General features: G+C 39.1%; 4 protein-coding genes and 2 long non-coding RNA genes across 10 annotated transcripts; 3 read left to right on the top strand and 3 right to left on the bottom strand.

Moving 5' to 3' along the window:
* The first annotated feature begins 9,613 nt into the window (after positions 1-9,613).
* Positions 9,614-29,403, top strand: st8sia3 (ST8 alpha-N-acetyl-neuraminide alpha-2,8-sialyltransferase 3). Of its 2 annotated transcripts, XM_005470496.4 has the most exons (5): positions 9,614-10,918; positions 18,035-18,064; positions 21,324-21,443; positions 22,658-23,215; positions 24,876-29,403. In XM_005470496.4, the coding sequence occupies exons 1-5, from the start codon at positions 10,665-10,667 to the stop codon at positions 25,156-25,158; spliced, it is 1,245 nt and encodes a 414-aa protein (XP_005470553.1). In that variant the 5' UTR covers positions 9,614-10,664; the 3' UTR covers positions 25,159-29,403. The 2 variants fall into 2 exon arrangements, with proteins under 2 accessions (XP_005470553.1, XP_003440105.2); XM_003440057.5 differs by lacking the exon at positions 18,035-18,064 and having other exon boundaries at positions 9,620-10,918.
* A 5,353-nt stretch (positions 29,404-34,756) lies between these two features.
* Positions 34,757-41,097, bottom strand: LOC112847588 (uncharacterized). Its single transcript, XR_003221227.1, has 3 exons — positions 40,889-41,097; positions 37,859-37,962; positions 34,757-35,454 (listed from the first exon to the last, which is right to left on the bottom strand). It is a non-coding gene; the product is annotated as an uncharacterized LOC112847588 (long non-coding RNA).
* An 8,350-nt stretch (positions 41,098-49,447) lies between these two features.
* onecut2 (one cut homeobox 2) lies at positions 49,448-122,936 on the top strand. Of its 4 annotated transcripts, none has more exons than XM_025909303.1 (2): positions 49,448-51,200; positions 80,458-83,487. In XM_025909303.1, the coding sequence occupies exons 1-2, from the start codon at positions 49,976-49,978 to the stop codon at positions 80,550-80,552; spliced, it is 1,320 nt and encodes a 439-aa protein (XP_025765088.1). In that variant the 5' UTR covers positions 49,448-49,975; the 3' UTR covers positions 80,553-83,487. The 4 variants fall into 4 exon arrangements, with proteins under 4 accessions (XP_025765088.1, XP_005470551.1, XP_005470552.1 ...); XM_005470494.4 differs by lacking the exon at positions 80,458-83,487 and adding an exon at positions 74,458-74,705; XM_005470495.4 differs by lacking the exon at positions 80,458-83,487 and adding an exon at positions 122,784-122,936 and having other exon boundaries at positions 49,449-51,200.
* fech (ferrochelatase) lies at positions 109,353-131,682 on the bottom strand. Its single transcript, XM_003440191.5, has 11 exons — positions 131,473-131,682; positions 129,618-129,708; positions 127,426-127,545; positions 123,348-123,496; positions 122,807-122,941; positions 122,312-122,418; positions 120,920-121,018; positions 119,699-119,806; positions 118,295-118,459; positions 117,237-117,296; positions 109,353-112,503 (listed from the first exon to the last, which is right to left on the bottom strand). The coding sequence occupies exons 1-11, from the start codon at positions 131,510-131,512 to the stop codon at positions 112,366-112,368; spliced, it is 1,212 nt and encodes a 403-aa protein (XP_003440239.1). The 5' UTR covers positions 131,513-131,682; the 3' UTR covers positions 109,353-112,365.
* Positions 131,683-134,661: 2,979 nt separating this feature from the next.
* nars1 (asparaginyl-tRNA synthetase 1) lies at positions 134,662-143,358 on the bottom strand. The gene is made up of 15 exons (XM_003440059.5): positions 143,148-143,358; positions 141,745-141,827; positions 141,579-141,644; positions 141,322-141,414; positions 141,116-141,205; positions 140,254-140,332; positions 139,780-139,850; positions 139,236-139,322; positions 138,626-138,847; positions 137,659-137,858; positions 137,423-137,558; positions 137,166-137,279; positions 136,488-136,619; positions 135,847-135,978; positions 134,662-135,475 (listed from the first exon to the last, which is right to left on the bottom strand). Exons 1-15 carry the CDS (start codon positions 143,188-143,190, stop codon positions 135,344-135,346), a joined length of 1,680 nt encoding a protein of 559 aa, XP_003440107.1. The 5' UTR covers positions 143,191-143,358; the 3' UTR covers positions 134,662-135,343.
* On the top strand, positions 135,941-136,627 carry LOC112847540 (uncharacterized). The gene is made up of 2 exons (XR_003221127.1): positions 135,941-136,039; positions 136,435-136,627. It is a non-coding gene; the product is annotated as an uncharacterized LOC112847540 (long non-coding RNA).
* Positions 143,359-144,179: the final 821 nt, after the last annotated feature.

Raw genomic sequence — 144,179 nt, 5'->3', positions numbered from 1 at the left:
AACAAACTAAAACGAATCACAAGAATAAAACAAAGGGATCAAAAACTTCATAAAACTAAATTAGGCACTGATACTACTTGGTTTGGTTTAACCCATGAGTACGTGTTGAAGTCAGGTGTCTGGTTAAGTTTTTCTGAGCGCTTCAAATCACACTGGGAGTGACTTCATGCCTTCTTCATCCACTCTAAGCAACTTAACACAGCTTCTGGCTTCTGGGAGAATTATATGCACGATGCATTTGGTGGAAATGCAAGTGTTGTCTTAAGTTGGTGTGATTAGTTTCAGTGGCCATGCTAGGTTTATTCTCAGGATTAAATCTGAATTCATGAAAAAGATCTGTTTTAAGGGTTTAGGTTTAGGTTGAGCTTACGGTAGGACACAGGTTCTCAAATGGTAAGTCCAAGCTTGTCTTGGGATTTTGTGTCAACTCATTAGTAATAACAACAAGAAAGGATTACTTTATCATGTATAAGGGAAAATCTTTAATTATCACTGTAACCACACAAATAGTAATTAATGAAAGCTAAATGTACCCTATTAGGGCAGCGGTTTTGCTCAGCAGGCGACCCTGTGCTGCATGGCCAGAAAGTAGCAGCCCTTTGCTATGTGTCTTCTCTCTCTCTCTCCTTGCTTTCCTGTCTGTCTACACGGTCTCTATGCAGTGCTAAAAATAAGTATTATTATTTTATATTTATTTATATTAAAAAATAAATAAATGTACCCTATTAGTATCTGTTTTATGGCTGGCCCAGTTCCAACATGGTGCTAAGCAAGCTAAATTAGGACTTTAAAACCAGATAGCTTGTTGTGTCCATTTGCTTAAATGTTCTATCAAACATGCCTTAAAATATAACATTTAAAAAACATACCATTTAGGTTATATGGAGGCTAATCTCCACAGATTTGAATACTGGTGTCCCTTGAAACCTCGTTTTATCTTTTGGTAAGTCTGGGGTAAGTAGTGTGGTTTGATTATGGTTATGAAAACATGACTCTGTGTGTGTTTGTCTGTGTGTGTGCACATGTGTGCGCGTACAGTTGCATTCATTTCACGCTCCCCTGGCTCAGGCGGTGCTGCGGACTCTGATCGTCCACCCACCTCTCTGCTCTAATGACTATTGATTATTAATTGACTCTTTCATGAGATGCGAGCTCCTGTGATTGGTTTCATATCGCGGGGTTCACATGAAAATCTGATCAGTCTGATTTATGAGTTCATTCTGGTTTTATTGAGGTGCTCAGTGAACTGCTGCAGCGAGCGAGAACAAAGGAAAACAGCATATCTCATCCTTTCAAAGTAAAAGCTTATATTTTTGCTTGTTTCACTGCCAGTATTACTGAATAAGATTTATATTTCTCAGTGCAGTCATGGTGTTTTTTTTTATATCTATGTAAGTCGTTCTGCTGTAATGATAATAATAATTAAGTTCTTTTTTATTATACCATCTTTTTTCTGAATAAATCACATTTGGATTCAGTTAAATTGTACTAAAATCAACCTGATGCTCATACCTTGCTGCAAGCAGATAGTTGGGCACAGTCAGCATTAGGTCATTATTTTCATGGCAGTTTTCATGATTCTACTAATGAACTGGTTGAACTATATAAAGTATACAAAGTATTTTAGAGTTAAATGTGAGGTCATCTGTCTGACCGATAAAGCTTGCCTGAAAGTGGGTCATGCAGCAAATTTGTAACAGAATGGCTGAAAAAAAGAAGAATCGAGGATCAAGGTGTTGCAGTGGTCAGTGAAAGAGAGCTGTTCATAAACAAATTCCTTCAAATCTCAATGAACTGAAGCAACGTTGTAAAAATAAATGGAACAAAATTTCTCCGCCATGATGTGAAATACGGATAAAGTCATACAGAAAATCATTATTTTAAATTATTGCTGCTGAATCCTGCTGTGTAGTTTGTTGTTCAGATGACTATATGTAGATTGTGTGTCGTGCTGAGAACTGGTCGTGTGGTGACATTAGTAGCTTATGGGCGGTGGGGGTGGAAGAGAGGCACTCGAAATAGAGCATAAGCATCACATCCTTTGGATTTTCACTGAAAATTCAACCCAGCTACTTCACACAGAAATCAGTCCACAGTTCTCACTTTTTAAGTTAGGCTACATCTGCATATACAGTAAATGTTTTTTTGTTTTTTTTTTTAATGGGGATTTTGTACTTTTGAAAATTATTTCCGTCCCCATGAAACGACAAAAACTGATGTCACAGCTGTGCTAAGAGCCTAAGCAACAGGTGGTGATACTTCTCTAACTAGTCAGAACCCTAAAAACAATGATGCAATGCAAAATCTGATATCCAAAAAGGAGATAAAGGTGCACACCTGTAATGTAGCAAAATGTTAGACAAAATCTTTGTTTTCCCCTGTTTCAAAAAACTCTTCACCCTGGAAGAAGTTTTTGAGCTCGGACGAAAAATGTTGCTTATACGTGGACAAAAGGCCAAACATTAAATAGCAAAATACCCATGTACACTGGAAACGGCCACATAGGACAGGGACTTTTATTGTAAAAGTCCCTAGTGTTAACTAACATATATTTAAATGTTACATATCTGTTACTTTGCTTCTCTCTTTTTATCCCTTTATTTTTACTTTTTTCCTACCAATTATATAAATCTCTTGACTTGGTAGATCATTGCCTGGACTTGCTAAGTTTCTAGTGCTTGAAGCATGTCACATCTGCAGCACACAAAATTGGAACAGATAGGTTTACATGTTACGATATGACCAGCAGAGAGGTGCTCCATTGTCACAGTCCGGCGGAGGCAGACTGTATGGAGTGACGAAGAGGACCCAAAATGCAGACACCAAGGCAAGCGGAACAAAACTTGAGTTAACAAAAAGCGAGCCGTTTAATATGGCTGATAGAGAAAAACAAAGTAATACATGAGGCAAACAAAGCCGAGAATAAACACTGACCTACACTGGCGAAACTAAAAATAAACATGAAAAACCCAAAACATGGAACTTGGCATGGATACAAAGCTACCTAAAACGTGGAGCATGGAAACACGGTGCAAACGACAACAGACAACCTGACACTGAACAAAGGAGGACACAGGACTTAAGTACACACAGATAATGATGGGATGGGGAACAGCTGGGAACAGCTGGGAAAAATCAGACCTAACGAGACAAGGGGAAGCAAAATTAGACACACTGCACATAGGACAGGGACTTTTACAATAAAACAGGAAACGGCATGGAACGCAGACATGGCAACACAAACTTGACAACATAAGACACGCAGCATGAAACACATAAATGGTGAGGGAAACTTAAATACAGGGGTAGAAAACACAGAGGGAATCTAATAAACAAATGAACTTAGCTAACCTAAAGAACTTAAACATCAACATCCAAATAAAATAAAACACTAGGTCACCAGACCCAGGAACGTGACATCCCTGACATCTTTTACATTATGTCCTGCTGAAGAAGTATAAAATAGTAGCAGCTGGTGTCTGTTTGAGGCTTAAATGGACAGAGGAGGACCATGACAGAATCAGCGAATCAGTGAAGAGAAAAAATTCCCGATGGCCTGCTTTATCTGGAAGCTGATACGCCAGTATCTTGATCCTGGATCGCTCTTCCTCTCCTCTCACCCCTTTCAGTGTCATTTTACTTCTTGTCTGTTACATTTGCATCTCCCACCCTCAACACTTTACTTCTGTCATCTTATTGTCTTAACTGAACTCATAACCTCTTTTTTAATTTGTCTTGATGGATGCTCAAAACATCCAGGTAAGTAAACCCAAAGGGTTGATTCTGTTCATCTGGATGCAGCGTTTTCAGTGGGAGAAACGTTTCGTCATAATCCAAGTGACTTCTTCAGTCTCAGCTGACTGCAGGTTTCCCCAACCTTATAAACAGCACATTTGCACAATAAGGGAAACTAGCACACTGACTGAACAATGGGCTGTGAGGTCAGTTCCTTGATCATTAATATGCAAATTGTCATGACCATTGATCAGCAACCACTGATCAAAGCTCATTGATCAAAGTCTTTTTTAATTCCCCCTTTGAATTTCTATTAAAAAATATTGTTAGCTTTCTGTTTACTTGATATTTTTATATTTAGAGGAATGATTTTTTTTGTGGGGGTTGTTTGCAGTAAGGTGCAGGGAAGTAAAAAGATATCAATGGAAAAGCATAATACAGTGCTGTGCAGTGAAACGAAGTGACGTTAAGGGCTCACTAATATAGCAAGCGGCAACCTCTGATGCTGAAAAATTTGAGTGGCGAATACTGCAGCTCCTCTAACAGCCACTTGATGCTGGTTCCAAAAGGGAGTCAGTCTCCACAGACCCCATGTTGAAATGTACAGCAGAAATAAACACATTTATAGCCTGCTATAAAAAAACCCATTTTAGTTTCTATGGATTGTTTATCCCTTCATAAAATCTTTATAATTGTTTTTTTTAAGAAGTTTTCAATTTGATGCTGGGGAAGCTTAAAGCTCAGTTTGGGGCTGCTGATTGATTCAAAGTGCCTTAACCTACAGATGATATCACTTCATCAGTTTATACACAGTCTGCATAAAATATGTCATTTCTTCTTTACTAATGTCATGTGTCTGTTGGCACATTGTAATCATTATTTTTTTGTCAGCAAAAAAACCCCAAAAAACTGGCAATGGGTAGTTTAGGTGTGGAACATGAATACAGCATTTATAGTATACTTCTAATATTTAGTTATTGCTGTATCTTTTTAATAGAAAACAAAATATTTAAAATTGTTAATTAAAGTATTTAAGTAGTGGAATTGTACCTGGTCTTTTTTTCCCCAATCAGATGGATGACCTCCTTTTTAACACCGCCTGGATCTCTCTGTGTCTCCCTCTCTGCTTTAGGTCCTATCAGGCTTCAATAGCAGTATAAAGGTCACTGCTGAAATGTCAGCAGCCATGTCAGCCAGTCTTTCTCTCTGTGTGATGGCTTTGTGGAGCCTCATCTAATCTTTCTTTGTTTCGGTGGAAAATAATTGACATGGAGGAATCCCTAATCTTTGTTTCTTTACTTCTGTCTAGAGGAGGTGATCTTAAACCAGTCTTTGCACTGTGTCTGTAATCCTATAACGCTGCGCTGAAATGTGGATAAAGAGATAGCATGATCTGCTATTAACTGCATGATTCAGTTAAAAAAAATATTCCTTATTTAGGTTAAACTGAGCCTTACAGAAACACATTATCTGAACCTACCACGTTTAATGTGATCATGCACCACCTATCTATCGGAAAGAAAATACTGAATAAACAGAACAACAGGCCTGCTTTAACAGCCTCAAAGTTATTCAGTGATTCAACTATTACTCACCCATTACTGATAAGCAGGAGGAGTTTCCTTCCCTCTTGCTTCTTTTTCAGCCAGTTTTATATACTGTAGTTCATGTTTAGTGTTTGTTGTTCATGTTTCGCCGTTTCTATATTTGAGTATTGGGTGTTTGGTCATTTCCTGTTTTCTCTGACTTTGACAGTATCTCATGTGCCTCGCTTTAAGTTTTGCTTCCTTTGTTCATCTAGACCAGTTTTCCTTTTTTTCCTTTCCTTTTCGCTATTTTGTCTTTGTCACGTTACCTTTGTGCATATCTGTGTTTTTATTTATTCACCAGTTTGATTTTGACTTCCTTGTTTTTTGGAACAGTGATTAAAACTGGCCTTTTGTTGGCTTCTTATTTTTTGTGACACAGTCACAGCTTTTTCTTTAGTGAACTGTAAATACCTTTTAAATCAGTTAACAAAACTCACAATCTTGATCTACAGAGCTTATATGAATATGTTCTTGCTGAAAAAAAAACACCTCAGTAGAATATTTTTGTCACTGCAGTGTAATATAAAAATTTGTATCAGTTCTGTTGATTGTTTTCTTGACCCATCAGATGTTGCGTTACTATGGGTGGGGTTCCTGTGTTACTTTCATCAAGGAAGTTTATCTTCTGCAAAAAGAGGCAATAAAGGAAGCTCTGAAGCACCTTTCTTTGCTAATTAATACACTCTGCCTGCATTAAAAACCTAAGTTTATTCAACACAGCTGTTTGGATGACCTCTGCATCAGCTGATGGAAGAATCCAAACATTTGTGCTTACTTAATCTCAATTTAAGCAACAGCACTGACCAGCTCCTACACTGGCTACCGTGCAGATTATTTTGACTCACTTCACTTAGCTCGAAACCTTAAAAGAAATACTGTTCAACTGCACCCCAGCTTTTTTGTTCTGAACAGTCTTGAGACCATTTTCCTCTGAAAATGTCTTTAAATTAAAATAATAATAATGATGTATACTTTATTGATCCCTGTGGGGAAATTCCTCTCTGCATTTAACCCATTCACTCAGTGAAGCAGTGGGCAGCCATTGGGCACCCGGGGAGCAGTTTGTAGGGACGGTACCTTGCTCAGGGGTACCTCAGGGTGACCATTCAGTGGATTCGAACCCTCAACCGATGGGGCCACCACTCTACCTACTGAGCTATCCCTTCCCCTAACCTATACCTACATTAAGATCAGAGTTTGTGCAGATACATACCAGTACAAGTGACGAAGCTCATACAGTCATCCTCAATAAAAAGGTTTCACAATCACACTCATACTTATTAATCTCTGTCTCTCTTCCACAGCATGTCTTCCTTCTCTCACCCCAACTGGTCGCAGCAGATGGCCACCCCTCCCTGAGCCTGGTTCTGCCGGAGGTTTCTTCCTGTTAAAAGGGAGTTTTTCTGTTTCCAAAGTGCTTGCTCATAGGGGGTCATATGATTTTTGAGTTTTTCTCTGTATGTATTATTGTGCGCCTTGAGGCGACTGCTGTTGTGAGTTGGCGCTATATAAATAAAACTGAATTGAATTGAATTGAATCTTGTGTAATGTAGTTCTTGTATAGAACGTGTAATACAGTGGTTTATAGTACTTGTGTAGTCTTTGCACTATTTTTCTTATCTGTGCGCACATTCTTTGTTCTTCATGTGCATATTAAATGTTTGCATTTGCACTATTTTTTATGTCTTGCACATCCGGAGATGCCAAAGTAATTTAGTTGTTTTGGTTGATTTTTGATTGTCATACCTTCTTTCGGGTTCTGGAAAGCACTTTGTACCTAAAGGATAACTATTATTATTATTAGGGATGCAACGATACCAATTTTTTCAAACCGATCCGATACCGATACTTGGATCTGAGTACTTGCCGATACCGAGTACAAAATCCGATACTTCTACCACACACAAGTTAAACTTAACCAGTAGTAAAGAAACGACCCCAGACAACTCTTTAACCCAAACGAAACGTTCACTGAACGTAAGGGCAGAGACAAATACTGTACAACACATCCCTTTTTTAAACTCAAATGATATTCCAATTCCTTAACCAAATGAAATACACTGTATAAATGAAATAATTCCCTTTCAAATTATATTAAACAACCCAACTTATATTATCACCTTTTGGTAAGTGACTCACTAATATACACTCCAAAACACGTTATATAAATCCACTAAACATACAATATTCACACATGGGCTCCACACACTCACATACACACTTGTTGCAGGCCTGTTTGCTGCTCACGCTGGACGATGGAGAAAAATCCTCTTCTCCCCAGTAAGAGCACAAAAGTCTGACTTACAGTTCCGTTGCTCGGTAGATCGCCGTTCACCAGTCCCACACTAAATCCACTCCCTGCGGACCCGATGCTGTCTCTGCTACAGCACGTTAGCGAGTCACTGTCCAGCTCTCCGACAGTCCATAGCGGCTGCCTCCGTGGCGCAGCCAAGCAGTCCGGGCTAGCCTTTAGCCTCGGCGATCGTAGCTGGAAACACAGTTTTCCACGGTGGTGCGACCATTGAAACAAAAAGTCACTTCACCCACACTCTGTTGCGAAGCTCCCACACGGTTAGCTTTCTAGTTACACACTCTTTTGTACTAGTTAACCTCAGTAAAACTAGCCGAGTCTCTCACTTTGGTTCAGCTAACCTCGTGCATCTCTCCATGCCGTTCTCTTCTCCTCCTCCATTGCAACAGATACACAGGTCCCGTTTTATGCTACCTTCACGGGCCTCCAGAAAATTAGAACTCTGAACAATATTTTAACTCCCTTCAGAGTTACATACCATAAAATAATACTTTATGATTAACATAACAGTTTGATTGCTCTAATTACCTGTATTTACCTTGTGACATATTACAGGGCAAATTAAATTCAGGGTACAGTTACATCACATAACTGTGAACACCTTATGTTACCGTGGCGTTCAAGTCCATGGGAATTATGAGTATCTACGCCCAAATTCGGGCTACATTAGTATCGGTTCATGGTATCGGTTAACTTTTACGAGTACGAGTACGCACACATTTTACAGTATCGGCCCCGATACCCGATACCAGTATCGGTATCGGTGCATCCCTAATTATTATTATCAGTAGTAGTAGTGTAACATCCTAACATATTGCAGTTTGAATAGTACTCACTATAGTGCTCTGAAACAGAATTTCAAAATATGCAAAATGTAAAATGTTCTGTATAAAGGCTTCTTCAGTCTCAGCTGACTGCAGGTTTCTCCAACCTTATAAACAGTACATTTGACCAATGACTGAAACTAGCCCACTGAATTATTACATTTATTACATTTAAAAGCTGATGTAAACCTACACGCACGGATCAGTATTTAAGGTTTGACTCTAATCATCCACTGGAGCATAAACCGAGTGTCATCAGGACGCTACAACACAGAGCGAACACCATCCCCACAGACAGAGAGACAGCAGCCAGGGAAGCAGAAGAACATCACATCTAAAAGGCCCTGAGTAAATGTGGTTATCCCAGCTGGACATTTGTCAAAGCTGGGAAGGCGCCTAAAGAAAGCTCCAGCCGATCCAGGAGAGAAGGACAACCGCTGCCTAAGTGAAAACCCTTAGTGATCCCATATGTGTCAGGAACAGTTGAGACGCATTTTTTTCTAAAACTGTAGTGGTATGTTTTTATGCGTCTCTGTGGCTTTTAAACCCCAAAACACGCTGCGCCAAAAATTGGTCCACCCCAAGGATTGGAGTTAAGGAGGATTGCCAGGATTTATACATCGGGGAAACCAAACAACCTCTGGCGAAGCGGATGGCACAACACAGAAGAGCTTCCTCGTCAGGCCACGACTCTGCAGTCTGTTTACACCTACAGGCCAGAGGAGACTCTTTCAAGGATGAGGATGTACACATCCTGGACAGGGAGGAACGCTAGTTTGAGCGCGGAGTCAAGGAGGCCATTTACGTGAAAAGGAAAATACCATCTCTGAATTGAGGAGGGGGCCTAAGGGTACATCTTTCACCATCTTACAATGCTGTGATTGCAGCCATTCCCCAACTCTCTGTGAATGGTACTCATGGCCACTGATTAGTGGTCTTTGATCAGTGGTTGTTGATCAATGGCCATGACAACTTGCATATTTATGATCAAGGAACTGACCTCACAGCCCACTGTTCAGTCAGTGGGCTGGTTTTAGTCATTGTGCAAATGTACTGTAAGGTTGGGGAAACCTGCAGTCAGCTGAGGCTGAAGAAGTCACTTGGATTATGACGAAACGTTTCTCCCACTGAAAACGCTACATCCAGATGAACAGATCAGCCTTTTGGGATTCATGTCATAAGGTTTCTAAAGTAGCCACGCATCATGCGGTCCTGCATATGACCATGTGTCAGAAAAGGAAGTTAAAACTCCCAGTGATGCATTTAGAAACTTCCAAACTTAGGACGCATTGAGTGGACAGCGAGTTCAAGTGACCCTTTGCACTGCGGCAGAGGACAGAAGCGACAGCCTCGCAGAAAGTCATGAGTCACGTATTCTGTTATTTAACAAATACTGAAAGTCTACGCAGTAGCAGACCAACACTCAGTGTAACTGAAGGCTGCTTTGTCACGAGCTGAAAACAGTGAAATGTTGTCACGTGTCTGCAGATCTCCGTCTACAGACCGACACATGACGCCTCAGCAGCCTCCTCTCTCCTGCTCGCTCTCTCTCCGCATCTCTGCCTCCATCAGGACACGGAGCTCCGCCTCGGATGCTGCTGGAGCTGTTTATCTGATTACCAGATACACGAGCTGCGCTTCCTTAAAGCGACACCCTGGCCTTAATTAATTACACTGCCAGTGAGAGAGAAAGAGAGGGAGGGAGAGGAGGAGAGAGAGACGCCGTGGATGCAGGTCCCACCTCCTCCCTGCAGGATGCCGCGAGCAGCCGCTTCATCTCCTGCCTCGAGGTTATGAAACTGTAACCTGACCCTGCACGCCAGCAAGAAGACCCCCTCCTCTTCCTCCTCCTCCCTCCTCCTCTCCATCCTGGGATACATCCACGATCAGTGCGTCACGCGGGTTTTTCTTCCGCTTTCTTTGGTCGCCTCTCTGCATCACGCTCAGCTGATGAAACTGGCATCAAACGCGCGTCCCTACAGCCTGAACGGCATCTATGGAAGGTCCGCGTGTGCGCGTCCTCGCTGCTGTGCTGGCGGCCTTCCTGTGTTTCCGCACTCCTGTTTCGCAGCCGGTACTTTTCCGCTCGCACGCAGCAGATGAAACCCCGACTCGCTGCCTCTGCGCTTCCTCCCCGCGTGGGCTCTGAGACCTGCGTCAAGCGCGCCTCGTCCTCTCCGCGTCCCCGCCGTCGCCGTGCCGCTGATGCGGTGCGCCTGGGTGCTCGCTTTCTCCTCGTCCTGGCCGGTTCCTGATCCTCTGGGCCGGAGGGCCAGCCTCCTCCATCGGGGCAGGATGGTACGGTTTGTGAGCGCGCTGGGGCTCGTCATATTCAGCGTGGCGCTGCTCATCCTGTCTCTCATCAGCTATGTCTCCATCAAGAAGGACTTCCTGTTCAGCACCCCGAGATATGGACCCAACGGCGGACCCAGGATGTACATGTTCCACGCGGGGTTTCGGTGAGTCCAGGCCAGGCTGTGGACCTGCAGGTTGTTTGGATCGCAGCAGCTGAGTGTTTGCTTTTTATTTTTCCATCAGTAGGAAACCGTTATCAGGCGCTGGCCACACTCAGGCGAAGGCCTCTCTGCTGGGTGAGGCCTGCCTGCTTTTTCATTCTTACTCAAGTGCTCATTTCCATAATTTACACTCCAGAATGTCCAGAAATATGTGGACACCACATTCCCGTAAATAGCCTACGTTGTAAATGTAAACAATGTCCACGAATTTAAAGTTGAATTAATACACTTACACATCTTTGCACCTTAACCTTCTCACTCATTTTTGTGTCCACACACTTGAGCTTTACATGTTTCATTTAATTTTTTTCTGAGTAATGAATAACTGCAGTTTTTATGACTTCCTCTTTGGGTTCAGCAATTTAATAAATCAGTGTAGTGGGTCTTTGTCAGAGGGGAAGCATTTAAAACAGTGTAACCAAGGAGGAAGTGCTAAAATCTGCAGTTCCTCCTACTTAAGTAACTGCTGACTTTCGAGTCAGCCTGCTTAAGGCGAGACTCCAGTCTTTTGGGTTTTGCTAAAGTAATAACTCCAGTAAGGACGTTGTTAAAGACACAAGGACCAAAACTCTTGTAATGACTCAGCAGTCTCGTGTTGCTGTTTAAATCTGTGGCTGTGTGTATTAATTTAAGGAATTCAAATTAAAGAAGATACTCTAACTCATTCTGGTGACCTTTACTTAGTTTTTGAAACATGTTGTACTTCTTAAGTCTAGCTTGTCTTGCGCTGTTTTCTGGTTTAGACTTGAGCTCCTGATTTATAGTGAAGGGAAACCCCAGTGTTAAAGCACACAGTTATACAACCCCAATTCCCCCAAAGTTGTGAATCTGTGTAAATAAATCTGTGTAAATAAAAAAAGAATGACATGATTTACAAATCTCATAAACACAAATCTCATCTAATGTTTAAACTGATCCAAGACTGGATAAGAAACACATTAGCTCATTTTGAATTTGATGGAAGGAACACGTCTCATGGTCATGCTTAACTCTGTAGCATCCCCTCTACTTTTAACATTGGTCTGTAACTGTCTGGGAACTGACATATGGAAAACATCCATCCATCCATCCATCCATCCATCCATCCATCCATCCATCCATCCATCCATCCGGTGACGGTATTCCAGACATATTTCTTTCCAGCCGAAGTTTCTCCAGTGGATCCTGAGGTGCTCCCAGGCCAGACACAAAATATAATCTCTCCAGAGGGTTCTAAGACTACCCCGGGTTTTCACCCCAGTTAGGCGTGCTTAGAAAAACCTCCAAAAGGAGGTGCAAAGGAGGCATCCTAATGAGATGCCATACCCACCTTAGCCTGTACCTTCTGACATGCAGGAGCAGCGGCTGTACTCTAAGATTCTTCTGGAAGTCTGAACTTCTTACCTTCCCATCACCTGAGAATAATATCCCAAGATACTTAAACTTCCTTGCAACTCCCTTGCTTGAGGCGACTTTTCAGTTTTGGGTTTTATAAACTGCTCCCACCTTTTCTGTTTTGTCTCTTACATGATAAGATAAATGCCACTTGTGTCTGACAGCCAGCACAGGAAACAGCTGGCATATCTCCCTAAAGTTGAACCCCCCACCCCTTCATGAGATCCTTAATGAATATATTTATATAACTGAAAAGAGAACATCTATCTCTATGTGAAAGACCAGGAGCATGACTTCCTCTCTCTTCTGTTAAATTTCCAGGAAGTCAAGGCTACAGTTTCTAGCAACTATTTAACAAAAACAGCAGCATGCTCGTCCTCCAAAATCTAAAATTATTTTCACTACAGATGTTGCTTGTTACGTTCCCCTGAGGGGTCTAGGCAGCGAGGGGGAAGTAACAAAAAGTGTCCGGGTCAGAAAAAGGAGTCAAGGAGGCAAAGCGGTTAAATTAAATAATTTTATTAAGGTAGCTCAACTAAAAAAGACGGACAAGCCGCTATCACCATTTAAGGAAAACAAACAAAACTCAAGCGTTGGTCAATAAAGGAAAAAGTAAGTCAAAAAGAGAGAGCAGCTCACTAACTGCAAATACACCAAATACACAGCTTGCTAGCTGCAACCACACTAATGGCACACTGGCCCAGAGCTCACCTTTCCCTGGGCTTAAATACTTTTAATTACTGACGAGAGTTACCTGCACAAAAGAAAAAAGGTGGCAGCTAAGGCAGGAGAGATGGTCGGACACGCCCACACAGACAACTTCAGGAGGCGGCCCTGCTAGGGCCGTAACATTGCTACAGATTAAATTTATAGCCTCCCAGTTTCCCCGTCTTCATTCTAAGGTCAACTAAACTAAGAAAAGCTGAAACGGGGTCCACAGGCCCACACAGCGTGGTACATCCTGTTTACTGCTAATGCTACTCCTGTACTTGCAAGTGCAGGTGGGACTTCTGTATCACCCCCTGATTAGGTGAAAACAGATGATGGTGGCAATTTGATCAAAACACTGCAGAATTGGTTCAGCTTAACATTTTCTATCAAAGTGTCAGTTTGTTATTGATCAGTTTGCAGTTAATACACCATAGAATGACACTGACTGCTTCCTAACTCATCACTGGTGGAAGGCGTTTTTTTCCCCACTGAATAAGGAGACAGCTTTGCCCTAATAAACCGATCTAAATGTGGTACATGTCAGTGTGTTTTCCAGTCAGTGTGAGTGTGTGTCAGCCTGAAGAAAAACAGGGCATCTGTCACTTAATCCCACAGCTGTGAACTAGATCAGCACTTCTCACTCTCATTTACTTTTATAAGTTTTATTCTAATGAAGGAAGACGTACGTTTTGCTCTTATAAAAACCCCCAATTTGCATTCATCAGCCACTTTATTACACCCAATCAACTACATGTTAATGCAAATATCTAAATCAGCCAGCTACATGTCAGCAATCCAGTGCATTTAGGCATGTAGACATAATCAAGATGACCTGCTGAAATTGAAACCAAGCATCAGAATGGTGAAGAGAGGTCATAAAGTGACTTTGAATGTGGCATGGTTGTTGGTGTCAGACAGACTGGTCTGAGTATTTTAGAAAGTTCAGATCTGCTGGGATTTTCCTGCACAACCATCTCTAGGGTCTACAGAGAATGGTTTGAAAAAGAGAAAATATCCAGAGAGTGGCAGTTCTCTGGGTGAAAATACCTTGTTAATGCCAGCAACAGAAGACCGGGTGTCACTCCTCTCAAATAATAAGAAGAATCTGAGGCTACAATTTGCACAGAATGTTAGAAAAACATTGACTTGTCTGATTAGTCTGGATTCTGTTGGGGTGTTCTGTTCTGTTCTGTTCTGGATGAAACGGTCGGAATTTAGTATAGATAACGTGAAAACATGGATCCAAACTACAATATCAAGGTGTACCTAATAAGGTGTGTATATTCCCAGTGTTTGCACAGGACTTCTGGCTAATATATGAACCAAAGACATCAGTGGGTTCGTCATAAGTGGTTTATTTAGTCATCAGTCATGCAGACACACTCAGATTACAAAGTTCCCTCAGATCTGACCTCATCTGTCTCCAATTTCCAGGTTTTATACTAATTCTACGCCAGTAATGTGTTCATTGTATAAAAGTGGCAAAATTGATGTAAATCCTCATAAGAGCCAGTATTACAGCTACTGTCAGGTTTGTCTTTAAAACATTATTCCTCATAAAGACTGATTATAAACATTAAGGATTAGCTTGAGTTACATTTACTGCAGGAACTTACAGTCTAAATACGATGTAAAGTGCATTTCCACAACATTAATTCCATCAGTACAACAACATGTCATCAGTCATGTCACACTCGCTGCTCTGTAGCTTCCAAATGATCTCTCCTCTTCAGTGTTAAGCTGATCTTCCTACAGATGTTTCACATTCAGTAAGGGGGGTGGGGGGAGTATTTTGTGAGCCACTGGAAAGTTTTTAAAGTGAAACATCTGTGCAGAAAGTAAAACATCATAATAAATAAGTTGTCTCCTGTATACAGTGCTTAACACATTTATTAAACCACCAGCAAATGTAAAGTTTATACCACAGCTGCCCTAAATTGTCAGTAGTGGTAATTACCAAAAATCATTTTTATATTTCTGTAACCATCAATCCACCTGTGTGCACGAGCTCTTAATCAAAATTATATTTTTAATTCTAAAATATTATTATTGCCATCCCTGAAATTTCAAATGTACACCTAAAAATAGTAAAGCACATTATTATTATTTTATCAAGATTACAGTTTTACTTGATTACTTACTTCCTGAAAAGAAAAAAATGTTTTAGTGGTTGAATGTTATTTGTGATTAATTTGGAATTTTTCAGAGAAGTCGGCTCAAATTTGGCCATAAAAAAATTCAAATAATTTTTTTTTTTGTTTTAAACAAGTTTTTGACATCTCTCTCTCTCTCTCTCTCTCTCTCTCTTTCTCTCACACACACACTGTCCAAATATATAAAGTGTTTCATTTCCTTTTAGCATTTGAAAGCACAATTTCCTTTTAGCATTAGTTGTGATGCAAAAGTACAGAAACTTTGCTCATAATAAAGTGAAGTGAAAAAACCCGAGTTTAATTTGGGGGATGTCCCCTTCAAGGTCATCTCTTTGTGCAGCTTTGAACAGCTTCCTGCATAGCTTCCTGCATAGCTTCCTGCATAGCTCCTTTCCAGTTTTCACCATTCATTCATCTTAGATTTGATGATTAGAGCTAAAACTCTGCCTCCGACCCCATGAACAAAAAGTGGTCCACACAGCCCAGACCTTGAGGTGGCCAGGTGTGCCCAGTTTTCTAAACTGGACTCCCAGCAACTTTAGCGACTTATGTTTCATGTTTTGATTGGTTCCTTAGACTTTTCTTTCAGCCTGTTGTGTGGCAGGTCTCATCTGTAGACACTGGAGATGTGGTGTGGTTTGCTTCCAGTCAGTCACACTGGCGCCACCTGGGCCCAGCCTGGCAGTGCTCTAAGCCAGGGGTCACCAATCCCAGTACACGAGGGCTGGTGTCCCTGCAGGTTTTAGACATGTCCTTGATCCATCACAGCTGATTTAAATTGATAAATTACCTCAACATGTCTTGAAGTTCTCCAGAGGCCTGGTAATGAACTAATCATGTGATTCAGGTGTGTTGACCCAGGGTGATATCTAAAACCTGCAGGGACACCGGCCCTCGTGGACTGGGATTGGGGACCCCTGCTCTAAGCCCTCAGAGCTCAGTTGCTGTGTGGTTCTCCTCCCTCAGCCACCTTTTGGATTTTGTTTGGTCTTTTATTTGATTTTCTACATTACACAACATTGCATACAGCATTTCTTTACTCATGCAATCATTATACCAGTGATTGCAATGATTACACCCACCAGTTAGTTTAAGTTCTTTCCTTGTTTCCTTAATTTGAAATAGTTTAATTAGCATTTGTGTGCATCCCCCTTTTTGTCCCTTTTGTTTGGCCCGGTTGGTGAGATTTCACACCAGTGCTGGAGAACTAGAGCCCATACAAGTAACAACCAAAAACCTGGATGATATCGAGGACTACCACAACAGTGGCCTGGCCAGCAGTTGGTGTGGACCGGGGATGGCTGGTCAGCAGCTACTGATTGACAGACCTGATGGATAAAAATATAACTAAGAAAGAATGATAAAAAAGTCACCAAATATACAAGTGTGTGTGAAACAATAAGCTGCAGTATCAGTAGGTCTAATGCACTTGAAAAGGTGTTCACATTTTTCTGTCCAGTTAAGCAGCAGACAGCCATTTATCTTAGAATATGAACAGAAAACATCAGGAGCTGCTTTTCACAAAGACTGATGGCAGAAATCACCTGTGCTAAAAATAAAAGAAAAAAAGAAGAATAAAAAGAAGAAGAAGAAGCATGTTTTAGTAGGGACAGTGCAGCTGAGCTCCACAGAAATCTGTAAATCTTTGCTGTCCGACATGTTGGGTCAAGTCCGGAGTGCGATGCTCAAACAGCGCCAGTCTGATGAGGGCTCTGTAGGCTGCCCGGCCGTCCTTGGCTGATTTGATTTACAACACGAGAGCCGCATTCATTTTCCTCCCGCCTGTAATAATTTTCCCCCTCGCTTGCTGCCACCGCAGGCCAAGGTTACGCTCAGAGTGAGTTAGATGTGGAGCAGAGCAGCATTTTGAAAAGAAAGCAGTTTGCTAGTGGACAAGTGTCTTGTCATGTTGTTGCAGCGTGAGTGTTAATTTATCATCAGGAACATGGTGATTGCTCTGATCACTGTGCAGCCATATTGGATGGAGAAGGTTTTAGTCCATGTCATGGACTTTCTGCCTGCCAATAAACCAACAAATATTACAATTCAAATGATATTAGTGATGATGATCTTTGCTGTTGTATCTTAATCAGGCAGAAAATGTCACTGGTTGCTGTGAATGTTTCTGCAAGCTTTCTCATTGCTTTCTTTCTGAAGAGGAATGAAAGCAATGCCACAGCTTCTGAAAGTAAATCATTCTGATGTGCTGTTTTGTTAAGATATAAATAATCTCAAGGTTTCAAGCCATCTCTCAAATCACCTGCTTTGTAAACAGTAACAAAGGTTAGCTCCCTGCTAGATGCAGGGAGCTACAGTTATGGAGCTCCCAAAGTGCTCCCTTCCTGTTTTCTTTTTTTGCATAGTCTTTAAATGTGATGTAATCTCAACCAAGAGCTATCTCACTCAAAACCACATGTGCCAGCATCTTAGTTGTACTCGCTGAAACATCAGAGGGTTAAAAACATCTTTCAGACTCTTGTAACCGATCCATCTTGCCAATGCGGAAGTTTCTTAGAAAAAAAACAAACATGTACTGCTGTTATTGATTGAAAATGCCTGTTTTCACTTTCCCATTACAGTGAAAGCATTTTGTTTAAATCTGTGCTTTGTTGTGTGTGATGATTGGAGGTCTTCTTATTTTTGATACTGCTGTCACAGTTATTAATGTGTTGTTGAGCCATTTAGATGATTTGCGGTGAGTATTTGAAACGCACCATGCATGCCTGGTCTCCAGCTCCAAAGTCAAGGGTGTCATTTGAAATGTCAATGAAGAACGAGTGAGTTATTTATTTTTTCTTTTTGTTTCACGCCCCTCCTGCAGCGAGAGGCCACCTCGCAAACCCGACCTGAGGTGAATAAAGAGTGCTGATGCTAAAAACGGAAGGATGCAGTGCAATCCTTTCTTTTTTTATATCCGGGTTTATGTCAATCACATATGTATCAAATAGGTATATGTATGTCAGTCGACTCCTGTTAAAGCTTGACCTGCCAGCCTACTTACCATTTTCAAATCGAATCAAAATTAAGATCCCAAATGCTCACTTGAGCCTTTTTAATGTTGTGGTGCTGAATTTGACATGGCATGAAGAAATGTACCGCATGTAGATATAAAAAGTGGCCAGTTAGAGATTGACGAGGTACAACACAAATATAAATATATATGTCTCTATATAAATTAGATGTATATTTGTATATTGTAACCTTATTCAGTTTAAGTAGAGGTTGCAAAATGATTCAGCATTTCATTGCAATCTGTGAGCATTATAATTTGAGCATACACAGCTAAATACATTCAAAAGTAAGAAGTCTTACATACAAACTGAGATCCTGTCCAACCTCCAGTTTGTAGAGCTTTAATGATAAAAATAGTATTTCATGCTGATTCAGATTCAACTCCCAAACTCTTTAATTGAGCCTGAATGTCTGCAAAAATGGCAGATGCTACTGCAACGCCTGAGTTGCACAGACATAGAGACACCAGTCGCTAGCGGAAAATGTGCATTCTCTAATTGGTGGCAAGTGACTAGGTGGCTGCAAAGAACTTTGTTATGATTGCTTTAGTTGCTAGCAGATTGTTGCCTGTAGTTTGCATGAAAGATGCCAACTTTTCTGTAAACACTTGCTAACTATTAGTACCAATTTCCCGCATGGTATTAATAAAATATGGTGTAGTGGGGTACACATTAGCCTAACATGCAAAAGGTCTCTGGTTTAAGACTAGGAGGAAACATACATTCCTTTGGGGTTATGTCAGGAAGGGTATCTGGTTTTTAAAGTCTAACAAAACAAATACGCAGAGCTACCTGCTGTGGAAATCCTGTGTTGCACTGTCTAGCTTCACTGCTCCTCAGAGAGGAGTTGGCAAGTGTTTGCAGACAGGTTGGTGTCTTCCATTCAAACTACAGGCAACCATCTGCTAGTGAAGAAAGCAGTCATAGACTTTCAACAATCTCCAGCAACTCCATGCCAACTGGTCAGGGAGTACATGTTTTTCACCTGCACGAACCTGGTTCTTCATGGAGGATAAACATCAAAGACTTCAAATAGTATTTGATCAAATATTATTTGCCTATGTCATACTAGAGACCTAAAATCTTGACATTTTGAAGTTTAGTCTGTGGCAGGAAACTAGTCTTAATGACTCAGTTTTCCCAGACAGGGATTAAGCCTTAGAATAAAACTTTCCAGTGGAGACCTTCATTGAATTTTTGTTTTAGTCTAGGCTTAATTCACTATATACAAAATGTCAAGTTTTCATTGCAAAAACCCGGTGTATAGAAAATCTTTTAAAATACTTACCTGATGAATCTCCTAGTTGAGTCTAGGTTTTATTACAAATATACAGGACGATTATCATTACCGAGAAATGAAAGTTGAGGCTTCTTGCACTGCAAATAAAAATGTTCATCTTAACACGTTTGTTTTGTCATTGATGTGGACCAGTGTTTTAAAAGCATCCCAAACACAGAAACAGCGAATGAAAATGTATTAGGCTGAACAGTCAATATTTCCTCAATGTCACTATGAATAACTTGTTAAGATGGACAGAGTTGCTGCAACTGTTTGGCCTTATTGCTCATTTTTCCACAGAACCCTGAAGAGTCTTTATTCGTTGACTAAACCAGATCCGCATGCAGGAAAGAGACTGAAAGTCTGCATTTACATTTAGCTGAGTGTAAATGAATGAGCTGTTTTTCATTGCAGCTGGTTTCCAAATGAACAGAATGATAGATATTTGCAAAATAGCTCTTTAAAGTCTTGCACATTTCAGTAAGTTTCTTTTGGAAGCATTTTAGCTTTGTGGAGAAAAAGACAAAATCTGATTTATGAATGGCTTCTTGGAGAGTTCCAATCTACAGTTCCTGTCTTATTTATATTTTCATGTAATAGTTTTGGCCATATTGTTTTTATTACTTCTACTAAAACATCACTGTAAAGAAGTTGTGAAAAAACACCACCTGACAATCAGACAGGTTTTTAAACAATTCAACATTTTTGGTTCCAGGTATTTGCTCAACTAAATATCTTTGAGTATTTGTGGCTGTAGCAAGAAAGGGTGGCATGCATGCTGCATGCACGAGGTGCGATCAAAAGTTATTTGGCCATATCAGTGCAGTCCCTACTCATTAACTGGACTACTGGCCAGATTTGCATCCCTGCATCTTCATCCACTTTCTTAAAAATGCAAATAAAAGTGGAATGACTAAAGTTTTGACACAGTGGAAGAAATCAAGTGCTTATTGTAGAAGGAGTCATCCTGACTTTGATGGAAAGATTATTCAAATTTGATTTTTATTGACTACCTTAGAACTTTCTGATCACACCTCACATACTTTGTGCAAGAAGAAATAACAACATAACAGTGCAAGAAGCTGCTTCTCTGGATGGGCTCCAACACTACCGCTTTGGACTGTTGCTAGTGACTGTAATCCATGTTCTGCTCTGCAGCTTTGGTGAGCTCAGCGTAGTGGCATCAGCTCCTTACCTTTTATGGATCATTGGGCAACACTCTGTATTTGGTGGTGTTGGACACTCTCTCTCCAGAACAGAACAACATTTACAGTCGCCAGCTGCAGTTCAAGGCAGTTGTCGGTGTCTGAATGATGCTGAGGACCCACCAGAGCACAAAGCTGACCAGCATGCAAGTGTTAAATGCTAGATGAAAAAAATAAATCTCAAAATACTTGGGCACTCATACCAGTATAATATGCATGTTTGAAAAAAAAGAGATTTCTTTAATAATTAGCTTATTCTTAAAAAACACGACTGTTGACTTCATCTAAAGAGATGCACAGGATGAATATTTCTGACACACTAAAAGTATATTTAGTATATTTATTCTCAGACTGTTGCTGTGCTATAGTACAGTTTCTAGTTTCATTCAGGAGCCACTGAGCCACAGTTTTTACTTCCAAATAAAAATGTGTTTATATCCTGGCTTGTTCAAAACCTGCCTGATTGCCTGACTTTTTGTTATTATGTCCATTTGATGATATTCAAAGCTGCTTAATGGTTTACCAAAAAGCTAAAATGCTTCATAAAATATTTCTAAGTGCTTTTATTAAAAAGAGGACCAAGTTAATTGACATGTCTCTGCCTCCTGTGTGTAGCTCCCAGTTGGCAATGAAGTATTTGGATCCAGCTTTTACTTCTCTGACCAACGCTCTCAGCGAGGACCTGCAGAACTCATCTAAATGGAGCCACAACAGCACTGCTTTTAACCAGCAGAGGTAGAACACACATAAAAACACACACACACACAAACTGTCTCCTGCATTGGTTTCTGATGGTCGTGAAAGCTTAACATGCTTTTAGCACTTCCAACAGCGAGTGTTAGTTGTGAAAAAGTTTGCCACATTTTTTGTGTTAGTGAAAGCTTTGGGTAGCTGTTCAGAAACACTTCACTGAATCCGAGCCCAGTATCACTTCCCTTTACTGATTGTGGACCATTTTGAAACTCTTATGGATTAGTGCAAGATGTTTTTTACTAAATAAAAGCATGAGCTTAAAATTCATCTAGTAGATTTTTCTTTGTGGATAGGGCTGCTACTGACCTATATTCTACAATACAAAAACATACAAATCCAAGCTATGTGTAGTCATAACGAGTCACATTAAAGTCCAGAAGTTTGATGCTAATCTAAAGAAGTCTCAAGTCTGAAGTTAAAGCATCACTTAAGTCAGTTAAGTGTTTAGTCACATTTAAAAATACAAACCTCCAGCTCTAAAACTGAAGGTACATTTCTCAACAGACTCCTAACTGTTTAGTAGAGTTCGCTATCAGCCAATGAAGATATACCTTAAACCTCTTAAGATTCTTTTTAATGGCCACCAGGGGGCGATGCCTGTGGTTGCAAAAAAGATTTTTGGTCCTATAGAAGTCTGCGGGAAATTGGCCTTCTAACCTGACCTCAGTAAATAGTTTCTTGATGAGTTTATGGGCTTAGTCAAATAATAGTCTCAGATTTAGGTTACTCAAGGCAATTCTACAGTCAGATCTGCCTCTTGCTTCTCACATTTGGCTTCAAAAGACAAAGATGGTCATGATGAATACACTCAGATAGAGCCATCAAAGCAGGACTTTGGAACCCGGTGATTGACATCATGTAGCTACATCCATCTTTTATACTATCTATGGTCAACACCAATTTTTAGACCCAAATGCATTTGTGTCAAAATAGAGTTCATTGTGCCTACACAAATACAAGATACAGGGTAAGAACTCTGGTCCCAGCAAAGTGGAGGGAGGAGAGCCTTTCTTCCTGAAGATCGACTACATATCAACTTCCAGTCCTACTGCCATAACCTTGTCTTATTTATTTATTTTTGTCCACCTGGAACAACTCCCAGCACATTTTCACTGCACATGCTTTTGTAGTGTTCTACCTGGCTTAATAGATTTCTCTGTGTTGTCTGTTGTAGCTAAAATTTTTTCATCTTGCAGGAAGGAGATCTCTCAGTACATCGACATACCCCACAACTTCACGCTGACTCGAGACTCAGTTCGAATCGGTCAGCTGATGCACTATGACTACTCCAGCCACAAATACGTCTTCTCCATCAGCGAGAACTTTCGCTCTCTCCTCCCGGAGGTCTCACCAATCCTCAACAAGCACTATAACGTATGTGCTGTGATTGGCAACAGCGGCATCCTCACTGGCTCACGCTGCGGTCCCCAGATTGAGAAATATGACTTTGTCTTCCGCTGCAATTTTGCGCCGACTGAGATCTTTAAGAAAGACGTTGGGCGTCGCACCAACATGACGACCTTTAACCCCAGTATCCTAGAGAAATACTATAACAACTTACTAACTGTGCAGGACAGAAATAACTTCTTCCTTAGCCTGAAGAAGCTGGATGGCGCCATTCTGTGGATCCCGGCGTTTTTCTTCCACACGTCGGCCACAGTGACGAGAACGTTGGTGGACTTCTTTGTGGAGCATAGAGGTCAGCTCAAGGTCCAGCTAGCTTGGCCTGGAAACATCATGAAATATGTCAACAAGTAAGAAAAAGCAGACTATTAACCATTTAAAACCGGTCGGAGCGGGCACGCTCCGTTTTGCGTAACTATTTTTAAATCCCGGTAGAACTGCAACCAGGTAAACTAGCAGCAATAATTTTTTTTGCATATGAAAGCAGAGGAGTTGTACTTACATCTTATGCCATCAGCTTGTCCTAGGTCACGGTTTCCTTCCACACATAGCTTTGCAAAAATTGCATAAAAACCACTTGCAGCAACAAAAACATAATGTTCCAGAAACATGCTTTGCCGATCCGATCAGCTGTTCGTAACACTTCCTACGTTGGAATATAAGTCAGCGCGAACTATCGCGTGTCCGCCATTACCTGCCCGAAACCGGAAGTGATGTAATTTTCGCGTAAAATGTACATTTTTACCTTCAGGGCCTCATAAGCCTATACTGGTGTTTTTAAAAGTTATGTTTGACTTTTTGCTTTTCTGTATCATTTCTGGGATGCTTAGAACTCAAATTGCACTGCTGGAAATAGTTTATTTTGATGCACATGCTGTTTTTTGGCAAATTTGCATTATAATATTTATTTTCGTTTTTCCTGCAGGATATAAAAATTGGTGTATCTCAAAAATAAAACTATGAAGACACTCAAAAAAAATTTCCCATGGTTAGAAACTATTTTGTGCAACTTTTTTGTATTTACAGTTTTGAGGGATAAACCTCTTAAATTTCTCTAACTATAAATATTTTTTAAAAAACCAGAAATGATTTTCAATTTTTTTTGTAGTTTATTGCATTAAGATTAAGATTAAGGCTGTAGCTGTTTGTGCTTTCTCTCTGTCTGTGTTTTTAAATGCCCCTCATCCACCTTGATCCTGTTTAAAGAAACTAGCAGAAACTGGCTGACACGTGGCTGTTTTGTATTGAGCTGTATTCTATATGGCAAAAGAGGAGATTTAGGCTCCAAAGCCGGATTATAAGGAAACAGCTATTTAGTGAAAGGTATGGCACACAGCTGTAACAGTGTGTGTGGAGAGAGGGGGATTTAAGTTGGGTTCTTAGTGTTGTAGTGGCAGAATAGGGCTGCCCGTACAGTAGTCTAATCTTTACCAATCCCATTAAATCTACCTGCTCTGGAAGAATTACCACTTTTAAGCAGCTCAGACGGCTTTCAGTGCTGTAAGGACTCTTTTGTTTAGGCCAGTTTGGAGAGTTTCCCCCTTTGTGATTTTATGTCCTATCAATAGAGTCCTATTTTCTGAATTTTTGGGAATGATTTCTAGAAAAAAGCAGACAAAAGTGGACAGGATGATATTCCTTTATCTCCGTTTACCAAAATTCAGGTTTGTGCCTATACTGTACAAAACAAGGAGGAACTAATTAGGAACCAAAGCAGGAAGTCGATGCTAACAAGGATCAAAACACAGCAAAAACATTGCAAAAAAAGTACAAGGAACATGTCACAGATAAACTCAGTGGTTTGTTGCAAATCCTTGATTCTAATATTCTTTAATTCTAATAATCGTTTTGCATTTATTTGCCACTTAGTTATTAGTTAGGTCATAGCAATTTTCAAGTGTTTAATAGTAAAAGTGATATAATTCACTTTAAAAGTGAATAAATAAAGTTGTGAATGCCTGAATTATTAATTTAATCTGTGACTAGTCTCTTGTCATTCATACTCCACAGCTACTGGAAAACCAAGCAGCTGTCGCCAAAGCGCCTGAGCACAGGCATCCTGATGTACACGCTGGCTTCTTCCATGTGCGACCAGATCCACCTGTACGGTTTCTGGCCCTTTGGCTGGGACCCGAACACAGGCAAAGAGCTCCCCTACCACTACTACGACAAGAAGGGCACCAAATTCACCACCAAGTGGCAGGAGTCCCACCAGCTGCCTGCCGAGTTTAAACTCCTCTACAAGATGCACACAGAAGGACTGCTGAAGCTCTCCCTCTCCCACTGTGCTTAGGGATAAAACTGCGGCAGGTACCGTGCTCCTTCAGGCTCCCATCAAGCACTTCCACTGGCCGGAGTTACAGAAAGGCTGAGACAAGCATAGTTGGGACTCGTGCCGTTTAGTCAAAGGCAACAGCTTGACTGTAAGGCTGAGTTTGTGCAGTGGAGATCAGCCTGAGATACCTGAGCAAAGGCTCGTAATCGTGCACTCAAGATGAACTGTGACAGCTCAAGAAACAAGCAGTGTGTTAATTTTCTACTGCTCATAAATCTACAGCTGAACAGCACTGCGTTTAGTTTCATTTTCCCACAGAAAGGTGGACTGTCATGCAAAGCTGGTCTTCAGACAAGTGTCACAGCGCTGGGTCGTTTAATAGTGTTTTAATTGCAATGGTGGTCTTTCACAGAACTGATGCAGACACATGCAACATAAAACAGCTCCATCCAGAAATGACAGCATGTAGGCCAATCAGATTCAAGCACATAGATCCAGGCATGGCAAAAAACATGATTTTGTGGCTGTTTTCCAAAAGTTGCAAAGTGCTGTCTTACGTTAGTTATATATTATGATAAACAGCTGTGTGGCGCTGGGGTTTGGTAAACCCTCAAACTCAGAGCTCTGACATTTTGGGGTTTTTATTTCTTTGGTTTCTTTGCTGTTTTTGGTCTGAAAACAACAATGCTGGGATCATCCGCATGTCAGGGACCACACTGACAAAATCTGGAGATTGGATGTATGCAGGGTCCTGACAAGTTAAAAATATCCTAGATTTTATTTTTGCACATTAGAGTCATATTAAGAAAATAAGATGAAGCTTGATGAAGATGATGTTGAGATCAAGTTACACAGTATTTCGCCTTTGGCCAAGATACATCATCAGACTACATATCTTTCTGTTTTCAAAACTTCCACAGTGCCACATACGAAGGAGAACAAAAGGAGGTACCAGGTTTGGCTTTCTTTGCTCCACCTGACAGCTCCAACATCATCATCAGTCTTTCCTTTTGCCATGTCTGCTGTTATGCTATATATATAAGAGCGCTCAGTCTATATATTTAGCACAGTGAAAGGATATAGTAGATCCTACAGTGGTGCAATCGGTGCCTGGAGAAGTCTCTTTTTTGTTTATTTAAGCAGCAGGTATGATGTAGTATAAACGCCCTGTGCTACAATCACTAAAGTATGAAAAAACTTATTGCATTTGTACTTCACTCTCCAAAAACGAAGTAATATTTTTTATATTCACATAACTCTATCTGAGTTTGTGTCCATCTGATCAATGTAAATCCATTTTTCTTTCTCCTTCTAGTCTCATTAGCTCATTCCTTATTCCCGTTTCTACCATGCTGTTTTTATTTGTTTGTTGTGTACGAGTGGTTTGATAACCTTTGATTTCTAAAGTGAACCTCCTGCTAATGTTAGAGCTATAAACAGAGTAAACCGTGGAGTGAACGTCACTTTAAAAGATCTACTTTTAAAACGAATAACTATATGTTTCATAGGGATAGTAGGGCTGAGTGATTCTTTTGAATATCAGTTAGGAGAAACAAGATAATTGGATTCAAATGATAACTTCTGCAGAAGCCACTAAGTGTTGGAGATGGAGCCAAGATGATGAAAAGAGCTACTTTGGTCAATAAGATTTCTGTAGAAGAAGTAAGTTAGGACAAAGTTTAGGAAAGGCTTGAAGCTCTGAAAGGCAGGTTGGTACAAAGCAGAGTTTGCTTTGTGGTCAAAAGCAATTCAATTCTCTCCAACTGTTTAAAAAATTCAATTTATTTATTAATTAATTAAATAAATGCATGATTCTTGAATCCATAATCACATTAAATAATCACAATTACAAACAATCCCAAATCCCAGCTGATCTGTAAAGTTCAACCACAGACTGTATTTAAATGATGGAAATTGTGACATCACAGTTTGTTAGTGAGGCAAGGAAGCTAATTTACCAAATTAACTTTTGTTGTTGTTGTTGTTGTTGTTTTTTTTAAATAAATTCAGTATAACCTGAAACTACTAACTGAGCCAAGTCATCAGAAAAGTGTTCACTTCACAGAGCAAGAAAGCCGAACTGCTGGAGTTGCCCCCTACTGGCTTTTAGAAGTAATGTAGATTTAAGGTACTTCTGTATGGACCCAGAAGCTACGTCCAGCTTTTTTAAATGCACTTTAAGAGTCCAGCCCAGCTAGAAAGAAATAAAAAGACATTAATTTAAGGTGACTAATAAAAAGTTAAATTAAGATGCATCAGCAAAAGTTCTTCTGCTTTTACATGGAAAATAGTTCCTATTATATTTTATTCAAGTCCACTTTGATAGAAGTTGTGGCATTGTAGTGTAGTGCCTCCTGGATGACCACACAAGGCCTCACGTTCTCCCTCTGATGATGAAATTTACATCACTTGAACCTTTTAGCTGCTTGTCTTTAGCATCGTGTTTTGGGCCTCGTACAGTTCACCACTTTATGCCAGCAACGAGAGACTTTTTACAGACTTTCAAAAAATCTGATTGAGCCACGGTGACCTTCAAGAGGGAGTTAGCATCATCAGCGCTATCGACACAATGTTAAAATTCTTGCTTGCTGTTTTGTAAAATGGGCTGTGTGGTAACATTACCTCAGTGGTGTTTAGATTTACCTTGTTACTCAGTAAAACAGTGAACCAGCCACAAGTGAATGGAAAGAGTTTAAAAATATAGTATAAGAATAAGATATGTTTATATTTGTGTTTATTTATTTGTTTTTTAAATCATGTCTTAATTTTATTTTGTGTAAAGGGAAAACACTGGTATATGTACAGGTTGTTCATTTTAGCAGGAAGACACGTGTTCCCTCTTCCATATTGTTGTTGTTTTTTTTGTAAAGAATGACGATGATGCAAGTCCAGATATTTGACTGACCACTGGTGGGTCCATTGAGACGTTGTTATTTTAAACCTTTACTGTTAGAAAATACTAGTAAGGCAATGGAGAGAGCCTGAAGTGGTTTTAACATCAACTTATGATCAAGAATCGGTAGATTAAAGGTCGTGACTGCCACGAGACTGTTGCCTATCTGCTGATGTAATTGTGGAGAGTTTGAGACTTTAACATTGAGAGCAAACAGCTAAATAAGATAAAGTTATTATAAAGGGTTTTTTGTGCTTACACAACAAAGTCTTTGTTTGTCGGCTTGTTCATTGTTTTTATAAAGTATAACAAGCACAAAGATAAGACAATTAAAATATCAATTTTCTTACTGTCATTAATCCCTGTTTGTAGTTGTTACAGAAATGTGCACATTTTTCACAATATATCCCAGGAGGCACTTTTCATTTCATGGGAAAAATCCACCGTCGATGTAAAAGTTTTGGCACTCTTGGCTTTCCATACTTATTTGCGTCCACATACTCAGGTTTTTGTGAACAGGTACAGTTGTACAAACGTCTTTTATCATTACTTCTCTGAGTGTTTTGTGGTATGTTAATCTTTTTTTTTTTTTTTGCTGTTGCTTCTGTGTATGTGTGTTTACGAATCCATCAAATACTTTTTTATTTGGAGTTAATTAGAGATGATTTAAGACACCACATGTTACATGAGAGAAATTCCATCATAAGCATGTTTTGTTTTTAGGCACATCAAATATGAATTATAATTTTTTAACATGCTTTTTATCTCCAAGGGAGAGTTGTGTCTTTGTGAATTTTTAATTTTTTAAAATTTATTTGTGTTTTGCAGAAATGAGGGAAACTGGGACTAATTTTGTAATCTGCAGCTCAATTTTTGCTGGATTTCACTTATTTTTTCCTTTTAGTGTCCTAAAGTTTTATTCCAGAAAGATTAAATATGATGCTTTGGGGACTTAAAGACATAAAGATTGTTGTTGTGAAGGTTATGCTATTTTCTGACTTGAGCTGAGTTTTACAAGATGTTCTCATGTTTTATTTTTGTCTTTTTTCTTCTTTCTTTTGTCATCTTTTATTTTTGTAGTGTAAAATAATAGTAAAATATCAGGTAACAGCTTTTACAGAATGTATTTTTTCGCATTGTGAATGAAACTGAGGCCGGCTCCATTCACGTCCATGTCTTCAGAGACCAATGGAGGAAGATTTGTGCAGGAATAACATAAACTAGAACCACTTTTAGATATCATAAACAATATGCTGTAGATTCAATAATAAGTTTAAGTCATCCAGTACTTGAAAGAAACTATATCTACTCTGTATTTATTTCATTATTTAGTCATTAAATTAATTAAATGATCAGTTTGACAATGTGAGTGGTGTCTTCTTCTCCTTTGTTAAAACGATGAAAACATCTTTTTCCTTCCTTAGTCAGCACAAACTGAACAAAGTCAAACTACAGATGTGAAATCATCCTAACGCTGGAAGCTGCTGACTGTGGTGGGAATGACAATCACTGTCAGAAAAAGCACAACGTTATCAGCAGTAAACACTGATTTGTCCACGTCGCACAGGGTAAAACCCACTCTGTGACCTTTAATCTACACGAGGGAGGACATGGAGGTCCGTGTGCCATCACATGTTGACACGTCTAACGCTGATGCGACTGCACATCATTGCCTTCCAGTGAAATTTTTATAACTGTTATGCAAAACAGGACAACATATGGAGGTGCAGTGGATAGCATTGTTGCTTCCCAGCAGGAATATCCTTTGCCTGGGATTTTAGAAGTTCTTCATTCTATCTGCTTCCCTCCACAGTTCAGAGATATCCATGCTAGGTTAATGGGTGATTCTAAATCTCTCTTTTAGCCCTGCACCAGACTGGCGACGTGTCCAGACTCCATCGTTTGCCTTATGACAGCTTTGATAGGCTTCAGTCCCACTGCTACTTTGAATCAGATGAGTGGTAGAAAGTGAATGAGTGGATGGATACAAAACCCTGCACCACCTTACCTCTGCTCAAACAACAAAACTACAACTCATTCCATTTCGTCTCTGATCCAGAGTTATTACAATTTTATAATTTTGTTTTCTAATTGTTTTTTGTTGTTGCTGTGTATCTACGCAGAGTTTATGTGTCACATGCTTTATGTTTAACATAGCAGCCAAATAGAAATATTTGATATAATGAATAATGATAAAAAAAGTGTATTCAGTCACTCAGACATTGAGAAAGTCCACTTCACTCGGCCACTGTGAGTGCTCTACCTGTCAAAGTGCAATCAAATCACTGATTAAAGCTTAATTAGACAATACTCTTTGTTTCTGGATTGTTTTCAAAGTGCACTACGATGGTGACTGAACTGTGCACAAATCCTTGCCTTGTTCATGGGTACCTGAATAGTTTTGAAGCCTGCCAGTATCTCATACATCAGCCCTGGTCTGGAATAACTAAAATGTCTCCTTTGACAGTCTGTTCCACGAAATGCATAAACAGGAAAACCAAGGATGCAAAAGCCTCATATTTAAGTGAATGTATGTATATATTTGAGGCTGTATGTTTACTTCTGACCCTGTATGGATTACAGAAAAACCCAAATAAATTCCAAATTGTGCATCCAAATCTTGTTTTTTAAAAGTCATTGAAGATGTATGCTGTGCGATCATTCCACTCGGGCAAAAGACACGAGATTCATACTCAAAATGAGGTTAGGTGTACTTAAAGAATGGATCAAATTATAACATAAAGATTACCATAAAACATGACAAACATAAACACAATTACAATTACTGCGGATTATAATGGCATGTTTATAAAAAATAGTAAAAAAACAAACCAAACAACAACCCTGTTAAAACTATGGAAAACTATGAAACTATTTAGGCCAAACCGTATGGTACTAGGCTGTAAATATGCTTTTAGATGATATAAATTTGGACTTTTTAATCTGGAGGTGTGTGGGGATTCACTCACTTTTTGAGCACTGGATTTTCGGCTCTGGAGTTTCCTCTTGGAGAAGCCTGAGAAAAGTAAGTGCAACCACCACAAAGAAACTCAACTTTCAGCACAACTGCTTAATCACTGAATTCAGTCTGTGATAAAGTAACAGTGACAATGATTCAACCTGTTCAGACCAAGTAAAGTCGTGACATCAGTGATTTGCAGCACACTTCTGAGTCCAGAGTTTTTTAAACTGAAGCCTCGTTCTCTCTTCCTTCAGCATAAAATTTCCAACTGGATTTTTTAAACATTGTTTTAGATCCAGATGTTTGGGACCCTACTCTCTTTTAAACATCATCACACAATTCCTTTATTTGTGTGTAACATATGAGTTACAAAGCCCAACCTAAAGTCAGGCGCACAGTTTCTTGTGAAGGTTATAGAGGCCTCTTTCATCTACTAAACAGAAGGGAAGTAGTTTAATTCCTGCCATCCCCATTTTGAAGTGTCCTCGAGCAACATCCTAAACCCTAAATTGGCTTGATCGTTGGTTGGATGATCAGTAAAAAGTGTTTAAAGACATTGAAAAATAAGTGCTGTGTGAATGAATCAGTCTGCAAAAGCAAGAGTCCACAGTAGGAGCAGAGAACTGCTGTACAGCGCATCCCTCTGTCCCTAGAAAGTCCAAGTGAAATGTCTTCTTCCAAAATGTCCTGTACTTCAGGAGCGTCCTCACTTATAAAGATAGAAATATGATAAAAGTTACTTAAAATATCATCACATTTGCAAGATCCGATGTTTTCAAAGTGTCGTCATTTTATTGGTCTAAAATGCACACAGCACTAACAGTTCAAAGGCAAACACACAATGCAAACAGAAGTGATACGAGGCTGCGACGCCCTGCAGGTCGATACTCTGTGAACAGCAGAGGTCAAAGGTTGTCGAGTGTCTTCAGAACGACTGCAAAGCTGCTGAGAGGATGCTCAGAAAACGGCTGGATTTTAAATGCTCTGCTTCAGGAAAGATTTCTGCTCACATTTACAGATATGCCACAAATACTTGTGAAGATGTTCAGGACACATTTTCATTTGAGATGAATCAGGATTCAGGAAACAAATAAAACTGTGATTAATTGCACTAGAACTTTTTTGAATATCTACCATAGACAAAGTTTAGGTATGATGAACAATAACAGCTCAAATAAGAAAATGTATTTGTATGAAACAAAAACAGTCCACTCACTCAAATAGATAAAAAAAATAAATACATTTTGATTCCACAAAATAAGGCAGAAATTAGGTGTTAAGTAATACTTAATTAACCAGTACTTTAGCAGTTATTAATTATTGTTATTGTAATGTAACTAAATCAGAATTAGGTGCAAGTGAGTGTATTTAATGTTATGGCTGATCAATGTTTGGTCTTTATTTATAACACTAACCCACTTATTGTTTTCTTTATTTTTTTTATGTTTTAAAAACATGAAGATATTTTATTCATTTTGTTATTGCCGTATTCGTTCATTAACTCAGTTAGCTATTTGCATATCTATTGATTTTTGTTTTATCTAATTTTGTATTTGTTTGTTGAGTATCTATTTATATAATGTCTCTGCTAAAGTGACCCCGTTTCCTCCTGCAGGAATCAATAAAGGTTTTTCTCTTTAGACTTTTTTGTTTTTAAGCCGTCTTTGACTGTTGACGCGTCTTCAGAAGCTGGTCAGTAAAGTTGGATCATCTAAAATATCTGTGCTCTCAGATGGCTTTGAAAGCTGGAGAGTAGATGTGAAAAAAAAAGATAAGATTTCATAACAAATTAAACATTAATCACACAAACGGTTGTATTTTTTAATTTTATTTAAAGCACCATTTGATTATTTTATGACTAAATTAATAATCCCATTTTCACACTGATTAACAATCTACACAATGGTGTGTTAAATCCAGCTGTTGACTTCTGCAGAATTTCTTTTGTTAGGCTTTGCTCACACAGGGCAGGGAGGACCGAAAGTGTCAGAGGTCAGAGGTCAGCCACCACCAGCGCACGCCATCTGACCCGTCTCATTTACATACAAACTGACCTACTTTCAGATGGCGCTAGTTTCTGTCTTTAAAACTCCTGAAAGATTTGAAGGAAATAAAATTATTTTAGAATCAAAACTTATTTTTTAATAAACTGAAATTTATTGGAATTTGTTTTTTTTAAATGTCTGCATTTTTATGCAGTTTGGAAAAAAAATTTGAAAGCATATTTAATAAAAAGTAGTTGCTGATGTTTGATGGCTTCAGAGGCCCAAATTTAAATTTTCATAGTAAAACAAAGAAGCAACTGAGAAACATGAACTCATATTTTTACATACTGTAAAATAAAAAGTTGATCTCAGTTTCAGTGATTAAACCACTTTGTGCATATTAGTAGTTGGATTTTCATGCTGGTGCATTTTATTGTTGTATTACCACAGATTAGGGCTGTATTAATGTCCTCCCTCTGTTCTTTTAATCTCTCTGACTCCAATTCAGGACTTCTTCATCAGGATAAATTTGGCACCAATCACCTTCCTTCATAAAGAAGTAAAAGTGCCTAAAATGATTAACCAGGTCTGTCTCCTTGAAGTAAAGTGAGATATATAGATCTTTTTATTTCCCCAACCAAAATAAACCCATAAAATTCAAAGTGACAGATAAAAAAAATTACATCATGTGCAGAAGAATGAAAGTCAATATCACGCAGGTGAGAAAAATACAAATAAAAAGCCAAAGATATATATATATATATATATATATATATATCTTGTAAATATATAAAAAGACCAAAAAGAGAAAAATTAGTCTTGAAATCATCAGATGATTTTTTTTTCAGCTGTCGTCTCCAATTCAAACGTGTCGAGTCGTGAAATATTAAACTCGGCTCTTCTTCCTCTTATTTCTCCTCTCTTTGATCAGCGTTGTGAAAACTCAGAGACGCTCAACCGTCTTCTTGACGAGTGGAAATCAATAAATCAAATGCTATGATTAAAAGAGCAACATGCCAGAGGACATTAAATAATCATGCAGGAAGGAGAGAAGGAGGAGGAGGAAGAGCCCTCCCCCTCTTTCAGTCCTGTAGTTAATGGGCGAGTCTCTAACTAAACCTGATATTCTGCAGAAATCAGCTTCAGATGCTCAGATTTTGGAAAATGAGCCATTTTATTGACAAAAAAGATAAGAAAGGGGAAAATCTTTGTGAATTATTTAAAATTATTTTGGGCATTTAAAATGTGTGTGTGCCCTCTGTGTTTATAATGGTGTTGCAGCTGGTTTATAATGCAGGTTATTCCTTGGAAGTCTAATTTTTTACTTACTTTTTTTAATGTTGCACTTCTTAGTTAGCATGTATTTTGTGTAAAATTGTGTGTTTATGTCTATTTATTTTGGTATCCTGTGTGTCAGTATTTTTTGTTTGTGTTGCAAATATAAATACATGTGACCTCCCACAATGGCCAGTTCATCATCGTCGATTCCTCCTGTGCATTTCCGGCTACATTTCACTGTAGTTTTTGCAGTAATCAGTGAGAGAATAACAATCATCACCTCAGTATAAAGTATGATGATCGTAGTGTAAATACAAGGCCTAAAAAATGTCAGCAGATTTCTCGAGGGAGATTTCAGAAAATGAAAAACAACAACATCAAAAAACTAACCACTATAAAGAGCAGGGACTCAGGAGGGGGGAACAATCCCAGGATTTTATGTATGGATGGATGACATTTTTTAATCTCTGCTGGCATTGCATTAGAAACATGGGGACACTTACATAGGATACATCATCGGCACAAGTCTATATCAGACTTTAGTCTTAGGCTTAGTCTATATGCAAATTTGCTATAAGATCAACAAGTACAAATAGGTTTAGGATCAGATATCAGAATCAGCTTTATTGACCAGGTATATGTCACATACAAGGAATTGGGCTATTTCTTTGCTCTCAGTGTAACAGAATAGACAACAGACAATACTGACACTAGCAACAATGGTGCTAGTGCTTATAGCACAATGAAACTGTTATAAAATTGCAGTTTGCAGAAAAAAATACTAAGGAATCAAGTTTTGCCTAAGAATTTCCATTCATGATTGATGCTTATGAAGGAAACACAAAGACTTTAGACCCTCCTACTGTCCACTCACAGAGGTCTGAGGGATTTTCCTGGAATGGTGATGCTGTTTTCCAGAGAACTGATTTGTCAGTAGGCAGTGACAGGGTCCGTCTCTGCTATGAAGCAGGTTAGGTTTGCAGCATAATTTAACGTAGCGATGTACCCCAGTGAACCCCTTAGCCTTTACCAGGATAAGCCCAATTCCTGCCTCATAGTGCAGACCTCTGAAGCCAAAACTCAATAATGTGAAAGAAGAATCAAACACAACATAAACCCAGAATCCAGGAACAATTAAGCTTTTAGTCCTTGGATCTAATCTGGTGTCCAGTTCTGATTCATTGTTTTTGATGTAACTGTAATGACACAGACACAAATAACAATAAAATAAAATAAAACAAAACAAAATAAAATGCTAGATAAAGAAAAAAGGAAAAAGCTGTAAAGGGAAGAAATGGTTCCAATTTTTCCAGAATATATTTCTTGGTTTTGACTTTTACAATAAGTACAATATGGACTTACACAAATTGAACATATCAGTCCAGAATCAAAAATGACAACATTTCTGTGAAACGAGCCCTACAGCAGGAACATTCAGAAAACCCCTGCATCACAATGGCACAAGGCTCCAAATAGTTCAAACAGAAATACCAAACTTTAAAAACTTGGTCTGGCTTTGAAATTAATACACATGTGGGGTATTCAAAAACAGGGTTTTCTAAAACGCTTTTTTAAAAAAAGTCACATTTTCTGTTTTTAAACTAAAGGTTTATTAAAGCTGGTAATCAAAACATCACAGTCTTTATCACAGAAATTTGTTTTAAAACTTTTTAAACAAAAGCAAATCTCAACCAGAAAAAACTTACTGTGCCGGCCAAAATCTTTTTTAATTTTAATATTTCAAATAATTGAACTAATAAAACGAACACATTTTTTTCCCATTAGGCCAACACAGTAACGTCTTGTTTGTAAAACTGTGCACTGTCAGCGAAACCAGAGAAAGCACAGATGAAACACTGCAATACATTTTCTTTAATTTTAGGTTAAAATCAAGTTCATCTTCTCTTCAGAGTGAAAAAAAAGAAACCTGTAAATTATAAAATGTAAACAACACTTTACTAAAAAAAACCCAACCTTGATCACAAGACTGTTTATACATTGTGTACTGCATTATACTGCGCACACACACACACACACACACACACACACACACACACACACAGGGTCATGCAGTGTAAACCAAAGTGCAGAGATGAGAAGTAAAGCTGCCCTCAGATCACCGAGAGGAAACTGAGCTCACATGGAAGTTCATCACTAATATTGATCTGAATTAGCATGAGCTGTCGCTGCCTGTGGCCATGTTCCCTCTGATGTTTGCTAAAACACACACAAATGTGTGTGTGTGTGTGTGTGTGTGTGTGTGTGTGTATAAAACCTAGTTAATGAGTAGAAATGATAACTGCATTAATAATTATTAAAAATACTATATTTCTTCCTTTTCCATGTGCAGGTTAAAAAAATTAAAAAATATCTACTTGCTCAATATTTAACTAAAGACAAGATGAGTTAATAATATTTCATTTTGTCTGATTTGTGCCCTCTTTGTTTCCTGTCTCATCTGAGCAGCAGCGCTATTAAAACTTTATGATTTATGCATTTTCAAATGTATGATATGAGTTGCAGCTGATAGAATAACCGTATGGAAGTTAATTATTATAAAATGTGTTAAGACTGAGGTTATGTTATCTTTACTGTGTGTGCAGATTTTTGAAAACTAATTTTAAAATTTAAATAGAAATAAGCAGAAAATATAATTTACCAACTTATCAACTTTCTTCCTGTTTCTACTTTATCTCGTCCCCTTGTTTAAAAATACTGAGCACTATAATACTTACACATGTAACATACATCATTTTTTTCAAGGCAGTCTGTACTATATATAAATACTGGAAAGATGGTAAATACTATAAAAAAAAACATAAATTCACTTAATTTAATTCGAAACCGTTAAAGAACTTTACAGATTAAAATATTTCACCTTTTAAAATGTTTCTATCGAGCCTTCACATTTACAGGAAAAAACTAATAAACACCCTCACCCTTGTGTTTACCCCTCGAAACAACAAAATTCTGTTGTCACGCTCAGTGGGGTTTTGTCTAAACTGTAAAGTTCATCTTTTTATTCAAGTTTAGATTTTTGGGTCTGTGGTGAATTTGATCCTTGGGAATATTTTTGAATCTTCTGTAAAGGAATTTTGGTCTTAGAGTAAAGTGTGGATTCTTTGGAGTTTTGCACTCTGTGTTCTCAGGGGTTGTTTTCTGTTCAGCTTTATCATGATCATGATGAGATGAGTTCTCACTTTGTTTCTGCTCATTGTTTGAAGATCTGATTTTTATGCGCCCTGGGATTTTGAGCTTTCACTTCATGCTGTAGTGCAGGTTTATTATTGGGTTTGTTATGTGTGGAAACGCCTCGGTCTGTTCCTCGTTCTCCCTGTGAAGATTTGTATTTCTGTTTACCCCGTTTTGGACTTTGTAGTGGACTCATCGCATGACCTGATAAAGATTCTTTGGCTTTGTGTTGGTTGAATTCCTGCATTTGTGTGCTTTACTTTCCAAGCTGTAATGTTTTCTAATATTCAGGAGTGTGTAGTGTAAGAGTGCTATGCACGGGTCTAATGTATATGTCTATGTGTATTTTTTAATCATTTTACCTTTAAAACATGTCATCATATAATGATGCAACATGAAGCTCCTTACCTTTATGCATTTTTTTTATCCGCATGTTTAAATAAAGAGTGAATACTGGCAGCTCTGATCTCTTTAGCGTGTTGCTGATGTTGCATGACAGCATGGTACTGTAGCTGCAAAACAAAGGCAAATAGTCCATTCAAAAAAAACATTGACGACATGGAGCGGCAATCTTTTTTGTATTTTTACACTTTCTGTCCGTTACTGCACTGCAGCTGATGCATTCACACCCTCTTTAATTGTCCCTTTGGGAATATCTTGTTTACTATTGTTATATTGCTGGCATAACTGCAGTTTTATTGTTCTTGTCTTTGTTTTGTGGATGGTTTCATTATATTGTTGCTTCTTCACGCCTCTGCACACAATTTGATGATATTTCGGTGTCTTGTTTTGTGTTTTTCCCACTTTAATTTTTAAAGAACCTCCCGCCATTTGCCTGCAAGAGATAATTAGCTCGCTAACAGTGATACATTTATAGAAATACTCATTTATATGCGTTGCCTTTCTCCATTAAAAAATAATAAATCCAGCATCCTTTATTTATGAAAGTTTGCTCATTTGCTTCTTTTTTTGTTTTCTAAAAACGAGGCTGACTTCCTTAAAACATGTTTCTTTACCAGTTCAAACTGCGAGGCACGTCGGTCCAACCCTGACCATCAGCGTCAAGTTTTGAAACGGCCGATTTGTTGCACTCGGCGGGAGTTTAGCAGCAGTTCAAGAATGCCCAACAGCTAATATAGAAATTCATAAAGGCATGAGATAAAAGGCTGTTACGGGAGTGTTTATTTAGAGCTGGAAATGCAGCGATAATGGCGTGCGGTCACATTTGAATACAGCGGGTCGGCTCTGCACGCGGCCATTGTGTTCCCATCAAAGACTGATTTCATGGCCAACAGAGCCGCAACAAAAGAGGCAGCAGGTCCTGAAAGTTTGAAAAGGCTTGAGGAGAATAAAGGAGGAAGAGAAAAGGGAGGAGGAGAAGAGGAGGGGGAAGATGGAAGAAAAACAGAAGGAAGATATTTGAAGTTTGCTCGAATTTTTATCCCCAGAACAGACACAGAAAGATCTCTTTTTTTTTTTACAGCAGAAAGTTAAAGCCTCTAAAACATTTATCAATGCTGTTATACAAACAGCCATGGACAGAGTCTTCTCTCCATAAAGACGCGGACTTGTGCCACAGATTTTGCATCTATAAATCACTTCATAATCTAAACATTTAACCACAATTAAACCATGTTGTTCTCTTGTCTTTATAAATGATCTTAGCAGATTACTACAAATATCATGTTAAAAACAGCAGTATTTTATAGATCTCATACAACCTTGCATCTATATATCTATATATAAATTAGGAAAAAAATGATTTCTCAGAATGTATTATGTGTCCATAGATATGTTCATTATATTTATGTTAGCTTCATCATTCATATTTTCTCATTAAAATATTCTGTTTTATCATTATATGTTTGTCCATATATGATCTTTGTACATGTATAGATCTATATAATTATTATATTATTGACATAACTCTAAAGCTGTTTGTTTCATTTTTTCAATACTAACTCAAAATATCTGCAAAAACTGCACATCCTTCATCATGATTCCTTCCTAGTCTATTTTTACCTTGTTTAGCTTTTATATTTCACACTTGTTTTTTACCTTTCATTTACCTTATTTTTTTTTTAAATTTTGTTGTACTAATGTAAGGTGACCTTGAGGGTTTTTAAAGGTTCCTATAAATAAAATGTATTTTTAGCATTATTATTATTATTATTATTATTATTATTATTATTATTATTATTATTATTATTATTTTTATTAGTATTAGTATTATTATTATTATCACTGTTTTTACTATTATTACTATTATTTTAGTGGAGACATGACCAAACAAGCAGCCATGCAAACTCAAAACATATTAAAAATACAACACACGCAGCATAAAATAGGCTGTATCACTGCACTATAAATACAAATGCTGAGAGCAACGATGCTGTGAAGTTCAACAACAGGTCTAAGCATAAGAATGTATGCATCTTCTTTTTATGTATTGATACATTTATGCAAATTGTATTGGTTTTAATGTCTATATTGTGGTTATTTTTCATTTTAAACTTGTTCATATTTCAACTTTTTAGCTATAAATACTCATATAAACATCCATTTTATTGCAAAACAATAAATAAATAAATAAATGTCATCAGTTATACAAATGACTAAGTTATGGATGTATTTGTGGTGATACTATCCTGGTGTCTTTTTATGCACATTTAATTATGAATTGGACTTATGGCAGAAATTGGATTTTTATAATCATATAAATATGCAAATACTGTGTATGTTTGTCTATGCCTCTTCTATATTATGAATAGAAACCACTATTTAAATGCAAATCACCTGACAAAATGCCATCAGCTACACAAATCGTTACATATTATATTGATTGTGTGTGCCTTTAATTTTAAATTGCATATGCTGTATATATTTCTACAAAATGTTTTTATGTTTTATGCATATCAACCTTCACATTGTTTCAGTAAATCTCTAAACTTAACTCAGAAATATCGGAGTCTTTACATTTTGCTTCAAGCTCTACACTTTTTCCTGTGTACTTTTTCTAGATGTTTTCTCTCTGTATATTTCCATTAATCCATTTATATACATGACAATCTGTAAACAGCTGAATCTTTACGTCTTAAAAGTGCCACTTTATTGGTTTATATACACTTAGGTTTACATTTAATAGTTTCTTATTTATCTATATGCATGTATGCACTTATGTAAATCTTTGTATGAAATCATTGCTTGTTTTAGGAGAGCATACATGAGCAAAAATCCTTTATATGCCTGTAAATAGAGAAATGTTAATTTGAAATATCCCTGTTTTTAAAATAAACACACATCTATTTATATGCAACACATATGTACAACAGCATGTCTCTACTATCTCTGCTTCCGCTCGTCATCAGGTCTTATATGCAACACCAAAGATGGCTGCCATGAAACACCAAAACACAGGCCTACCGACTCAGGACTCACCAGCAACCAACCACTGCAGCAGGAGGAGGAGGAGGAGGAGGAAGAGTTTACAGCCGGACAGATGGACCCCCGTTTAAAAACTGCTGGCTCATTTAGAGGGAGAGGGAGAGAGGGAGAGAGGGAGAGGGAGGATGACACTAGTTATACTGAGAGAAAAGAGAGAGAGAGAGAGAGTCAGTGGGACAGATGCGAGGCAAAGCGGAGCAGTGTTTGTCACTAACGCTATAGATTAGCATGTGGTCTCCAGCACAAAGCTGCAGATCAATACTACTGCTCTGTGCACAGCAGATGGCCCGGGACACAGAGAGAGAGGAAGCGAGAGAGAGGAGGAAGCAGGAGGAGGAAGCATCCAGATCAACCTGCAGCTTTTTTTTCCTTTTTTTCAGCTTCATTCACATTTTACAACCAGCCATAGCCACTAAAACTCACCAGGAAACACGGCAGAGGAACCTGCTGTGTTTTTCCAGCCTTTACACAAATTGCACCGTGAATTAGTCTGTCTGACAAGCATCAGTCTGAGTTTGTGAGTGTTGTTTTCCACATTTATTTTATCTGGATAATGTCCCTTCATATGTGTGATCTCATGAGAAGTATACAACAACATTACAGCACATAAAAGACAAAATAAATGAGAAAAATGGGCAGAACAAGAACTTTAAAGCTTTCCTACTAACTTACTTCGATGGTAGCGCTTCTTAATGTGGAATTAATTAAAGTAAAATTATTTTAGACTTTAAGGATTGAATGGATTTACATATAAATTAGTAAAATCAACATCTTTTATCAAGAAGAAGCCAACTGAGTCTGTCAAACATGTGCAACGATGTGTTAAAACCTCTATAAATCTGTAGTGTGTTTAATTTAATAACAGGATGAAGATCAGGTTTCTCTGATAAAACATCAGAGTGCTTTCTGATAAAAGTAATAAGAAAAAGAGTCTCGGGAACAGTGACGACCACCAGACCTAAAACTGACTGTTTTCCTTATAAAATAAATGTATGGATGTTCTGTTTTACATGCAAACAGCATTCAGTAAGTTGCTGCTTTAGGTAGTAATTTCTCTGCCAGATAAGTTCATAATTAAACACGTCATCACTGAGGGATTTGTGTGTGCTGATGTACAGTGATACCAAAGGCGCAACACTGACAGGTCAGTGATCTAAAGAGTGTCTCAAGTTTGCAGAAAGATGTCTTCTTAGTGTATAGAAGCAAAAATGTGCTCCAAATGTACAAAACATTTACATGCAGTAAAACATCACAGAAAATGGATTATTATCATTGTGAAGGGAAAGTAATGTAGTTGTAATTCTATATAATGTAACTTGCAACTGAATACAATCACAAAACTGTTTTTAAATAATGTAAGATTTACCGTTGTGGTGATATAAAAAAAATGTAATCAATGCAAAACAAGTCAGCGGCACTGCAGTTTGTAAAGTATATGAAAAAAAATTATAGTCAGTAAATTAATTGTGCTGATATTGCACAGTACTATTTGTATTTATTTATTTATGTTAAAGTTGTATTTATGCCTATTCAATGATCAGATCATTTCATCATCATTGGAAATTACTTAATGTGCTCTCAGTCCGTCATTCACTGGAATACAAAACAAGTATTAATGAACTGATTGAAAATAAAAATAGTTCCAGACCGTGACTTTCCTTCTCCTGTTTTTCATACTTTTTTTTTTTTACTTTTCCAATGCTTGTTTTTCCTGAGCCTTTGAAATAATGAACTCTATATTTCTGATGATAAAATGTTGTTCTTCGGTGAGGACCAGATTCCCACAGAAATGATATGCTTTTACTTTTTCTTATTTTATTGATAATGCTTTTTAATTCAATTCAATTCAAGTAAATTTTATTTCTACAGCCCTAAATCACAACAACCTCAAGGCACTTAAATTGGAAGGTAGACCCTACAATAATACATACAAAGAAAAACCCAACAATCAAATGAACCCCTATGAGCGAGCACTTTGGCGACAGTGGGAAGGAAAAACTCCCTTTTAACTGGAAGAAACCTCGGCAGAACCAGGGTCAGGGAGGGGCGGGGCCATCTGCTGTGACCGGTTGGGTCACTGGTGTATCTATGATTGTCCCTATTATAGTATTTGGTACATGTTTCTTTCTGTTTTAGTTATTTTTGGACTCAAATTGAAAGGAATAGAAAATGTGTATCATTTGCCTGCACAAAATACTTCTTTATGTTGTCGTATCATCAAACGGTGTACAAGTATTATTTAAGAGTAAAGTGTGCAGTTCTTTAAGGACGTTACTGAGACTTTAATAATTAAACTTCATATCTGTGAATTGTTAAAATGTCAGTCTCCAGTGGGTTGGTGTTCTTGTACAACAGAGGTGTTAAAACGTTTCTCAGAAAACAACTGAAAGATTGACTGACAGTCAGAATTACACCACATGTATCTTTTAATCACTGATTTTATTCATTATTAATTATTTGTATTTATTTATTTTAGCTAATGTGGTACAGTGTACCCTTCTGAGATGATTCACGTACGCGTCTCATGGGAGCTGGAGCTGTTGGAGGAAAATACACGTTTACTGGTTTTAAGACAAAATGTTGGTATTTGAGTGTCAGACAATCCTTTATAAAAGTTCATGCATGTTTCGGAAATTTTGATATGAACTTCTTCAGAAGGGGCGGAGCTTAAATTTGCAGGGAAGTGATTTGTTTTGTTTACGCCGCCATATTGACTCCAAATTCGGTCACTTCCCTCCCTCCTCCCCAACCCACCACCACCACCACCTCAGCCCACAGCTGCTCCTCTCTCCTCAGTCTCCTTGACCGATCCCAAACTCCCTTATTACCTCGTCCCTTTTTTCCTGCTCTTCATCTTCTTCTTCGCTTGCTCATCCTGCTCAGCACGTCACCTTTCTCTGTGGTTTTTCTTCCTCTCCGTGCAGTTAAAAATGTCAGGTGGAGCATAAAACATAAACAGTTTGCTTCTCCTGCAGTGTTTCCTCAGTAAGACAGCTGAAAGTTTGAAGAAGAGACAGACAGACAGACAGACAGGTTATCCCTCAGCAGACCCCCTGCAGAGTCTCTGACAACTGATCAAAAGGAGAAAATGGGTCAGGCTTCTGTTCTTCTGGCCTTAATTACACAACAGTCTTTAAACAAAGCAACATCTGCCCAACTACCCATCCTGCTCCTCCTCCTACTGCTCCTCTCGCCATTCTCCATCTCATCCACCTCCTTTTCTTCTGTGGTTCATCCTCCTTCTCATCAGTGAATACTCAAAATCTTTATTTTACAGGCCCTCAGCTGAAAAAATATAAAACATACAGAATAACTGAGGGAGACTTTTAGCCTGTTGGAGAGCTGAACCTGCAAAAAATAAACTTTGGTTTGAGGAAAGAATATATTGTGTATATATATGTATTCGTGGGGAATAAGACTTCCAGTAATACTAAACAAATTTAATTTATATAATTACCATAGTCCACTAAAGAGAACCAAAAAAGCCACAAAAAAATGAGCAAAAGTCTTGGCAGTGACACAAATTTTGTTTCCTACACTTTACCACTTCTTTACCACACTTTATTTGGATTATTCTGCAGATTGTTTTAGATTATGTTTCTATTATACACAGAACTGTGCAAAAGTCTTTAACTATCCCTTTTTTAAAATCCATTTTGCTATTTCATGAGTTTGAAAGTCAATATCTGAGATGATCACCTTTATACGTCAACAAAATCTGAACTTTCTCAGGGAAGCTTTCCTATAATTTTACTAAGTCGTCTTCAGGAATAATTCTCCAGACTTTCTAAAGGACATTCAGAAAGTCAGGTCTTTGCTGAATTTTCCTTATTTCTTAAAGACGTGACTTTCATCTGCTGTATATAGTTTTATTTAGTCCTCCCACTTCTTCTTTGGTCCTCCAGTTGTGGCTACTTTATCAACTGGACAAGTGGAGGAGGCAAAGAAGTGCCAGGCTTACAAAAAAGATAAAAGATCTCTACAACAGATGAGCAGTGTCTGAACATCATGTCCTTAAAAATGTCCTCTTGAATCTAACTCAAGAAGCCTGAAGAACTATTCTTGAAGACAAGAATGCTCGCCTGAGAGAGTTCAGGCTGTGTTGAGGAACAAAGGTTGTCTTACCAAATGCAGGCTTTCAAGCTTACTGGAACTGAACAAACACTACTGATGCTTTTCTCATTTTCCTGGCAAAATACACAGAAACTAAGGGGTGGCTCAAGACTTTTGCACAGTACTGTAATTCCTAAGCAGGCTGCTTAGAACAATGCTAATGTCTTTTTTGCCCTGTGAGAAAAATGAATGGGTGTTAGCACAGATTAAATGTCCGATCATATATGTGAGAAATAAAAATTTGGATATTTTTTTTTAGCAGCCGGTGTTAAAAATCATTCTACCTGTTCAGCTTCATCCATGACACAAGAATGAGAACAGGCTGGACATTTCTCTCTCAAGTAAAACTAAAATAGTGATTAGCAATGCTCCACCAAGCAGCTATTCTCCAACAATCAGCACTCTCACCATCTTTAGAAAATGTTCACAAATATTAAGCACTGATGAGATTCATGAAGCCACAGAAATAGCCATAAAAAGCAGAACTTTTACTTACTGGATCTAAAATAACTGCATGTTTTTTTCTTGTTATCTAACAATAGCAGTGATCAGTTGGAGAGGGCACAGAGACAGAGCAGCAGACAGAGTTATTTAGCAGTCATTTGTCCTTGGGAGTGTAATGAATTGTAAAGTGAACTGGCTACAGGCTATAATGCTCTCTCAGTGCAGCTCCCACGCTCATCACTCCACCCGGAGTCTGTCGATAACGTCCCGACACACCACCACATCATTTACGCTGCAGCAGCCAGCGCTCAACACTGTGAGCTACACAGCTGCAAACATCTATCCAACCAGCATCATGCTACAGTCCAGCTGCACTCACACCCACAATATTCATCTACCAGTTAAATGAGGCACATAGGTTCATAATTACCCAATTGAATTTTGGTGGAGAGGTGGAGTTTGAGGAAAAAGTCATAAAGATCTGGTTTGGTTTGAGATCATTTTCTTTAAAGTTAGAAAATAAATTATTGACTTTGGTGGGGATGCCTTGTCTAAGACACTTCTGGTCTCATTTAATATTAAAACATGTAATGTTATGTTGTAATACTTCCCCATTCTTTTTCTTTCTTTCAATTCTTTCTTCAAGCCATTAGATTTCCTGTATTGAGGTAATTCAAGTGAGATTACTTGCAGATTGTTCCATATTTGTCAGCCATGCTGGACAACCACTGGTTTCTGGAGAAAGAAGTGCATTGACCGACTGATTAGCAGTGGTTCCTGGAGGTTTCTGGTTCTCACTGGAAAGAACGTTGCCTGTGGTTTTTCATGGTTGTCAGCAAACAGTCCCTAATTATTAGCCAAGTGGTAATAAAACTTGAAAAAGTACAACGAACACTGGAACTGGAGCAGGTTTGCCATCAAAGTAAAAGTTGTGATGATCCTACATTGTCACACATCCAAAGTGACCAATAAGTTCATGTCATGTGGTTAGCGGTCACATGTCTGCAGAACTGCCCTGTTCTGCTATAACTGTGTAAAGCACATGTTTTTAGGGTGATGGGTCAAATTACTTTCACAAATGCGTTTTAGATAGTTTGAAGTTAATGAAAATCTCCAGTCAGTCAGTATGTCTGTATGTAAGTAATTAATTACTTTTGAAAATAAGTAATCAGTAAAGTAACGGGATTACTTTTGAGGGGAAGTAATCAGTAATTAGTTACTGATTACTTTTTTCAAGTAACTTGACCAACACTGCTGATAACTTATGCTGTTTACATGTTGACATGATCTCTGTGTTGTGTCCTGGGTCAGCCTTGAGAGCTCCTCCAGGTTGGACAAGCCCAAAACCTCTCAGGCTCTGGCTCCTTTTGCAGGAGTACAGGCTCTACTCAGAGCCCATGGTCCAATGAAATGCCACTTTAGGTGGAAAGGTTTGTGTGCCTGAATGGTCCCAGGACCTGTGTTGTCCTTCAGCACCAGTTTTCTCCTTGTGGGGTCTCCAAAGGTAAAATGGTCCAGGATGAGGGGAAAGGACTAAGTGAGATTCAGAAGACCACTTTGAAGAGAACAACAGTAGTCCATGTTACCTTGCCCAGCGAGGGCTCTGGGTTACCAGGGGAACCTCCCTGGAGTTAAGCCTGAGGGAGGAGCTAATCGGTGAGGGCTTTTTGACCAGGCCTTCGTCTGTGTGGCTCATTGGTCTCTGTGGGCCAGCCCTCCTGTAGGCATACCACCCTCAGGAGAGCCTGTAGGGATCTGCTGCAATTTGGATCAAGCAGCATTCAGAAATGGAGGCCTTCATAATCCGATTCCCGGTTGTAAAAAGTGGTAATTGGAACATGGAATATTTATATTCAGTGCATGAAATACCTACGTTTTGGACTCTTCAGGACAGGTGCATCATCTTGACAACGGAGGAAAAATTTAAAAAACGTAATTTAACCCAAACCATGACTTTCGTCCAAACTTAATCTATTATATTTATTGCCTAAAACTTACCTGGTAGTTTGTAATGATAATAAATATAAGAATATACATGGTAAGTCTCAATTCTAGGCATCATTTTTAAAATTTTGCTGCAGTCTGTTCAGATATTGGCATTAAAAAGTTGCAAAAGGACTCCTGAGATTAAACAGTGTTACAATCATGTGGTATTTTGCAAAAACATCACTTTTTTAATATCAGACAAGCATAAAGGCTCACTTCCTCTGTGCTTCATCATGTTTTTATCATGCGTTATTGCTTGTCCCCACACTGACGGTGAACAGTCAGAGGCAGCAGGTGATGAGATGAGAGCTGAGATGAGATCAAATTTTAATGATCCCTGTGGGCAAATTGCATCCTTTGTTGCAGGAGCTGAGGAGAAAACACAGCATCCTTGGTTTGTTACAAAGAACTCACAGATTAAAGTCTTTGTTTTTTGGGTTTCACTCGCAGGAAGGCACCAAGACAAATGCCTGCAGGATGAAAAAGTGATTTAGGGAATCTGCACACTTAATGCTGAACACTTTCAGCCAAACTGGCCTTAAAGGCTCAGTTCACATTCATATCAGTGGAAATGTTTCTTAGCCTTTATGCTCACACTCAGAAATCCATATAATGATTTTACACCACATTTATGTTAGCACTTGTAATTTTGGCAAACTATGGAGCAAGTTTTCTGTATTATTTTCAACACTTCTTTCTTTAAAAAAAAAAAACTCTTTTCTTTCCTTATTTCTAGTTTATTCAGTCATGTGTATTAAATTATTTATATGTCTAATGTAAAGCCCTATATGACATAAATAATTAAACAGATTTGTTTAGAAAGAACAATTAAATCTTGTAAAGCTTTATATTTCAAATTTTGGTTGGAATAGGTCTCACTATATTCTGGTTGTGTCACCAGTAGATCAGCCTGTCAGTTAAGTTAACAATAAAAATGTAATTTAAATATGAAGGACTTCTTCATGGTGGTGTCTTTAAAACTAGACAAGATGTGCCACTGAAGGCCGTGTAATATGACAGAAAGCCCCAGAACAGACAGACTCCTTCCCAATGTCAATAATGACCTTTAAGCCTTGCACTGCACAAGTACAGCACGGTCTTTACAATTTCAGAATGAATTTATCACAGTTTGTGGGAGTAATATATGAGATATGGGGGGAAAAAAATATGCAATACACAATACTGCAATACCATAAATCCAGGAGGAGACATGTCATAGATGTTCTTGGTGACATCGTTAAAATATATTTAAAAAATTAGAAAACAAGATAAATATATTCTTTATGCCAGAAGCTGGAAAAAGCAAATAACGGTACAGCAGCCAAAACATGAAAGATAATCTATAATAAAAAAAAAAAAGCTTAAATGAAGCAGGATATGACAAAACCAAAAAGAAGGTAAATAAATGACATGCAAAGCAAAAAAGATTTATTTCTTATAATAAGAGCTCAATAAGTAGTAATGAGAGTAAAAAAAAGTAAGACAGTTGGTAAAAAGCTCTAATTCGGCTCCATAAAGTAAAATGGCTCAACAAATTTAATCAAATATCATGTAAACAGCTGAATATAGTAAAGTAAGGAGCTTAACGAATCAAAATCAAAATCAAAATATATCAATAGGCAATGCAAAAAGAGTAGTGTAATTCAATAAAGAGCACAATAAATAAAAGTTTAAAGTAAAATACTATAAATTGTCATTTAAAAAGAACTAAACCTAAATAGAGTAAAACAGCTCATTAGATACAATTAAATATTATATAAAGAACTGAATATATAATATTAAGAAGCCCACTAGCGCGATCATTTTAAAAAATTATATAAAATACAGCAAAATGCTATGTAAAAGCTGTATATCACAACGTAAGAAGATCAAAACGTGAAAATCAGACTAAAATACAGTATTTGGTGGTGTACAAGCTCATTGAGTAAAATATCTCAATAAAATAAATAAATAGATAATTAAAACAAGCACAGAAAATGCTCTTTATTTTTTAATCAAAAATGGTAAACTAGTACATAAAAATATGTATGAAGTCTTCTTTAGACCGATATCATAACAGCGGTGATTTCGCCCACAGCTGCAATCATTGCAAACGCTGATTGGCCAATCTTTCAGCCAACCACGCCCCCAGAGTCCTCTCCGTCCCTCTGATTGATCTCTTCCACCGTCAGTCACTCCGTATATGAGTTCGCCTCTCCCCCTCCGCCTCCTCACCCAGCAGGTTGGGTTGAGAGGTCGGCTAGGGGACCGTGGACAGCTCCCGTCTGAGGAGCAGAGCAACACAGGAGGAGGAGAGGGCTGGATATGGGGGAGCCACCGCACAGGCCCGTATGATCGAGATAAAAACACTTTTTACAAAGAGAGCGAGCTGGAGAGGCCTTAAGGAGGACCGGGGGGGAAACACACCGAGGGAGTGGAGGAAACACGGGGACACGGCTACTGACCCATCCCGGCGCATCACGGGAGAAGCGGCGAGAGAAAGGAGGAGAAGAAGGAGAGATAATTCCGCTCGACCTGATGGACTGAGAGGACAGATGAATGAAGACTGCCTACACTAACGCCTATAGATGCCTGGCCAAGGACCTGGACGCTTACGCCATGAACACGGACATGACAATGGACGGCATCGGCAGCCTGCATGGCGGGGTGGCGGTGAGCTCCGTGGCCCCTGATGCGGAGCTGATGAGCGGCCACAGCCCGCACCACGGCCGCGGAGGCTCGTCGGGACCCGGAGCGGCGGCGGCGGCTGCGGCGGCGGCGGCGTCCACCCTGCGGATACACCAGGACCTGGCGGCCGCCGCCGCGTCCTCCCGCTCGGCCATGGTGTCCGGCATGGCCACGATCCTTGACGGTAGCGGGGAGTACCGGCCGGAGCTGTCCCTGCCGCTGCACCACGCCATGAGCGTGCCCTGCGACACCTCCTCTCCCGGGATGGGGATGAGCGGCACCTACACCACGCTCACACCGCTGCAGCCGCTGCCCCCCATCTCCACCGTGTCCGACAAGTTCCACCACCACCACCACCACCATCACCACCACCAGCGGCTCTCCGGGAACGTGAGCGGGAGCTTCACCCTGATGCGCGACGAGCGGGGACTGCCGGGGATGAACAACATTTACAGCCCCTACCACAAGGACCACATGTCCGGGATGGGTCAGAACCTCTCTCCGGTGCTGGGCAACGGCCTGGGCTCCATCCACAACACCCAACAGGGTCTCCACAATTACGGCACCACGACGCACGGGAGCCACGACAAGATGCTGAACTTCGACCACACAGCCTCTATGCTGGCCAGAGGGGACCACCACCACCAGCACCGAGGCCTCGGCGCCCCGGCTGGCGGGATGATGCCGCACCTGAACGGAATGCACCACCCGGGGCACCCGGCCGTTTCCTCGGCGGGCCACCACCCCCACTCTCACCCCCACCTCCAGTCTCCATCCCACGGGCCCGTGTTGGCCTCCACCCGGGAAAGAACGCCCTCCTCCTCGGGGACGCAGGGGGGGAACAGCTCGGGACAGCTGGAAGAAATCAACACTAAGGAGGTTGCGCAGAGGATCACGGCGGAGCTCAAGAGGTACAGCATCCCCCAGGCCATCTTCGCCCAGAGGGTGCTGTGCCGCTCCCAGGGGACCCTGTCGGACCTGCTGAGGAACCCCAAACCCTGGAGTAAACTAAAGTCAGGCCGGGAGACCTTCAGGAGGATGTGGAAGTGGCTGCAGGAGCCCGAGTTTCAGAGAATGTCGGCGCTCAGACTGGCAGGTAAGAGAGGAAAACAACCTGAGCTGCTCTGCTGCTGCTGCTTTGCTTTGATTTGTTTTTGTGCCACAGCAAGAAGAAAAAGCAGAAATCCTCCACATTAAAACAAAATATCCTCAAATGATTCCTCAGCATTTATCACTAGCTGACTTTTAATCTTCTTGCTGGCTTTATTTTGGTTGGTTTCTCTCTCTTTCTCACTCCTCGTGGCTCCTCACGCGCCACTCCAATTTAGGTGAATGGGATTTATTTAGACTCACCGGTGTTATGATTACCATTATTGATCAATAACACAAAAGGATCGATGGGAAATGACAAGGTCATGGGATTTCCCTCCAACAATCCTCCTCTTTCAATTTCCAGTCCCTCCATGGGAGCGAGGAAAACGCTGCACTACACTAGAAATCTCCTAGTTATTCTGCTTTAAATAACACCCAGATTAATAATAAATATATTTAAAAATCCAAGAAAATAAAACAACAATAAAACCTGCTAAACATCGCACAATATTTTTGGTGTAATTTCTGGTTGTTAATGTGCATCCGCGGGTGTAAATATATATTCTCAGGGTTAAATATTCTTATAATGTTGGTGTTTTTACTGTCATTAGCTCCTTAAATGCTTATTGCATTGTGATTGCATTAGCATTTGGGTGGAGAAGTGTGATGGGGGCATTCAGGAGGATCTGTTTTTGATTGTGTGGAGCTTGAAGCAATCAGAAAGCTGTGACATAAACACACGAAGGTCTGCAGAATCGGTGGGTCTGGTGCCCCCTCTAGTGAGGAACCTGTTCCCTGTCCCAGCCTCTATTGTCTGCAGGAGCAGCACTAAAACGGGCCAGTCCCCCCTTTTTAAAGGTCAGGTCATGGAAAGGGTTGCATTTAATTTCACACCAAGATGTGATAAACGTTTAATGTTTCTGCTGGGATTTGGTCTTCTATTTATCACAACAGAGACATTTTCTTTGTAAATGTAGTAACTTTAGAGTCTTAAATTATATCAAAGGTTCTTTATTTTCATGTTAAAATGTAAAGCGCAGCACAAGTGACAGCAGAATTTGTATTTACGTGGTTTAGAATACGACTTTAAAACTACCCACTGCACGTCCACATCTTAATACCTGCATACTTCATAACTTGCTTGCTGGGAGGAAATTATAGCTACACATCATTTCAGTTTTTGTATTAAACTTTTTTTAGTGTCTGCCACAATACAAATATGTCTTTATGTTGTTTTTACATGCAGAAACAGAAAATACAAAGAGAGGCCAGTTTATTTAAATCACATAAAAAATGCTTTATTTTCATGTTAATCTGAAAAAAAAAAGTGTTTTTCATTAGGGCTGCATTTTTTTTTTAGCTATAAACTGCATAATTTGTGCACTGTGAGTGATTTAAAGTTACTTTTTTGCACAGTCTTTCACACATATGACTTTTTGCTGTTTTTATATAAGTTCAAAAAGATCCCATATTGTTAAAATTATGTCTTTACTATCATTATGTCCCATTAAAAGCACAAATGATGAGTGTTTATATCTACCTGGTTTACCATAAGACTTTAAATCGTTAAAGTTGCATATTTTAGCTAATCTGCATGTCATCTATCCATATATATCCATATAGCCTTTAAAATTATTCTCTTTTTGTTTGTTTTAAAAATATATGCCAGGGTTTCTTATGGCTCAAAATTCATTTTGAAGTTTTAAATATGCAGATAAGTACAAATGCTTCGCATATACATGAAGGCAAAAAGTGTGTGTTACCTCACCTGATAGAAATCTTTGTATTTTCCTCTTATTTCTGACCATTTGTTAAACAAACATGAATTCAAACTTCAGTAAATTATGCCCTGTTAAAAACACAGATTAAAAATGTTTTTCTTTAATCATAAAACTGGTGATTTTCCTTTGGAAGGAAAGCCAAAACTCTGTGCCGAGATATTTTAGGTGCAGGAAATGTGCCTTCACATTGTTTTTATGTATGCAAAATTATAATTACCCAAAAGCTGAGAAAACACAAAGACAATCCAAAATATTACAAATTATTACAATTATACTGAGCATACTTTATCGTCATGGTGTCCTGGCTTAAGCGAAACGGTATTTATAGTTACCTGATGTGTGAAGTTTGTAATTATTGCATATTTAAGCTATAACCTGCATAATTTCACTGGTGCATTCACCCTTGTTGTGGTAAACCTATAAGCTTAATTTATATATGCAGTGTCATATTTACTCACATTGTTTTTATTTATGCAAAATTCCAAAGAAAACACAAATAAACATGAGATTAAAAAGTAAGAAAGAAGAGGAAATAAAGATGAAATGGATGTAAAAACTGTGTGGCAGCTCCAACAAGGATATCATTATCATTATCATTATTATTATTATTATTGTTATTGTTTATTATTATTATTATTATTATTATTGTTATTATTGGTATTATTATTTTGACTGTACTGCTACTGCTTAGGTAAACCATTAAAAATCAACTTTATGTTTCAAGTTTAAATAATAAATAGTTTTCAAAATGCGTCAATTTGTATTTTAATTGTTGTTTTTTTAATAAAAAACACATATACCTTCTTTTTAAATTTGGCAGGCACGTGGCTTTCACTTTCAAATAAAAAGAGTGACATGTGGAGCAGCAAAGTGACAGATTTGTGAAACATTCAGTCGCAGCTACTTCGGTAGGATTTCTGACTAATAGCCTTTGTAGGGTTTGGGATGCTTGGGAATATTATAATTGTTAAAAGCTTAAAAAGATTCTCAGGAACAATTTCTGCCTGTATTTTGCTATCCACTGAAATCCACTTCAGTTTTATTGGTTGACTCGAGTTAATTAATCCCAGCTGCTTTCATAGGAGAAATAATCAGCACTGAATTAGTCTAAATAAAGAAATCTGGTTCATGCTCTTTTTTAGGGGATCACTATCTTTTTCATTTTAATTACACTCTTGGTTTCAGCAGCTCTAAACAAACAAAAGTACGTATAAGAAGCCAGAGAACAAATGCAGATTTACCTGGAAGTAGTATTAAATTAAAATCTTTGTATTAAAATGATCATTATAAGTTATTCTTACCTTTTGTATTTTATTTTTTATTCATCATTTCCGTAAATAATCACTGTAAATTGAAAATGTTCATTATAAAAGTAATAAAAACTATAACGTTTTGATAAGTTGCACATTTAAATGCTTCATTATGAGTTCGTAAAATCTCCCACACAGACTAATGAACCCTCTAAAACCTGCATGATTATAAGCGCATACAGTGACACTAAGATGATAGCATACAGCATACAAATAATCATTTTATACATTTCTTTAAGTCACAGATAAATACATTAAATCATCTTCACCAGCTTAATGTGTTTATAGATTAGTACATTTTTAAATGCTGTATCTAGCTGCTTTTATAGAGTCGGTGTAATATCCAACAATGAGTCTTCAGCATGGCTGTTTTATGGGTTTTCTTTTGTTTTATACACATTTCCAGGACTTTCCATGAATATAGGATATTGATATTGGATTTTGTGGGTGAAATCAAGTAAATTGAAATCGATCCCTTTCACTCCTGGATATGTGCATTCATCATGTACGTGCGTCTCTTCAGTTTTTTATTAATTTATTTTTTTTTCCTTTTTAGCGAACTCTATTTATCCAAAAATATAATAGATATGGTCTAATCTAATAAAATATGTTTGTTATCATACAGCCTATTTTTTCCCGATGAAGACAGCTGTATGTCTTTCAATTTATATCATTACAGCTTTCTTATAATACTCATATTATCATAATATTTTAATTAGGTTTAATTATTTTTGCTGTAATGAGATAAAAAAACAACAACAACTTTATGTCAAGAAAAAAATCTATCAAATAAGAACACAAATCAAAATAAATGAGGCAAAAATATACAAATGGTGAATGATTGGATCACATTTGAAATTAAAAATGTATTTATTCGTCTGTACAATGCATTCATATAACAAAATATTATTAAAAGATTCACCCAAATAACAAAAACAATTGCACTTGAGAAATTCAAATGAGTACGCAGTTAATTAAAACAAACAGCTTGTTTATCAGTAATATGTCAATGTAAAGATGTTCCTACATTTTTCCTAAAACTATATATTTTCTGTTGTTCCTACTAATAATAACATCGTAACAGCATTTTATGAACTTATGTCCTGTTTTATGTGTTTTTGCAGGGTTTTTATTAAGAGTTCAAGAAGATTTTATCTTATTCTTAAACCTTTAGATCTGCCATGCTTTCATCTGACACATCCTATGATGTACTTTGTAATATGATGCACCCAGTTCAGTATCCTTCTGAGTTTTGTAGAGACAGAAGAGGTCTTGACTATAACAATGCGTGACATCAGCCCAACATGGAGCGCTGATTCTTTAACATTCGATTGGAAATCAGTGTTTAAGCAGGCTGGATTTGTCTGTAGATTGCTGATGTGGATGAGATTATCTCTGCAGGATTTGACTGTAATTTCATTAGGGGTTCTTTGATTTTCGATGCTGGTATTTGACGATACAGGTTAATAGAAAATGACAGGAGAGAGTGGGTGGAGGTTGGAGCTGGAAGAGAGCAGGGGAGTGTTCATGTGATCTGTGCTCCCCTGTGTGTTGTAAAATGTCACAGGACAGCCTCGCAGTTATACCTCTGTCTGAGTGAGCTGCACTCATCTGCTTTCCCTAGGATTATACTGCATATCTCACACTCTCTGTCTGTTTCTTTTACTTCAAATCTTTGCAAAGCCTGCAGTTTATCATACCAATGCTAAAGATTCTTCTTATTTAATTCTAAACATTGAGAAATACAAATATAATCCTCTTTTTTTATTTAAGTAGTTAACTAAGTGTACAATGTCTGATTTCCAGAGTAAAAGGTAATTAAGTTTTCTGTTTATTAGTGTCTTTGTTGTCTAAAGCAGTTGTCAAAAGCTACACTGGAATTCATGTAATTTAAATGGCTTTAAACTGAGAAATCTATGATAACATACTGTCATTTGTCTAAACAACTGTAGTATGTGTAAGATACTGCATAAACTTTTACACAGTATTTTACCATAAAGAGTGTGGGAAAATATACGGATACTGCTGCTGTTCTTCTCTACTGTAAATCAGTTTAAAGTAGGAAACTGTAGCACGTTAGAACTGATGAGATAACTGTACTGTAAAAGTGGAAAAGTGTTTTTTTCTCTCTCTTTTGCTAAGCCAGTAGTTTCCTCCTCCTGCAATAGGCTTACTATAAATATTATATAATAGTTATAAAGCTGGTTCACAGAATAAAACGTACGAGACAACAACAAAGGCTATAAAATTCTTTTGGCCTGAGCCCACACTGGACTTTCACTCAGGAAACTGGGGATTGTGGCTCATCCAGCGCCATCATTTTTTTAATCGCTGTTATCTATTGACCTTGTTTTGTTTCCAGCTGCTGTTTAGTTTCTTTTTTTACTTACATTTCTTGTGCACAAGAAAGTGATGGTAGTTTTACACAAAGTCTAAACATCATGGTTTGACTTGGCTGCGACGTCTGCTCTTTGGGCTAAGCTAGGCTATAGAAAAGCACTCTCCATATGATGTAAATCAGCTTTGGAGATGTTACATGTTGATGCCTTGATTTTAAATATTAATTCTGTTTGATTCTTGATGTGTAATTGGCATCCTGTGGTTTCTCAGAGAATGGGTCAATATTGTGTTTCTTTATTTGAGTGTTTGCCAGGCGTTACACTTTTGCTCTTTCCATTGTTCTCTCTCGCCTCTACGGTGATTTTAAAATTACCGCAGAAACAGGGAGGTGCAATCCTTAGATCAGCAACGCTACAAGCAACCAATAGAGGTGGGGTCAAAGGTCAGAGCTGCAACACTCAGACAATAGATGGAGCAAATATTCCCTTGACCCTGGGATGAGCAGAGGGGAGAGGGAGGAGCAGCATGCAGGGGGAAAAGAAAAGAATTGAGAGCTGGGAGACAGGTTTATCTGGTAGCTAAATTCTCCATCATAATGGTCTTTACAGTCACAGCAACGAATGGTAATCATAATTATGTGGTTATTTTGAGCATATATTTCCATTTCTTTATGCTCCCTATCATCTCAGACTCTGTCTAGAAATGTCTTAGTAATGCCTTTGTCCGTAAATTCTGAATATGATCCGTGTTATATTCCTGGAAAAAAATATGCAGGTTGGAACAAACTGTAGGAAAACTACAGAAGGAAGTTGGTACTCTTTCATCTCATTCAATCCACTTATTTGCTTATTTTTTATATTTATTTCTCAACAATAAACCATCAGCTAAACTTTAAAGTTTTCAATAATAAATGAGGGTTGAATGCTTTTCAGTCTATAAACATATTTTTGTCCAGGGTCTTTTGTAGGAAATTACTGTGAGACTGTGGGCATGGAAAAACAAAGCATTATCATTTTTTTCTCATTTTAAAAAGCATGTCCCAATCACTAGTCTTGGCAGCTGGGGCTCCGTCCGCCAGGGTCTCCGCAACTGGCCGCCACCCGGCACTCAGTTATTGGAGTTCGGAGAGGCCAGTCAAAGAGACTTTTGGACCGCCTCGAAGAGATTCTGACAAACCATCAAGTGACTCCTCTACATCTTCCATAGAGGAAGCAGAATCTGGGGACGAAGGGGATGAGTCGTCCATTACCAGGGGTGAGGTTAAACAACTCCTTGGTGGAAGGGCCATGGGAGTGGATGAGGTTCATCCTCAATGTTGCGTGGAGATAAGGTGTGGTACCTCTGGATTGGCAGACCACGGTGTTGGTTCCCCATCTTTAAGAAGGGGAACCGGAGGGTGTGCTCCAGGAGAATCACACTCCACAGTCTCCTGGGGAAAGTCTATGCCAGGGTCTTGTAAAGGAGTCCGGCAGTTAGTTGAACCTTGGATACAACAGGAACGATGTGGTTTCTTGAGGGTGAATCTGAGTTTGCCCAACCAGTCTACATGTGTTTTGTGGACTTTTTGTGTCCCTCTGAGTGTTTGGTGGGAGGTGCTTTGGGAGGGAGTATGGGGTGTCTGGCCCGTTGCCTCAAGCCATTTGATCCTTATACAACCGCTGCAAGAGCTTGGTCCACATAGCAGTAATAAGTCGGACTCATTCCCCGGGGGGTTGGACTCCACCAGGGCTGCCCTTTTTCACCAATTCTGTTCATAATTTTTAAGGACAGAATTTCTAGGCACGCTGCTTTTCAGAGATGATGTGGTTCTGTTGGCTTCATCAGGTGGTGGCCTCGCACTGGAGTGGTTTGTGAAGTGAGGGGGAATGAAAATCAGCATCTCCAAGTCTGAGGGCGTGGTCCTCAGTTGGAAAAGAGTTGAGTGCCCACTCCGGGTCACGGACGAGTTACTGCCCCAAGTGGAGGCGTTTAAGTATCCCTGGCCCTGGATAAATGGAAGAAAATGGATGGATAGATGGTTGGATATAGAAAGCAGAATTTCAGTAATGCTGTATATATATATTTTATGTTAGACAAGTATTACATGCTGCATAGAAGTAGGTGGAGAAATTCAAATGATGACGGTTAATGTTCAGCACATATACTTAGGTCAGTTTGGAAAAGTCGGTGACAAGGAAGTCAATGATACAGACTTCACAGATCCAGTGCCACACAAAGCTTTTCCTTGTGCTATGTCTGTGGATACATTTCCACTGGAAACCTGTGAATACTTGTCCCTAATTGCTAATGCGATGAGGAAGAGAATAACCAGTTGCGTGAATCAGCCTACATTTTAGCAAATGTGAACCCAACTCAGTGATAATATGCTTGTCCTGCACTGCAAATTATTGGAGAAAGTTTTTTGACAACCTAGTGTGAAGCAATTTTTTTTGCCAAATTTAAACATTTTAAGTCCAGCAAACATGAATAACTTTCTATACATATCACTCTTATTGTACCGATTTTGTCTATAATTTTTAGCTTTGCGTTTTGTGTGATCTGTCACCACTGTCTTTGTATTATTTACCTTACAGTAATAAAATTGAATTGAATTGATTGAACTATTAAAGCTTTCTTCACACACAATGAAAGGAACTGAGATACTGAGCTGTAAATAGGCTTTGGATGGGTTTCTGTGTACAGCAGGAGAGAGCTAAGGTCTGGTGTTGGCTGTGGTTCAGGATGTAGAGTGGCTCAATAACCAATAGAAATGTTGGTAGTTAAACACCTAGTTTCTCTGGCCTGCATTTTGAAGTATTCTTGTGTAAGATACTGAAACCCAAAATTCCTCCCAGTGTCCGGTAGGATAAGTGTCAGAATAAGTGACTGTGGCTTTGTGTAAAGATCTTTGAGTGGTCAAAAACATTAGACAAAATAGTGAGTTTGCTGTTTTGGACTAAGATTAAGTATTCTTGAGGCACTTAAGTAGCTTTCAGTGCTGATGCTGATGCATCAGTGCTGCATGTATGAATCATTGTACGTCACACTTTCTCCTTAGTTTTTCAAAATAATGTTAGCTAAAATCCTAACCCTTGTTACACTGACATGACCGTTAATACCACCACATAGCCGAAAGCATGTGGACACCCCAGTTCCTGTACTTGTACGTTTTCATATAAGAAAACAGTTCCGGCCTTAAAAGAGGCCTGTGTGGGTTGGATTAAGGCAAAGAGTCTGTGCATTTCCCTGTTCTCAGTCATGTAATAAACAAGTATTTATTTCAAGCTGGTGTAAATTGAACCAACAACCCACAAAAAAAAATTAAAAATCACAAATTTGGATTTTTGGGTGGTGACAAAAATCTTTATATTCACAAAACACCCTGAGCAGGTTTTGTTTCAATTGGTGGATGAAAAATCAACCGCTAGGACCTTTTTTGGTTGGATTAATAACTAAATCTTAAAAACCAAGTCATGTGTTCCTATTAACCTCTGTCTCCACTTGAAAAGTAATTGTCAGGACAGATGAATCAGTCACTTTTGTCTGGCAGAACAAAAAAAAGGCAATTTCCAATATTTTAGAGCCTTTGGATTTGCTCTTCATCAGATGTTCTAGTATCTTTGTGTCCACATACTGTAAAGGCAAGGACATTTTGCAACGGCAGTTTAAAGAGGAGTCACATAAAAATCCTAATTCTGAAATTTAAAGAAACAATATAAACTAGCACACTCACAATATAGTAAAAGAAAAACAAATGTGCCTGTTTAAATATCTTCGTTTCTTTCGACGCCTCCTCCTCCTCCTCTATCTCATTTTGAATCTGTTTCTTTCACCATTTTCTCGTCCCCTGGACCTCTTTCTCGCTCCATCTTTTTCTCTCTCTTTTGGGGGTGGAGGTATTATGTGATCGTCAGGGGAATTGAACACAAGAGCAGAGGCAGCAGCGGCCCGATGAATTATTGATGGGAATCTCAGCGTGACCCGCCTCGGTCTGCTCACTTCACTTCTTCTTCACCTCACAGCCGGGTTAACCAGGCAAAATGGAGGGAGGGAGAAAAAGGGAGAGAGGAAGAGAGGAGGAGGAGGAGTCCATTGTTTGGATGGAGGACAGACTCGGCCCATGACTGCGACTGAATTATGGATGACAGGAAAATGATGGGCAAATTGGTGTTGAATCAACGAACCGTTATTCTAATACTTCACATGGTTCATTCAGAGTAATGTGCATGTAATGATACAACAATGATCCCTCTTTTCTCCTTTTACATACCACAAATTCAACATGTATTCATATTGCATCTCTTTTGCACTGTGAAGTTGCTTCCTATGGAGTTTTTCACATTAAAAGCATCTCAGAAAACAGGAAATTAGGTAGAAAGGGAAACTAATTTCTAGATAGCACAGTATATTTATCAATAGGATACATTCATTGTCGGTTTGGTTGTTTTAGCGGAAAATAAAATACAGAATATGATCACCAGGGATTACCTTAATGTTTCCAGAACAGAATGAATCCACTCAGAGTCAAATTGTGCTGAAAATCTGAGTGACTGAACCTAAATATTTTCCATTTTATGCATCCTGCTGCGAGCAGACAGGGTGCATTATTAATGAGTCCGACTCTGCTTTATGACACAGATTACCAGCAGTTACTGTCTGTGTGTGTGTGTCTGTGTGTGTTGTCTTACAATTTCAGACTGTGGGAATACAGCTTGTGTCCGTTTTCGGGGTTTTTGTTCTGACCTCCTGCATATTCACAGACTGCCATCGATCTGTAATAATGGATTTCAGGCTGCTAAGAGGAGACTTGTGATGTTTGTTTGTGTGTCGGTGTGAGAAGCTTTGACAGATGCTGTTATCTCTGTCTCATGCTGTCGATAGCAGTTTTCGGTGGCTGGAAAGTGAGACGTGACAAAGTCCGTCTTCAGGTTTTGGGAAGTGAATCCAGACTTCTATGTCTCCAGCAGGTCTGATGGGTCTTCCCGTAATAGATGGCTGTACCTTCTGGGTCTGAAAAGTGAAGTCCATGCAGATGTGTCTTAAACCTACATTTGTTTTAATGGCCAACTCTTCTGGTTTTAAAGAAGATTGTGGAAAAACCCTCAGCTCCTCTATGAGTTGAGCAAACACTGTCCTGATGAGGGTATGGGTTCAGTCACTAGTTTACAGACGTACTGAGTACAACTTGTTACTTCTTGTGTGAATTATGCTCCTCATCAGCATCCAGAAGGATGATTACTGTGTAACTGACAAGCTGCTAGCCTTCGAACAGTCCCTTGATTTCTTAGTCTTATCGCTCATCACGTTTGATTTCAAAACATCAAGTTGGTGATGTCAAAAACCACGAGATTGAGGTTTCACAACATCACAGTGGCTACAACAATCTCTTATATACGGTCGATGATGGTTTTGAAGACTACGAGACTGAAAATATATAAATTTTCAGGTTGTGAAGGTAGAAAGAAGGAGCTCTTTATCTCATCGACACAAAAAGCTGGTGATGACCTTATGCTGATAATACACACTATTTTCATGGTGGGCAGTGTAGATGCTGGGTTTTGGATGAAGCAGTCTAAATCAATGCCTAATAGAGCCTGTTACTGTAGGCTCTTTATGTTACAATGTAAAGCACCTTGAGGTGACTGTTGTTGTGATTTAAGGCTATATAAATAAAAATAAATTGAATTAAAGTGATTCATATCAGTTGATACTCTTCATGCAAAGACTTGACAAATCTCATGTAAGGCATGATATCTAAGATGCTTTAAGCCGCCTGGCTGCTGTTGCTCCACATCTGCAAGCCACTTTACAACCCACCTTCACCTGAGGTCCTCCTTTTTGTGCTCTTTTCAAGCTGTTTCAGTTTCATTGAGTCTCATGTCTGTTACCACTGATGTCTGCTCTGTTCTGTGTGCTTCATATTTCTCGATTTTCATGTACGCACTTAGAAGGACATGGAGATGCCAGAGCAGAGCTTTGCCACCATAATATATTAGTTATTATACTTTTTATTTTACTACAGTGGTCCTGACTGAAATAATGATAGTGTCTAAACCAACCTGGTCCCATGTCAGAGATATCCAAAAGGTGATCTTTGACTTGGGTGTCTTAATACACCAGCTGCAGCAATATTCAATGCCGAGGCCAAACACTAACTGTGTTTGTAAGTATGACAAAGTCTGCATATGTTGGCCACTCCTGATTTTCAATGTTTTTTTGGTTGTGCCTGTGCATTTTTGTAACAATTAGCTTGCTTTTGTATCTAAAATTACGGAAAACTCTCACAACTCGTTTGTATGTTTTGTAAGGTTCAGATAATCAAAAAATTATGGCTCTAGGGGCTCTGGGTGCACTATATTCATTCAGCAGAGCACCAATCTCCTTTTACAGACTCTTTCCAACCTTCACTGTTCCCAATAAGAATATCAGAAGAGTGGTGTAGAGATTTTTCGTTAAGACTGTCCACACCAATTATGGCGCACCGGTGTTGCTGGGGCAGTAGAAGCATAGCTGGGGCTGCCTGAGTGGCTCGGGTTCAGGGGAGAAAATGGTCCTGTCACCTCTTTATTAGGACGGTCAAATCAAATGTGACACCTGGACCATGAACTCACTGAGGCCGAGTGCTCAGAGAATGCACAGTGGACAGTCGGAGCTGCGGCAAGGACGAGAAAACAATCCTGAATCATGCTCAAAAGGCCAAATTAGCTTTCTTTTGATAAAGATTAGCCTAGCTATGAAAATTTGCTATTTATCAGTGGTAATATCTTATATTTCAGTATAGTTAGAAACTACTCTACTCTGACATTAGGTGCAATGAAATGTATTATTGAGATACATTATGGAAAAAGTAGTAGCAATGTCTAGGCCCTATAGTATTAATTTATAGCATTTCAGTCTTAATTTCTTACCATTCATTTGGAAATCTGCTGCTTTCAACCTTAGGAATAAGACATACTCCGTTAACAGGTCTGCTTTTAGCTCAAAAACCTCATAAAGAGCTCAGTACTGTGTAATAGTATAGAGCTGCTGTAGTCTGGGAGACACTAACTCAGGAACTAGCATGAGCAAACTCTGGCTTCTGCCAGTGGATTACAATTACAGGGTTTTATTTGATCCCCTCTGCAGGTCCTAAGCACCAACAGTTAAGTTAGCTTATCTGTGCACTGTTCCAGTTACTTGGGTTTCCATATAAAAAAGCTTCACAATACTGTAAAATGAACAAAAAACAGTCAGACATTGCAGTTTAATGCCATTTTCCCTGTTTAAATGATACCTGTCCACATAGGAAACATGTCACTCCCTGCATGTTTCCTACAGCTATATTTAAAAGAAACCTGCAATTTGGTCGTGATGTGGAAAGACAATGCAGTAGATTCCATTCATCCTTGAAGTTACAATTTAACAAAATGTTTATACACGTATAACTGGGAATGAACTGCTTCTAGTAATGGACTAAAAATATGGGAAACATCTAATGATTCTGACACGTAGAACAGCATTTGTGATTAATTTCAACTATTTTTGTCCCTGTTGGCTGCTGTTGGATTTATTTTTTAACCACATTATATATCTCAAGGGGTTTTTCAGAAGATTGCACTATGTGTTTGCTGACGTTATCCAATCAATAGTGAGGCCCCGCAGCAGTTTAGGTCAGAAGTAGACTGGAGGAGGTGCAGGATGTGAGGCCTTATTTGGTTTGTGCTATTTTAGTGGTAGTTAGGATTCATTTATTGATCCACACATGAAGCAGCACCTTTGAATAGACCAATCCCATTGATGACATTTTCTGTTACTTTACTGTAGTTATCTTTGTGAGGTTTGTATGTTTTCCTCCTAATTTTCTTTTTCTCTTTGTTTCCTCCATCCTGTTCACCCTTCCTCCCTCAGCTTCATTAGTATTGGTGTCACTGCCTGGCTGAAATAAGTCTGTCCAGAGGCGTAATGAGCAACGACAGGCAGGACAAACCTGTCAGGCTGCAGGCAGGGTTCACTGTGAAAACACAGTGTTTAAGGGAAAGAAGGAACATAAACGCACAACAAAAACCTTTAGATGTCTATTTTATTACCACCTAACTCAGTCATTCCCTTACTCGAGACTGTATTTGGAAATCTGAAAATTTCCTGTGGCCCAAACAAATCTTTAATAACAACTGAGATCATCACATGAGCCTGAGGTGAAGTGTTTCCCTCTTTGTGTTTTCATTGCTTCACATTGATCTTCTGATGATTTGCTCGTTCTCTATTAACAGTTTTACTTTCATGCTCTGGTAGCCACTGAGCCCTTTTCTTTATTATTATTATGCAGTTTTAAATTTCACACGCTTTACTTTGCCAAGAAAAAACAGAGCATCAAAATATGTGTAGATAATTTATAGATCATTTGCTGGAAAGAATTAATTATAATTATTATAATGTAACTTGAAGTTCTTGTTATGGGTTTCTATGCTTAATGTTTATATCATGATAAGAAGTAGTAGAAGAAGAATCCTGGTACACAAGAACATCTGATGACATGTTGATTAATTTAACTTAAAAACCATTAATTTATTACAGTAAAAACTGTGTCAGTGTGTAAATATGGATGTTTTAAACACTAAATAGTCATGAGACACAGGACTATTAAGCTTATATTCAGATTTTTAATATCTTTCAGTTTTTAAATAGTCAGAGTTTGAAACATTTCCAACTCATTTTACTTCCACCCCACTTACTGCTCAAACACAATTTATACATCAGAATGCACCAAACTCATTTTAAAGTTTTCATTTTTCTTGTCAGTCTGTGATATTTCAGTTTGCTGCTTCAGCTGACAGTTATGCAAATGTGCTGATGTGTATCTATAACCGATCAATACTCTGATGGTCAGATACTGAGATCGGACACAAACAAGGAAGCTGAAGCACGTTCTTGTTTGTTGTCCTTCCTGCTCCAGCCTCTGCTCGTGCTGTTGTTTTCTCCTATGCTGTTTTCCTCTGAAATGTGTGTGTGTGTTGTTGTGTGTAAAGCAGCAGCAGTTCGGGCTCGGCCGTGTGCGTGGATGGATGACGTGGATCGATGGCTGTAATCCCGAGCAGATTAAAAGAGCATTAATACTGGCAACGATAACGTAAACGGTGTGGACCGAGATCTCCATTGATCTGCAGGAACCTGATCCAGACCGGTTCCTGGAAGAGACGGGGGAGGGGGTTGTAGGCCGAGAGAGCTGACAGCATACAATAGAGAGGGAGAGAGAGAGAGAGGCTGTATCTGAATGTCTCCTGCTACAAAACAATAACAACAACCTGGACACTTTAATGTGCAATAGTAGACGCAGCAAACTACTTATGTGAAAGGCATACATGCACCTCAGCAAGGAGCCTTCTGGAGCCGGTGGCTCACTACATAACGATCTCAATAAGAACCTGAATCACAGTACAGGAATTACTTTATTTGTGTGCTGTTTCATGCTGGAGAACGTGGCTAAAATGGTTTTGCACTTGGATGCAAATCAGGGCTTAAACAAGTTTCTCTTTCTGGTGTTTGGAGACATTTACATTGACTGTTTTCTTTAGTCTTCTGTGGATATTTGATATGAGAACAGCATGTTTCACTTTCATTGCTTTAGTGACATTCACTGACTTTGGACCAAATATTGATATGAGTATATATTGTTTCGATTTCCCTTGCAATATGTTATTGATACACTGAAGCCAAATATATCAATATCTCTGTACATAAGTATGTAGCTGCTCTAAACCGATTCCCTCACCCGTTAGATTCAGCAGTGACATTAGTTTTTGGTTTCAAGGTTGCCTTTTAGTAAATACTTCCCCTGTTTAATGCTCCACATGGACTGTTTACCTTCATGCATCCAGACCCTGTTTGAATGTCAGTACTGCACTGCTACCCTCTTCTACAGATTCTGCATGTTCATGTGCAGGAAATTTGCTATTGTAATTCCATATGGTGGCACTTATAACATGAATGAAGGGAAAGCAAATGAAATATGTGACAGGAAGAAACTCACAGGGGGAAAATGTGACAATTAAAATAGTGGGCTAATCAATTTTACTGACATATTCTTGGTTTTTGCCTCTTTTTGGCCAGATTAGTCAATGAATATTCTAGGGATGGGCCCTAGAGTAGTAGTAGTTCATCTTCTGGAAGGAGGAAAAGGAAGAGAGGACCAGACTTGAATTAAACAACATTATAATCAGCATCATAACATATGAAAAGCATTTTCCAGTCAATATTAGATACTTTAAGGCTGAAAATGCATTTTGATGTTTACTTGTATCATAGAATCGCTGTGACATGATACGGGTGTTATTGTAGGCAACATATCATGATACAATATGAAAGCTGTGGTCCATATTCCCACCTACTAGCTAACTGGGACCATGCTAGGGATGTTTAGTGAAAAAATGCTCCTACAGCTGGTATTGACTGGCATAATAAACAAGTGTAGAGTTTTCACTCTGATAAAACAGCAGTTGTGAGGCACTGAGGAGATAGGGATTAACTGAGGTGTACGCATGCAAAAGACAAAGAAACCAGGGAGTTTATTTCCCAGTTGATGGCCTAAACATGTGACCAAGCACATGGGAATTCCAGGTTCAGGGCAAGCAAAGAGGCAGTGCTTGCCCAGTGAAATCTAAAAATAGGTTAAAACCAGCGACGTGCAAGCAGTCGCTCTGGCAACCACTCTGGTTTTATGTTATGTTATATGCTTGTCTTTATGCAAAAGTCACTGCACATCAAAGCATAAAATTGTGTAGTCTTTTGGAAATAGTGGATTTAAATGGAATCAGGTTTTACAGTTTAAAGTTCAAAACATTCTACCAGTTTAATACACCAGTGAAAAATGTTGTGTTGTTCAGGGGATGATTTCTGCAGTATTGATTCTCATTTCATAACCATTTGCAAACCACTATGCATGTCTTGATAGCACAGCTTTTAAATTAGAAACTGTACAGCATGTTGGTACACAATGGTACAGTAATCACTTTGCAAGTTAAAAAGAAGGACATAAACACAGAAAAAAAATATATAGATAATATGTATATAATTGTACATACACACACGGGCAAACAAGACAGTCTTCATGATCACAGAAAATAAGCACAAGCAGCTGAACAGGGCAGTAACAGAGCAAAACACAAGAGTACCTGTATACAAAGTGTTATTGGGAAATGAGACACAGGTGGAAACAATTACTCACCTTAACTGTTCAGGAAATAAAGACGAGGATTTCAAAACCACAATACAACACAGGAGAAAACCTGTGAAAAGGGAAAACTAGAGACATTTACAAATAAAGATGAGCCATGACTGCCTAATTTGTCTTTGTTCTAATGTATGCATGAAGTCAAATTTCCTGTTTTGTTGTATCTCGTTGTTTTCTACCTTAAGGTTTCTTCTTGCAGTAATGACATTTTCTTTATCTCACCTACAGAGCTTGTACTTTTTGTTTTGCTGACCTTTTATTCTTATCATTTGTGGTGATAAAGTCCAAATCAAAGCCAAATTTACAGAGAAAAGAAAGCCAGTGTTGAAGGTCAGATTGTTCTTATTTTTCTTCTGTGCTCACCTCCGCTCAGTTTGGTGGTAAAAGCATTAAAAGCAGCCAGATTGATGCGTATCAGACAGATGGGTTTGAAGGGAATCCTCCTCTATTTGATTGGGCCACATAACTGGATTCATTTAGCTGAATCTGTCTGTTATTGGATTATGTTTCATATTGGATGGATGGGATCCAATTGTAGATATTACAACCTTTAATGGAGACAGGTTTAGCAGGAGAGAGCGGGCAGGAGCTTGTCGGAGAAAAAAGCCAAAGATAAACACGGTGAAATAAAGGTACAAATAAGTAAGGAAGCAGATTACTGATTGATTTGATTTGGTTAATAAATATTAAACTTTTTAATCAAGATTAAGTCATATTAGATCAGATATTTAAATCTAAATACAATTATAAAAATACATTTTCAGACTAAACGTAAGTGAGCTGCTTTGCATCTCTCAGAGCAGGAAACCCGATCAACTCAAATCGCTCGCCACTGATCGTTTGGAGACAAACATAGCGGTGAGCGGTTTGCCAGGATGTACGTTTATAGCTGACCAACCTACTTTTGATCAATCAGCGATTACAATACAATCTATTGATCAGAGACTATTATCTTTCTGCTCGTGTTTGCTCTCTGTTGGACCGTTGTGCTGTGAGACAGAGCAGCGATGACTTCAGGCCTCCAAAAAACATTGCTGATAAGAAAGAGGTACTGAGAGATCGGTTAACTCATCACCTATTACTGTGTGTGTGTGTGCGTGTGTGTGTAATGTCCAAACAGAGCTTCCCTCTGACTTATCCTCAATGTCAATATTCAGCAGGTTAAAGGTTAGTGGGTGTTTTCTCTCAACATTTTCATTCTTTCTCTTGGAAGGATGTTTTAATGTGATTTTTTTTCTTGCTCTTATTAACTTTTATTCACTTTGTAACATTTAAACCCTTTGAAGGCATGGCTTTTTAATCATTTATACAGGGATATAATTTATTATGTGAGTATTGTAAATCTTGGTGGAAAAAAAAGCTAATGTCCTTGGTTTATGTTGTTTTTAACTTTGGATGAATGTGAGTTTTGCCACTATAATTCTCATAACACTTGATGTAAGCAGGAAGGATGCTGACATGGAGTCATTGGTTTAAAATTGCCTGGTTTCTTAGCATTACAAGGAACCTATTAATAAAGAATAAAACTGTTTTTGTTGCAGGCTAAACATGTTTGTTTCTGCTGGAAAGTTAGACATTTTAACATGTTAGTCTTTGGAGGCTGTTTCATTTTTGGGGGTTTTAGAGTTTTGGTCAATGTAATGCTATGTTAGGTCCATGAGGACCTAACATAGTAACAGGATTATTGGTTTTATTTTTATGGCAGGTCTGAGTGAACCCACAATGTATAAAATATTGTTCAGCATATAAGAGAACAATTTGTCAAACAGATCAGAACCTGAAGACTTAACAGCAGTGATATCATAGTTTTGTAAATATCTGTTGTGTACAGCAAGCAGATCCATCAATAGTTTACCTGTGCTTTATTATCCCTCCCCTGGGTGTGGGTATTTAGTCTCCATGTTCTCCCTCAGGATTTATCGGATGGCATATGTAGGCTTTACCTAGTGATTAAGCTAACTAGTAAAGAGCTATCTGATATAGAAGTAGTTAACCTCTTCTTTGTTATCATTCTCGCTGATGTGGGTGTTAATTAATGTATTTTCTCTCAGTCTTGGTCAGATTGTATTGGAAAACTACTTGCTATCTTTCTTCCCATTGCAGGTTTTTAGCCTGTGTGATCCTCTCTTGCTTTGTCAGGTTGTTTTTGCAGGAAACAGCCAATGTTTTGGTTAACTGGTATACAGCTAGGAGGTGTTGAGTTTACCTGTAACTTATTATCCCTCTGTCTGATGGGGGCATTTGGTCTATGTTCTCTCTCAGTCTTGATCAGGTTGTATTTTTTCAGCAGTTTGAGCCAAACCGTGTACAGACCGGAGGTCTAGCAATAGTTCATCTGTGCTTTATTATCGATCTCTTAAGTGTCGATATTCGCCAATATTTTCTCCCTTGGTCTGTGTTAAGTTCTCTGTGGATAATAGCCGGTGTCTGAGTCAGCAGATAAAGATGTAGTTCACGTGCGCCTTCTTATCCCTCCTTGGTTCTGGATATTTATACTGCGTTCAGCCTTTGTCAGGTTGTCCTCTGTAGTCCCTTCAGTCTCCCTTTTTCTGGTTTCTATATTTTTTCTTTTTTCATACTATATTTTTCCTCTTTATAGTATATTTTGCATCCTCCTGCCTCATAGAGCTGTGAGGCTCTGCAGTTGGGTTCACCCTGTTCATTCCAAACATACCAAGTGATTGGAAACATATCTATAAAAACGCAGATTTGTAACGTACTCAAACGATTGTCATCATGTTTATTTAAGTATGAATTTGAACAAAGTTTCCTTAGCTCCTGCACGGACAGAACAAGAGAAGACGGGAAACCAGTGAATGAAAAGAGAAAATGAAAAATTAGAGAAGAAGGCACAAAGCAAGACAGAGGGTGAGTGATGAAGGTGGATGACATCAAACTCCTCTGAGGCCATTTCCTCATCAGCTCAATGACATCACTGAGTCACCAGTTTCTGTGATTGGTCAGCCCGTTTGTCCTGGTAAACAAGTAGAGATACATTAATGTGTGTGCGTGCGTTTATGTGTGTGCGTGTGTGCGGGCAGAGAGACCTTTGTCCGGTGATGTCACCACAGACTGTGTGGACATACAGATTACACACTGATAAACCATCTTTGCACACACACTGATTCAGTGATTACATACTCTGAATACTCTTTCTCTCTCTCTCAGACTCTCTTTGTTCCTCGGTACATCACTCATAAAACAGATCAGTCTGTAAATGTGGAAACCCTTCAGTTACATTTTCTGACACACCAAGACTGAACACGGATGGAATAATTAACTTTAAAGAACTTGATCATATCACAGGCCAAAGTAAAGCCTCAGTAAAGTAAAGCCTGAACCCACTGCATTCACATCCTGTGGCATAATTTAATGCTGTTTTATCTGATGATGCCTGCGTCTCCAGGTGGTTTGCAGGCTTATTAGAACACTGTAGTATTTGGAGATTAACAGTTTCATAAACACAGCCGAGTCTTAGGATTCAGTTCAGGCATTTCAGTATAACGAGACTGGTTCAACTGCATCAGCAAGAAGAGTACGGGCAGCTGACAATAATTATAGGAGGTCCTCCTGTTCTGATTTATAGCTTCTTTGGGATTCATGTTTCTCTGAGTTTTGGGCTTTGGGTCACAACATAAGCAATGTGGGAACCCATCGCCTGTCATATGATGAATTAGCCTCTGTGGGCGATAGCCAGTGTTTCAGCTAAAAGGCACAGAGCCAGCAGATATACAGATAACACATCTCCCAGCCAAGATTTCCTGTCGTGTTTCCCAGTTATTTCTTACAGTCCATATATGAAGGCAAATGCTTTTTTTAAAAAGCTAACGATTTGTCAGGTGATTGCATTTTGGTTATTGCATTTCTTTTTTTATTTGCTAAAAGCGAGTGGTCAGGGAAACCTGTTCCTTGTCAACATGTTCTGTGTATTTTAGACAGACACGTCTACATCTCTTTATAGACACAATACCAAAAAAAGAAAGATATAGTTTAAGATCAAAGTAGATGAAGGTAACAAAGATTTGTCTGGTTTAGAGTCTAACAGAGTGAGCACTGCTTTATTTCTCAGCTGACTTACTGACATACACTGTATTTTTAAAGGAGATATCAGAGGATAAACTGTTACAGTCTCACTCATGCTCTCGAGTGTGTGTCTGTGTGAGAAAGAAGCACAAAGAGGCTTTAGTCTGTGTCTCCATTTCCGGTTATCTTCTTAAAACGGAAGCAGGAAAGCACCATGGTGCATTAAGCATGACCACACACACACACACACACACACACACACGCACGCATGCACGCACGCACGCGCACGCACACACACACACACACACACACACACACACACACGCACACACAGTCTTATACAGTAGTAGAGTACTCATTGCTAAGTGCTACAGTCCTGTTTCTGAGTGCTGAGATATGATGCATCAAGTATGATTGCCAGGCTGACATGCTGTGCTTTAGCTTCTGTCTTACACGTTACACACACATATGGCTGCTGGAGACCTGGTTCTACAATATTATATCAGTCTGTGTGTGTATTTCTTTTTAGGTTTTTCCAAGGTCTTTTCATTCAGCAGCCCACCACTGTAAATAAGGATGTGTTTGTAATGATTGGATGTAACTACCAATACATCAGCCATCGATTTGTGAAGTTCTGTTTTGAGGTCTTGAGATGAACATTTATGCTGTGTTTACAGAACTCAGAGCTGAGGGCTGGTTTGCCATAGATGTCTGTAGGAGCAGAGGTCATTTTGTGTCTGTATTTGTATTAAAAAGACAAATGATATACAACAAGTACCTTTTGAAGGTTTAGTTAGAAGTGTTTGTTTTTGTTAGTTTTTTAAAATAAAGTAAGATTTAGTCAACGGGATTTTGTCACCGCACGTTTTAGCAGAAAAGTAATAAAATAAAGACATTAAACCTTGAGCACATAGCAGCAGATTACAGTTATAGTACTGAGATAAGCAGACAGCATTAAATGACAGTTAGCAGTCATGGTTATTGCATGGGAGTGTGACACCGCACCAGGATCGCCCACATTAACAGCATCACAGCTGATTAACGACTGAACCCAAACAACGCTCGGCCTGGTCGGCCCATGACGGAGTGTCGAAGCATCCAAAACATGGCGCCACACACAAGCCTGGAAGTGTGTGTTGGAGGGCGACTTTACTACTTACCCTGCACTTATATGCCCTTTGTGTAATGGATATCAGGGCTTAAGTGGTAATGGTGCAATAAAAAAAAAGAATAAAGAATCACAGAGAGAGGGAGCGCGAGAAGGAAGACGTGGAGAAGGAGGGGAAGGAGGAGAGAGAAACAGTAAGGTAGGAGGAGGAGAAGGTGCGGGGAAATGACAGAGAGGCAGCGGTGAGGAGACAGGAAGGAAGAAGAAGGGAGGACAATGGAGAAGATAGTTAGAAAGATAATGGAGACAAAAGAGGGGGGGAAATGATGGATTGGATAGAAAGAGGACAAAAGCTGAAATAACGATGAACAGAAAACAGAAGATGGCACAAAATCTACACACTGCAGATGCAAAGAAAGGCAGGGAGAGAAAGAGAGAGAGAGGAACTTCCTTTTGTGCAAGAAATCCTTTTTTGTTTCTTGCTGAATGAAGCCTGTCTGTCTGCAGAGGCCTGACAGACATCTGTGGCTTTATATTCAGCTGTATTGATCCTCAAACTCTCTCCGTCTGCGTCTCGTTTTCTTTTTTTCTGTCTTCCTCTTTTTCCTTCCATCTGCCTCCGTCTCAGACAGAGGAAAAGTAAAATGGCAGCTGCAGTTTTGTCAGAATCATTGATTTTAATACAGAGGTGGCTTCACACAGGAAACAGTGGCTTGTGATCAATATGCTTTGGTGATCAGTTTGACCTGTGTTTACTGTGAAACTATGTAAGTAATACATATTGAACCCTGACACAGAGTGATTTGAGGGCCTCTCACTCATATCAATTATCTGATATGTGTTAACTGTCACGTTTATAAGTATACAAACATTTTTGCACATGCCAGTAAATATCTGGCGGTGACATGACCCTCGCTTCATTTCTGTGTTAAAGCCATTGTTTGAGCTTCTGCGCTTTTTTGATCTCTGGTGTGTTTTTTATTCATGGCGTCCAGCTTATTAACTAATCAGCCCTCTACCCAGGCGTAGCGTCATTGCCATCGTGCTGTTGGTTTGTTAGCAGGACTGAATTCAAGTTGATCTCTGTAGCCTGTGTGTGGGTTCAATTTCCACAATTCATCTCTCTGCACCATGCAAGCTGTGGTACCTGGAAAAACTTCTGCATTAAGCTAGCAAAAAGCCCCCAATCATGGTGTAGTGTGCTTTGATCTTAGGGCTGCTAACTACCTTTCATCACTGGAAATCACTGGGTCATGTTTGCTAGCCAGGTGTGGCAAGTGATAGTGAGAGATTGAGTCTTTAAATTTGCCAGTTCCAAATGTTAAATATACATAAATAAATACAGCTATAAGCTACCATGACTTCTTACATTACTCTTACTCCCAAAAGTTTAAGAGCATTGCTGTTTAATGACAGCTGCTTGACTGAATGCTGAAGGATTGATTTGAGTCCTCAGTGTCAACATTTTGACCATTTTGGCCCATGTTGTTTTCTTTTTTTCTTTTTGGAGGCAGAAGTGACCATCTTTGGACGAGAGGGCACAGTTCTACATTGGCAGTTTGACTGGATGATAGCCGTAGGCTGGATAAAAAGATGGATTTAGCTTCCAGGTTTTGTGCCAGAAAGTGATTTCCAGTCTTTCTTTATGTTTTTTATGTGATATGTTTGGTTATATTGGTAAACAGACTTTAATCAACATGATTTATGAAGGGGTTATGTATTAAATAACTAACTTGTTTTACAAGTATCTTTATGACTCTGCATTTTTGTACCCACATTATAATCAATCCAGTCCTTTTTGGCCACTTAAGATTTCTTTACAGAACTGTAATGTTATATTTGCTGCAATTTGTGCTTTCCTCTAGACCATATCTCTAAAAGTCACTGTGCCAAAAACTGATTGCAACTTCTGTCTTTTGATAGGAATTTTCTTTCTGGCTGAAATTGAATTGATATAATTCATGACTGACATTTTTGGCAGATTATAGGCCAAAAAAATCATGTAAAACAGTTTAAATACCCCAAATCACCTTTTGGCATTCTGTCTTCTGTCGTACTTTAGACTATGGAAGTTTTTGGGAAGAACTGATCTCAGTAAACACCCTCCTTCTGAGTTTATGTCCTCAGTTAAATCTGAGTGTGTGTTTGTGACGTCCTGTTTCAAAACACCAAGATGCAGGTGATGAAGATGTTCATCTTGAGGCTATGTCCATCTTTTATGGTGTTTACAGCACAGGAACAGACACTTGCTCATTAGTTCAAAGTAAGTAGTAGCAGATTAGTAAAATACAACAATTTCACAAAAACTGAAGCCTTAATGAAATCCAAATTTAAGTTCCAAAAGAGTTCAACCTTCAGATGGTTATTATGGCAGGGTGAACTGTCCATGAAGACCAAATCAGATGTTTGTAGCAGTCTCTACACACGTTTATTTATGATGTAAATTTGAACATTTTAACACTGGAGTCCGTGAGGACTGATTGTAGCCAGTATAAAAGATCACTTTGGTTTCTAAAGTCCTGCTTTGCGTTTCCATCATCACCATCTAGGTTGACAAAAAACAAGATGGTGTGATAATGAGGTTTCTGTGTGGGGTTCTGACTGTGAGACCCACACAGTCAGTAGTTGTTGACTTGTGATTGAAAGGTTTTTAGCCAATAAGCGTGTGGTTTCATATCACAGGTAATCTTTATCCTTTATTTATGTTGAACACATGTATTACTGCTTTTTATTATTCTGGCTTATAGTTTTCCTATTTTATGTTTTCACAAGTAGAAGAGAGGGATTGCGTATTCATCTCTAAGCACTTCTAATACTGGTGATCTAAAACTCAGCCCTGTCCCTGAACTGTGCCCCGTTTTATCCACTGTCATTCAGACCACTATATTTCTGAGCTGTCACACCGCCTGACAGGAATTTGTCACTATTTTGTGAGCGACTCGTCCATTCCCTTTATGTATTGCAATGTGGGAATTGGCGTCCATCAGCAGCCGGACTCCTGCATGGCACTGTGGAGACTGAGGCTGTCACGGAGGAGCTGCCAGGCTGTGATCTATCTCTGTGGTGGAGATGAAAACAGTCTGTAATGACTCTGCTGAGCTCCCCTCTCCCAGTCTGTAAGATGAAACCAATGCTCGCTGGCTCGCTCACTTCCTCCCTTCAAACTTTTACTCTTTATAATAAGCTTCATTCCTATAGCATCATACAATGCAGGAGGGAAAATGCAGGGAAAGTTAAACTTGGTTTTAGAGCTAGACCATGTTTTTTATTCTTAAAGATGTGAAAGAAAAATCTGGGCTTTAGAAGGTTTAATGTATTTCCACTTCAGCTGTAAGTTCTCACCAAATGTGAAACAACTGTCCTGAAACTGCACAAATTTTCACATGTTCATTTTTAAAAAACATTTCCATAACGTATCTGAACTCAGAAAAAGGGTGAATTTGCATGCATGATTTAACTTTTCCTGCACAACATAGTAATAATATATTCACACTAACAATTCTGGTTTGGTTACTGGTTTGTGGATGTTCACATGTTGGAAACAATTCTTTTCCCCTTAGGTCATTTACGTTTGAGTTTATGTTATTGTATTATTATTATTATTATGTAGTAGCAGTAGTAGTAATAATATTACTACTACTAATAATAATAATAATAATGATCATGAAAAAAAGGTTACAAAAACTAAACAATATGCATCTATAAAAAAAAATGCAAAACTTCAGAAAACTAAAGTCCTTAAAATTACAATTTAAAAACTCTTAAATTGCATGCCATCAAGAGCAATACACAGAACACAAAATTGTCATGAGTGCAGGTTTAGGACCCAAATGCAGGACTCAAAGCAGGACTGACATATGAACACAGCTGGGGAAAAATGAGCAACAGGTGAACAGAATCTAGGGAAGGAAGCTAAAGCTAAATGCAAGACACAGGAGACAGGAGGCTCACAAAATAAAAAGGCAAGTAGTGACCCCCAACACAGACTAAACTAGACAGAAGTTGATTGAAAATGAAGCCCTCCTCTTTTTTGGTCAGTATGTCACATTCTCCTCATCTTTGGTAATCCATTCCTCCTTTCTGTGTTTCCTATCTTTTTCTTCCACCCCTCTTTTTCCACTCAGTTTCCACTTATCATCACGGGTGTATCTGAGCTCCATATCTGTTTTCACTTTGAATGGCTGCTTCAATAAAACATCAACTTGATGTTTCTATTGACGTTTAGCGGCCCTTGACTCTTAAAGCGTCTGTATAATACACTGATGAGTTTGCTGTGAGTGTTACCAGCTCTTGAGGCTCTGCACTTGACGCAACCCTCCATTCAAAAATGAAAAGAGAAAGGGCTTTAAGGTGGAGTAGTGCCTCTCAGCTGCCATATTGGAAGACTTGACCTCATGAGCTGAGGTGGGAGAGAGAAGCTGATTGCGTTTTTAAACAGTTCAGCACAGATGTGCCCAACATCTGTGTTTGACCTGAGATTCAGATACATAAGATCAGTTTTTATATCAGCCTTCTTCAGAATTGGTTAATAATTAACTTCAGTGAAGTGCTCTTAAATGTGTGTTAAAGTCAGGGACTGTTAGCTGGATTGTGGCCCTTTCTTCTGCAACAGCGGTGCTCTATCCTTTGTTTTGTGCAGATTCTCATCATGTATTATTAGTGAATGTAGTGTGGTTTCGATCTGGCATTGCACGGTCAAAGTCTTCACTTATCCAAGCAATTAATGAGCATCTCAGACCCCATGCTAGGTAAAGTTGGTGGTTTTCAGCTCTTCACTGACTCAGGTTGTGCACCTTGATATGTTATTCCCACCAGCTCCCTGGTTCTGTTGATTTGTGACTAATATTTCAGCTGATTCAAAGAAAGACGCAAAGTAGCTGTAGCCATGATATCTACTCCCTGACTCTCCATGTCTCTTAGTACAAAGAGCTCTTTGTAGTTCCCACTAGAAAGGTGGTAACACATGCATTTTAATGTATATGTACAAAAATTCAGCTAATTTTGTATAGTCTATTATTATATTGTGTGTTTAATATTACTAATTATACTGTTCTTTAATGTTAGTCACACTAGGAAAAACAGTGAGAGCAGACTGCAGCATGACTAAAATTAAGTGTAACGATCGGTGTGAGACCACTCGCAGTCAGGTGTCGCCTTCAAAGTGACTTTGGTGCATCAAGATGGCTACAAGATGACAATAAGACTGGGTCGGTATGCCATCAGCTGTGGGTGAATTGGGCCAAGTGAGCACATGCGATTACATGCGATCTGTTTGCGATAAAACTGTGCATGTAGAAGGCAACAGATTTGTGATTTCTGCTAATTTATCAATGAAATTCTCATTAACTACATCTGATCAGAGTCCAGCCAGAACCTCATAGATCTGAAACAGAAGTTCATCCACAAATAATGACATAATTGCAGCAGTATGGCGATTTAACAACAAAATGGCATAGGTGGTAGAGTCAAGTCTCCTATTGCAGAGACTTGTCGGAAGTCGTGCTCATTACTGCAGACTGATTCAGACTGACTTGTTGGCAAATTGTCTCCATTTAGAAATTAGATGGCAGCTATTTGCAAAACCTTCATTAGTCTGTCTGAGAATGACAGTGGTCACTCTGAATGTAACCACAATTGTTGGAGACAGATTGCCTTTCAGAGGTGAAGGTGTGGCACGCTCAACCTCTGGGCGACTAGTTGGTCACTTTACCCACTTGGTCTAAAAATTTAGACCAATCGACCACCAACATGAAGTACCTGTGGAAACTCCAAATAGCAGTAAAGTCTGTTTATCAAGACAAAAGCCATTTCTGTAGCAGTCTGTAAACATGTTTTTTCACTGCTGTAAAGAGTTTGTGGAGACTGACACACTTTTAGAGTGAGCCTCAACTGGTCACATCATTTCACATCAAATGGATCATAGTAACTGGCCAACCCTTAATGACCTGTGTCTGTTTTAACACAACTGAGTTAGCTGTGAAACACAGTCTTGTTCACTTCACCAAATTACTTTTAATAGCCGTACTGAAGTATTGAAGATGCATCACCCATCTGAGAAACTAGAAAAAGTTCATTCCCAGCTAGACTGAAGTTTTCCATTAGAATCAGGATTATAATATCTCTGATGTGCTGTCTAGCAACAATTCAACTACAGAAGTAAACGGTTATTGGATGACTTAATCATTTTTTATAAATGTTCAATTTAGTGTAAGTGGAAAATTTGCAGTGCAGATCAAAGACTTTAGAAAATGGTTAGACCATAAAAGCCTTAGCTCTATTTAAGACTAACTTGTGACTACATAGATGACTATGGTGAGAGTAAATACTGTGCAGGAAATGCTTTAATTGAGATTTCAGTGATGATTATTCAGATAATGTAAAAATGACATGACAGCTGATTCAGAGAGAAAAAAAAACAGAGTCATTCTCGGTACTTTCTGCTGATCTCGTGTGCAGTTAGAGACACATTTAGCAACACTCTGATGTCTAGAGTGGCTGAGAAAGCTAATGAAAGGCAGAGGGACCCTGCCTTATTGATCCCATTGATTCAGCCCTTACCTTTAAAGAACACCCACCCCCTCACCCCACCTTTACTCTCACCCCTCCTCAAACCGGTAAACCCCTTTTGAATAATATAATTGTGTGTTTGATCCTTACTGTAACCTCGAACAGAGGAGGGAGGGGGTAGAAAAAAAGGCTGAATGAACCACCCAAGCGTGCTTCCATTGAATGTCGGTGTGTGTGTGTGTGTGTGTGTGTGTGTGTGTGTGTGTGTGTGTGTGTGTGTGTGTGTGTGTGTGTGTGTGTGTGTGTGTGTGTGTGTGGGAGGGGAGGGAAGGGGGGTGGCTGTGTTTGATTGCTTTTTTTTTTTTTTTTTTTTTCTTTTTAAACAAAAAAACAAAACAAAACAAAACAAAACAAAAAAAAAAAAAAAAAAAAAAAAAAAAACACACGTAGATGTGTCTGCACTTTTCTTTAAGTTTAAAAAAAACTTGTGTGGGGTGAACTGCTGCTGATCTGCTTTTAATTGAGCTACAGTAAGCAGGAAGCAAGAAAGTCAGAGAGAGCACATTTAAAATCTATTTACAGCATGGCAAACTACTTTAAATGGAGCATCTTTAACAAAGCCCGGCAGATAAAAAAATATTAGATCACACTTCTATAGGTGTAGAAAAACGAGTACCAAGCCATGCATACTGCCTTTACAAACATACAGCTGATCGTGGAATATCTAGGCTGGAATGACTTGTTGCAACTGTGGCATCCACTTGAACTCACTGAAACTGTAAGCGGTGTTATTGCAAAGTGTTTACGAACCACAAGAAGTGGCAGACCACGTAAAGTTACGGAGCAGGATCACCAAATGCTAGATGAGAAACGCTCTAAGATTAACATCTGTGTAAAAACGGGCACCATGTTGGGGTTTTGCATGGCCAAACAGCTCACTGAATTATCAGAACACAGATCTAACCATCCAGGGTACCAATGGGTGTTTCTGTTCCTCTACATCACAGATGTGAAACATAAGGCTTATGGGACAGAATCGACCCAGCAAAGACTCCGACCTGGCCCACCGGACAGGTTTGGAAAATGTGGAGGGGACTTTTAAGTGGATTTTCCAAAGGTTTTGTATCTTTTCCTATTAATAAAAACCTGCCCTGTGACTGAAAAGTAATTAAGCAATATATAAACAATTAAATGACAAGTTAGTTCCTATTTTTTAATATTTTAAATTTCTCTGTTTTACATTGAGTTCTGTGAATTAACAAACCTTGGTTTTATAATTGCATTAGTCTGGGCAATGACATGATAGATCTTTTCTGTAAATTTATACATTTCTTACAATTTAAACCTAATGAGTCCTTCTGACAGATTTGTTTCATTTACTACAGCAGCATTTATTCATCACGTAGAAAAACTGAGACTTTTGTTTAATTTGTGATTCTTTTGCATACATTAAGATATATCAGGATGTAAATTGTAGATAAACTTCTTAACACTGACAGAAAGGGTAGTTTCACTGTTGGGTGAACTTGGTCCATAATATAAAATGAGTTTGACTTCCCTGCTCTGTGTCATAGATGTTAACACTGAAATGCATAAAAATTCCTTTTTGAAACTGGAGTTTTTACAAAAAAAAAAAAAGAAATTAAATTATAAAATTGCACAAATACATTTTTTTTTTAATTTGTATGATTTTTGCTACATCCATAGATTATTTAACACTGATGATGTAGAGGTCTCAAAGCTCACAAAAACACTTGCATCAAATATGCCACACTTGCTTCACTGGGCTAAACTGGTGCAGCTTTCCCAATGATGACGCTACGATATCTTTAGGCTGCGGCACTTGAAGTGGTGTAAAATTGATTTGGTTGCAGCTCTGAAAATTTCACGTGGATCATCTACATTTTTTTTTCAAGAGTATGTGTACAGCCTACTAAAAGGCTTTCCATCTGGGAGTGTATGATGCTGAGACTTCAGTCTGTGGTGGCTTTGACCGCTGCAGGACTCTGAATGCCTCGGACTTTAATTTAAATGTTTTAGTAAGTATTTCTTTTGTGACATTTTATTCTGAAATCAACTTTAGAAATACATAAAAACAACAGTTACGGGGATTATGTGCTGAGCAGGGGTCACATATTTCTCATAAAAAGCTGACTAACCATTTCATATCGCTTAAGATTTCATTGTTTGCATCTTTTCAGCCTTTCAGTAGAACTGAAGCTGTGCATGCATTCAAATTCACACGCAAAATATGAAATATTATTTCTCAAATTTCAGAACATTGTTTCACTCCTATTAAAGCCAGTGTAAAGCTGGGGGTAACCGCCCCAAAAAAAACACGTGTAGCAGAAAAATATACATTAAAAAAGCTGATAGACTACACCAGCAAAGCATCAGAAAACAGCAGCAGTATTAGAAACAGGTAGCAATGAAAGCTGTTAATAAGAAGTATGAAGAGTGGTGTACCTCGCTCAGTCTGTTAGCTCACAGTTAAATATTTTATCACAAAGATCATCCAGTAAATAGTCGTGTCCAAAGTCCAACATTTGCCTCTAGTTTAAACTTTGAATTAACAAACCTGTGGCACATTTTAAGCCTCTAATTACCTTCATATTAATAAATAACAATCTTTAAAATCTAATTTGAAAATGTAAAAGGAGTCCTAAGAAAATATAGGAAATAAATGCACTGTTTAAAAAAAATAGTTAAATAATTAGGAATATATATGAAACAGGTTAAAAGGTTCAACATGCAGAGCGGGTACAGAATAAAGTCATTAGTTGTGATTTAAAAGATAAATATTGATATTTGTTGTACACATCTCTTCTCTACAGTCATGATGATTCTGAGATGACTCTCTGAATCTCCCCTTTCTGTCTCTGAGGATGAATATATTTTGTCAATGCGGGTTTTGTTTTTTTTCGTAAAAGCTGCCTTGATTTTCAGAGATCAACAGTGCCACCTGTCAGTGATAAACTGTAACTACAACCACAAGACTCCTGACAGCGAGAACAAAGGAAGAGGAATCTCTCCCTACATGATTAACAGCACAGACACAAAGACATTCACACTTATCTCCAGACGTCTCTTTGAAAGGCACCTCCTGAAATTCAACTCAAAGGGGGAACATATTTCAGAGTTAAGGCAGTTTTTCCTAGAAAAGTCAAAAAAGTGTTTCCAAAAATACCAGAACCTGTATAAATGACCTGCAACGAGGTTTTAGCCAGCAAAAATCACAAGTTCCTTTCTTAACCAGATTCTTTAATTGGCGTTTCTTTTACTCGTGTACAATATTTCAGGGTCATGAATGGTCAGAACTAACAGAAAAATGTCTCTCAGACAAAGTAAAAAAAACAAAGTTGTCTTTATGGTACAAGGACTGATCGCATTTACAGGACTAGTCACTCCTTAAAGGCCAGTTCTGAGCTTAAAAGGTAATATTTGGGGGAACGGTGCATTTTTAAATCCATCTGTTCCTGTAATCAGACAGGGAAACAAATAAAGGTGCCGTCCTTAATTTAATCTATTGTCAGATCACTAAACGCTGAGATACAAAGCTGACACTGGGGGAGGGATGTCGCTCTGTGTGTGTGTGTTTACAGAGAGGATAGTTTCCCCTTACATAATAGTTTTGTTACTGAATTGAGTCCTTAACCTGATTCGTATTGATCAGCTCTGACTCGTGCATACTTAATTCAGGGAGGTAATCAAATCAAACACACAGACCTCCTCATCCTCCTCCTCTGCCCTCTCTGGCTGTGATACAGCAGCAGACACATTTCAGGTGTTAATCAGTGACAGGAAAACTACAGTTACTTCATGCTGGAAAATGGTGGTCCCTCGGCACTCTGATATAGTCAGAGAGGGTCAATGCAAGTATCGGGCTAAAATGCAGCTCTACACCAAGATAAAGCAGACAGCTACAGCCCAAAATAATCCAAATCTTTGATTCAGGCTGAGGTCGTACACGTAGAGGCAGTCAAGGAAAACAAACACTTACAGGTAAGGAGCAGGCATCAGGTAAAAAAAAAAAAAAAGAGCTTTAAAGGTCATACACGAATAAAAAAACCAACAAAACCAGAAAATCACAAAGAGCTGCTGAACTGCAACGAGAACAAAAAGTGGCAAAAAAAAAAAGTCGAGCAAGCAGGAGGTGAAAGACTGGAGGGCTGTGTGTATGTATTAGAAGGGCTGATTGGCTAATTGGGGACAGGTGTGGTAGACTTAGCACAGGTCAGTCTACCTTCAACTTGCTGGAAAAACATCACATAGAAGCTTGTTTCTTCCACTGTAAATAACATTTTTGGCAACCAGAAGTCACAATTTGGGGTTATTATCTCAAAAGTTCAACTTAATAACTCAAAATTTCAAGTTATTTTCTTGATTTTGAGTTAATTTTTGAGTTATTACATTAGAGTTACTCAAATGTAATAACTCAAATGTTTGATTTTTCAGTGGCAGAAACAAGTTTATGCAATGACAATCAGATAGTGCTTCCTTTTGAATTATGGAAAGAATTATGGAAAATAAATGTCTGCTTTCCTCTCATTAAGGATGCTCCAGTGTATCTTCTGCTAAAGGAAGTAAAAAAGGAGCAACTTTCCTTACTATTTAGAGAATCCCACTAGCTGTTATTGTGGCTGTAAGAAGATATTGCCAGGCCACTTCACTAAGTTTGGATTCTTAAAGTTTAAAGCAGACATGACAATAAGAATGAGAAGCCCGACTTCAAATATTAAAGGTCACTTTTTGAGCGTTACATGATGTGCTTTAGGCAGGCCGATGCAAAACGAAAGGTTTTTGGAAAAAGGTGCACCGAAAAAACAAGTACACCATCTTAACATAATCAGAGGTTGGAAGAAACGCTCACAGCAAGGTGGCAAGTAAAGCAAACACAGTACACAGTCGTGATGGTTTTAAACACTGACTGTAGAAAACATGGACGACGCGACTCCGCCTCCTACCATTGTGCAAAAATGAAGCCAAAATACCCCGCTTGTGGAGGCTGCCATCTTGCAAATTTGGAGCCAGAGTCTGCGCAGTAGTGACTTGAGGTGGAGCGACTGTGTAACGCTCCCGCCCACACACCCGCTGGACATGACCGCAAACACGCCCCTCTACACTTTTTACGTAGCCCGGCTGCTCGAGTTTTTTTGCTGGTTTACCGCGACTGACGACTCGTTTAATTAAGGTAAATACAACCATGTCACTGTTATAAAAAAAGACGCACAGCTTATCATCTTATAGTTCTAAAATCACTTTGTTGTTAATTCGTTTGCTAGATTAGCCGCTAGCATACGCACTGTGTTGGAGGCTTGTTGCTAGCTAGTTAGCGATGCTACACACCTGCTACTCTAATAGTCTGTGTTATTGAAGGATTCAGCACTTCTTATGTTTGTTTTTATCCATTTTTAGACAGCGATGAGATCATCTGCACACTCTACAGAAGCCCAGAGTTACTGTTAATATCAAAAATATAATGCTGTCCTTTGAGATTTTAACATAAGACTGAGTGTAATGGATCTAAAACTGTTTAAATCTTCAGAGCCCTCTACAGCCTGGTAACATGGAGACTTTAAAAACATCAGCATAAGGTTTCAGTAGTGTAATTTGTTCTTTTCATTTAATAATAGAGTCCATATTTTATCAACAGCTACATTCACCCTGGGGAGAAACTAGTGAGGGAGACCATCAGGACCAAGCTGGGTTTCCTGGGTCCAGAGGTTTGGAGAAACTTCTTCCTTTTCTTTCATCACAGATGTCCTGTGCCAGATGTTCTGTTGACCGACTGAGAGAGACTTCATTTAAGAAACACCAGGAAGACTGAAGCTCATTGCATTGATCAAGCAGGACTCATGATCTTCACCAGCAGCTCCCTCACAGGGAAATCTTCAGCAATCCTCCATAGGCCCGATCCAGGAGATGGATAAACCCAGCATTTCATGAACACTGTGATGGAGACCTTTGCTTTGTGTAATGTTATAAATACTCGGATACTCCCCAGAGGCTCCAGACTTTTACAAAATATATTATATTCAGTCCTGTAGAAAGTTATATATTTAAAAATATATGATCCTCTCTGGTTACTCTGGTATGAATAACTCTGAATCACTTTATAGTAAATAACACACTATGTGCAAAAAACTGTGAAAGAATTCCAGATGAGAAGTTTGTAGTTCAACATACAAGTGACGACCTTTGACCTTCATCAGGTTTTATTTAATTGTGTCAGAGAAAATCTCATATGCTCTTCATGCAGCTGAGTACATCAAGTGTTTAAAACGGAAGCTGTGCAGGTCTGAGATCAGCAGCTTTGTGAAACACCAAACTGAGGTCCTGTTAATGCTGATATATAGTGACAGTTACATGAGTGATTAAACCTTTTGTTTTTTTGTCTTTAACTTTATCAATAAAGCTGCAGCTTTCACTACAGCACGTGTGCTACTTTAACCTTTGTACTGTTTTCATCAGTTCATTTTGCAGTTAACATGTGAACATGTTGGATGATCTGTCTGCTGTCACTGGGTGGTGCTGAGGTCTGAATCTGAGGGCAGCTCCTGTAATCACAAAGAGAACAGAACCATCAAACTCAAATATAAATTTTATCCCTCAAAATTGAAATAAAGCTGATTCTTCTGTCCTCACACACTCAGGATCTGAAGTTCTTCTCTTACATTTTTTCAGTATTACAGTACACTACAGTATTTTAATCCATAGTTCCTGATTAATGAGGAGTTACTGAAGTACAAGCTTTTAAAAAAGATGTTACTGTCTTTACAGATGTGGCAAGAGGCTGAAAACATGCTGTTTGCACATATTTAATATTCAGCTCTGCACAGGAGTCGCAGCAGGGTGCAGCCTGTTGTTTTTAAAGTATAATACTTGTAATAAAAGAACAGTAATTAGTGACTGATTAGCCCGGAACGTTTCTCTTGATTTCTTTAGTAAGTTCATTCACCTGCACAGATTAGCTGAACGAACCCGATAGCCGAGTGCTCATCTTAGCTAGCTAGGTCTCAGGACCTAGCTAAGGATAGTAGTTACGGATTAGCTTACAAACACGATTAACTTACCGAAAAAGTGCAGCAGGGCCTCGGGTCCTTCTGTCAGGTAGTCCAGTTTACTGAAGAACACCTCAGGCTGTCAGGTTAAAACACTCGGTCGTGTTTTCGTAGCGTAAACGCTGGCCCTCCTCTCAGAGCCTACTGCTATTAGGCTACTGCCGAATCTGCTATTCCCGAACAGACATACGCAAGTTTCTCCGTGACTGCAGCTGCCAGTCAAAGCTGTTATGATGACGTTTCACCCCGATTTAACATCACCGCGGTAGGAATTAGAATCAAACTTATGGGGAAGGAGAACCCTTGGACATCAATCAGCATGATGAGAACTATTGATAACAAAAGAAAGAATCTTTGGAAAAAAATTATCTAAGGAGAATAAATTTATTTTAGTCTGACCCCAGTCCCATCCGCTAACATGGAGGAGGCGGGGTTTATGACCTATACTGCAGCCAGACACCAGGGGGCGATAGAGACGTTTTGGCTTCATTTTGGGGAGCTGTCGCGTCGTCCATGTTTTTTACAGTCAATGGTTTTAAACTAAATCACACATAAGAGTATATCTGTCATAATTCAACAGATCAGAATTCAAAGTTCTGGTTTTCACCTTAAGGTAACCTGGTTAAATCCACCACTTGCATCTTGCCTGACTGACTGCAGGGTACTGAGAGGAAACCTGCTGCTGTGTGTACATATTAACCTTTCAAATAGGTGTTGATGGCGTTTTTCTGTTGTCTATAATACCCTTATGTATTTTTGCTATTAAACTCATTAAATGTACACTGTAACAACGCGAAAGAGATGAAGAGACGTCAGACGAAGACATTGTAGTTTCATCTGGTTTTTACTGAAACTAATATATATTATGTAAATATTTGTAATAAGTGTTTCCCTGATGTTTCCTTATGTGTTGATTCCTGCTCTCCTTCAGCCTGTAGAAAACACTCCTGTAGAAACTTATTAGTGTTGTTAGTTTAGTCAGGACGTGTGAATGATCAACGTCCTTCTCCTGCTCTAAATAGTGTAGGATGCTACATCCAGCCCTGTGCTGCAGTGCCTTTTTGAGTCTGTCCACACAAACCTTCTGACATGGATTTACCTTCAGTCTATCTTTAGGATTTACTGGACCTGGCTTTCAGTGCAGTCTTACTCTGGTTGTTCACTTTACACAAATAAAGCTTGATTGCCAGATTTTACCGCAGTCTATACAACCAAATCCATCAGGAAATGAACCAAGTAGGCTAGAGGTTAAAGCACACTTAGATACCAAACGATCATGCAACTCCTGTGTTTTCCAATCAGTGAAACATCACAGCCTGAGCCATGTAAGTAAAGTTCAGCCCGGTGCCACAATAGAAAACATGGCGAGACAGAAGGTACACAGATCAGATCAACACAGGAACATGAGCGTCTGTAAACAAGACCTTCTGTTTGTGTTTCATGTGAGGGACACTGCAAGATCCCCCTCCAATATTTAACTGTTGTTCAAATACAAACACTAACACTTTTCTATTTTTCCCCTCTTATTTTTTCTTTCCCCCACCCTCTCACACTTGCTTTGCAGCGTGCAAGAGGAAGGAGCAGGACACGTCGAAGGACCGCAACAATACGCCAAAGAAGTCGCGGCTGGTCTTTACCGACCTGCAGCGGCGCACCCTGCTGGCCATCTTCAAGGAGAACAAGCGACCGTCCAAAGAGATGCAGCTCACTATCTCGCAGCAGCTGGGCCTCGAACTCACCACCGTCAGCAACTTCTTCATGAACGCCCGCCGCCGGAGCCTGGACAAATGGACAGACGACGGAGCCAGCCCTGGCGCCCAATCTTCAGCGTCCAGCACTTGTACCAAAGCGTGATAATAGAGAGTGAGGAGGGGAACGGGGAGTCGGGGAGAGGGTGGGAGTTTTGGGGAGGGATGGAGGGCGCGGGTTGAGGTTTCGTCCAGTTGAAGCGTGGAGGAAAACCAAACTTTTTACATTATTTTTTTGTTTGTCTGGTTTTGTTTTGTTTTTGGTTTTTTTGTTGCTTTTGTCGAGAGTGACAAACTGAGAGAGGGGCTGCTCACTGCCACGACTTGTTTTAGCCAAACCGCCTTTTGCAAATTCATCATACATCCATTAAGAAGCTGAAGGGTAAATTAATCTTTAAAACATTCAAACCTCACTGACGTTCACTGCTGATGTCTCCTTTAGGACAATAAGATGACACGCTAGCCCAAATACCAAAGACGAGAAGACGATGCGTGTTTTCTATTATGCAATATAAGCTAGAAACCAACCAAACAGGAGTGCAAGGAAAGCTTTAAGACCACAGAATGTGATAGAAGCTCGGGGATAAGCAAGAGTTGTGTGGAAATTTTGTGGTATTTCAAATCTCAAATGTCCAAAGCCGACACATCAGTTCACGAAAGAATCCTAATTTAGAAGCTGGGTTTCAGAAACTGCACAATCAAGGTTTATTATTCATCTTGAAAACAGAAGGTAGTTTTTTCTTCACAGACAGTGAAGACAGTTTCTAGACAGTTTTATCCAAAATAACATAAATAGTTACTCCAGTTCAGTGTTCTGCTGATAAGAATGTATCACTTTATCTGATATACAACAGCATTTTCAGGAGAAAACAAAGTCTAAGAAATTTACAAAAACCTCACAATTTTACCTGTAGGTTGTGACTTAAGTCTTAAAAAAAGTTTAAATTTTTTCTTCATTCATTTCAGGATTTCTTATTTGTTATAAAATTCTTGATGTTCTTTTCTTCCTTAAACATTTTGAGGGGTTTTTTTTCCTGTAAATTTCCTGTAAATTTCTCACTAAAAATCAAGTTAATTTAGCCCTTTTTTTTGTAAATTTCCAACTCGTATCCCTCAAAATTCAGATTCAGCCTTCAATAGCTCAAAGAGCCTTTAATGTTATTTTCAGGAAGATTTTTTTGGCTGAGCAGTCGCTGTTTTTATCACAAATGAGGAGTTGATTTCTAAAATGTTCTATACCAATTTTGATGTGAAAATAGAAAGCCGATCCCTTAAATGCATGCGATCAAAGTAGACTTATATTTTGACTGAAAATAACCAACTCTTGTTTATAAAATGACAAAATTTCCATTGCTTTTAGGATAAAACTCAACATGTAAAGATTTGGCTCTTTAAAGTGGAAAGTGAGGATTTTTTTTTTCTTTTTAAGTTAGGAAATGGCAAAATATGCAAGCACAAACACACACACACACACACACACACACACACACTCACCAAGGCACATGCAACTTCCTCATAATTCGAGCCAACTACAAGCTTTCTCAGCATATTTAGCGTTTGATGGAGTATTAGTGTATAATATATGAATATATATGATGTACGTGAGCACAATCTTGAAGCACATTTTCTTTGCAATAGAACCGGGGCTCTCTGCCAAGCCAAGTGGTCGTCACATCTTAGAAAACTCAGGATGCCATTTTTTTTAAACAGCAGCTGAAATCCATTCAGCGTCTGTTGTCACATAATGTACTGTACGAATGTACAAAGACACATGCAGACACACAAACAGATTTCAGACACACACACACACACACACACACACACACACACCTTTAAAGAGTCATTTCCCAATCGCTTCCCTGAATTCACAGCCAAACCAAAGCTAAGCTCCAGTTTACCCTTGCTTCACCCACCCATCACTTCTGTTACCATAAATTCATCCATTAGGGCAGTGCACTCCACAAAGCATCTTAGCATTAATACCACCTTTGTTTGCAAAGAAAAAGGAGGTTTCCAAACAATGAAAGTTAGACTAGAGCTGAAATTTATAACCATCTGACCAAAATCTGTGATCCTCAAGGTGGTGAACTAAAAGTAGGATGGGGATTTGAAGGTCAAATGATAATTTTAGCCTGGATTTACAAAGACAAAAGATAATATCTTTGGCTGATCATTATTTAGATGGATCTCAAATCTGTTCAAACTTATCAAGTCTTCTTACTGGGCACTGGAAACCCATCAAGCAGCACTTGTTTTTCCAAAATGGTTTTGTTTCACATAGTTCAATATTATTCACATTAAATCTAAGACAATGAATTAGTCACCACAAGGACCCTGCAAACATCTTGGCATTAAATAACCATCAGCTAACCTTTTCTCACCATCTAGTTGCATCTATTCTGTTGCACTAGAGTTAATTTCTTATTGAACAAACACTAAGCAGATGACATTTAGGTTTATAATCTTGACATTATCCCCAATTTAGACTGGAAAGATGCCACAAAAATGCTCCTACATTGGTTTCTTTAGACCCTTAAGTCAAAATTTGTGAAAAAAGCACAATTATTGGGAAAACAAGGCTATGTTATGTTGAGAGTGATTCCTACGGGTCTTTTTTAGTCAACCACAACAAATATTGAAACCAAACCTTTAACTTTTTTAAGAATAAAGAATGTTCTGGATTGAAAAGCTTTTGGTATAAATCTAGTTTTAAGCCAAGATGCTTTTTGGAAAGCTTTGATCCGCCCACACTGCTACCACAGGTAAACAAACCAAAACCTTCCACTGCATCAACACATCCGCAGAACCAGTTAACCATCTGAGCCCAAGAAGGACAAACTGTCCAGGCGAATCAGGGCCTTTGTAATAGTTAAAGAGGACAATCTAAAGACGATGCCTGGCTAGTCTGTCTCTTCCAGAGGGTCAGCGGGTTGGAAAAGAGCATTTGCTGCAAACAAATGATCTCTGCTAAATGTGTACATCAAATTGTGCTGATTTATTAAGATAAGCAAAATCCACTTGCTTAAAATTGTCGACTTGGAAAGATCAGCTGTAATGCAATGCAAGTTTGAGGACAACACTCAAAAAATTAGTTTATTTGTAGTGTAGGAAAGTTGGATGCTTGGTAAAAGGGATGGACAGTCAACAGACAGATGGGCTGTGACACAAAAACTAGACTCTTCTGCCAATATTTGTGACTGTCTTTGTGTCCAAGCATCCATAGCTACCAAATCCTCCAATACCCATTGATTTGAAGCTTTTACTGTCACACTTTACAGCCTTTACACATGATGTAAATACTAACAAACCCACAAAACCTCAAGCACCATCGCCTCCAGCTCAGTTTTGGCAGCCTTTACCATTTGCAGTCACTTCATCAATCATCTTTCACTCAAGCTATCAAACCAAAAAAACAAAGGAAACCAAACCAAAGGAAACGCGCCAGTCAGCAGCCCCTGCTCCTTAGAAACCCCAGGCTGAGTCTTGGCCTGGTTAGAGGCAAGCCAAAGGCTTTAAGAACGATTTAACATTTAAAAAAAAAAAAAAAAAAAAAAAAGGACACTTAAGACTTTTTCTATTTATTGACAAATCGAAACCAAAGAAAACTTTTTTTCTGCACCTAACTGTTCCAACAAATGGGAAAAAACTGATGATGGAAGAGAATTATTACCAAAAAAAAGAAAAAAAGAAAAACAAAAAAGAGTGGCGCTGACAACGTCGAGGATGGAGGACAACGATGACAAGGGAGGATATGAGGAAGGATGACACCACGAGAATGGAGAAGTAGCTTTGTTCTGCCTGATATTAAGTCAGGCAATCTTTAAGGGGAAGCAAGTTGGGGACTGAAAAAGGGTAAAACCACATGGGAAGGAGGGAAGGAACGAACGGAGGACACCGTTGACCATTTTCTTCCCTTCGATCCACCCAAAAAAAGGCAGAACATTAATGTGTCTCTCACGGTTGAAGAGTGTCTTTAACGTGTGCCTATGCAGTTTTTCAAAGTAAAAAAAAGGTTAAAAGAACAACAGAAACCTCATCAGCTAACAAACCAAAGATTCACCGTTAACTCCAGTAGCAGTTCTCCCCCCCCCCCCCCAAAAAGGGAAAATCCCCATTTTAGTTAACCAGCATGAACACACCTGCAGCATAAGTACTGTTGATAGTGGTGTGTTGTTTTTTATTATTATTGTTGATCACCTGTTATACATTAAACATTAAAGGTTAGCTTAAAGGCTAATCCAGCTTGTTCATGGGTTGACTTTAAAGCAAGTAGTATTACCTTCAGTCTAATTTTATTAAAACCAACAAATTCAGTCAACATGTTTCATTCAAAGAACTCACTTTGATTATAAGTTAGCTAGCTGGCTTATACACTATTCTAGATTCTTGTATTGGCTGATATAGCTTGTGTTTTAAAACCATTTGGATTTTCAGCAACCATTTAGCTTTATTAAAACCAACAACCTTAGCCAACATTTTTCTTTTGAAAACTGTACTTTGATTGCAAGTTATCTAGCTAGCTTATCAGATAGTTTTTAAGCTGTTCTGGACGTTAGCATAAAGGCCATCCCAAAGCCTTGTTTATCATTTGATTTTAAAACTAGTAGCATTTCCTTTATGCAGTTAGCTAACAAACTTACCCAACATCTCTCTTTTACATAACCCAGTTTGACTGTAAGCTAGCTACCTATCTGCTTCTAAGCTTTTAAGGTCATGAGCTTGCAAATAGATAATTTTATTTTCCTGTGGATCATTTACCCCAAACTTACAGCTTTTACTTTTATTGGTTGTTCCTTCAGCATGGCATCAATGTAGCCATCATTACCTGCAAACTTTACCACCAGACCACACCACACATAAAAGCAATCTTCTGCTGCACACCGAGGGAGAAATACTTGAGTATTTGGAAAATTCAAAAGCTTCTCCCTTTTAGCTTTTCACACAGGTCAAAGTCTACCTCCAACTCCAATAGGACAACATATTTGAGCTTGGTGAATTAGCATTAAGAAATGACATCAGCTAGTTGTTGTTATGCTTGCACCCAGTTTTAAATATTCTAGCTAGTTGCTGTTGTCTAGCACACTTTCTGCTATGGAAAGAATGACAGCGGTAGTGCTATTTGAACTGTACAGTGCATACCAAAGATTTTTTGCTGTACTAACAGTAGCACACTGTCACTTTTCAGTCAGTTTCTTTTATGCTAAGTCTAACTTTGTACTTTTCAACCCAGACCCAGCTAAAACTCTGTTAAACAAGAAAAAGCTGCATGCTGTTTAAGATCAGATTTGGACCACTTACAAACCTGTACAATAATCTATTCTATCATACAGTATATAACTATAATTACTGTAACCCTGAAGTGAATTTCGGCTGACAGACTAAAGCACGGCTGGCTAGGGTTAAAAAGTTTTTAAAGTTGGATAGAAGGTTTCTGTAAAAAAATGTAACCCAACTTGCCATGCTGTAGGAGAAACCTAAAAATCCCCTTTCTGTAGCAAAGAAAGCTCATGTTAGCTTGTTCCTTGGGGGGAAGAACTATGCTGCTGATCCGTGAATACAACAACAATAAATAAAACCAAACCAAAAAAGACCAAGTCGACATCTGCTGAGAGAAACTGCTAAAATATCGGTCAAATAGCTTTATCCTTAGTTTTCTCTCTGTCTTTCTGTATGTAAAGCTTCTAGTCCAAAGAAATCCTCCACCCACCTGGCTGTCCCGTCCTGCTAACAGCGCCCAAGGAGGGGGCGTGACTTACAGTTCAGGGGGTGGTGGCCATTTTCCATTCCTAGTTGCAGTTCTGTCTGGATTTAATACAGGCTAAACCTGCCAAACTAACAAAAGATAAATGAAAATGAAATAGGAAGGGTATGAAACCAAAAAACAGTCCCAAAGAGGTTTTCATTGCTTGTTTTTAAGTACTTAAAAATTATTTGCCAAATTTACTACTACTGTATTCCTTCTTAGTTTTTTTTTTTTTTTTGCAATATGCGAGTTTTTATTTAATGTAATTTATATTTTTAATTGTGAATTAATTTAAGCGAACAAATTTTTGTTGCCAAATCTCCCTCTTAACCCTTTTACCCTTGATGATTAGCTTTGCCAAAGTTTACACTGTATTTTTCTTTTCCTTTCTGTTCGATGCTGTATTTATTTATGAGGTGTTTTAGAACACGCTAGTTTTGTACTTTTTAATAATTTAATGTTATTTAATTAGATGTAATTGTTTTTTGATGAATATTTATGAGTATTTAAGAATGTTAGGTGCATCAAAGATGCAGTGCGTTTGCCAGGCCTGTTAATTTATTCTTAGCTAGCTTTACTTTTAAAAGCAAATGAGATGTTGTGTTATGAATGTTTAGACTTAATGACAGAACAATGTAGAAATGTCAGATTAGACTTGCGTACTTCTGAATGTGAACACTTGCTCTCACTCTTTAGCTAATTTATTTTTTTTGTTCGTTTGTTTGTTTTGTTTTTGTCCTGGTAATGATTTTTTTATTTTTTGAAATGAAAACAATCTCTTTATGACAAATATTAGCCTACCGAATGATGAGCACTGCATCTGTTTTTCCTTTTCTTCCCTGCGATTTTTGTGCTTAACTTTGTTAATTTGTTTGCATCCTGCTGACCATTGTTGAACAAGCAATGAATCTGAGACTGATGTTCTACTGACACTTGATCAGGTGAAGTGAAGGGCCACATGTTGATATGAACTGACTCGCCAAAGATAACTGGAGTCCTTGAGAGGCCAATAAACTGTGTGTGTTTACATCCACGCAGCTCACACCCTGGTAAAGCTCGTATTCGTATAACCACATGTACACTTCTTCAAAAGCATATTTGAGGCTGATTAGTGACTTTGTCACATTTTTAATTCAGCGAAACAAAAAGAATTTTTAAGAAATGGACTAAATAAAGAAAATTTTTATTTACTTTTACAGCTTTAGAACATAATGTCAGATGTTTACCAGATATTTGTTTTATAGGGCACCTGTATATTGTACATAAAACATGGATGTAGCCACATTTTAAAGCCTCACCTTTTGATTGTTACCATCTTGGTTTTATGAAACAAAACATCACGTGAAAGGTAGGTCAGAGAAAGTAAAAGCATACTATACTTTATTGTCTCTTTTGCTTTAAATGGGACCATAATTTATTAAAAGTAACATTGATATATCTTTAAGAAGACTTAAACTAAGACCATAAACCTATCAGAAAGGTTTGGGGCTTTTTTACCATGGTTGTAAATACTGTGAGAAATGGGGTCCTTTTCTTACAGACGTAAATGCAACTTGACTTCTTTTTGCAACCAGAGCAGCCAACCTCTGCTGACTATTATAAAGAAAGCATGTTTAAGACAGTTATACACTGGCTTCACTTTCCAGGGTAACATCAAAGGCTACGTCCATCTTTTATACACAGTATATGTGTGAGCGTCAGATTTTTTTTAGAAGTATTTTACTGTCAAAAAGTTGATTCTTTTTTCTCAAGAAATTAAACCATATTCTCAAGCATGTCCTCTTCAAGAGTCTACAAACTTAAACCGTGTCCTTCCACAGGTACTATAAACAGGATGTGAAATAACTGCTGTTATCAGGATTTCAATGTGTGTGACTGCGTGAATGCCAACACACCAACTTGTTTCGCTTATTACAAAGGAAAAATGAGGAGTCCCTTAAAGCTAGCTGCTTCCAAGACTGACTTTGTCTGTTGTGTGTAAAAAGAAAAAAAAACCTTTCTATTTCAATAGTGAGAACCAGAGAGGCTACCTCACTGACTTTCCATTTGTCCTTTTAATCGTGTTGATGAAACCAAAGAAACCAAAGATTTGTTTCCTCTTCGGTACGGTCTGCGCTCAGCTCCATGCTTTTGTACTTTCTGTTCTGTTTAATAATCCCACAGATTCTTCATTTTCTTGTCTCTCTTATTCTTACTTTCTCTTTCTCACATTTCCATGTTTCTCTTTTAGCTCCACTTGGCCTCTTATCCTCAAAAAGTGCAAAGAAGGTGAAAAGGCAGACTTTGTGTAGGCTCCGGCTGTATGCAGAATATCAGGGCTTTATCAGTTGTAGGGGTATTTGCCTTCAACTAAGTCATTTGAACATTTCATGCGATGAGCTTCGAAGTTTTAATTTCAAATTCAGAAATACACGCAACTGAAGATCAAAAGGAGCCCCATGATTTAATGTAAAAATTAGCACCTGTTAGAAATATTTTACAGCTGAATGTAGTTGGTAAATTAACTGCTGGTAAATAAAAAGGCCCCAGTATAACTTAAATTATAAGTAAGGTCTTAAAAAATGTAAAAATTCAATGTGATGTGATAATATAAAAAAATCTGTTGTTGTACAGTTCCTCTACTCATATTTTGGTTAATTGGCCTAAAAATAAGGAAAAAATAATAAACAAAGCTAAAACTTAACTGATAGTGTTTGTCTTTTCTAATTAATCTACTGCAACATTAATATTAAGAGTCACTGTGCTAAAATTAGATTTTGCTAAGGCCCGTTTCAACTTGACTGTATGACGTACGAAGTAAGGCTTTTACATTGAGACACAAAAGTAAAAACTACCAAAACTTATACAAGAGCGGCTGCAGTATTAACAAAAATAGTTCTTTAAACAAGTCCCGACACCTTGTGTATGAGATGTTTTCTGTTCAGACACCCGCGTCTTGTTTATTCATCATCAGTACTGTGTTTGAGCAGGAAGAAGCCAAATGAACTACTTCCAGGATGTGTCAAAATGACTCAGTCATGTCCATTATGATAGTGATAAAAGCCAGTTAGACTAATTTTACTTATACAAAAAAATATTTGGTAATTAAGATTAAAAACTAGGCTGAGTTGGACCTTATGATGGCCCTACATTTAAAGTCTTAATGGGACCTTTTATATTTATACCAGATGATGTGCACCAACCAGTATTAACATCCCTAAAAACACAGCCCAAGCATAGCTAAAAAATCCCCCTGCAGCTACAGCTGACACTAAAAACACAACACCTATCTTGCTTATGACAACCCGTGTGTCTGCTGTATGTCACCAAAATTGAAAACCAACTTACCAAAGAGGTTGCAATAATCGTTTGATGTTACTTCAATGCAAATCTTTGCTCTAAAATACAAAGTAATTAAGTACAAGTAATTTGTGAGTTTTTGGCCTGCTCTGTGGGTCTTACTGTAGCCACTAAACAATAAATAAAAAAATAATCAAGCAAACACATATGTGAGAGATGATACCCCATGAACCTTAAACTGATCACACTGGCCTGGTTGGAAAAGCAAAGCATACCAAAGTCATGCAGAAGATTGAAGGACAAGAGATGTGAAAGTCACAGTCAGTCAGCTTCTCTTTTTAATTTAAAAATAAAGCGGCTTTTTTTCCTCATAAAGCAAGAGCAATATTCAAGTAACATCAAATATCGACACATTAAACTGTACCATGTTACTTCCCTTCTCCCAAGCATTTGGCCTAAAAATCAGTTGTGGAAGCCAAATGGCAGCAGACTAAACTTTTACAAAATGTATTTTTTCTTCTGTTCTGAGTTCACTGACACTTTTCCAAACCAGGATGCTTCAAAAACAAAGAGAGCGCTTTTGTTGCAAAGTATGAGATAACTTTGGATGAGTGCCTTTCTTGAACCAAAGCAAAGTCTACATCTCTCTGATGTGCTTTAAACGTTCTGTTCCCGTGAAATACGAAAAACCTCAGTGTGGATGCCACCACTGAGTGTCTTCACTGCTCTGTGGTGCTTTGCAGTGTAATGAAAGCAAAGAAATACATTAAATACCAAAGGTTTCCTGTTCTACGTACTATTCCCTCCCTGTTCTTTGTCTTTTCCCAGATGGGTTTCCACAGGTTGATCTGGTTGATGTTGTGCCTGTATTTACTCACTGAAAGATGTTAATCTCATGTTTCCTAGAATTAACAGAGACATTAATGAAAAGTTTGACCGCTTGTCCTTTTGTAAATATGGAAAGCCAAAGAGACATAAAAACTTTTTTTCTGCCATTTTTCCTTGTTTTTGTTAAAAGAAAAAACAAAATACTTAATGCTTTAATCATCTACTGTCAGTTTAATGCATACTGAAACAGGATGGCCAATCAGATTGTATTTTGTTTATTACAAGCGATACTCTAAAGGCAAGAAACCTGTCTTCACAATTAATGCATGTTAGTCCAACCAGGAACCAACACAAAGATAATACATAGATTTTCACCCTCCATAGATATGGAAAGCCACAAAAATAAAAACTCTTATGTTTTACAAACAATATAAGATTGCTTCATGAATTCCAGACTTTGCAAATCAGTACAAATATTTGTTTAGATCACAAGATGGCAAATCGCATTTTTGTGAGGATTTTGCTTGTACAGTAAAAAAATTAACAATTTTTCCATAATGTGGTAGAAAAAAAAGCCTATGTATTCTGTTACAATGTTAAAAATGTAATTTTTTAAAACAGATAAAATCTTATTAGATTTTTCTATGATTATGCTACAAAGCAGTTTCTTAGATACCACAAAATTCATCACTTTCATTGTGGCTTTATTCAGCGGTTAATGTACAAAAATTAATGTTATGATTAATCACTGCTTGCTTCAAGTTTACTTACCAACTTACCATGATTGACGATTCCAACTGTCAAGATTTGACAGTGATGAATGAAATGTTTGGGATCTTGGCCAAAGACACAAACAATTTGCATTTTTGGTCATTGCTTTTCTTTCTCATTTTTATGTAATATGCTAACAAACTCATTTTCTCAATTTTTTCCCAGTTACTTCATGACATCCTTGAAATAAATTTAAATGTTTTTTTTTTTAACTCCTTGGCTTTCTATGTGTACAGAAAGTCAAAAATAGACGTTTATAATACAGAAATAAATGTTAATTTCAAGCCACCTGGAATTTTCACAGGGAAATATGGAATATCTGTATGCACTGAAGCCAACGAGACAGAAAATTTTAAGTAAATAAAGTGATGAGAAAAGAAAGATTTTCAGTACAACAAAAAATATTTCACAATTGTTGCATTTGTTTTATTATTTGTGAAAATAACTCCGGTGTGTAAATCTGATGAAATTTTATAGTCATTTCACGCAGCAAAAGCTGTGCAGATTTTCTAATGTTGAGTCCATTTTTGGTTTCAATTGTAGATCTTGTTCCTGAAATGAAAATTTTGCAATCTTGAGCAAGACAGAAACCACAATACTCAACCAGAACTGGTGGAAAATTAGCTCTTTGTTTTCATCTTTTCTGTTTCTTCTTCTTCTTCTCTTTTCAAATGGTCGCAAAGCTTTAAAAATAAAACTAAACATGGAGACAAACTTATGAGCGTTGTGCGCAGACCGTGCTCTCCTTACCAAACTGTTGCAGATATACCTCATAGACACTAGTGTTAGGATGATGTTATTATAGCGTATGTCATAAATTATTCACTTGCTCTTCTTTCTTTTTTGGTAACTGTGACTTTAAAATGAAACAAATGTGGAGAAAAAGCTTTATACATTTTTAATTTGTGATTTCTTTTTTTGTGATAGCTAAAAAGGTGCGCTAAAACCAAAAATTAAAAATGCTTGTCTTCGTCTATGCTCTCTTTCTTGTTGATGTATTGCTGTTCTCCGTCTATCCCATCTGCCAAGGATTGAGGGACACATCATTTTAAATCTTATTTTTTGGTTCTTTTAAAGGGGTTTTTGTCCCCTCGTATGGATATTTTGGGGATTGGGAACATTGTTGGAATGATGTCACAATCTACATGTTTCAGCCCAGAATAATAACGGCTGCTTTCATGTACTTCTTTTACATTTTTAATTTTGGTTTCTTTCCTTACCAGTGCCGTAATGCTAGCATCACATTACATAACCCATACAGCAGTTCTATAGCCCAGATTTTATGCATGAGTATAATTAGCTAGCCATGTAATGCATTGTGAGTCTTATTAGTAACCATCTTCTTGTTGTCATCTTCTTGATTCATTTTCATGACTATATGCTGTACACACAGACCCTTGTGTTGCATCTCGCATTGGCACACCTTTGACCTCCTGATGTTTAACCTGATAACTTGTTTCCATTTGTAGTATTTAAGCATCATATAATTTAGAAGCTGGCCCTTCCTGTGATAGTTAAAGTAAATGTGATGCCTTTGACGTAGAAACGGTTTTGACTGAAATCAAAAAATAATCAAAGTAGTATTCCGTTTTTGTTTTGTTTTTTGCTTGGTTTGAATACTACTGGACGTGAACTTGAAACTACTAAGCAGCAAAGCTTTAAGAAATTGTTCATGTATCTCGATCATTTATAAGAGGGATGTTTAGGAGAAACTCAAGATTTAATTCATTTTAAATGCTATTTTTGAACAACAAGAGCCAAAGAACAAATGGACAGTTGATCAAATTTGAGTTATTTCAGTATCCAAAGGAAAAGAAAATTTTAAGTGATGAGAATCTTGACACAAATGGCCCTCCATAACTCAATAACTAAAATGAAAATTAAACAAAAGTTACTTCAGTGTTTCAGTGAAGGAAAAAAATCACCTAAGGCTAGTGTTTTGTGAATGTGGTCAAAGTGTTACTCTAACTTAGAGAAACTAGTCAGAAAATGGCATCTATCACCTGAAAATTAACAGTCTGATCTTGTTTTTGGTTTTTTTGTTCCTGTTGTGTATATTTTTGCTTTTTCATTTGTCTGTTGATTAAGTGTATAATGTAAATTAATATGCTAAATCCTGAATGTTATTTTTGTGCTATAAACCCCAGAGTTAAGTTTAAAATTCCTAAGAATCAGAACTTTACAAGTCCGCTAAGTTATTAATTTTCTAATAACGTATGTGTACGAAACGTTAACCTGCACAAGTGAAATAATGAAACCAATGACATAAAATTTGTATATGTGCATTTAGCTGCATTTCTTTTGTGCATATAGAAATCCAGTCAGAACCTATGGTTTTAACATCAGCAGCATCAACAAAACGGGGTCAAAGGTTAAAGAGGCAGATTCACGAAGTCAGTATGTGGATAAAATCACAACCTGTCCACGTTTTTAGTTACCACAGACACTGCAGGGGAGAATAATTAATGTAGCTTTCTTTCAAAAATACATTTTTCCATGCTTATCCACCAAAACATCCCCCTGAACAATTTTTTAATCCTTTTTTTGCTTCTTAACCTTTTTTTTTTTAATTTAATTTAATTTTAGATTTAAATTTAAATTTTCTTTATTTTTCATTTTTATTTTGTCATATTTGTCATACTGTAATTAAAAATCAAATGAGGCATTTTTATTTTTGACATTTGGTCGGAACAGAAAAAGTGAAGTGACTGCAAACTTGTGGTGTGGAATAAAAATGATGATCAAACATGAAGGAGATATTTGGAGAATAATTGTTGTTCCACTCTATGTATAAAAGAAGAAAAAAAATCAATAAAGAAATCACAATGGTCTTATCCATGTACAACTGATTCTTCTGTTATTTTCTTTATAATAAAAAGTTCAATGATGGGAAACTGCAGATTCATATACTAAGTTTACTTTTCAGGGTTTAAAAGTTTATAGAAAGTTCGACAATATATAATGAGGTGGTGTGTTTTAAATATAAAATAGTTAACATATGTGGTCACTGTAATATCACCCTTTGGTTTTGGTCTTTAAGGCTCAAAGTTAGCATTTTGGTCGTTGTTGTTTGTTTTTGTTTTAAGCTGAAAATGACCATAAATAATCAGTTAAATTTAACTAGCTTGGTTAGTAAGAATTTGCTAATGTAAGTACCTTAATATTTACACCCATGAACTATATACTGAACATACTTGCTAATTACTGGTAGCCAGTGTTGGGAAGGTTAAATGTATTCCACTACAGATTACAGAATACATGCCCCAAAATGTAATTTGTAAAGTATTCAGAATACGTTACTCTCATTGAGTAACGTATTCTGAATACTTTGGATTACTTAATATATTATCAAGCTTTTTACAACTACATGAATGTACTATTGCTGTGTGATTTATTACTATTACTGAAGGTTACTCGCCATACCAATACAAACTAGATTTTTAAACCTTAATATAAAATGAGTAACAGTAGGGTGGACATTAGGTAAGGCTGTACATTTTGCAGCCTTACCTAAGTATTCCGCGCGTACACAGTGTACAGTCAAGTCTTAATATCTTACTTTAGTGGTTATTATTATATTTACATGCTTCCATCTCCTGTTTCTGGTCAGTGACAACTCGTACTTTTCCACCTTCCTTTTTCTCCCTCCCTGTGCTCACAGACACATAACAGGTATGGCATCCATTCTCCCTGCAGCACGGACTACACTGCCGATCAGGCTACATTCTTTAGGGCTATGCCTGTAACACTCTGCCTATTGCCTTCATATTAAATAATTTTTTGAATAATAATTTTAAAAAATATTTCTTCACCTCATTATGCGGACCACAAGTAGGGGTGACATGGGCAGCGAGATTGAGACACAGAGCCTCTTAATGTGTGTTTTGTTTGGGTTTCCACCGGCGTGGAATTACCAAAAATAGAGAGAGCACAGCCTAACATATGAACAGACTGCCGTGTAATTTATTTCAACAAAGTAACTTTTTAAATGGTAACTGTAACGGAATACAGTTACTCATATTTTGTATTTTAAATACATAACACCGGTACATGTATTCCGTTACTCCCCAACACTGCTGCTAGCAGACTAATGAAATATTAGAATTCACTTACCAACACTGAATCAAATTTCATGGATGGTCAGTATAACACAGCGGGCCACGTTATTTGCCAGCTGCATTAAAAGTGCTCCAACAGCACAAACTGAAGAGAGGAGGGAAACTACCTACAGAGACCAAAGCTGTTTTATTTTTTTATACAGCAGACTCCAAAAAGTTTTTATTTAAAGATGGGCATTTTAAAATGGGAGTCTGTGAAGACTTAACTGAGACATTACAGATAGTTTTGGTTGCCACTTGATTTGGAGAAGTCATATTGTTTAGGAGTTCATAGGAAAATCACCCAACTTGTGTGGGACCAGAAGGCATCTTAATCTTCTGCATTTAGCAGAGATGTAGCGGTCTGGGTAAGCAGCAGAAGGTTTTCAGATTCCAAAGTGTGCTGAAAGAAAGAAACAGCTTTTCATTTATTAAATATAAAAAATGAATACATGAAGACTCACAAACAAGCATCGACTGAAGGTAACTGCAGTAAAGTCCTGGCAAAGCATCTTTAATTTAAAATTTTTTCCTCAGTTTCCTTACAGACATGTTCAAAGTTTCATCTTGTCCCACATTTTCTTTTGTTAGATTGGTCCCCTCTACCTCTCACCTTGCCTCTTTTCTTTTAACCACTCCATGACCCCATCTATTTCTTTCTTTCTGTGTCTGTAATGACTCTACCGCCTCTTCCGTCTGATTCTACATCTCTTCGCTCTTCATTCTTTTCTTCTCAGTGTCACTCTGCTCTGTTTTCTCTCACTGTAATCATTCCAGCATCCATCTCCTCTCATCAATCCACCTCGTCACTTCTCCCCTTTAACCCCTCCTCCTCCCTTTCTCCCCTTTTAATCACTCCATCCCAAACCTGCTCGCCTTCCTACTGCTGTTGCCAGGGAAACAGTGGCCCATTGTGTAGCTGTTAATCTGGTGACATTGTCTTTCTATTACCTGTGGGTCAGATGCCTGATAAGGAGGACAAAGCGTGGGAAACCGAAGAGCGACTCACTGGAAACTGTTGTACAATGAACAGCTTGATTTTAAGATTTTTGTTTCACTGCTTTGTGCTAAATTCACATTAACAGTCCAGCAGATTCCTGCGTGGTGCTGGTTTCCACTCAGGATGAAGCAAGAGGACTTTGTGCTGCAGGCTGTGTGGTGGAAGGGTGTTTGCTGGACTAGGCTGACGTTGCTAATGCCAATGGACAGGAGCCAATACACCTCCACAATGAGTGTAAACAGGCAGCGTGCACGAGAAAGGGAATCAAATAGCCGGTAAACTATGCTGAGCTCGGTGCAGCCCGGCTTATATCGACCACCACGCCGTTCCTAAACAACGTCACCTGACCCGGCTTTGCCATTTTGGTTCTGCTTTAAAATGAGAGCACAGAAAATAATTCATCAGCAAACTCAGGCACGTCTTTATATACAGAAACTGATTTGAATAGTCGGACCTGCAGAGAAGAGCGGGAATTAAAACTGTAGTGTTTAATTGTTAATAACAACCTCAAGTGACCACAAGAGGAACTGCAGTTTTTAGGTGTTTGCCCCTTGATTAAGATAAGATAAGATAAGATGGCCTTTATTAGTCCCACAGGTGGGAAATTTGCTTTGTTACAGCAAAAGTGCAAAGTTATGTAGCAGAAATTAGAAAACACTGGAATGCAATAAAATACAATAAAATAAAATAAAATACTATATACAATAGAATAAAATAGAAATACAAATACTATATACAACTGAGTAGGAAAATACAAAAATACAACTTCGTCAGAAGAAGAATTGCACATATAGCAGTCTTATTGCACATGTGTGGGTTTGTGTGTTTGATCAGCTGCTTATCAGCTGATTATCACTTGATTCTGTCATTCAGAGGAGAAATTTACACAAGCCGAGCTCTTTATTCCTCAGAGACTGCAGAATTTACTAAATTTTCGTTCTATTTCCTTTGTTTTTTATTCTCCGCTTCCCCAGTTCTCTCTCTGGTTTCCTCTTATGCTCGCTTTCTCTTCATCCTTCCATCTCTCTCCTCCTCTCGTTTCATCCTTCATTCTTTTACCTCTATCCTCTCCCAATTTTATTTCTCTAATTTCATTTTACCTCATACCTCGCTCCGTCCTTCTCTCTCTTGCTCTGCAGAAATCAATGGTCGTTCTCCTCAATAGGAGGTCACGGGGTTCCGGGCGCTGGCGTTCTGGCTTTTCAATTACTAGCAGCCTGCAGTCACCACAGCTCGTGCACACACACAAATACACACACCTACACCTTTAGTACTGAGCCGCTCCTCCACCCCACGGTTGCAAAATTAAGTGCAAAGATTTTGAGATGAAAGGACAATTTGGATGTTGAAATGACAGAAACCATCAGAGACGGATGGAGATGGAATAAATCAAAGTCAGATTGTTGAAGGAAATAAAGAAGAAGAAAAATCTGAAGTGTCAGTGATCCATGATGAATGTTGGCATTGCGTGTCCTCTCGTGGATGTCAGTCACTTGTGATATGAAATCAACACCTTCCAGTGCTGAATGATGCCGAAATACTGAATTACTGTTAATTTTATTCTGGACAACTGCACTGGATGAAAGCGAGGAGAGGACCAGTGGTACCAAGTAGCAGTGCATCTACTCAGGTACTTTATTAAAGTACTGTTTTAATGTACTTGTCTCATAGTATCAGAAGCAGCACTCAGAGACCGATCACCGTTTTCAGGAGCCGGAGTTTTTGAGCCAGTAAGTGAAACCAGGTAAGTCTGTTTTCAGAAGCAGGACGAGGAATTTATGAATGCCAGAGAGGAGCAGACAGGTTAGTGTGAAGTGGTGGGGATGTTTAATGCCATTAATGCATCACAGTGCACCACTCCTCAGCCTTACTTGGTTTTTCTTTTACAGTTTGCTGAGGAGTCAGGCCGAGGAGTGGTGGAGAGCCAGTTTTGCCCAGAGGAGGAGATTTTTGCAGGTGAGCAGGTACTTTGGGGAGGTTAACCGTTTTCAAGATTTTCAAGGAGGTGAATTAAAAAAGCAACATCAAAAACTGACAGATTCAAACCTCACTAAGCCTGCTTAACACCACAAGGGCAACAATGATTTGAGCTCTGAGCTTTAAGCTAGTGCTCAAATACAGTGGGGTGAGTGGTGGAATGAATGCAGGTAGAACCAAACAGAGCTCCACCTAAAGACCACCTAAAGTATGAAAAGCCTGTCCTGAGAAAAGACAAAGCTGTAACATTTCTGTAAAACTTATGATCAAATATTCTGATTTCATGTGGCCTGCCTGCACCGCCTCATTTAAGACAAATCCTGAAAATGCTCCCACTAATGTGGGTGCCAATGAGGGGGAGGAAAACTTCTGTTTCATTATGTTCAAATCTCCAAACTGTAGAAATGCGGGCTGGTTTTCAAAAGACATGAAGGCAGCGAGTGTTTCAAGTAAGTAGCCTTCCTAAACTATCGGCCATATTTAGTGGGAGGAGATTTTAATGATGCTCTGAGTATTTTTTTGACATTTTTCCAGTGTAAGTAATGAGAAGTACACATCTGAGGAAAAATACAGAAATAGATTAAATGGGTTCAGTTTCCACAGTTGATTTGAGTTTAACTTGTTTTAGTTTGAGTGATTTTTAAAAAAAAATATTATTATTCTATGGCAGCTGCTTTTTTTGTGAAGACAAAGATTTCATTTCATTTAGTTAAGTTCAGAATGGATACGACAATCCAAACAGGATCACAGTCTCAGTAAACATCTGCACCAAACCTCCTGACACTTGTTTAGCTGAGAAGTTTGACAAAACTGAGACAATTAAGAAAAGAGAAAAGTAAAAAAAAATCAAAGAAAAAGCGAGCGAGGGGCGGAGCACAAGGAGAGAAGGTAACTGAAATAAATAAAAACAGATACTGGAAAGGAGAGGAATGAAGAAGAGGAATGAAGGAGACAGAACAGGACAGGACAGATTATTTGGACAGTGGACACCAGAGGAAGACGGGATGAAAAAAATAGGAGCTAAATGAGGAGTAAATTAAAAGTAGAAGTGGAGATGAAATAGAACAAGGAGAAAAAGAAAACATGGGATGAAGAACGATGAGGAGAAAGGGGAGAGCGAAGAAAATGAAATGAAAGATAGTTGCTGGCTCAGATGCAGGGAGGAGGAGGAGAAGGGGGGGAGGGCGGCCGCTCAGCCGGCCGTCCTCAGGGGTTATTGGGTCGTGGACAGCCAATCTCTCTCAGCTTAATCAACAGCAGCAGAGGTGATTGCAACACCGCAGGGGACTGCTGGGAAAAACGAAGGAGGGAGGAGGGAGACGAGATAGGAATGAACGGTGCAGGAGAGGAAGGGGGGAGGCACAGCGAAGATGAGGAAAAGATTGGAAAAGCACGGAAAACTGGGGGGGAGAGCGGGTTGTGCAAGAGGAAAGGAGGGAGGACAAACGATCGGAAAAGATGGGACAGAGAAAACGGGGGAGGGGTATAGAGCTGCAAGGGGGAGAGAGGAGAGGAAGAGGAGAGAAAATTATGGGATGACAGGAGGAGAAAACAGGTGAGGGGGTAAAAGCAGAAAAAGATGAAGCACAAATGAAGAGAAATGAGTGAGAGGGCGAGACGGGAAAGAGGAGGGAAGGAATGAAGTGGAAGATCAGAGAAAGACAGATGGGAGAGGAAGTGAGGAAGATGTGGGAGAAAGGGGAAAAAGAGGAACTGAAAGCAAGCAAGTAAAAGGAATATTTTCTAGGCAGAGATGAAGGTGGAGGAGAAAGCGAGGGTGAACAGAAACTCAGAGAAAAGACTATGAAGACATAAATAGGGAGGGAAGGAAAGAAAGGAGAATAAAGGGAAGATAAAGAGAAATAGGCTGAGAAGTAAAAGGACGATTAAGGAGAAAAGATGAGATGAGTGAAAGAAGAAAGGAAAACAGAGGAGGAATAAAGGAAATCAAATAAAGTCCTGGTCGTGCGTTAGACTCTGCTATATTAGATTTAAACAGCAACAAAAAAACTCAAGCAACAAAACTTCAAAAGTGTCTCGAATCACCTACATTTGTCCAAAACTAACCAAATAACAAGAAGCCAATTTTAACGCTACTTTTATTTCCCTTTTTAGAGGTTATCGGATTGATATTTTGCACCATTTTAATGTGCCCTGATAGAGCTTTATCCAAATACAAATACACAACAGCCACAGGATAGATGCCTTGGGTTGGTGTGACTTCTGAAACTTTCTAAAGTCGGAATTCCAGCTGTAAATCCTGACTGGAAACTCAGGATTTCCAACTTTTCACTTCAAATGGAAAGCAGCATAAATCCCCAGTGACCCCCCTGTTTTGGAGTCTCTTATATCTCACCTGTTTGGATACCGTTACACCTGGCTTAGCTGTGCAATGAGCCCATTATACTTGCCATTCTCACCCTCCTGAATACTGTTGCTGCTTTGGTGGAGTTTCAGCCGGTCATGCACCTCTCAGATTTGGCGCACAGGTGAGGACACAACAGTATGATCAAGCTGGTTTTTATCAGCGTAGAAGCTCAGAGGTTCACAGATTATACAGAGGGAGATGTTTCAAGATGTAAAGATAACTGGCTGCTCCAGTGTGAAGAGTGAATGAGGCAAGTTGTATCAAGTGCTTTGAGTGTTCAGGCACTGTATAAGAACCAGTCCATTCACCATTAATCACATGCATATATGCTATTTGGTGCTCAACTGAACTGTCAGAAGTACAAATATATACGACTGTGGATTTGAATAAAATATTTAGATATGCAATATAGATGTTGGTACTTGCAGTGTTTATGCAAAGTTTCACCACGATTGGTTAACTCGTCTAGACTGATACAGAACACACACACACACACACACACACACACACACACACACACTCTACTATCATTATAGTATGAACAGCACTGAGCTGCTGGCATTTGGATGATTAACTGTTCATTAACAAATATCTAAACAGGTGTGCCTAATAAAATGGTTGCTGCATGCAAATCTCACCCTTTATTTAGTGACAAATGATAATCGTGACAACAGATTTCAAATCACAGGATTTCATACAATAACGAGAAATGACAACTTTTTTTTCCTCACATTACTGTATTTTATTTTGAAGGAAGACTGCTGTCGTCTGTAACTGCACTGATAATACCGTGTCCTCTCATGTACATGTCCAAAAAACATGATACAACAGTAGAGACAGGTGGTTTATGTGCTCTGGAACAAAGAAAAAAAATAAATAAATCCAAACTACAACAAGCACACAGGAGGTGCAAGAAATCTAGAGTGCATTTGCTTGTACAAATCAAACTGCAAAATTTCAGCTGAACGCACGCACAGTCACACCAGCTGTCCAAGCGGACGCACGGAGGATCATTCAAAATAAGTTAGGATACAGCCACCCTGAGAATGTCTTTCTGCTGTGACCCTCTCCCATTGTTACCAGGGTTTTAATCGAGGTCAACTTTGTCTTTTAGTTGCACATAAATAGTGAGACGCTCCTTTAAACCTTTGCAAAGCAGTTTTGAAAGCCCGCATCATGTGTCACAATAATAATGACAAACCACTTTAGACAGCTTATGGGTGCTGACATTAAAAAGGACTCACTGAGACTGAAATGCGTGAAGTATTACTCACTCTCACACACACACACAAAAAAGAATGTGGAAGCGCACTAACACGTCTGGTATCGGATGAGTACACGTTGTAAAGTGCATTTCTGTCTGTGTTGTACAGTGGAAGCAGAAAAATGTAGGAGCAAAAATATCTTAGAAAGTTTTTGCAAGCATTGGCAAAAATATTAGAATGACCTGCACCAGGAAAAGGCTGATTTGAGCTCCATTAGCTTCTACAAACAGGTTCAAGCCTTCGGTTTTTCATATCATTTCTAAACCATGTAAATATCCTGTACTTGCTACTTTTTAAATGTTACATATCTGTAGCTCTTCCCTATTTTTTGACACAAGGATACAGTTTTGCAAAATTTAGACATGGTCATAGTTCCAAATAGCACACACAAAAAAAGCAAGCTTCTAGAAAGTGGCCAAACAGAAGAAAGTGGAGTTTTAGGGAGGGGAGGCCCTTAAAGAGACTGGTCATTACTGAAACATGTGCAGTAAAGCTCCAGCAATTTAACTACTTTCTGGATTTTATGATTAGATTTTATTTATTTAGTTTTTTTTTTTTTTTAAATAAATGGCACCGACCACAGCAGAAACACGCAAATTCAGATTTCAGGGTGGAGTTCTCCTGTCAGCATTTTGGTTAAGCACGCATATAACTTACATACAGCACAAGTCCAGTATTTCTAGTCAGCCAGTGTAAAAAAGGCACATTATCACTGCATAACAGAACAAAACCAGTGAAGGAGGAACAGGGTCAGAGGTCGTACATCACTTCCCAAATGCCGGACATTTCCAAGACAACAGGAAGTCAGGTGGAATCAAACCAGCAGTCACTGAGACGACGTCTGGAGTTTTATCAACCTAGACTGAAATCAATTATAGAATTATTTAATTCAGACTAATCACTGGTTAAATTGGATACACTAATATCAAGATGAATTATTTCTATATGCAGACAGCAGTCAGAGGTAAACTGCAGTTAAACACCTGACAAATGTAATTTTTGAGCTACTTCTCTGCACGTTACAGCTTTGTTACAGGGCTTCCAAACTGAAGCCAGTTCTCATCACGCCCCAAAGGATGGGATACGTTTAAGAATAAAGACATTTTCTGACGTTGGCTCAGGTTAGAGAGTGATGGGATTGACCCAGACTCAGCAACCTATACTGATAAAGAAGATTTAAAGTATTCAACTAGTACTGATCTACTGGCTCGCAAGAGAAACCATAGCAGCAACTAAAAACTCCAAGTTGGTGATGGCCAATAGAAAAATGGGAGTAAGCAGCATTAATATGATGATTTTAGTCTTCATTTCAGGATTGTTACACCCATTGAAACTAAATCTGTTCTCCCTTATAGCTTCAAGCTGTACGAGCCTTTAAAACCTTTAACAGATGTGAGGATCTCTCATGTTGTTCACTTAGTTTTTCTTTTTAAATCGCTTGTTTTTCCTTCTTACTAACCCTAACCCTCATCTTTAAAGAGATTAGGTTTAGCTTCAGTTTCAGGTGTGCAGATGCAGATAATGCCATTTTTTCCACTTTTCCAGATATTTTTAAGCTGGTGGCTGTTTCTCAATTTGTGAAACCAGTACTGCTACTATAAAAACCAGTAACATCTGTTCCCCCCTTTGTTTTTCCTCACGGAGGGTGCATGAGCGTCCTCACTGATATAGTTTCACAATTTTATGGTAACTTCTTCCTCGTTAAGCTACAATTTTACGTCACATTTCTGACTGGTCTCTTTATTACATTCATTTTATTTTATTTGAAAAAAAATAAATATATGCAGCTACCATTTCATCTCCTGGTCAAGTCACTGGGCCAATCGCTCTCAGAATAAATAACTGCACACAACCCCTAACTCACAGGCTGGACTTTTACCGATGCGAACAGCTCAGTTTGATTATCACTCATCGCTTTTTGACTTGTTTTGGTTTCCATTTTTCCCTCAGCAGGAAAATAGAAGCAACATATTTTTCTAGCTTGCTTATGACACTCACAGGGTCAGTGGGTGACTCTAGTTTCCCAGCTTCACCGGGGTTCATTTATGAAATTAGAGTAGATGAAGGATCATCACAATAATTCATTTAGTTTTGTTTAATTTAAATATAAACCTCTTTTTCTCTCTTAAGCCCACTAGTACCCTCCTATCAGGCAGGATCTAACCTCCAATCAAATTGCAGGAGTTACAGCAGGATGGGCGGGGCTACCATCTGGGGGAGACAATGACGTGAAGCAGCAGGTGAGATGAAGGGCGAAGGAAATGGCCAGACAGCCCAGAACCCTTTGGGTGCGTGCTGTGTCATCACGGCCGACTGTTAGTCATTTAGCACCAGCAAGGAAGCAAGAAAACGGGGTCTCTGATGGAAGTTTGCAGGGGCAAAGCAAATGGAATGTGAGTAAGGGGAAATGCAGTTTTTAGTGCAATTCTTTCCTGTCATGTGATGTCCCAGTTCTCTAATCTACACAAGCTTTGACCAAATGGTATCTGCTGAAGGTTTAACCTGTCTGGTGAAATAAAATGATGATAATAAGTAGCACAAAGAGGTTTTGAAAGGCAGATATTAGTCCCATCTAAAGACCAAAACCAAAAGTAACTGTGTGCGTGAGAATACATTTGCAGAAACCATTTGGTCCTTTCTTGGTGGCATTTCCTGGTTAACTGACACTCTTGTTGGAGAGGCGGTGTGCGCTTGTGCGTTTGAATGAAGCTTTTTAGAAGAAGGCCTCGAGCTCCTCCACAGGTAGCCCTGCTGCATCAGAATGTGTGTCTTGAGTTTCTATGAGAGCTTCTGGTTGGCGAAGAAGGCTTTCGCCTCTCCGCAGGTGGGGTTGGTGCACAGCGGGCAGCGCAGGGTCAGTTGACGGGAACACGGCTCGTTGGACTTCAGGTGGGACTGGACCAGGTCTGCCAGGGCCTGAACGAGACAAAGGAATACCAGCATTCAGACAAGTACATTCAAACTCTGCCTCACAGATTAGGGCTCAATATAACCAGTAAACAGATGGCTGAGTCAGCATTTTCATTTTAAAGGCTAAAAGAAAGTAGGCCATCGTAAGTGTAACTTCTGCATTGGGCACATATCTGCAAACCTTTCTGAAACCCTACGCTTTAAAAGGCATAAAGAACACAGCACCGAAGCAATGGTGGTGGTTACTATAATCAGAAGTGAAACCTTTGTGGGTAAAAAGCCAATAAGAATCCTTTTCACTGTGTTTGTTTTAAACACAGGATTGTACCGCATACATCTTTAATGTCTTAGAAAGACATTAAATACAAAATAAATACACAAACAAGAACTTTGAGCGTTGTCTTTAATCCACACAGGCTCAAATATTAAATCTTAACTTAAATCTTTTAATGTGGTGCTGTAGGTTCTGCAATATTTCAACTTGATAAGGTCAAGGCATATTACCTTCCCGTTAATAGGCCTGGAATAAAGGAGGAGGACTACCTCCAAAATGGTCAAATCAGTAAGACAGTAGAACTTTGGACACAAGTGGTTGGTCCAATAAGACAATGATCAAAAACATGTATCAAAACTAGTTTTAAAATAGCGGGCAAACATTAAGCCTTTGGAATAGCCTTTCCGAATCCCCGACCTCAACCGTATTAAAAAAAAAAAAAAAAAAAAATTGTGGATTATGCTTAAAGCCAGATCAGTGCCAGGAGACCAAGTTAAATAAGCTACCAATTCTGCCAAGACAAATGGTATCCATCAACAAGCCTCTGGCAGGAGTCTGGCTGGATATTTGACCAAAAGCACCTGGCAGAGCTGCTACCTGCATACATAATGTGTGTTTGAAATTGAGGGGGAAAAAAAAACAAAACAATAAATGAATGAAGTTGTGTACCAACTTGTAGTGTTTTGTTGTGGTTTTGTTTTTAAATAGTAATTAAAGATGTAGGCTGTACAATTATTCCACTCTGGAAAAAGAACAGCTCAAAGATCTCATTAAAAGCACAGAATTACCACGACATTCATGCCCACGATGAGTGGAAACGTCTGACCACATCTGTGAGCAAATGAACATTTACCCAACAAGGTTACAAACACAGTGAACATGAATTACAACTTCAGCTAATGCACTAGGCTGGAGCGAGTGCACCTATTGGTGGGCGTTACAATAGTCACATGATAGTTAATTCGACTGCTGAAGTGCAAATTTTGTCTTAAAACCCCCTTATACCAAACATACAGGATGACGGGAGCGCTCCAAAACCTGAACTGTTGTAATTTTAGTCTTACAGTCGACATTTTTTCCAACTCTGAAATTGCTTTAACCTCCTAAGACCCGAACTCTTCCACGGCATGCATTTTTAATTTCTCTTTGATATTTGGGCTGATTGGGGCCCGATGAATGTAAAAAACAAAGAATTACCAGATTTTTTTTTTTTACCTTATTTTTGTTTTTATGAAAAATCAGAGCCACGTATGAGGATATTCGTTTAAAATTTTGATAGAACAGTAGCAGTATAATGTCCTCGTAAATGGATATCAGGCCCTTGAAGAGCAAAATTGAGTATTTTGGTCTAAATAACCCAAAATGTGATGTCCACATATGTGGACGCCAGGTCCTAGGAGGTTAAAAAGTTGTTAGGTGTAGTAATTTTGAGGGGAACTTATTTTTAAAAAAAAATAAAAAAAATATGAAGCTTCAACATCAACCAGAGTGTGCAGTGAAAATCCTGATGAATGCATTTTTCTTTATTTTCTAGCTGCTGCTACTTGCAGACGGCAGCAGCTCACTGAGAAACTAAAAACCACACCAAGGAAACCATCCTTCAGTAACTACCAACTAATCATCCTCTGGATATTGATTCTCACACACACTCACACACTCACGGCGAGGGGTCTCTGAGCACGGCGGGCCTGACCAGCCAGCCAGCCGGGCGGTTCAGTTCTACTGTAGTCAGCTCTAAAGGTTCCCATTGATCTGGCCCTTTCCTTTAATAAACCCTGTGCACACGCACACACACAAACACACACGATACAGCTGGAGGAGTTGCCTGTTGTGAGAAAGGTTTCAGGGTTGAGGATGAAGGGAAAGAGGGAGGGGAGAGAGGAAAGGAAGGAGGGATGGAAGGAAAAATGGTGACAATGGAGAAGGAAAGCGGTAAAGGATAGACCAGGGGTCAGCAACCTTTAAGACCCAAAGAGCCATTTGGACCCGGTTTCCACGCAAAAGAAAACACTGGGAGCCGCAAATACTTTTTGACATCTAAAATGAAGATAAGACTGTATATATTGTTTTTTTATCTTTATGCTTTGTGTGAACAACTAAGGTGTGCTGCTTATGAAATCCATGAAGTGCTACAGAGCAAATTACATTTTATTTATGTAATTAACCTTGAACTCTTAAAGAAATATAACAAAAGGAAAGACACCCAGCTGAACTGTAGCAAACAAAAACCCTTATATCGCCTTTGGGCTGTTGGAACCTTGACCTGACTTTTAAAAAAAATAATTGGAAAAAAGCTCTATGCTGCTGAAAAATGAAAAATAGATATTTGCAAAATTCTGCCTAAATATGTATTTTACCTGGTTAATGTGTTTGGCGGGGCGTGGTCTGCAGCACCGCTGCAGGGGAGGCGACGCACCTGAGCGGTACCCGCAATCACACCTCGCTGCCTTAACGTCTGCGCTCTCTGTGCTGTTGTGTTGTTGGTGGCGTATGTCGGGCTGTGAGCTGAAAAGCTACAGCCGGCTGTATGTGTACAGCAACTGTGTGTGAAAAGTGGTCAATAAAGAGATGCTGAAAAGCATGCTCATGGAAACATCGTCGGGTCTGCCGTGATTTGTTTACAATGAGACTTCTGCTCCCGAACCTCTGCGCACAGCGTCTGCAAATCGGGGATATACGAAGTCACTTTCATCTTTACGCAGGACTGTAAGCTGTCATCTGTGAGGCGTGAACGGTGTTTGTCTTTAACATAGTTCACGGTGGAGAACAGCTGCTGACATAATGTGGATCCGAAGATCCATAATTGGCCTACCTGGAGTTGAAAGTCTCGATAAATGCACGGCGTTTCGGCGGGAATACCGGCTTCCGCGAGTGTGACGCTTATTTTGAGCGATGAAAAAAAATAATAGAATATAATTTTATTTTTATATTTCAATATCACAATAATCTTCCAATTTAGAACTACGAGTTAAAAAGAACTAACATAAATAAAATACACTTCAGCTAAATACTTCTAATTTATTTTCCCAAACCACGCGGAGCCGCAGTATAAGGACTAAAGAGCCACATGCGGCTCCGGAGCCACAGGTTGCCGACCCCGGGATAGAACGAAGGACACAAGGAGGTATTCACTCATTCATTCACCATCTCATGACTGCAGCTACTTCACAGGACCATCTTTTCTTTTGACCCCCTTACAGATTTCAAACCTAAATATGGTTTTATGGGTCTTGCCTGCAAAGTCAAACGAAACAGCCACTTGTTTTATGTAAATGTATGAAATTTGGCTCACATGTGTGTCATCCCAAAAGGTATAAAAACACCTATTAGAGCCCTACCCTGAACACAACAGGAAGGTCGCCATTTTTAATTTACAATGCAACTTTGGCCCAGTTTTAGCCATTTCCAGGCAGTGTACTTTCATGAATTCTTCTTTGCGTTTTTGCTAAAGAGCATTTTCTTGGTGCCAGGGCAAATTTCAATGATTCGTCATGAAACAGTAAAACACAAAAAGTTGCTGCAGCTCAAAACCTGCATCACCCAATCTGCCCCAAAATTCACGTGATAAAAGTCCTGACTTGGAATACATGTACATAATAATCTTTACTTAGAGCGCCACCTAGTGGGAATGGAAAATGACAAGTTTCATCATTTCATGCGGTTCGCCTAGGATCCACCTCATTAAGATGAGAATATTCAGATTCAGAAGTTTTACTGTGAAATCTAACTTTTTATATATGTTATGTGGTAAGAAGCTCTATGGCACCACCAAAAAGATTTCACCTACGACAGGAAAGAAATGTCATATGACATGAACATGCCCCACGGGAACGTTGCAGCATACCTCAACTTTGCTCGTTTCTTCTTCTATTGTACATATACTGTTGTCATTTACTTTACTCGTCCTTTCTGCTGGCATTAGTAGAGAAAAGGTTTGATGACAGAGCTGTAAGTTTGCAAGTTTGAAAAGAAATCTGAATATTTTAGAGTCTGCCAACATGAGTGAAAATTTATCTACCAACTGAAAACTCACACTTATTCTTCTGTATATGGGGTTGAACATTTTTCCACATTTATTTTCACCCTTTAATAATTACCTGTTGTATAAGTCAGTCTTCATATTGTTTTACGAAATATATGTGTGACCTCAGTGAAGAGTTTCTTGATGGGTTTATTGTCCAAGTTGCTCATTTTAACTGTTATTTGATTGATGATGATCACTTTGGCAGTTATGGTCATATTTAAAGTAAAAAGGACTGTATAAAGGGCAGTCTGTGGTTAACAATTCCTCCGTTTCTGAGATATATGCAACACTTGCATATGACATTAGAGCCAAAATGCTCAACGCAAGGGATCAAAACATGACTTTAAAAACCAGCGTGGCACTTTATGTTAGCCATCTGCATTTCTTTTAAAGAAAATCTTTGTTCTGCAGACATGGGTCAGGTTAGTGTGTGACAGGTACCTTCATAAAGAGAGGGTTCCCATTCAGTGACTCAGCCCTCCTGATGTTCTCCACCCCACACTGGAAAGAAAAATAACAACACATCACAAATGTTCATAACATCTTAGAAAACTGAAAAATTAGGGGACAAACCCTTTCCCTCATTCCTTTGCTCCTGCCTGAGTTTCTGTTCTGAACGTGGAGTCGAGCCCACCAAAGAGTCTTTTGATTGTGGACTTAAAAGGTCAGTATTTGCTGCTTTACTCCATTTTATAGCTTTATGAAGTCATTAGTTTGGCTTTTGAGCTTTGGAAACTCAATAGACCCAAAGAGAAAATGCAGTCACTGCCACAGCTCATCTGCGATTCACAACCACAACACATCAGTTACAATCACCATCATGATATTCTCCAGCCCACTGGGAAAAACTGGAACTGCACACATCTACCAACAATTTAGACGCACACAGAAAAAAGGTAGTAAACGCTCAGTTAATGTGACCGTCCAGTTTTGGAGTAAATAAATCCAAACATGAGGAATTTAATACATCAGGTGTGTAGAGGTGTTATACGTTTTTGTTGGGGTAAGTTTTTTTTAGCATTCCAGACCTCAAAACTGAGGACTGGAAGACAGATGTGTTTCTTCAGGTTCAAGTTTAGAAACGATTTCGATGGTTCTTCATGGGTATAAGCATGTTTATCTTTATGGCACCAGTCACACTGATTGGTGGTCATTTTACTGGTGCCTTCAGACAGACAGAGGGCACTGGGCTGCTGGAAACAAACCACCCACACACCCACACAAGCTAACCAAAACAACCAGTACAAAGATCGTAGCCCTAATTATAGATCACAAATGCATAAATACGTTTCCCCTATTTAATGAATCTTTCTAAGGACTTTAGAGACAGAGCAGGTCTGGGTAATTTCTGATTGACTTTCTGCTTGCTTCAGTTTATATCTTCAAAGGCTGCTGCAGATTTATTCTGCTGTTTTAGATCAGCATTTATGTACCGGTTAATTTTTACATAAAACTGAGGAAATGTATATAAACACTGGTTTCCCCCCCACCCCCCTCACCTCCTCTCCCAGCACTTGTCTGTACTCGATGTCCAGCTCGTGTAAGGTCTCTATGTGGTCCGAAGTGAAGGCGATGGGCACCAGCAGCAGGTTCTTCTTCCCTCGCTCACACAGACCTTTGATCACCTCGTCTGTCTGGGGACCGAGCCACGGCATGGGCCCCACCTGAGAGACCACACACAGGACATGGCTGACTTAAGTTCTATAGATGGATGACGTGCCCAAGGTCATTTTAGGTGTTCCTGGTTCAGTGAGGACGTAAACAACCCTGTGACCTTTCTTGAAATCCCATTAAATATTTAAAAAAAAAATTAATAAATAAAACTGATGCTACGGTCTTCTTGCAGGAAGGCCATCTCTGGTACCCTGTGTTACTGTATGTACCACATACTGTGCATTTTCGCACATGTTGGGTTATTCATTCTGCCCTACAGGTAGCCGGTGACAGCTCAAAGTCCTGTTCCACTGTGAAATTTTCATCATTTGTGAATTATGTAAGCTGCCAGCCCCTGTGACCTGAGCACTGAGGAGCTTTGAGGGCTTCTACTCTGAAATAGCAAAAGTATTAGTCAGACAAGTGGCTCCATCTTGTGGCAACACAAAACACAAAAGCAGGCCGGCCAGGTCTAAATAATATTAATAGTTTAGCAGCATGTAAGTATAATAAGAAGGTAAAGCTGGATTGGAAGAGTCTGTCTGCAGAACTAAAGAAAAACTGAACACATTGCCAGAAATGTGAGCACTGCCCAAATCTATTACCTACGTTGACCAGACGGGGTCCTGCTCATGCAGGAAGCAAAGCATTTTGTCACCGACGGTCGCTAGGGGACAGTCTAGGCTCCGGTTGCCTAGGTGACATTGAGTATTTCCCATAGAAAATCCCAAGTTAAACTTTAGGCGAATGGAGCGACTACCTATGAGAGCAAAGGATGCTCTTGTCTCTTACCCTAGGTAACTGGAGTCTGGAACGTCCTTTAGCAACCACCAGGCAGCTGCAAAGTTAAGAGTGATGAGCAAATTGTTTCTTGTGTTGATGCCCCCTTACTTAGAACCTGCCCACTCTGACTCACTAATGGTCACTTAATCCATCATTACTCAGTCGCTGAATGTCACAGACTTTCTTTGGCCTGTGGTCACCATGTTGCTGTGTGCGTTTTGTCTTTTTAAAGTCAGGCTCAGGGTGAAATAATGCCAAAAAAATAAATAAAAACAAACAAAAAAAAGCATTTTGACAATGAAAGTTGTGTGAAAAACCTTCTCAATATGGTTTAAATTTACTAAGCATTACAAACTGATGTGTGATCAGTGTTGAGTATGCAGTGTTGCCTGATTATTACAGCACACTGTCACCACTAGGTGGTGGTGCTGGTTTATTCAATTACATAGCGAGTGATGTTTACTCACCCTGGACTGCCACACCAGTCTGTAGGGGTTACAATGACCCAGTCTCTCCATGACCCTCTGAACTGTGGCTCCCACTTCCTGAGGATACGGGTCACCTCTGTTTACAACCTGCAGCACAGGGCACACAACAGCACGGCGCTCAGCAACATTAACACATTAAGAGGTTCCTGAATAATGTGCTGGAAGAAAGTACTTCAGCTGGACAAAAACCTTCTGTTGCCTAATGGCATGGTTCAAAGAAAGCTAACAAGGCATGAGGAAATCAGATCTCTCATCTGAGAAGCTTGGCCTATCCCAGATCACAGAGTTTGGGACGTTCCTGGATTTAAAGTGCGAGTAGTTGCACTGAACTGCTGGTGACATGTTGGATATAGACGCCAAAGATGGGCTGTCAAACTAACCAATTAAGAGAATGACAGCAGAAGCCTTTCTCACTGAATTTTGCAGCAGAAAACAGTTTTATAGGCTTCCTAACAGCAAAGACAAACTAAATTTGCATTGATTTCTGTTGAGATATTTCAGGCTTTTCATCTGTTTTGATGAACCGTCAGATAACAAATCGGAATAGTTTTTAAAGTGTACTTCTTTACACGAAAAGAAAATGAAGATTAAGTGGGTTTTGTTTTCTACCGATAAATATACGTGCAATAGGTCGGCAGCCTTATGAAATTTCCCCCTTGTGGGACTAATAAAGGTATATCAATATACGATAGTTCTACTCCATTGTGAAAGGAAATGCCTATACTTAGAAATTTCAGTAAATTTTAGTAGTAATTTGTGGAAAACACATCAGTCTCTATAAGAGTGGCACCATCTGATCAGTGTCATCAGTAATAAGGACCAGACTCCACGCTGGCTTCATTCGTTCCTTTCCAAAGGTGAGTCAGTCCCCAGAAACTGCGACAGCAAATGCCAAACTTTACAGTATGGTGACAAAAACCTGTTCTCATTTTTATAATCCACCCATTTCAAATGTGTTAAAGTTTAAAATATGGGGTGACGAGTGTGATACAGACAGCTTAACTGCTGCAAGCTGGAGTCACTTGAATTATCTGAGAAATATAATGAGTGTTATGCTGTAGAGAGCTTAGAGAAGTCTGTGGTCCAGTTCTGGTGAATGAAACTTGAGTATTTTATTAGTGTGTTACTTTGAATTAAGGCTAAGAGCAGAACTGGTAGTACTTGTCAGTAGTATGAGCAGTAATAGTTTTTCATACTTACAGCCATGGGGAGCGAGTGCGCCGAGAACAGAATGACAACATCATCTCTCTTATCTTCTGGAAACTTCAGCAGTTCATTTCTGATATGTTCTGCAAAACACTGGACACACACACGGTTTATTATAAACACAGCTAGTGAAATTTACCTCAGCTGATAAAACACAGTCAGGACTAACACCCGCCACAATCACCCGTAGAACTGCTTTGAAATTCATATGAGCTGTTCGCACTACAGTAAAAAAAAAAAAACATCACTTATGCGGATACCCCTTTGGCGCCAGCTGCAAGGCCGGAGCTGAACAAAACACCCTGATAACGACTGTGTTTAGTCTGTTCCTTCCCATTCCATGCAAGGCCACCTGGGTTGGCTGGAAGACTGTTTACTTAGCCTGGCAGGGCGAAGGACACTGTCTCAGCTGAACTCTGGACATGCACACACATACATATACTGATACTGATAAGCACTCACCGACGCATCACCCTCCCTACCCCGGATCCAACGCCACCTCCAACGCTTACCTCCCCTCTGATGTGGACATCGGGTCAGTTGGAGGTGCAGTCGAAAGATTGCAGCGGTCCCAGATCAGATGTACACACTGGAACTCTTTCCCATGTTGCTTGTCTGTGTTTATTGTGCTATGGTGTGTTGATATCTGTGCATTCCTGTATTATCCTTTTGTGTTACACATTTCGATGTTTCTTTCCTCACTACCTAGCCTGACCTGTCTCCCCAATGTGATGTTTGTGTATTGTATGTACGGTCGTTTTAAAAACAAAAAGATCAAAACAAAAAACCACCCCTGGGCATGCAGACTGCTTCTACAAACATCTGTGAAAGAATGGGTTGCTCTCAGGAGCTCGGTGAATTTCTTCCTGCAGACAGTCCTGAACACCTCCGGGATGAATTAGAGCAGAGACTGCAAGCTGGCGTTCTCACCCAGCATCAATGTCTGACCTCACATATGCACATGTGGAAGAATGGTCAAAAACTTTCATGAACACTCCCAAACCTTATGGAAAGCTTTCCCAGGAGAGCTGAAGCGTTTACAAAGGGTGGGTCAAAAATCATATTAAGCCCTATGGATTAAGAATGGGATGTTACTCAAGTTCATATGGATGTGAAGGCAGACGAGTGAATACTTTTGGCAATATCGTGTACATCAGTACTAGTTTGGTGTTACTTTGCATGTGTATACACACGTTTAGACATCTTTGTGAGGACAGAAATTGGCCTCCGCTATACCAAATGCCCGTCCCCATGAGTTTGAAGTGTTTGTAGTGTCAGGGTTAGAATCAGCCTAACCATAACCTAAGGGTAAGCGGCCAAGGAAAGCATTATGCCAATTAGATGTCCTCACTAAGATATGAAAGTGAGTGCGTGTGTGTCTCTAACCTCCACCAACAGAGGGTGTGTGGGCCAACGGTCGATGACACTCCAGCGCATTTTCGGCCTGTCAGCTCTGTTGCTGTAGTAACGGTAGATGGCGTTCAGACTGCTGCCTGTGAGCAACAGAAGAAAACACATTGTAAAAATACTTCTTTACACAGGAATAAAATCTCTCTGCTGCTGCCAATCACTAATCAATAAAGTTCCTCAAATGCATATTTTGTAACCCAAAAACAGACTGTGGGCACCGATTCATGGACGGATTGTGGGTTTGAAGAGTGTGCCTGCCTCACGTGTGAGCTGGGCGTTCTTGGAACAGTCTAAGAACATGCTGAGTGTGATTTAGTCTGGAGTGAACAGAGTGTATTTATCAGGAGCTCGCAGAGCAGACAGCACCCTGGGTGTGGCGGCATTAACGGACACAAACGTCTGAGTAATCTTCTGATTGTTCCTTTTACATGTGCTCTACATTTAACAGACTTCATTTCCTGCTTGTGTCACCTGTGGTGGAGCAGCTGTACTGAGGATACTGCGTGAAGGCCACAGCTCTCTCCACTCCGTCTTTCTCCATCTCCTCAATGGCTTCCTCCGTCAGCGGGTGAACGTACCGGAAGCCGATGTAGAACTTGTGAGGAGCTGGAGAGAGAAGAAACAGCCAATAACCAGACAGAGAAACTCACTGGCAACATTACAGTTTGAATATACAGGATATGCGGTTTAATTTAAATCTTCAAATAAAAATAATATTTCAGGAGCTTAAAGGGAGGTTTTTATGAAGATTATCGTGCTTTTAGACGAAATTCTAACAGATCTGTTCAGTTTTCAGATTGCTGCTGTGTTATCAGTGAGGTGTGCTGCAGGCGTGTGAGGAGACACTCCTTCGCTGTCTTACTATCTCCATTTCACACACACACTTTGCCAACAACAGCCGAGCAAACCATAGTCTCAACAAAAGCACACAAACTGCCTCCAAAAATGACTTTAACTCCATGTAAGCTGGCAGATTTGAGGAGGAGCGGAGGCCTCTGTGAGGCGTCCTCACCCGTCTCAGGGCTCATCTCGTCCAGCAGCTTCACCATGCCCTCCCCCTGCATGGACGTCCAGTGTTTGATAGGAGAGCCTCCCCCGATCTTGCTGTACTGCTCCTGGATCTTCGGTGTGCGCCGCTTGGCGATGAATGGGCCGAGTTTACTGCAGAGCGGGAGGTAGATCGCACAGCTGCAGTTACACAACTCGCACTTAATGCATCACAGATTTAATACAGTGAATTATTGTGCAGCAATGAAGAAGAAGAAAAGCAAATGATGACCTGTAACCGCACTGTAACGTGTGATTTCTGGAGCTTTAAAGGGTCAAGGTTCATTATTAACATTTTTAGTAAGATGTGCAGTTTCCATGGACACGGAGGTGAGATTCATGTCCACAAGCGTCACCAAACACCAGAAAATAAATCTAGTTTAGAGTTTCCAGCACGGACTTTTCTGCAGCAAGAAGCACTAACGTTCGTACCGTTTTGTGTCATTCCTGTGTTATTGTGTGTTTTAATCCCTTATTCATCCTCACCCTGTTTGTTTCCCACCCCAGGGAAACCTGTCAGACAACTCTGCTCAAAATGGCCAGAAGCAGAAAAGGTAAAGTGACCACAAAATACCCAATGATGGCAGGAATTTATTATTTTAACATTTCTATTGTCAGGTCTATTTGGATTCATCCTGTTACACCATGAAATGCTCTTGTAGTCCAAAGAGCAGATGCTGGATGGATGAACAAACAGACCTTACTGAGCACTGGTGCAGGGTTACAAGGTGTTTGTGCTGTCAAATTTGAGCATTTTAAGAGGCCAAACAAAACAGAAACACAAAACAGTCTAAAATTATACAAAATATGCACAACATGACCCCATATAGCAGGTCAGTATTACTCTGTCCAGTTTCAGAGGATGGTTTGTCTCAGTGCTGGATAACACAGTGACGGGCACTCGTGTCAGTTTTCTTACACAGAGCAGAGATTCCAATCATGAAAAGAGAGATTCTTCACACAAAGAGCTTCACTTCTGGGTGAAATAGAGGTTAAAGGGGGAGAAAAAACAAAACAAAACACTGGCAGCTCTGTGAGGTTATACTTAGACACAGCAGCCATTTGACCCCCTGCTAATGTTAGCATGCTGGAATGCTCACCATCCTAACCCGGCATGTTAGCAGCAAGCACAAAGAGGAGCAGTGGCTGATGGGAATCTCTCTGCTTTACAGTCAAACAGCTTCAAGTGTAAGAAAGGCTAATTAAAAAAAAAAAAAAACAGCCCAAGGTCAGCCGACTAACAGACAAACCCGTTTAATCATTTGTGTTTCAGTTACAGTTCGACTTTGACATTTCCTCAATGTTTTTAAACATGTTGCAAACTGCACAGAAAGTTGCAACATGTGCATTTATGTGCAGGGCAGCACGGTGGTGCAGTGGCTAACCCTGTCACCTCACAGCATGGGTCCTTCAACAGACTGGTGAGCTGTCCAGTTTGTACCCCGCATCTTATCCTGTGACAGCCCCACCCCAAGACCCTGAACTGGATGCATTAAGCGGGTCTTAATTTCTGGAAGGCCCTTTGTCACCGTGCTTCTCTGTGCAGCAGGTTTAAACTAGAGATGGACCGATCCGATATTACGTATCGGTCCGATACGGACCTAAATTACTGGATCGGATATCGGAGAGAAATAAAAAATGTAATCCGATCCGAAGTATCACAAAATCACCTCACAAAACGTGCTACTTGGCGTAACCCAGCTCGGCGCATCGGAGCAGTACGTTTCACGTGATAGAGCGGCTGTTGTCTGCGAGACCTGTCGGCGGTCTGGTGGAGCAGTTGGAGCCTCGCTACATGCTTCCTAACCGCAGCATTTCATCTCGGCGAAAACTATCCCAGAGAAGTAAAGCAAGTGTGTAAGTTCATCCCTGAATGTTTGCATAGTATTTCCACGTTAAGCTTAACAACTGATATATTGAGCCACAGCTGGACTGGCCATCGGAGTTCCATATTGAAGCGATTTGTCCCGTACTTCAGCTAGAATTAAAAAATAGACACAAAGCTGGAGTTATTCTGTCTTTGCTGCGCAGTTGCATCCACTTCTCTCATTCACTCCCCCTCCCTCTCCTGTTATTACTTCAAACATGAAACTGATCAATGATCAGCTGATCGGCTTTTCTGCCGCAAGTCCCGTCTCTCTTGTTTGTTTATCGCCCACTTTGCACTAGAAAGAGGAGACCAGCGGATAAACAACAGCAGCACGTTTAGGCTTGATAAGCTGTTGTTAGAATGCATTTCATATTACTTTCTAGTATCAGCTGATGTTTGCTGGAGCCACAGCTGTAAAAGCTGCTGGTCATGATATTAGTTTGGTTATCTGGTGAGAGGGAAACATGCAGATGAAACCAGGAGATGTCCTTACTGAATCTTCAGAGCTGAACAGGTGATGGAGAAACAGGTTTACCTTTTAGGTGACATGAATGAGTTGAAGGGAAGTTATGAACTGTTTCTGAGAGACAAATAACACCAGGATCCTTTTCTACGTAGCTGACAGCTGGTAACTGTGCAGGGGCGGGTCTAGCAAAGTTTTGTCGGGGGCCAGGTAGGGCATTAACAGGGAGAGGGGGGCACAAAGAAATATTTTTCTTTGTTATGTCATTTAAAAACTTTGAATAAATAATTATCTGAATCTTACAACAAAAGTGGTCCTCTGATTAAATGTATAGAAATCCATTGTTGTATATAGTAACTAATAAGTCTAATATACACCCTAGTAAGCTATAGTACTTTTTCCTTTGGGAAAGTACGATCTGTGCAGTCTGCAATTCTGTTGCAGAAAGATGTTGAATCTATTAAATTATTGTAGAAAAATAATTGATTTCTGTGCATTTGTTTTACACTCGCATTAAATTAAAGTTGATTACATCGATTAAGGGCGGGGGGTGGTTCCCTAATATCTTTGCTGGGAGTTGGCAACCCTATTAGTTAGGTAGGTAAGTACTCTTTAAAATACCAGAATAGGGAGGATGGTGTAGGTTTAAATTTATTAGATTGATCAGTGTTGCTGAACTATAAAATGTTTTGGGTGGAGTGTATTTTTTGCATACAGGTATAACAGAATAGCTCCAGTCTCCTGTTTTTTTAAAACTTGAGTATGAACTTATACAAAATGCAGCAAGATATTTATAAAAATCAGTTTTATTGATTACAAAATACGCTATATCGGATTCATATCGGTATCGGCAGATATCCAAATTTATGATATCGGAATCGGTATCGGACATTAAAAAGTGGTATCGTGCCATCTCTAGTATAAACCACAGAGTGAACTCAGTTCAGATCAAACTGCTGGTTTGGAATGACGTCCTTGGTGAAGTCACAAGACACATTTGCACTCAAATATCCAGACGTTCGCTATAGCGCTTCATTCTCTGGGGGTCGGGACCGCCCGAGGTCTAAATAAAGTCAATAAGTGGCTCATAAAACATTCATATTGAGGTTGGAGCAATCTTTGAAGTCAAAGTGTGTGATCTTGGGTCAGTCACGTCTGCTTTAAAAGGATCAGTGCTGCTAAAAACCACAAAGATTTTTCTTCTCAGTGGGCCGTTATGAAACACGGACACAGCACAGAGCCGTCACCCAACAAACACCCCGCCAATCCCCACTGTGTGTGCTAACATATGTGTAAACCCCAAAATAAAGCAGCTGCTTTTAATTCATCACATATTTCATGTAACCGAGTCGCCTGATTTGTAAAAACATAAATTCAATCCAAACAGAAAACATTTGGGGACTTTCATAAAAGCACGAGAGCATAACGTAATCCACTAGATCCCCACAAAGCCCTGCTGAAATAATGATGACAGAGGACTGTTTGAAGGAAGGACCTCTTCTCAGAGCTTTATATCCTGTTTACATCCTGTCCACCAGAGAGTTCACATTACGGGCTAAATGCATGGAGCGAGGGCCGGGAGACCGAGATCCCAGCTGTTAAACACCGACCACCTCAACTCGAAGGTCAGCCGTTTGCGTCACTATATTTTGTGTTCACATTTGCAAATAACTCCTTGTATTAAAGTCAGTGTGATCTCTGTGTGCGTACTTCTGTACTGGGAGTTTCATCAGGTCCGTGTCCATGAAGAGGCGTAGCAAGAAGTCGTGAACGTCTTCTAGTTTCTCGGGTCCTCCCATGTTCAGCATCAGGATCCCCGTCTTAGGCTTCCTGCAGACGGGAGAGAGTCACGATCAATAATTCACATCTAACACCGCTCAAAGATGCGACACTGTGTAGAAGCTGTGCATTAGGCCCTTTCTAGGTGGGAAAAATGATGGATGGAAGCCAGGGGGACTGGGAAGATATTTCAAGGTGGAAAGAAACTTGAATTTCTGAGATTAATCTGCACAAATTTTCATTAAAAACCAACCAAACACCACAAGTTGTTTAGTCACTCCTTTATTTACAAGGGGTCGCCACACCAGGGGGTTTTTTTTTGGGCCGGGGAGGGGGGGGGGTTACATTCATGCCAGATGTCCTTCCTGAAACAACTCCAGAGGGATTTGAGTCTCCTCCCAGGAGCTTCTGTTAGGTAAATTTAATTGTTTAAGAACAAAAGGCATAAATTATTGGAATAAAGAATGAAAAGTTGAGCCAAACAGGAACTAAACCAGACTCAGTGCTTCAGTGTCTTTACACCCCACAAAGTCAGCCTTCAGGTCATTGAGCAGTCTGTATTTAAATCTTAATGAATTGCAAAAAGATGAATAAAAACAACCAACCATGCCTGATCTAGATCTAATAAAGGGCATTTATTATTGTTTCCTCACATACAAGAAGTTCTGATGTTTATGCCCACTTCTCATTAACAAAAAGCATTTTATGCTTCAATAAATGAAAGCCCAGTTATGAAAAATGGCAGTGAAGGGTAAACATTTCCCCTAACAGTAGAAAACCTGCTTGGAGGAGACGCCAATGTATTTTTTTATGCACGAAAAACTGCATAAAAGCATTTATGCTGCAGACCAACGTGGGCAAAGCACAGCTGGAATGATCTGCCTGCTGCTTTTCCCTCCTCTGACGCTACATCACTGCAGGCTTTACAGCCGTAGCAGCTTCCGAGAAACATGTTTCACTGCTGAGGCTTTAAACACTTCAGTGAGCTTTGAACTCCAAATAATCTGCCGTCGCATTCATAAATATAGCTCAACTGTCAGCTTGAGGACAAAATTTTATAAAGAGGCGTGAGGCGGGTCCTGTGTGAGAAGATGTCGACAAACGGCTGGTAAAAACAGTCCCTATCATTTCTAATGAACCCCGGCAGGTCAGAACAGGAGAAAAGATTTCACCGAAAATTAAAGGAAATCCCCCATTATTTGTTCTTTAATCCATTACGGGATGTCATCTCTTCTCCTCACTCCTGACAGTTTTTCACCTTCTTTTAGACTCAAGATGCTGTGTGAAAAGTGTTTTTTTTTTGTTTTTGTTTTTGGGTTTTTTTGGGTTTTTTTGTTTTGTTTTGTTTTTTTTTTAGACAAGGTCAGGAATCTTTGTGTATACAGCCCTGCACACTGGTGTGGAGCGGGTTTATTACACTTTGCTTCTGAAATAAAAGGAATAAATAAATAAGAGATCAGTTCCAGCTAAAGCAGCGTCATCAGACTAACGTCAGCAGTCTTCAGACACAGATGCTCACCACAGGTTAGCGCTGTGTGATACTGAGAATTCTGGTATCGATCCAATGCCAAGTAAATACAGCACCAGGATGAAAACACTCACACGATACTTTTAACCTATAAACGCAGCTTATAAAGGGGAGAGCGTGTCATGGTTGATCAGATCATCATCAGTTTACAAATTTAGAAACATTTTAATGACCACTAAATCACTGGGATTATTCGTTTCCACAACAATTAGCTAACAACAACAAAAACACACACAAAATCGTTATGAATATAATATGTCTGAAAATTATATTTCCTATTTGAGGTAAAAACAATTTAGCACATTCAGTGGGCTTCAAACTGAATGTAGATAATAGAAAGTATGGATTTATCAGGCTAATCAATCTATTACCAATACTTGGACTGACCCGCCCACCTCTGGCACTGACTGTGTTTAGACACCTCTAGCCATTTACACCCATTTCATATATAGCGCGTGTGTGTGTGTGTGTGTGTGTGTGTGTCACATGTTTAGACATTTTGTGAGTACAGAAAATTGGCATGTTACTACAATTGTGGGGGACCCACAGTCAGATGTCCTCACTAAGACAGGAAAACGAGTGTGGTGTGTGTGACCTGTTTTCCTGCGTGTCTGGAGTCTGGGCGAAGGCGGCGGCTGCAGCAGTGGAGCGTCGTCTCAAACTCAGACTCACGCTGCTCCTGGCAACTGAAGAACAAGAAACTGTGTGATTCATCGGCACAACAATTAGATGATTTTATTAGCTGAAGAATCAGTGAGTGAGTGCAAGGGTCAGTTTGTAACAAGTGAAGAGTTCAATCATCAGCTTTAAGGTGAAGAGAAGGCAAATTTGTTGTTACACTAAACTCAAAAGTCTGTCTTCCAGAAGAATCGCAGAGGTAACACAGACAATGCTCCTCTCCAAGGAAGTACTGTGAAAGTACAGTTATAGTCTTAATAACAATCTTAGTTTCTATTTTGTTTATGGATTAAAATACTACATAATAATAATAATAATAATAATAATGATAATAATAATAATAATAAACCGTTTCATTTTGATTGAGGCTTTGTGCAGATAAATGGGCACTAATATGAGCATACAAATGCAGATAAAATTTAAGCACTCACAAAAAATTACAGCTGGATTCAAGCTGAAGATTTTTTACTTAAGATTTTCTGGTCTTAACATGTGATATAATTCCTGTTTTTATTTCATTCTCATTCTGAGCATTTTCATGGTTTATTGAAAACTAAAATATTAAACAAAAAAAAAATTATGATAGATGTGTGTGTTTAAATGAAGGCCTTGATTCATTATCATCTGTCCACATGCATGGTCTGAATCAGTTATAAATCTGTTCATAGAGTAAGTGATCTATATAAATAAAGATTTGTTTGCTTCATCTCATCATGTTTGGACTGTTGTAATTTCCTAACCCACTCTGGCCTCAAACCCCAGCTGCTGGGCAAGAGTGCACTTAATACCAGCTTCATGGCAGATAGAGAGTCTACTTTAAACTTTTTAAAAGTACCTATAAAGCCTAACGTGGTCTCAGATTAGTGAATAGGTTACAGATTTATTCATGGATTATAACTGCGTGCATTTTCTTCTTTATTATTGATCATTGACTATTTTAATAACCTGGAAAACAGTTTGAAAGTACTTCTTGAAAGCTGTCGTGGAAAAAAAAGATGTTATTATTCTAATAATAATGATAATAATTATACAGTCTAATCGATGCGTTCAGCCGGCTTCACTTTCATAACCGCTCCCTGCAGTACCGCGCCGCACCGCCAGGGGGCTCGCTGAGGTTACGCAAGTTTACAGAGCTGCAATTGTGTAACTCTGCGTCTTTCTTTCTTCTTCCCGGCGCTAAAACGCAAACTGTACGCGCACACTGACGGTAGTTTCAGGCCACCTGACTCTCACCAAATGCAGTCTAGGCACGGGATAAGTCCCTTATGTAACGCTCACGTTCGCACGGTAACCCAAAGGGACGCAGCTCTGTCACATCAAGCCTGTGGAAATGAGCCGCAGAAACTCCAACGTTTACAAAATAAGAGCACAATAATGGCAACACATTCAGGTAATTTTAGCATTTCCACTTAACGACATGGGTAATGTACACAAAACCTGCGTTCGAAGTATTACAAAAAAGACAACGGTGATGGTGAAAAAAGTCAGTAATATGACAAAATAAAGGCGGTTGTTAAAAGAAAAAGGGCATATCCGGCCAGGAAGTTGTTATGCTATCACCTGAGCTAACTTCACGTTTATAAAATGTTGATGTCAATGTCAGAAGCGTGCTGTTGAGTTTCTGGCAAATAAAAATAAAATTATTCAGTGACCGCAAGCTGAGTAAAATAAGCGCTGTGATGCTGCTTATGCCCTGAAATTAAATCCTCAGCTAACCAGCAAAACTTGGAAGTTCTCTCTTCAGGCTAACTTGGCGGCGCAGTCACACTCACATTGGATCAAACGACCGGCGCTGCCCAGGGCTGCCATCATGCTCGCTTCCTGCTTTCACTGCCGCTAAAAAAACGTCTCCGTGCCTGCTGAGATTAAGGCTGGATACTGGTACTCTCTGCTGCTGGAGCCACAGTAACTCACGACACTACCGACACCACAGCCAGATTCCTTCAGCTACCGCCGGCTGCCTGCACGGACTTCCGTCAAGTTTTATAACAGCTAATGAAAAACAACTTCCGGTTTAGAGTTTCAAAACAAAATCTAACACGAGGTAAACGTTACAAAAACTCCCATGATCTAAATTTGTCCATTTCATTAGATTTCACTTGTATTTCTTCTTAAAATATATTTAAACATTGTTAAAACTGAAATATGAATTTGTGTGCTGGGTAATTTGAAGTCAGTTTTAATGATTACACTATGAAGGATATTTATCAGGAGCTTCCGAACTGGTATTACAACATAGGACATTTATTTTTTTTCCCCCTAAAGTCTGGTTTTTATTTTTAAGCAAAATTTCAAACAAAATTTTTCAAACATCTAGTATTATTAAGATGTAAGATAAGACAACTCTTTATTGTCATTGGACAGTCATACATAGTACAATAGTACAATGAAATAGGAAAACTGTCCCAGTCTTTGGTCAATGCATTTTATTCTTTGTAAATAAATCTCCTCAGTAATATTTTTTTCCCTCAAGAGTCAACAAAAAAGCAAAATAAATAATAAAAGAAATCTAGAATAAAAACAATGAAACACAACAGAAAATAAAAACAATCAAAGCTAAAACAAAATAACAAAAAAAGTGAAACGGAAGCTTTTTACAGGTAAAATTGTAAGTAAATAAATAAATAAACATAAGTTTATAAAAAGAAGAAAAAGGAAAAATACAAATTTATACAAAAGAAAATTAGACAAATTATACAAAACCATGTCAATTCCAGAGATTAGTGAACTACTTTAATTACAACATATGGGATTTAAGAAGGTAAGTATACAAAAATTAATTAAATAAATTGCACTGAACGTATATTTCATATTTCACATTTTATTTATGACGGTAAAATTATATATAGAAACGGATAGTAAGCTCCATCTATTTTATTTTTGCTTTAAACTGAGAAAAAAGAAGAGAAAAATAACTCGTGCTTTTATTATAGAAATAGCTTGAGTCAAATTCCGGTCTTTTGCTTTGTTACCGTGGCGCGCTTAACGCAGAATCGTTATCTCAGTGTGGCGTCATCTGAACGTTAAACGACCCCGCCCACGGCCATGCTGGTCACGCCCACACGCGGCGTGTTAAGAGACGTGTTAAGAGATAAAGTATCACAGTCTAATCAGAGCTGGAAACAAGAGAAACGTTAATTTAAACAGAAAGAGTGAAACACACAATGTGTTCTATAAGTGTGACACACCTGATCACCTGACAATGCAGCTGATCCAACCTGATCCCTCTCTGTTACGCCCCTCTGCATTTAATTATGTTATGCATATGAGTTATTCATCTCTGGCTCTCGTCTTCCGCTCATCCTCAACCAATCTGAGCCTGGTTTTGCCAGAGGTCTCTTTCTGTTAAAATTGAGTTTTTTCTTACAGCTTGCTCATAGGGGGTTGTCTGATTGTTGGGGTTTCTCTGTATTATTGTACCATCTTTAACTTAAAATATTAAGCACCTTGAGGTGACGAGTGTTGTGATTTTGAGCTAAATAGATAAAATGTAATTGAATTTGATTGAATAGTCTCTCCATGCTCGGTCAAATTCTTTGTTTTCCTTAATGACTTTTTTTCTTGGATTCCATGGATTGGAGTCCATAGCTGGAATCTGCTGGACTCGGGATAAGAAATATATGTATTTATATGTGGTTTGGGAAAATTTGAGAATAAATCATCAGATTGTAGTTATTAAAGAAAGTAAAAAATCACTTACAGCCCACTGAAAATTATGATAAAAACAAAACAATAAGTAGTAAACAAAGGGAGCCACTGAAGTCGGGCAAAAGAGCTGCAGGTTCGCGACCACTGAAATGCAAGGAAGCTCTTGGAGAAAGTAGGGAGGAAGAACCCCCCTTTCAACAGGAAGACAAAGAAAAGAGGAGCATTAAAACTTTTAAAAACTTTACTTTTGGGCACAGTCAGAAAAGATTTTCTTTTTCAGATGTGCCTGCTGATTCTGTCCATGCTGTTATCACCTGAACATTTCACATGTTCATGCTCTGCCTTTTATACTGAATGAGCTGCTGTGTATTTTGTGCTGCACTTTTAGGTGCAAAAGTGGCCAAAGGCTTACCATGCTGATCATAAACAGCTTGCTCTGCCCTGCTTTGCTCTGTCAGACCATGTGTTTTGATGGGTTTTTTAAAAGCATCTACAAACATTTGTCTTACTACTTCCTAGTAATCAAACTAATTACATAAGGGATTAAAATGCTATAGAAGTGTGTTTTTAAACAGCATCAGGCCTTATTAAAGAGCTCAAAGAAAACAACTTCCTTGAATCAGAATCTTGTGTTTGAATGGCCCACATTCCTTTTAAATACTACCAGTTTCTCCAGTTTGTGTGATGTTTCCTTCTTCCTTGAAAAAAAAAACATTTTACAAGAAGAGGAAGTTAAATTAATCAGAAACACAAAGGAAGAAACAAAAGTTGCCAGATGGGGAAGTTCTCACAGACACAACCTGTCACCGTTTGGGTTCTTTTCACTTCAAAGTCTTTAAAAGCAAGTGTTGGATTATCTCAGCTTCTAGCAGTCAGAAGTGGAACTGCAGCGCTGCAATTTCCTTCTGTTTTGTGAGGAGCAGCCAATCAAAAGAAATTTGGTGCAAAAATATCAGTCCCAAAGTTCACATAACATAAACAGGGCCACAGACACGCCCTCCAACATGAACTCAAACGCTTTGCAACTTAGCATCACTGTGATCTTTAGACTGATCCGCCCAAAGAACAAGCTGATCTGATGAAATGTCAGGATTTTGTCAAAGCATCCAGCCTGGAAGGAGCAAAAACTACATCTTAAAGTGGTGCTGCTTTGTTGGAACTTTGTAGGGGCCGCTATTGAGCTGATATTACAAAATGGTTCATATAAAATATCTTTCTTTAAAATGTCCTGTAGTGTTTGTTAGGTCAAATAATTAAGGTTTTGTCAAGGTTAAAAGGAGAAAAATAAAAGGACACAAGCCAGAAGAAAGCAGTTACGTCTGAATCACATTTTTATTTAAGTTCAGTTTATCAAGTAACAGTTTGTTTATTTCAGATGAAGAGGCAGAACAGAAACACAATAAGACCCCTTAGGCCGACTTGTACAGTATGTCACACTTCTAAACCACCAATGACGAACAGTTTTATTTGAGAAAATGTTCCCAGGACCACGTGCAGAAGAAGCAATGAGTCTCAGAAATAAAGTGGATTTGTTTTATTCTTCTATTAATATTTTTCAGCCTTCTGTTCAGGAGCAACTGAAATATCTTAAGGCTGACTTATTTTAGTAAATGTCGTGGCTGCAGGTTCAATGTTTAAAGGCAAATTTCCTGAAGAAAAACAAAGAATTTAAGGTGAACTGAGCTAATATTTTGCAACATTCAGAAGCAGATACAGGAAACAACTGTTTATTTCTGGTTTAATAATCAGACACTGAACATGATCAGAAGCACTTTTGAAGTCACAGGAGAAGCTGTGAAGGTTCGAGGCGAAGCACAGCCGGCGGGACGTCCGACTTTGTTTCTGAGAAGTCGCATGATGAAGCTTTAAACTCTTCAGATTTCAGAAATAAAAGCTACACAGACAAACTATGGATTCTGTTTCATTTAATGTGCGCTGCCACATGCGAGTATACTGACTGCATATGTGTGTGTGTGTGTTTTGGCATGTGCGCGCTCAGGGTCGGCAGCGCTGGATGAATCGCGGGTACAGGCAGACGTCTCTGATGTGATGTCTGTTAAGCAGCCAGGTGAGGAAACGCTCCAGACCCAGACCGTAACCGCCGTGAGGACACGTGCCGTACTTCCTCTGAAACACACACAGAGGCAGAGAAGCCTGTTCAAACACACAGCTACCAACAACTACACACATGCAGTGATGCAATAAAGCCTTAAAATCTTGACTTCCTGTTTGGTGTTCCTTGGAGACAAAAAGTTTGGAAGCCACTGCATCAGCCGTAAGAGAACAACTGTTATCTAATGATAAAGCTGAACAAGGATTTGGTCACCAAGTCCTGAACTGTCTTTCTTCTGGCTAACGTTGACTAGCGCATGTTTGATAACCTTATTCAAGCTAACGTTACAAACTAACTGCCACATGAGTCGTTTAACTGCACAAAGTAAAGGTGTAGTGAGGTGCACAAAACATGCATCAGACATCTGAGGTCAAATCAGCGTTACCTGGTCGGTGTACCAGTAGTATGGAGTCGGGTCGATTCCTTCCCTCTTGTATCCCTCCAGCAGCTCTTCAGCGTCCCAGATACGCATCGACCCTCCCACGATCTCACCAACATTTGGCATCAACACGTCGACCTGCAGAGCAGACAAACATATGATACTCGAGGGATCCAGATAACTCACGTCAGCAAAAAGTGTACGTGTTTTTGTTTTTTTTGTAAATCAGAGACAGACCTTTACTGTGTTTAATGAATATATCTGATCATATCTTAATAAGGCTGCTGGGTGTTTCCTGACATGCCGCAGTAACATAACTGCAGTTCTGCTGTCCTGCCTTTATCTTTAAAATAAAACATTGTTTTTAGTCACAGATGACCTGCTTCAGTGAACTTCTACACCTCGTCTCTCACACCACAGGTCACTCACACTCTCCTCCCGAGCCTTTAACTCACTCATCACTGACTTTCTTATACTCTAAGTCTTTACCTTTTTACCTACTTAATGCTCAGGTTGAAGTGAGGAGCTCATGCTCCTCTTCACACAGAAATTGTACTTTTAGTGAAGGACATGACCTCCCCCCTCTCTAACCAGGCTGTGGGGCTTAAACTTCAGCCACACCGCAGCTGGATCTGTGAGGTTCGTACCGACTCGGTGAGACGTTTGTCCTCGGTGCAGCGCTGCATGTAGAAAGATTTGATCTCGGCGGGGAAACGACAGAGCAGGATGGTCTCGTTGATGGTGTCAGTCATCAGCCTCTCTGGAGCCTCGGGGATGTCCTGACAGAGGGAGAAATATCGACACAACAGGCAAGTCAAAACAGAGAATCAAAGAAAGACTTCATGAATATTCAAAATAAAAAACTCTTCAGGTAGGAGAAAACTGTATTTATAACTTGTAAATGATTGCAGAACATCTGAAAAGACCAAAGTTTGATTTGAGAGATGAGCTTTTTGACAAGTTGTACAACAGTGCCCTCTACAGGCGTCTCTGAAAACCGCAGCTCTCTGCTACTGACAGGATCTTTGACGATCACTTTCATGTTTGTTTGTCACAAGTGTAGGCCGGCTTAGACGTTCAGAGGAGGAGCTGGTGTGAATAATACTTTAAGGAATGAAGATGTGGGTGATTTTTGGCAAAAATATTTTAATCGAGGGGACTGTTTTAAAACTTAATTAAACACTGATGAATGTTTAATGGATTGCATGCACTCATGAATTTGAATTGTTTGGAATATGTTTGATAAGTTTTTTTGATATCAGACATTTTGGGGACTTTATAAGATGAGCTGAGCTGCTGAATGATGCGCTGTGTTCAGCTGTCACCTCTCCGAACTCGTAGTAGGTGCCGTCGTCCTTCTTGACATCATGCTCTCTGAGCCACTCGATGGCTTCGCTGTAGTTCATCCTCTTGAACGGCCTCTTCGGGGGTTTGAAGTTCTGAAATAGCCATCGTCAACAAACAAATTATCAACTTTATTACCGCACATGAAGGTTATGAGGTCAAATGCTCCAGAATAGTTAGAAAAATGACGCAGGAGCAGAAAGCTGTCGGTTTTATCAACAAACTGCTCGTCACGTACGGGGTTGATGTCGTAGAGCAGCTCTGCGGCGGGAGATTTGAGCACTCTGTCCACCACGTCACACACCAGGTCCTCAAGTCTGTTCAGCAGGTCCTCGAATGTAATGAAGGGACACTCTGCCTCGATGTGAGTGTATCTGAGCACGGAGGACAACGATTAAACACACTGTTAGTAAATGATAGATCTTTGCAGAAAGGCTTTTAAGCTGTAACGTCATCCTTAACGTGGCGACTCACTCGGAAAGATGTCTGCGGGTGCGAGACTGCTCGGCCCGATACGACTGGGCGATACAGAAGGTGTCGCCCAGGGCAGGTATGCAGGTCTCCAGGTAGAGCTGAGAGGACTGCGTCAGGTACGCCTGCTCGCCAAAGTAGTTGAGGTTAAAGAGCGTGGAGCCGCCCTCCACCTGAGTCTGCACCAGAGTCGGAGGAGTGATCTACACCGGAAAAATAAATTAACAACAATTATTGTAGAGCAAAGCGATCCTCAGTCTCATACAGAGCTGTCTGCTCCTTTTCACACTCAACCCTCAAACTTACTGCTGCTGCATATTCCTCAGAATAAAAGAGAAACGGGCCAATCACAAAGCAAGATAAGATAAGACAACCATAACGGTTTGTAGTTATTACAGACTTTATTTCTGAGCGAGTAGCTGTCCAGTGAAACTTCTCTGTACTATTAAACTGCACTTTTATGACTAAAATATCTGTAATCAAATAAACACACTGAAGAAGTGATTTGAATGCATTTGGATTTGATAAGAAAATGTAGTACCAGGCTCTTATCTGATAGGGGCTAAATCCTTCAATAGGTCCCAGATAAGACAATCAGCTAAAAACTACAAACTTAGGCCACAGACAGATTTGCAGGTGGAATATGTGACCAGCTAAACTCAAGCAGCTGATTTATGAAGACTGGAAAAAAAGCTATTTAGTTTGCATCTGGCCGGCAGCATCGACTTGACCTGACTAAGGAGCTTTTTCACTTCAGTTCAGGTGGATCTGATTCCTAATCTGCAATACTGCTATCAACCTGTGACAGGGGCACAGAGTGTCACTGACTAAAAGTGAGGTCATCAGGTTTGGGGGTTTCTTTCCTTATTAGAGGTGAAGAAACAAAAACAAAAACCAACCAACCAACCAAACAAACAAACAAAACCCAACCCCACCACATTTTGCCATCCACACTAAATCTGTGCTTCACCTCGTAGTATCCACGGCTGAAGAAGTGGTCCCTGAAGCACTGTGTGACCGTGGATCGGACTCGGAGGATCTTGGAGACGTTCTCTCCTCTGATCAGCATGTGTCGGTTGTTCAGCTGGACGTCCACGTCCGACTCCTCGTTCAGTAGGTTGTCAGCCCCGCCCGCCGGAGCTAAGCCAACCAGCTCCCAGTAGTCGCCGTGCAGCTCGTGGCCTCCGGGCGCCTGAGAAAAGAAGACGAAGAGAACTCACTGAACATCTCCGTCCTGCATCTGCAGAGCATCTGTAACAGCTGAGGAGGCTCATCAGTGGAAACAGACGGTTTACTTTAGGTTGTTCAGGTTGTTCCTCAGTCATGGTTCAGACTTTAGCAGAAGACAAAGTTTTCTGTTCTGTTCAACTATTAGTTTAACACAACATATTTACTGTACACTGATAAAAATAATAGAAACTCAAAACTCATTACTGAAATACACTTTCAGTCATGCTGTGATTTCTTGTCAGGATGATTCCAGGAAGAACTGTGGGGCATGTAAACATGTTGCTCTGGGTGACCTAGTTTCCTGTGAGCATGCACAGGCAGAGCAGGTTTCCTGCAGCAGGTGAGTTTACCTGCTTTCCCTCAGGAACTGCAGTGACGATCCCATAAATAGCCACCGTGCTCTCTGTGGACAGAACCAAGCCGTTGTAGCACTGGCACTAAAGACAAGAACAAAAGAGAGTCGCACTCAGAACCAACTTCAGAATTTAAACAGCTTCTTTTTAACTTCACCAACTTCAAATGAAAAACTCCCACTGATTATGTTAAATCTTTCATTCTCTGCTTAGGCCTGGTGATAGAGAATAAAAAGAAATGTCTTGAACTACAATTACGGCCAAATGTTTTAGGAGCGGCAGTTAAACGTTTATCAAAAAAAAACAAAACAAAGTTAACTTTTTATTCCCATGGAGCTTTTTGCAGTTTGTGAATATGTTTCTGATCACTCTGCACAACAATACAGAAACACTGTGAATAAAGACAGAAGCAGCAAAGATTGTGAAAAACCACACCGGTGCCAAACGTTTGGCCGTGATGCGACATGAACATTTAATTTTTAACCATAACATGTAGCTCACAGTGTAGGAAGGTTAAAAATGGGGGTTTATGAAGCTTTACCAGCTGATCGGAGAGGACACACTGGAGGAAACCGGTGCCATCTCTCAGCACAAGGAACATCAGGTTCTTCCCTGGAGGAGATAAAAAAAGAAAAAACATAATAATACACATATGTTGACTCAAAGTAACATTTTAATAATTTCTATCCTCTTACAAAACTTCACTTGGCTGAATGTTAAAAACTGAATCTTACTTATTACTTACTCATTTCTCTCTTTTCACAGTCAGTAAAGAATCTAAAACTTACAAATGAATCTTTCCATTTCAAGTTTGTAATTTTGACATTATTCTTAAATGCAAAATAATTCAGAAACATCCTCGTTTAACCCTTTAATGCAGCTGTCCATATTATAAATGAATAACAAGCAACAAATCAGTTTTGCATTCTCTGATTTCAGAATCTTAAATTGAAATGAGAATGAGTAAACACTGAATGGACTGACTGTTTGATTATTATATTGATGTGTTCCTCACCCTGCCTCCTGAGGCGGTGAACCCATCCAAACACTTTGACCCTCTGGCCTCTCTTTTCTTGGAGACGATGGATTTTAACCTGAAATAAAGACAACAATCATCCTTAAATCATCACCAGGCAGAAGAAGAATCAGTGAAATGATTCAGAATTTTGAGTCATATTTATATTTTTATTGATTGTTCAGCTAGTTTGGGGTTTAAAACAAACCACTGTGTTTCAGCTGCTCAGTTCAGACATTCAAACAGCAGCAAACCAGCCAAAGCTTATCGCTCCACACAAACCATTCCAACTGGTTCAGGAATGTCGTCTGTGAACTGTTTTCTATCTACACAAAGCCAGTTACTTGCAGCTTAATCTATTTCGCTTGTTTTTAAACTGTATGTGTCTTTTATTCAGAACTGCTGCATCAGCTACAAAATATTAAAAATGAATGTAAAGAACCAAAAAGTGAAACTTTAAGGAACAGGTTAAGAGGGCTGTTCTGCTTTTCCTTATTTTCTCTCATATATATTCTTTTACAACAATTAATTCTCATAAAATGGTTCCCAATAAGAAGGTTTATAAATCTGCAAGCAACCAAAAGCTCAGGCTTTATATTTCAAATTAAATGTAAACAGAAAGCAAGCATAATGCAGTCATTCAGTGATTTCAGATAGAAACGAAACAAGCTGTTTACTTTGAACTGTGAATCATGCAAAGTTACTCTGAGTCCAACACTGAAAATATGGAGCTGGAAATAAGGCTGCATTCAGGGCTGCTGTTCTTTGGGCTGTTTGTGCTAACTTCTGTGTTCACGTTCAATCAGACTCAAAACCAAACAGGAGCAGGAGCCAAAATAAAGGTAAAATAAGGAAGACTGACTGCTTCAGCCTCAGGCAGGCTGGGATCGTTCTTAATCACGATCTTCTTGGCTTCCTCCAGGTTCTTCTCTCTCCTCTCGTTGTCCTCGGCCTTTACGACAAACACAATGGAGCCACAATAAAGAGAAAAGCACAAAATGGATGAATCTGTAGAATGTTTTGTGTGACCCACTGACTGCAGGAAACATCTCGAGGTTAGACACAAACCTCCTTCTTTTCTTTGGCATCGTTCTTCATCTGCTCGCGGTTAAAAGCCTTCTTTGCATTCTTCATCTGCGTCTTAGAGATCACCGCCCAGCGCTGAGGGAGACGAGGAGGAAAATAAACTGAATCAGTCTTTAATAACAGTTAGTAAAAACAGGTGCTGCAGCTGGTACTGAAATAAAACTTGCAAAGTTGGGTTCAAAATGGTAAAGATTGGATTTCTATCCATGTTAAAGTGATCATCTATAAATATAACCAACCTCTTCCTCCTTCTGGGAGTCTACAAAGATGGTGGGGAACGGCTCCTTTCCAGCAAACAACAGAGCCTGTGAAGATCCAAAGACACAGTGAGGTGCTGACAGACATCCCACAATCCATGCAGCCTGAAGCATTTTTACCCACACACATCTGATGTAAACAAGTTACCTTGAGAGGAGTTTTGAAGGGTTTCTGCTCCGTGCCATCTCCGTCTTGGTCACTGCCACATTTATCTGACACATACAGCTCACCTGAGAAACACCAGCACAGTCGGCTCAGTATTTTCTCAATATGTGCAATCTCTTAAGTTTACTGGCGCTCAGATTTTGCCTGCATAAAAGGCAGGGCCTACTCGTCACTCAAGACATTTAAAATGCTGTGAGAAAAACACATTTAAAATACTTCCACACATCAGTACTAACAAGGACAAGAAGGAGACGTCACATTTCTCCCACGTTAGCGCCCTCTTATATGAGAATTGAATTTAAACTTCTTCCCCTTAAATATAAAGTCTTGCAAAATCAGGCCCCACCATATCTCAGACCTCAAAGTACCAAATTATCCTAGTAGAGAACACTGTTCTCAGACTGCAGGATGTAGAGTTTCCAAAAGCAGAATCAGAGACAGAGCCTTCAGCAACTGGCTCCAACACAGGAGATTTTCCTCGTAGCTAAAGAATATCAGACAAAGAGGCAGACACCCTCTGTACTTTTAAGTTCGGGCTTCAAACTATGGGATCAGGTCATCTTGCACCATCCCTCATTTATTCTGGGTCCTTTTAAAAGTGAGTACTTCCTCATAAGTGACCGTGTGACCCTTGGGGCTCCCTCTTTAATATTGTAATATAAAGCTAATGAAGTGACTGGCGCTATATAAATAAAACTGTATTCGTATTTAGTCCTGGTGAAGAATTCGGAGATGCAGTACTTTTCACACGTACTATATACCACTGAGCAATGTGATCCGCAAGATTGCATCATATGTTAATATCTGTGACATGTAAAATAGTCAGCTATCAGGGTAACAACAGGCAATGGTAAAGACTAAGACTGTCACGCTTTTTATCGATACACGAACTTTACACGTAATGTCTAAAAATCTGCTGTATATTTATACCACATATGTGTGAATTCTATCATAGTGACACCCTGAGATGAAACCGAAAGTACCTTCAGTTTTCTGCTTGATTAAAACAGACTGAAATACAGTCACAGGTTATATATTGGTTTGATCGATTAAATGAAAGACGGTGAAATATTCAAAGCCAGGTCTGCCGCAGCCTCCTTTTGCTTCTCGACTGCAAACTGACAGCTGCCATGGCTAAATGTTAGCATATCCTCGCTAATGTTTTCGTTTGTATAATGACTTTCATTGGTTCTGCAGCGGTAAGAAGGGTCGATCGATGTGTGATCATGCCGCATATTAGCTCATATCATCCCAGAGACCTGACAGAATCAGAAATCGGCGTTACACAGCAGGCTAACTGCTAACATCGCTGCAACTGATGCAATATTAAAGACACACATGTCTGTGGGAGCTAGCTAACCAGCTAGCTCACTCTCATTCCTTACCTACTGAGATCTGTTCCACACCTTTCGTTATCTCTGTCGCCATTTCGGCTGTGTTACTGCAGCAGCAGCCCGCTAAAACTCGCTAGTTTTATATTTAAAGAATACGGAATTTAACCTCCAAAGCCGACGACCGGTATTCAGTGCTAACCGGGTACAGGCAACTTTGCATCAGCCCTGCTACAGCCTGCTCTGACACATTAAAGGGAAGGGGGCGGAGACTCAAGCGTGTTTTCATTTCCCAGGCGCTGATTGGCGAGAGTGGAGACGTCTTTTCTATCAAGCAGATCCAATTGGTGGAATGCCGCGTCAGTCAACTCATGTGCCATAACAGTGCGACCAATCAGCAACGGGGACTGAAAATCAAAGAAGACTCTTGTGGTTGATAATATTTTTTCTTATTTTGCTTCTTATTCTGTGAATATTTTAATTGCTTGCTATGATCATTGGGGGCAAAGATGCTTCCGCATTTTATGCTATAATTTTTTTTAATTATTTAATGCTACCATGTACCCGTGGTTCCACATTCATAAATGTAATTTTATGAACAGAAAGACAGATTTTCTTGTTTTTAATGAGGGAAATAAAATAAATATATGTCCATGATTTCTTCCTGTTGCATTTTTCCTTTTCAGTTTCACAAAATGTGCTGTAAAAAGACATATATGTTTTAAATGAGCATGTCATGGCCCTGTGCTGGTTAGTTAGTTTTTACTGCGTATTTCACGTCACACTGCTCTCCAGGTAAAGGTGGACTAGTTTTGCGCTAGGCCCCGGCTGCTGGCGGAGTCTCCTGGTGACTGTTGTCAGTGGTTGTGTAGTAATCAGGTACTTATCGTTCTAGCCTCTGGTGGTGTTTTTCTCATAAACTCCTCAGCTATTTTGGTCCTTATTGAACTGATAAAGAAGAGAATTTAAGAATGTACTTAAGACTAAGATGAAAAAGATTTTAAAATTCATTTAATAGTCAATTCAGTGGGATGTTTGATTTAATGATAAAAGAAAGTTAAAAGTACAATGTTAAAACAATTTTTA

This window comes from Oreochromis niloticus, linkage group LG7 (genome assembly GCF_001858045.2).
Source record: "Oreochromis niloticus isolate F11D_XX linkage group LG7, O_niloticus_UMD_NMBU, whole genome shotgun sequence".
In the NCBI taxonomy this organism is placed as follows: Eukaryota; Metazoa; Chordata; class Actinopteri; order Cichliformes; family Cichlidae; genus Oreochromis; species Oreochromis niloticus.
The sequence above is the reverse complement of the archived record's forward strand: the minus strand, read 5'-3'. Positions and strand labels throughout refer to the sequence as shown.

Coding starts and splice junctions, on each gene's coding strand:
- fech (XM_003440191.5), bottom strand. CDS start 131,512: ATGATGGCAGCCCTGGGCAGCGCCGGTCGTTTGATCCAAT. Junction 129,709..131,472: donor CGCCGGTCGTTTGATCCAAT/GTGAGTGTGACT, acceptor CTTGTTCTTCAG/TTGCCAGGAGCAGCGTGAGT. Junction 122,942..123,347: donor CGAGATGAGCCCTGAGACGG/GTGAGGACGCCT, acceptor TTCTCTCTCCAG/CTCCTCACAAGTTCTACATC.
- onecut2 (XM_003440190.5), top strand. CDS start 49,976: ATGAAGACTGCCTACACTAACGCCTATAGATGCCTGGCCAAGGACCTG. Junction 51,201..88,075: donor GTCGGCGCTCAGACTGGCAG/GTAAGAGAGGAA, acceptor CTTGCTTTGCAG/CGTGCAAGAGGAAGGAGCAG.
- nars1 (XM_003440059.5), bottom strand. CDS start 143,190: ATGGCGACAGAGATAACGAAAGGTGTGGAACAGATCTCAGTAG. Junction 141,828..143,147: donor TGTGGAACAGATCTCAGTAG/GTAAGGAATGAG, acceptor GGTGTTTCTCAG/GTGAGCTGTATGTGTCAGAT. Junction 141,415..141,578: donor ACTCCCAGAAGGAGGAAGAG/GTTGGTTATATT, acceptor CGTCTCCCTCAG/CGCTGGGCGGTGATCTCTAA.
- st8sia3 (XM_005470496.4), top strand. CDS start 10,665: ATGCGGTGCGCCTGGGTGCTCGCTTTCTCCTCGTCCTGGCCGGTTCCT. Junction 10,919..18,034: donor ATGTTCCACGCGGGGTTTCG/GTGAGTCCAGGC, acceptor CCCCTCCTGCAG/CGAGAGGCCACCTCGCAAAC. Junction 23,216..24,875: donor ATCATGAAATATGTCAACAA/GTAAGAAAAAGC, acceptor CATACTCCACAG/CTACTGGAAAACCAAGCAGC.